At 51.2% G+C, this 138396-nt stretch overlaps 7 protein-coding genes across 18 annotated transcripts; 6 read left to right on the top strand and 1 right to left on the bottom strand.

The window, feature by feature from the left end:
• On the top strand, window positions 22758-49508 carry GRIPAP1 (GRIP1 associated protein 1). Of its 5 annotated transcripts, none has more exons than XM_021080663.1 (26): window positions 22758-22830; window positions 25612-25678; window positions 25824-25885; window positions 27373-27399; window positions 28173-28280; window positions 31082-31232; window positions 32479-32663; window positions 32862-32909; window positions 34509-34540; window positions 34649-34696; window positions 34840-34939; window positions 37373-37450; window positions 37641-37733; window positions 39025-39159; window positions 40523-40618; window positions 40862-41074; window positions 41485-41598; window positions 42266-42343; window positions 42430-42525; window positions 42649-42705; window positions 42796-42895; window positions 44995-45125; window positions 46453-46575; window positions 46723-46816; window positions 47901-48055; window positions 48932-49508. In XM_021080663.1, exons 1-26 carry the CDS (start codon window positions 22789-22791, stop codon window positions 49022-49024), a joined length of 2526 nt encoding a protein of 841 aa, XP_020936322.1. In that variant the 5' UTR covers window positions 22758-22788; the 3' UTR covers window positions 49025-49508. The 5 variants fall into 5 exon arrangements, with proteins under 5 accessions (XP_020936322.1, XP_020936323.1, XP_020936324.1 ...); XM_021080664.1 differs by having other exon boundaries at window positions 22761-22830; window positions 32593-32663; XM_021080665.1 differs by lacking the exon at window positions 41485-41598 and having other exon boundaries at window positions 22761-22830.
• KCND1 (potassium voltage-gated channel subfamily D member 1) lies at window positions 49811-60766 on the top strand. Of its 2 annotated transcripts, XM_013986118.2 has the most exons (7): window positions 49811-54117; window positions 56177-56339; window positions 56442-56525; window positions 56614-56712; window positions 56988-57238; window positions 59357-59538; window positions 60635-60766. In XM_013986118.2, exons 1-7 carry the CDS (start codon window positions 52997-52999, stop codon window positions 60664-60666), a joined length of 1932 nt encoding a protein of 643 aa, XP_013841572.1. In that variant the 5' UTR covers window positions 49811-52996; the 3' UTR covers window positions 60667-60766. The 2 variants fall into 2 exon arrangements, with proteins under 2 accessions (XP_013841572.1, XP_005673658.1); XM_005673601.3 differs by having other exon boundaries at window positions 59357-60766.
• OTUD5 (OTU deubiquitinase 5) lies at window positions 63650-91630 on the top strand. 2 transcript variants are annotated; one of them, XM_003484107.4, is made up of 9 exons: window positions 63650-65018; window positions 74057-74150; window positions 83848-83912; window positions 83998-84154; window positions 84253-84401; window positions 88186-88389; window positions 89848-90049; window positions 90138-90251; window positions 90553-91630. In XM_003484107.4, the coding sequence occupies exons 1-9, from the start codon at window positions 64425-64427 to the stop codon at window positions 90672-90674; spliced, it is 1701 nt and encodes a 566-aa protein (XP_003484155.2). In that variant the 5' UTR covers window positions 63650-64424; the 3' UTR covers window positions 90675-91630. The 2 variants fall into 2 exon arrangements, with proteins under 2 accessions (XP_003484155.2, XP_020936327.1); XM_021080668.1 differs by having other exon boundaries at window positions 63664-65018; window positions 90550-91630.
• Window positions 94546-99574, top strand: PIM2 (Pim-2 proto-oncogene, serine/threonine kinase). Its single transcript, XM_003360311.4, has 6 exons — window positions 94546-94834; window positions 94969-95078; window positions 95790-95840; window positions 97346-97718; window positions 98154-98330; window positions 98429-99574. The coding sequence occupies exons 1-6, from the start codon at window positions 94774-94776 to the stop codon at window positions 98590-98592; spliced, it is 936 nt and encodes a 311-aa protein (XP_003360359.1). The 5' UTR covers window positions 94546-94773; the 3' UTR covers window positions 98593-99574.
• On the top strand, window positions 101030-111320 carry SLC35A2 (solute carrier family 35 member A2). Of its 4 annotated transcripts, none has more exons than XM_013986120.2 (5): window positions 101030-101163; window positions 102941-103123; window positions 107208-107359; window positions 108611-109347; window positions 110993-111320. In XM_013986120.2, exons 1-5 carry the CDS (start codon window positions 101073-101075, stop codon window positions 111018-111020), a joined length of 1191 nt encoding a protein of 396 aa, XP_013841574.2. In that variant the 5' UTR covers window positions 101030-101072; the 3' UTR covers window positions 111021-111320. The 4 variants fall into 4 exon arrangements, with proteins under 4 accessions (XP_013841574.2, XP_020935338.1, XP_020935336.1 ...); XM_021079679.1 differs by having other exon boundaries at window positions 109201-109347; window positions 110993-111319; XM_021079677.1 differs by lacking the exon at window positions 102941-103123 and having other exon boundaries at window positions 101031-101163.
• PQBP1 (polyglutamine binding protein 1) lies at window positions 111389-117035 on the bottom strand. Of its 3 annotated transcripts, none has more exons than XM_005673594.3 (7): window positions 116891-117035; window positions 116390-116474; window positions 113096-113207; window positions 112735-112847; window positions 112017-112301; window positions 111775-111838; window positions 111389-111628 (listed from the first exon to the last, which is right to left on the bottom strand). In XM_005673594.3, the coding sequence occupies exons 2-7, from the start codon at window positions 116454-116456 to the stop codon at window positions 111472-111474; spliced, it is 798 nt and encodes a 265-aa protein (XP_005673651.1). In that variant the 5' UTR covers window positions 116457-116474; window positions 116891-117035; the 3' UTR covers window positions 111389-111471. The 3 variants fall into 3 exon arrangements, with proteins under 3 accessions (XP_005673651.1, XP_013841568.1, NP_001233597.1); XM_013986114.1 differs by having other exon boundaries at window positions 116612-117022; NM_001246668.1 differs by lacking the exon at window positions 116891-117035 and having other exon boundaries at window positions 111466-111628; window positions 116390-116475.
• TIMM17B (translocase of inner mitochondrial membrane 17B) lies at window positions 116834-122535 on the top strand. The gene is made up of 6 exons (XM_003360308.4): window positions 116834-117248; window positions 118106-118205; window positions 119496-119559; window positions 121734-121862; window positions 121962-122072; window positions 122163-122535. The coding sequence occupies exons 1-6, from the start codon at window positions 117076-117078 to the stop codon at window positions 122249-122251; spliced, it is 666 nt and encodes a 221-aa protein (XP_003360356.4). The 5' UTR covers window positions 116834-117075; the 3' UTR covers window positions 122252-122535.

Here is a 138396-nt window from a genome sequence, read left to right as displayed (position 1 = left end):
ATAACGGAGCGCTCTTCAGCAAGAAAAATGAAGCATTGATCCATCCCACAACATAGAAAAGCCTTTAAAACATTGTGCCAAATAAGTAAAACCAGTCACCGAAGATCACATGTTCTATGATTCCATTTGCAACACATCCAGAATAGGCAAATCTATTGAAACAGAAAGTAGATTAGTACTTAGAGTTGGAGAGGAATGAGGATTGACTGCTAATGGGTAGAGAGTTTCTGTTTGGGATTGTTGTCAGAACTTGGCCTCTGTCCACGGATGCTGAATAGAAACTCGGAGACAGAGTTTTTGGGTGAAGGAGAAAAAAAAATAGACGTACTGCTTTGCCAGGCAAAGGAGGCCACAGCAGCTAAAGCCCTAAAGACGGTGCCCTCCTTTGGGAGAAAATAGGAAGTAGTTTTATTTTGATTTATTTATTTTTATTTTTATTTTTGGCTTTTTAGGGCCACGCCCATGGCATATGGAGGGTCCCAGGCGAGGGGTCGAATCGGAGCTATAGCTGCTGGCCTACACCACAGCTCATGGCAACGCCGGATCCTGAACCCACTGAGTGAGGCCGTGGACCGAACCCACTTCCTCCTGGATACTAGTCAGGGTTTGTTACCACTGAGCCACAACAGGAACTCCCAGGAGGTGGTTTTATACTTTGGGAGTGGAAAATAGAGCCATGGATAAGGATCAGTGGTAGATGCAAGCTTTCATTCTTCTTCAAAGGTGGTGTTTACTAGCCCCAGGACTGGTTCTGGTGGTCCCGGTTTTCATTTGTTGGGGTTTTAGGATTCTTTTTTTTTTTTTTGTCTTTTTGTCCTTTTTAGGGCCACACCCGCGGCTAGGGGGTTCCCAGGCTAGGGGTCCAATCGGAGCTACAGCAGCCAGCCTACGCCAGAGCCACAGCAACGCAGGATCCGAGCTGAGTCTGTGACCTGCACCACAGCTCATGGCAACGCCAGATCCTTAACCCACTGAGCAAGGCCAGGGATCGAACCTGCAACCTCATGGTTCCTAGCTGGATTCATTTCTGCTGAGCCATGACGGGAACTCCTGTTGGGGGTTTTAGTTTTGCAGAAAAACTCAAAGATATCATTATGTAAAGTCCTTGAGGAAGATTCAGGACCTGCCCCAAGGCTCCACTGCCTTTTCTCCCTCAATTGTCTCAGCATCCCCTCCCTTCCCTGATTGGCAACTCTTTGAACCTGCCCTTTGCAACTCAGAAAAGGTCATGGAGGCTGAAGGTTATTCCCTAAAAATAAGACATGGGGAACAGAGTCTTGTGCCTAGGATGATGAAAATATCCTAAAATTGTGGTGATGTTTGCAAAACTCTGAATGTATTTTTTTAAAAATTGCGGAGTTCCCATTGTGGTGCAGCAGAAACAAATCTGACTAGTATCCGAGAGGATGCGGATTCAATATCTGGCCTCGTTCAATGGTTTGAGGATTCAGCATTGCCATGAGCTGTGGTGTAGGTTGCAGATGCAGCTTGGATCCTACATTGCTGTGGCTGTGGTGTAGGCCGGCAGCTGCAGCTCTGATTCAACCCCTAGCCTGGGAACGTCCATATGCCTTGGAGGCAGCCCTAAAGAGCAAAAAACAAACAAAATTTAAAAATTGAATCACACACTTTAAATTGGCGAATGGTATGGCATGTAAATTGTATCTCAATAAAGATGTTAAAAAAGAAAAAAAAAGTGGAATTCTCTTGTGGCACAGCAAGATAAGAATCGGGCATTTTCACTGCAGCAGCTTGGGTCACTGCTGTGATATGGGTTTGATCCCTGCTCCAGGAACTTCTACATGCCTCAGCTGCATTAAAAAAAAATAAAAATTAAAACAAAAAAAAATTTTTTTGCCTGGAGTTTCCATTGTGGTGCAGTGGAAAAGAATCCGACTAGGAACCATGAGGGTGTGGGTTCAATCCCTGGCCTCAATCAGTGGGTTAAGGATCCGGTGTTGCCTTGAGCTGTGGTGTAGGTCGAAGACACAGTTTGGATCCTGCATTGCTGTGGCTGTGGTGTAGGCCGGCAGCTCTAGCTCCAATTCGACCCCTAGCCTGGGAACCTCCATATGCCACGAGTGCAGCCCTAAAAAAAAGCAAAAAAAAAAAAAAAAAAAAAAAAATTTTGCCTTTGTTTAAGGCTGCACCTGTGGCATACAGAAGTTCCCAGGCTAGGGGTGGAATTGCAGCTGCAGCTGCTGACCTACACTACAGCTCACAGCAATGCTGGATCCTTAACCCACTGAGCGAGGCCAGGATCGAATTCCTATCCTCATGGATGCTAGTCAGGTTTCTAACCTGCGGAGCGACAATGGGAACTCCCTAAAACAAAATTTTTAAAGATGCTAGCATGTAATTCTTCTCATAAAGAATTCAAAAGAAAAGTTACATGAATATAGAAGAAAAAGAAAGGAAAAGCCGAAGGAATTTATCACTTGCAGATATGCAGAAATGATAAAGGTCATGCTTCTTATAGAACAAAAATGATACCATGCGAAAACTTAGATCTATACAAAAGAATGATGAACACCAGAATTTATAACTACATGGGTAAACAATAAGGCTTTTCCTTATTATTGAAATATTTTTTAAAAAGCAACATACTATTTGAAGCGAGAGAGGTCATCATATCATGAGTTTTAGCACATGTAGAGGAGTTCCCACTGCGGTGCAGTGGGTTAAGGATGTGGAGGTGCCACAGCTGTGGCATATGTCGCAGCGATGGCTTGGATTTGATCCTTGGCTCAGGAACTTTCAGATGCCATGGGTGTGGGAAAAAAAAACAAAACAAAAACCCGACATGTAAAAGTAAAATGTATGGCCAAAGAATGGCACAAATATTGGGAAGGGAGAAATGGAAATACAGTGTTATAAGTTTCTTATACTATACATACAATAGTACACTGTCCTTGGATGGCAGATTGTAAAAAAAGTTAAAGATGAGGAGTTCCCGTTGTGGCGCAGTGGTTAACGAATCCAACTAGGAACCATGAGGTTGCGGGTTTGATCCCTGGCCACGTTCAGTGGGTTAAGGATCTGGCAGTGCCGTGAGCTGTGGCGTAGGTTGCAGACGCGGCTCGGATCCCACATTGCTGTGGCTCTGGTGCAGGCCAGCGGCTACAGCTCCAATTCGACTCCTAGCCTGGGAACCTCCATATGCCACAGGAGTGGCCCAAGAAATGGCAAAAAGACAAAAAAAAAAAAAAAAACAGTTAAAGATGAATCATAAGTTTAAAAAGTTAAAGTTAAACCCTAAAACAAATACTAATAAGATAAAGAGTTGTAACTAATAAATCGACAAAGGAGATAAAATGCTGTCATAGAAAACACTCAATAAATCAATCCAAAAGAAGGCCAAAAAAGAAAGTAGAAACATGGGCGTTCCCGTTGTGGCTCAGCAGTAACGAACCCGACTAGTATCCCTGAGGATGTGGGTTCGATCCTGGGTCTTGCTCAGTGGCCGAAGGTGGCCAAGAGAGAGTAGCCTCTCTCTCTTTAAGGATCTGGCCTTACCATGAGCTGTGGTGTAGGTCACAGACAAGACTCGGATCCGTGTTGCCATGGCTGTGGTGTAGTTCAGTGGCTACAGCTCCGATTTGATCTCTAGCCTGGGAACCTCCATATGCTACGGATGCGGTCCTAAAAAGACAAAAAAAAAAAAAAAAAAAAAAGAAAAGAAAAGAAAGAAAGAAAAGCAAAGAAAAAGAGATTTGGAGGAAAGGAGAGGAAATAAATTAAAAAAAAAAAGAAAGCAGAAACAAAGAAAAGATAGGACAAATAGAAAATAAATAGTAAGGAGTTCCCGTTGTGGCGCAGTGGTTAACGAATCCGACTAGGAACCATGAGGTTTCGGGTTTGGTCCCTGCCCTTGCTCAGTGGGTTAAGGATCCGTCGTTGCCGTGAGCTGTGGTGTAGGTTGCAGACGCGGCTCGGATCCCGCGTTGCTGTGGCTCTGGCATAGGCCAGTGGCTACAGCTCCGATTCGACCCCTAGCCTGGGAACCTCCATATGCCGCAGGGGCGGCCCAAGAAATAGCAAAAAGACAAAAAGAAAAAAAAAAAGAAAATAAATAGTAAGATGGTAGATTTAAACCCAACTTGGTCAACAATCTAATAACAGAGATTCAAAATAAGTGACCTAAAGGAGTTCCCGTCGTGGTTCAGTGGTTAACGAATCTGACTAGGAACCATGAGGTCACGGGTTCCATCCCTGGCCTCGCTCAGTGGGTTAAGGATCTGGCGTTGATGAGCTGTGGTGTAGGTCGCAGACACGGCTCGCATACCGCATTGCTGTGGCTCTGGTGTAGGCCGGTGGCTACAACTCCAATTAGACCCCTAGCCTGGGACCTCCATATGCCACGGGAAGCACCCCTAGAAAAGGAAAAAAAAAAGACAAAATAAGTGATGTAGAAACAGACAGGATTGCACAGAGAAGTAGACACATCTTTGAATAAAGTCAGAGATTTCAGCACTCCTCTCTCAATGAATGATAGAACAATCAGACAGAAAATCCAGTAAACAGAATATCAGTAATGATGTAGGAGACTGAATCAATGAGTATCAACCAACTGGACCTGACTGACATAGAAGATTCCACTCAGCAAATACAGAATACACATTCCTTTCAGGTGCATGTAGAATATTTACCAAGATAGAACATATTCGGGGTCATAAAACAAATTTCTGGGAATCTCAGGAGTTCCCTGCATGGCTCAGTGGTTAACAAACCTGACTAGGATCCATGAGGATTCAGGTTCGATCCCTGGACTCACTCATAGGGTTAAGGATCTGGTGTTGCCATGAGGTGTGGTATAGGTTGCAGACTCGGCTTGGATCCTGCATTGCTGTGGCTGTGGTGTAGGCGGCAGCTACATCTCCTAATTAAACCCTAGCTGGGAACTTCCATATGCTGTGGGTGTGACCCTAAAAAGCAAAAAAAAAAAAAAAAAAAAAAAAAATTCTCAGAAATCTCAAAGGATTCTCATCATACTGTATTCTCTGACCACAATGGATTTAAATTAGAAACCAATGAAGAAGAAAACAGAAACAAACATACAAAAAACAAAAAAAAGAAACCAATGAAGAAAGTAGATCTGTCAAGTCTCCAAATATTTGGAAATAATACATCTCTAAATGGGTCAAAGAGGAAATCAAAAGGTAAATCGGAGTTCCCGTCGTGGCGCAGTGGTTAACGAATCCGACTAGGAACCATGAGGTTGTGGGTTCGGTCCCTGCCCTTGCTCAGTGGGTTAACGATCCGGCGTTGCCGTGAGCTGTGGTGTAGGTTGCAGACGCGGCTCGGATCCCGAGTTGCTGTGGCTCTGCCGTAGGCCGGTGGCTACAGCTCCGATTCAACCCCTAGCCTGGGAACCTCCATATGCCGCGGGAGCGGCCCAAGAAATAGCAACAACAACAAAAAGACAAAAGACAAAAAAAAAAAAAAAAAAAAAAAAGGTAAATCATAAAGCGAATTTTAAGGGGAAATTATGAAATAAACTGAATAAGTGAAAACATGTCAGAATTTATGTGATGCAGCTTAGGCAATACTTAGTGGGCAATTTATAGCACAAAAATGCCTGTATTAGGAGTTCCCTCATGGCCTAGCAGTTAAGAAACTGGTGTTTTCACTGCTGTGGCTCGGGTTTGATCCCTGGCCAGGAACTTCTGCATGCTGTGGGAATGGCCAAAATAAAATGCATATATATTATTTTGGTGGAAAAAAATGCATACATATTTTTAAAAGGTGGAAACAACTCAAGAGTCCATCAACAGATGAATAAATAAACAAAATAAGTTCTAATACATATAACGGATTTTTATCCAGCATAAAAAGTATGAAATTCTTTTCCTTTTTTTTTTTTTTTTTTTTTTTTTTTTTGTCTTTTTAGGGCCTTGCCTTCGGCATGTGGAAGTTCCCAGGCTAGGAGTCAAATCTGAGCTGTAGCAGCCAGCTTATACCACAGCCACAGCAACGCCAGATCCGAGCCACATCTGTGCCCTATACCACAGCTCACAGCAATGCCAGATCCTTAACCCACTGAGACAGACCAGGGATCAAACCCGCATCCTCATGGATACTACATGGATACTAGTTGGGTTCGTTTCCACTGTGCCACAATGGGAACTTGGACAAATATTGTATAATTTTTTTTTGTCTTTTTGTCTATTTAGGGCCACACCCGGGGCATGTGGAGGTTCCCAGGCTAGGGTCTAATCTGAGCTGTAGCCCCTGGCCGACACCACAGCCACAGCAACGCCCTATCCTTAACCCACTGAGCAAGGCCAGGGATCGAACCCACAACCTCACGGTTCCTAGTCAGATTCGTTTCTGCTGTGCCACGACGGGAACTCCCTGATTCCATTTTTATGAAGTATCTAGGCTGTGCACATTCCCAAAGACAGAAAGTAGAATAGAGATTACTAGGGTTTGAATGTTGGAGGAAAACAGGGAGGTATTGCTTAATAGGGTACAGAGTTTCTGTTTGGGATGATGAAAGTTTTGGAAATACAGTCGTGGTGGTTACATAACACCGTGGGTGTTTTTGGTGCTACTGAATTGTACACTTAAAAATGCTTTTAACCATAACATGGTAAATTTTTATGTCATGCATATTTTATCACGATTTACAAAATAGAATAATAGAACATTATGAATGTATGTATGACAATAATTCTGGCAACAAATTTCATGAAAATACCAGAGTTCCCATCGTGGCTCAGCAGTTAAGGAACCTGACTAGCATCCATGAGGACACAGGTTCGATCCCTGGCCTCGCTCAGTGGGTTAAGGATCCAGCACTACCGTGAACTAGGTGTAAGGTCAAAGGAGGGACTCGGATCCTGCGTTGCTGTGGCTGTCGTGTAGGCCAGCAGCTACAGCTCTGATTGGACCCCTAGCCTGGGAACCTCCGTATGCCGCAGGAGCGGCCCTAAAAGACAAAAAACAAACAAACAAACAAACAAAAACACAAAATACCAATGCCCATTCTGGAAGAGATAGATAACATGAATAATATTGTATCTATTAAAGAAATTGAACCTGTGATAAAATATTTTCTCACAAGGGAAATTCCAGGCCCCAGGGGCCTCCTTGGGAATTCTGCGAAATACTTGAGGAATGAATAATATCAATTATATACAAATTCTCCCAGAGGAGGGGATATTTCCCAACTCATTGTATGATACTAGCATTACTCTGATACCAAAGCAAAGAATATTACATATAAGAAAACTATATTGAACTATCCACAGACACGCAAAGTTTTTAACATTTTAATAAATCTAATCCAACCACACATACAAAAGATAATACATCAAAACAAAGTTGATACCCAGCCATTAAAAGGAACGAAATACCGACATTTTTAGCAACATGGATGGACCGAGAAACTATCATGCTAAGTGAAGTCAGGCAGACAATGAGACACCAACATCGAATGCTTTCAATGACATGTGGAATCTGAAAAAAGGTCACAGTGAACTTCTTTGCAGAACAGACTTTGAAAACCTTATGGTTTCTCAAGGAGACAATTTGGGGGGTGGGGGGATGTGCTAGGGTTGTGGGATGGAAATCCTATAAAATTGGATTGTGATGATCATTGCACAACTATAAGTGTAATAAATTCATTGAGTAATAAAGAAAAAAAGAAAGTTGAGGTCTTCCTGTCATGGCGCAGTGGAAATGAATCTGAATAGGAATCCTGAGGTTGTGGGTTTGATCTCTTGCCTTGCTCGGTAGGTTAAGGATCTGGTGTTGCCATGAGCTGTGGTGTAGGTCGAAGATACAGCTCAGATCTGGTGTTGCTGTGGCTGTGGCATAGGCAGGCAGCTATATCTCCGATTTGATCTGATTTGACCCCTAGCCTGGGAACCTCCATATGCCGTGAAAGTGGCCCTAAAAAAAAAAGAAAAAAAAAAGAAAAAAAAAAACCCCACAAGGTTGAATTTACTCCATGAAAGAAAAAAACATGTGAGGAGTTCCCTGGTGGCTCAGGGGGTTAAGGATACGGCGTTGTCACTGTTGTGGATTGGATCGCTGCTGTGGTGAAGGCTGCTGTGGCACAGGTTTGATTGCTGGCCCAGAAACTTCCACATGCCACAACTGTGGCCCTCCGAAAAAGATTTTTTAAAGTTTTTTTGTTTGTTTGTTTTTTCTTTTTAGGGCTGTACCTGTGGCATATGGAGGTTCCCAGGCCAGGGGTCTAACCAGAGCTACAGTTGCCTGCCTACACCACAGCTCATGGCAATGCTGGATCCTTAACCCACTGAATGAGGCCAGGGATCGAACCCAAAACCTCATAGTTTCTAGTTGGATTCATTTCCACTGCACCACAATGGGAACTCCAAAAGATTATTTTATTTCCTCAATGGATTATTTTTTTTCTACTGTACAGCATAGTAACTCAGTTACACATACATGTAGACATTCTTTTTTCTCACATTATCATGCTCCATCACAAATGACTAGATAGAGTTCCCAGTGCTACACAGCAGGATCTCATTGCTAATCCATTCCAAAGGCAATAGTTTGCATCTATTAACCCGAGATTCACAGTCCATCCCACTCCCTCCCCCTTCCCCTTGGCAACCACAGGTCTAATATACGGCAGAAATGAACCTTTCACAGAAAAGAAAATGATGGACTTGGACAAAAGATTTTTTTCTTGTTGTTTTTTTGCCATTTCTTGGGCCGCTCCCATGGCATATGGAGGTTCCCAGGCTAGGGATCGAATCAGAGCTGTAGCCACCGGCCTACACCACAGCCACAGCAACTCGGGATCCGAGCCACGTCTGCGACCTACACCACAGCTCACGGCAATGCCGGATCCTTAACCCGCTGAGCAAGGCCAGGGATCGAACCCGCAACCTCTTGGTTCCTAGTCGGATTCGTTAACCACTGAGCCACGACAGGAACTCCTGGACAAAAGATTTTTTAAAAAAGAAAGAAAAAATGTGATTATCTCAAAGATGCAGAGAAAACATTTGACAAAATCTACCACTCATTCCAGGTGTTTTAAAAAAAGAAACTCTCAGAAAACTAGAACTAAAAGGTAATAACTTCTCAACACGATAAAGAGCATTTATGAAAATACTGATAGTAACATCAAAATTAAGACTGAATGCCTTTCCTGGTAAAATCATGTGCAAAGCAAGGATGTGGACTCTCTCATCACTTCAGTTCAATATTATCCTGGAGGTTCTAGCCAGTGGCATCTGGCAAGAAAGAAATCAAAGCCATGAAGATTGGAAAGGGAGAGGCGAAGCTGTCTTTATTCAAAGATGACATGCTCGTCTGTGTAGAAAATCATATGGAATCTACAAACAAGCTATTAGAACCCACAAGTGACCTTAGCAAGACTGCAGGATACAAGGATCAATATGCTACATTTAATTGTATTTCTATATACTTGCAATTACCCATAGCAAATTTAAAATTCCAAATATGATTTATTTATAATAATGTCAAAAATAATGTGCAAGATCTGTGTGCTGAGTACAAAACTTTGCTGAGAGAAATTAAAGATGGAACTAAATGGAGAGAGGCACATATTCACAGATCAGAAGACTCAATTTTTTTTCTTTGTCTTTTTGCCTTTTCTAGGGCTGCTCCTGCGGCATATGGAGGTTCCCAGGTTAGGGGTCGAATCAGCTGTAGCCGCCCAGCCTACACCAGAGCCACAGCAACACAGGATCCGAGCCGTGTCTGCGATCTACACCACAGCTCACGGCAACGCCAGATCCTTAACCCACTGAGCCAGACCAGGGATTGAACCCACAACTTCGTGGTTCCTTAGTCGGATTCGTTTACACGGTGCCACGATGGGAACTCCTTTTCTTTCTTTTTCTTTCTTTCCTTTTTCCTACCTTCCTTCCTTCCTTCCTTTTTCTGTAGAATTGACTGACAAGTAGATTCTAAAATTCAGATGGAAATTCGAAGGACCAAAATCAACTTTCAAAAGTAAGAAAAAATTTGGAGGTCTTGAAATTTCTGACTTGGACTTACTGTGAAGTTATAATAATAATTAAGACATTGTGGTATTGGAGTTCCCATTGCAGCTCAGCAGGTTAAGAACCCAACTAGTATCCGTGAGGTTGAAGGTTCACTCCCTGGCCTTGCTCAGTGGGTTATGGATCCATCGTTGGGGCAAGCTGCGGTGTAGGTCACAGATGCAGCTCGGATCTGGTGTTGCTGTGTCTGTGGTGTAGGCCAGTGGTAACAACTCTCATTCGATTCCTAGCCTGGGAACCTCCATATGTCACGGGTGCAGCCCTAAATAGACAAAAAAAAAAAAAAAAAAAGACATTATGGAATTGGTATCAAGACAGCCAAATGGGGGTGTGTGAGGGGGAATTGGACGAATGTGTTCAAAGGTTACAATTTTCAGTTATAAGATAAAAAGTCTATGGATGTAATGTACAACAAGATGACCCTATTGGAGTTCCCGTCATGGCTCAGTGGTTAACGAATCCGACTAGGAACCATGAGGTTGCGGGTTCCATCCCTGCCCTTGCTCAGTGGGTTAAGGATCCGGCATTGCCGTGAGCTGTGGTGTAGGTCGCAGACGCAGCTCGGATCCTACGTTGCTGTGGCTCTGGCATAGGCTGGTGGCTACAGCTCCGATTCAACCCCTAGCCTGGGAACCTCCATATGCCACGGGAGCAGCGCAAGAAATAGCAAAAAGACAAAAAACAAAACAAAACAAAAAACGATTCTGGAATAGAAACAATTAAGAGATCCTGAAAATCCATTTTGTGTAATCTAAGCTTGAGGAAACAAGTAAATGTATTGGGAATAATGGGAGCCAGGTTACTTACTAAAGGAATTACAAATAAAAGAAGTTACAAATATGGGTGGAAGAAGCCAAGAATGTACCCTGAAATGTTGAATGAGAATTGGAGGTAGCAAGATGAACTCATGGCTTTATTTAGGTATTCATTTTTGGCTGTGCCACAGCGTGCAATAGTTCCCAGGCCAGGGATCAAACCCGCACCACAGCAGTGACTGGAGCCATAGCAGTGACAACAATGGAAGCTTAATTGCTAGGCCACTAGGGAACTCCAAGATGATCTAACAGTTTCAGATAACACAGTCAAATTGAACTGTGTGTGTGTGTGTGTGTCTGTGTGTGTGTCTGTGTATGTGTGTGTTTATTTCCCATGTCTGCTCACTGAGAGGTCCTCGAAGGAGATGTACCTTTAGCAATGAGCAATGAGCCCACTTTGGGTATATATTTGGTTTTCTTTTTCTTTTATTTCTTTATTTTTGGCTCTGCAGCAATTCCCAGGCAAGGGATCCAACCTGCAAGAGCAGAAACTGGAGCCACAGCAGTGATACACCAGTTCCTTAACACATTGAGCCACCAGAGAACCCCCAATTTCCATGTCTTACTTTTTTTTTGTCTTTTTAGGGTAACACCTGTGGCACATGGAGGTTCCCAGGCTAGGGGTCCAATCAGAGCTGTAGCTGCCAGCCTACACCACAGCCACAGCAAGGTGGAATCCAAGCCGAGTCTGCAAGCTACACCACAGCTCACAGCAACACTGGATCCTTAACCCATTGAGCAGACCAGGGATTGAACCCACATCCTCATGAATACTAGTCAGGTTCAGTAACCACTGAGCCACAACAGGAATTCCTTGCTTTTTATTTTGAAATAACTTCAGGAGTTCCTATCGTGGCACAGTGGTTAACGAACCCAACTAGGAACCATGAGGTTGCGGGTTCGGTCCCTGCCCTTGCTCAGTGGGTTACCGATCCGGCGTTGCCGTGAGCTGTGGTGTAGGTTGCAGACGCGGCTCGGATCCCGCGTTGCTGTGGCTCTGGCGTAGGCTGGTGGCTACAGCTCCGATTGGACCCCTAGCCTGGGAACCTCCATATGTCGCAGGAAGGGCCCAAAGAAATAGCAAAAAGACCAAAAAAAAAAAAAAAAAAAAAGAAATAACTTTAGACTTATAGAAAAATTGCAAAATATTCCCTATATCCCCTTCATTCAGATGTTCCTATGCTAACATTTTGCCAATTTCTTTTTTTGTTTTGTTTTGTTTTTTGTCTTTTTACCTTTTCTAGGGCTGTTCCCGCAGCACATGGAGGTTCCCAGGCTAGGAATCTAATCGGAGCTGTAGCCGCTGGCCTACACCACAGCTACAGCAACTCAGGATCCAAGCTGCATCTGCGACCTACACCACAGCTCATGGCAACACCGGATCCTTAATCCACTGAGCAAGGTGAGCAAGGATCGAACCTGCAACCTCATGGTTTCTAGTCGGATTCATTAACCACTTAGCCATGATGGGAACTCCAATTTTGACACTTTTCCTTTATCATTCTCTGTCTCTTTCTTTCCTCCTCTTTCTCTCTCTTCCTCCCTCCCTCTCAGTGTGTGTGTGTGTGTGTGTATGCTTATTTGTGTCAGGAGTTCCCAACACCATCCCCAGCTTCAGTGATTCAACAAAAGGACTCAGGAATTTCAGCATATACTTCCTGTTGTGGCTCAGCGGTAACAAATCCTATTAGTATCCATGAGGACATGGGTTCGATGCCTGGCCTTGCTCAGTGGGTGGCCTTGCTCATTGCTGTGAGCTGTGGTGTAGGTCACAGACGCAGTTCTGATCTGGCGTTGCTGTGGCTGTGGCGTCGGCTGACAGCTGCAACTTCAATTTGACCCCTGGGCTAGGAACTTCCATATGCTGCGGGTGTGGCCCTAAAAAGATTAAAAAAAAAAAAAAAGAAAGAAATCCAGCACTGGCTCCCTTGTGCTCTCTACCTCCCGTGAGCAAAGGGAAAAGGCACACAGGGCAAAGTCCAAAGCAAGCACAAGCTTCCAAGAATCTTCTCCCAGTGGAGTCACACAGGGCACATTTAATTCCTCCAGCAATGAGCTGATATGACACGGTGTGATGTGTCGTTTACCAGGGAGGCCATTGGAGACGCAGTGCCTGAGGTTTTCACTGGGTGCTGGTCACTAGTCTACCTGGCATGTACCAAAATTCCAGATTCCCCGAGGGAATGCAATGAGCAATGAGCTCAGCATAAATCACATTGTTTGGACGAACAGTTTGGCACAGGGAACCATCCTTATTATTTAGAAAAGGTTTTATATCAGTACAGGGAATTGTTTACCAACTAAGTTTCCAGAAGCCAGTCAAGGGTCAACCTTGCAATCAGATCTTTCTAAGGACAGGCAGTCTCAGCTGTACGATGTTAACTGCTTCCTGTACACAAAGGCGTATGAGAGAAAGACATTCCCAAGGGAGTAGAGCTACTGGGGAAAATAGTATGAAGGTTCCTCAGAAAACGAAGGATAAAGTTGCCATACAATCCAGCAATCCCACTCCTGGGCCTATATCCAGACAAAACTATCATTCAAAAAGACATATGTACCCCTATGTTGGTAGCAGCCCTATTCACAACAGCCAAGACATGGAAACAACCTAAAGCTCTGTTGACAAATAAATGGATAAAGAAGATACACTATAGGAATTCCCGTAGTGGCTCAGTGGTTAACGAATCTGACTAGGAACCATGAGGCTGCAGGTTCGATCCCTGGCCTTGCTCAATGGGTACAGCTCCGATTCAACCCCTAGCCTGGGAACCTCCGTATGCCATGGGAGTGGCCCAAGACATGGCAAAAAGACAAAAAGACAAAAAAAAAAAAAAAACAAAACAAAAAGAAGATACAGTATAATGTGAAGATATATATATATATATATATATATAAAACATGCACATAATGGGCTGCTACTCAGTCATAAAAAAGAATGAGACAATGCTATTCTCGGCAACATGGATGCAACTAGAGATCATCATACTAAATGAAGTTAAGTCAGAAAGAGAAAGGGAGTTCCCTTCGTGGCTCAGCGGTTAATGAACCCAGCTAGGATCCATGAGGACGCAGGATCAATCCCTGGCCTTGCTCAGTGGGTTAGGATCCGGTAGTGCCATGAGCTGTGGTACAGGTTGCAGATAAGACTCGGATTGGGTGTTGCTTGTGTCTGCAGCGCAGGTCAGAGGCTCCAGCTCTGATTCGACCCCTAGCCCAGGAACCTCCATATGCTGAGGGTGCGGCCCTAAAAAGCAAATAAAAAAAAAAAAGAAAGAGAAAGACAAATACCACATGATATCACTTATTTTTTTTATTGTTATTTCCTCAATACAGTCTTTTTTCCACTGTACAGCTTGGTGGCCCAGTTACACATACATGTATACGTTCCTTTTTCTCACATTATCATGCTCCATCACAAGTGACTAGATAGAGTTCCCAGTGCTACACAGCCGGATCTCATTGCTAATCCATTCCAAAGGCAATAGTTTGCATCTATTAACCTGAGATTCACAGTCCATCCCACTCCGTCCCCCTTCCCCTTGGCAACCACAAGTCTATTCTCCAAGTCCATGGTTTTCTTTTCTGTGGAAAGGTTCATTTGGGCAATATATTAGATTCCAGACATAAGTGATATCATATGGTATTTTTCTTTCTCTTTCTAACTTACTTCACTCAGGATGAGAGTCTCTAGTTCCATCCATGTTGCTGCAGATGGCATTATGTCATTCTTTTTTATGGCTGAGTAGTATTCCATCGTGTATATATACCACATCTTCCTCATCCAATCGTCTGTCGATGGACATTTGGGTTGTTTCCATGTCTTGGCTATTGTGAATAGTGCCACAATGAACATGCAAGGGCATGTGCCTTTTTTTTTTTGCTTTTTGCTTTTTGCTTTTTAGGGCCACTCCCACAGCATATGGAAGTTCCCAGGCTAGGGGTCTAATCGGAGCTGTAGCCGCCAGCCTACACCACAGCCACAGCAACTCAGGATCCGGAGCCATGTCTGCGACCTACACCACAGCTCACAGCAATGCCAGATCCTTAACCCACGGAACAAGGCCAGGGATCGAACCCACAACCTCATGGTTCCTAATCGGATTCATTAACTACTGAGCCACGACGGGAACTCCTGGTGTGTCTTTCTTGGTGCATCACATCAGGAGTCACAAAATACCAATTTGTCCCTATATTGGTGTTAGTATTGTCTACTTGGTTGAGGTGGTGCCTGCCAAAGTTCTCCACTGTAAAGTTATCCCTGGAGTTCCAATTAGAGGCACATGAAACAGAGATAAAGCAAGCTCTATTTTCAGATGATATGATTCTGTACCTGGCAAACCTTAGAGAATCCACGATAAAACTAGCTCTTACAGGAGTTCCCGTCGTGGCTTAGTGGTTAATGAATCCGACTCCGAACCATGAGGTTGCGGGTTCGATCCCTGGCCTCGCTCAGTGGGTTAAGGATCCGGCTTGATGAGCTGTGGTGTAGGTCGCAGACGCAGCTCGGATCTGGCGTTGCTGCGGCTGTGGCATAGGCCGGTGGCTACAGCTCCAATTTGACCCCTAGCCTGGGAACCTCCACATGCCTTGCGGGGGGGGGCTAGAAAAGACAAAACAAACAAATAACTCTTACAATAAAGTATTCAGCAAAGTGGAATGATATAAAGTTAAATGATATAAAGTCAATTCCCTTCATATACATAAATAATAACCAGTCAGAGAAACTATAAGAGAAACAAAGAAGATTATACACCTTAAGAAGGATCGTAACCTGAAAAGAAATGTGCCAAAAAAAATCTATGTGAGGAAAACTTTTTTATGTAAACATTTTTTGGACTGTACCCACAGCATGCCAAAGCTCCCGGGCCAGGGACAAGGCCAGATCCTTAACTGCTGAGCCACCAGGGAACTCTAGAAAACTTTAAAATGCATTTGCCAAAACCCATAGGCCTTTATAGTACACACAAAAAAATGCATCTTAATGTATGAGAAATTTTAAAAACCAACCAGGAGGTCAGGGAATCCCAGTATGGAATGAAACTAACATAATGTAACTGTATTACAAATGTATGACATACAGTCACTGAAGAGGGTGAGGAAAAGATATGCCAACCCAAGTGACCTTGGAAAATGGCATTTTGCTTTTTTTTTTTAATTTTTTTTTTTAGGGCCTCACTGGTGGCATATGGAGGTTCCCAGGCTAGGGGTCCAATTGGAGCCGGTCTACGCCACAGCCACAGCCATGTGGGATCCGAGCCACATCTGCAAACTACACCACAGCTCATGACAATGCCAGATCCTTAACCCACTGAGCAAGGCCAGGGATCGAACCCGAAACCTCACAGTACCTAGTCAGATTCACTTCTGCTGTGCCATGACAGGACCTCCGAAAATGGCATTTTGACTGGAAACTTGAAGGCTAAAGTCAAAGGGAACCACAGAAAAGAACTTAACTCTGGTAAAGTTGTTTCCCACAGGGGTACAGTTTAACAATTCCGGTATTGCTATATGTGTACAGAGAGATCAGACAATTAAAGAAATGGGCGGTGGATGGATGCAGCTGGGGTCATCACTGTTGGAGTGGAAGGCTACACATAAGCGAGAAATGAAGGCTAGAATGAACCTCATAATATTGCAACATCAGTATGGCTCCATCTTCAAATATATAGAGATGGATCGATACAAAAAGAAGTATACATATGTGTATATATATCGATTAGCAGGCAGACCTCAATTTTCTAGCTCCTAAGATCATAAACATGGTCAAAAGACAACTGACATACTGGGAGAAAATATATGCAACATATACTGCAATGTAATGTTAATATCCCCCAAACACAAAGAACTCTTGAAAATTAAGGGGGAAAAAGTCCAAAAATCGACTACAGAAAAATGAGCAGGAGTTTCCGTCATGGCACAGTGGAAACGAATCTGAGTAGGAACCATGAGGTTGCAGGTTCAATCCCTGGCCTCACTCAGTGGGTTAAGGATCTGGCGTTGCTGTGGCTGTGGTATGGGCCGACGGCTACATCTCTGATTCCACCCCAGCCCGGGAACCTCCATATGCGCAGGTGTGGCCCCAAAAAGACAAAAAAAAAAAAGAAAAAAGAAAAAAGGGCAAAAGATGTTAACAGACAATTCACAGTTTAAGAAATGATACTAGGAGTTCCCGTCGTGGCTCAGTGGTTAGTGAATCCAACTAGGAACCACGAGGTTGTAGGTTCGATGCCTGGCCTTGCTCAGTGGGTTAAGGATCCAGCATGGCTGTGAGCTGTGGTGGAGATTGCAGACGTGGCTCGGATCCTGAGTTGCTGTGGCTGTGGTGTAGGCCGGTGGCTACAGCTCTGATTAGACCCCTAGCCTGGGAACTTCCATATGCCGCAAGTGCGGCTCTAAAAAGACAAAAGAGAAAAAAAAATGTTACTAAGGAGTTCCCAGTGGGAACAGTGGGTTAAGCATCCAGCATTGTCATTGCAGCGGCACAGGTCACTGTTGTGTTGAGGGTTTGATCCCTGGCCAGGGAACTTCCACATGCCATGGGTGTGGCTAAGAAAATTTTTAATGGCCTTAAATTATATGAAAAGTGTAACTTCTCTTATAATTAGAGAAACATAAATTACTATTTTTTTTCCTTTTTTTGGCGGTGCCGTGAAACAGCTTTGATGTGGAATCTCAGTTTCCAAACTAGGGATTGAACCTGGGCCACAGTGGTGAAAGCACCAATTACTAACCTCTAAACCACCAGGGAACTCCCTGAGATACACAAATTAAATAAATAAATAGACAAACTGTGATATAGTACAGAATTCTACTTATCAATAAAAAGGAAAAAATACTGCTGCACACAACTTGGATGAATCTCAAATGCATTATGCTAAATGAAAGATGCCAGACACAAAAGAGTACATATTGTCTGATTCAATTTGTATAAAACCTTACAAAAGACAAATATAATCTATAGTGATGGAAAGCCAATCAGTAGTTGCCTGAGATGGATTAGAGGATTGGGAGCGGGTACCAAGCAACCTTTTGGGAATAAGGGTAATTTTCTTTCTTTCTTTCTTTCTTTTTTTTTTAATCTTTTCTAGGGCCGCCCTCGAGGCATATGGAGGTTCCCAGGCTACGGGGCTAATCGGAGCTGTGGCCACCGGCCTACACCACAGCCACAGCAACGCGCGGGATCCAAGCCATGTCTGTGACTTACACCACAGCTCATGGCAACGCCAAATCCTTAACCCACAGAGCGAGGCCAGGGATCAAACCCGCAACCTCATGGTTCCTGGTCAGATTTGTTAACCACTGCGCCACGACGGGAACTCCACTTAGGTATTCACTTTTTGATACAGCAATCCCAGTCCTATGAATTCACCCTGAAGATATATCTCAGGTAATTAGAAAAATACATGTATGTACTAGGTTATTATTTTCGGCATTGTTTATAATTGCAAAATATTGGAAACCACATACATGGGCAAACATAGCACAGTTGGTTAAATTATGATACAACTACAAAAATGGGGTGCTGTGTACCTGAGACACACACACACACACAGATTATCAAATAAAAATGCAAAGTGCAAAAGCGTAGTTACAGTATGCTACCCTCCATGTAGCATAAAGATAAATATGATAACACACATGTATGTGTCCTGGTGGAACATTTTTCCTTCTACCCTTCTAGGTTCTTTGCTGGTTTAATAATTAAAGTGACATTACACAGATTGACAGGAGAAAAAACTAATTTTGTAGGTACAGGATACCTACAAAAATATGAGACCCAGGAGTTCCGTCATGGCTCAGCAGTTAGCGACCCTGACTAGTATCCATGAGGACGCAGGTTTGATCCCCGGCCTCGCTCAGTGGGTTGAGGATCCGGCATTGCCCTGAGCTGTGGTGTAGGCCACAGATGTGGCTTGGATCCGGCATTGCTGTGGCTCTGGCATAGGCAGGCGACAACAGCTCCAATTAGACCCCTAGCCTGGGAACCTCCATGTGCCACGGGTGCAGCCCTAAAAAGACAAAAATAAATAAATAAATAAATTTTAAAAAATGAGACCCAAAGGCAGTTGGGCAATCGAGGCTTATATGGCATCCTGAGCTAAGGAATGGCACAGAGACTTCAAAGGGGCTTCAAAGGGCAGCCAAACAATTCATAGGACAATAAGAGCAGAAGTTTGGTAGTCAAATGTTTGTCCTGCCATGCAGGGAAGCCTTTCAGGAAAAAAATGTATCTATGGTAATAGCTCTCTTTTGGGGCCATACTCCCATCTAAATTCTTCTAGGCAGTTGAAAGAGAGGTAAACGTTTTTCTCCTCCCCCCCTTTTTTTAGGGCCGCACCATCAGCATATGGAAGTTCCCAGACTAGGGATCCAATCGGGGCTGCAGCTGCCAGCCACAGCCACAGCCACAGCCACAGCAATCTGGGATCCCAGCTGCATCTGAGACCTACACCACAGCAACGCCAGATCCCTAACCCTCTGAGCAAGGCCAGGGATCAAAACTGTGACCTCATGGATGCTAGTCAGATTCATTTCTGCTGAACCACAATGGGAACTCCCCCAAGTAATTTGTGTGTGTGTGTGTGTGTGTGTGTGTGTGTGTGTTTTGTCTTTTTAGGGCTGCACCCACGGCATATGGAGGTTCCCAGGCTAGGGGTCAAATCGGAGCTGTAGCTGCCAGCCTACACACATCTGAGCCGCATCTGTGACCTACATCACAGCTCACAGCAACACTGGATCCTTAACCCACTGAGCGAAGCCAGGGATCGAACCTGCAACCTCATGGTTCCAAGTCGGATTCGTTAACCACTGAGCCACGACGGGAACTCCTTGACATGTAGTGCTTGATCACGCATCCTCACGCCTGTACAGTCTCTACACCGACAAAAACGCAGGGCCAGGATCTGGTGCTCGGCGGCAGTGGTGAGGGTGGGGGGACATGATGGGGTGGGGGGACTGGTGCCTTGCCTTACACCCTGCTCTAGGTAGGGCAGGTGGGAGCATAGCGGTCTTGCTACATCCCAGGTTAACAGTAGGGTTAGTGAGAAGCAGAGACAAACAATATGAAAATATAATACTGGCAAACTATTTCCCCCGCTTCTTTGGTATTTTCAAAATTCTCTCATCAAAAAATTATAAGGGAAGCACACCATTAAAAAAGTACAGTTTTGGAGTTCCCTTGGTGGCGCAGTGGTTAACAAATCTGACTAGGAACCATGAGGTGGCTGGTTCGATCCCTGGCCTCACTCAGTGGGTTAAGGATCCTGCATTGCCATGAGCTGTGGTGTAGGTCACAGACACGGCTCGAATCCCGAGTTGCTCTGGCTCTGACATAGGCCGGTGGCTACAGCTCCTATTTGACCTAGGAACCTCCATATGTCTCGGGTGTGGCCCTAGAAAAGGCAAAAAAATATTTTTACAGTTTTAAGTATTTACAGAACCCATTATGGCATATTACATAATCCATACACAGTATATGAACAAATTCTTCAATGAAAGCACTTGTGAATTCCTGTTCCAGTATATTCAAGAGCATACAGACATACAAACACCTTCCCAAATGTGTACCACCCATCCTGTACCTCACTTATATTACAGTATAGTAAATGGGAAAAAGACCATTTTCTTTCTTTCTTTCTTTCTTTCTTTTTTTTTTTTTTTTTTTTTTTTGTCTTTTTAGGGCCACACCCTTGGCATATGGAGATTCACATGGAGATTCGTGGGCTGGGGGTCGAACTGGAGCTACAGCTGTTGGCCTACGCCACAGCCACAGCAACACAGGTTCCAAGCCATATCTGCGACGTACACCACAGCTCACGGCAATGCCGGATCCTTAACCCACTGAGCAAGGCCAGGGATCGAAAGTTTGTCCTCGTGGATGCTAGATAGATTCGTTAACTGCTGCACCAGGACGGAACTCCTCCCTGAGTAATTTTTGAACACAGTATTTTGACTACCATCCGATTAAAAATAAAAGGAATTGCATCAAATATTGAATCCATGGTTAGGTTGTTAAACACAATATGTTGACTATAGACCACCATAAGCCTACAGACAAAAGAAGCTGTAAAAAAGTACTGGCCTTGGAGTTCCTTTGTGGTGCAGTGGGTTAAGGATCGGCCTTGAAATTGCAGCAGCCCTGTTCACTGCTGTGGCACAGGTTTTAGGTTTGATCCTGGCGAATTGGGAATTGTCCACATGGCACAGCCAAAAATAAAAAATAAAAAAGGAATTGGCCCCTAGTTGGTAGATTAGTTGTGGTTTTTTTTGGCTGCACCTGCAGCATGCAGTTCTCTGGCCAGGGATGGAACCCACGCCCTAGCTATAACCAGAGCCTCGGCAGTGACAACACCAGATCCTTAACTCACTGAGCCACAGGGAACTGCTGGTAGACTTGTTTTTCCTACTCTTACGGGCGGGCAATTCTGGAATTACTTAATGTAGATTATATGATTACACAAAGAAGAAAATTTATTTTGGATAATGGGAGCTAGGTTTTTTCCCTGCCGGAGAAGGGATTTACAAATATGGAAAGTGAGAAAGCTAGAATGAATCTTGTATGGTTGGGCTGAAATGTGGTGTAGATTGCAGACTCGGCTTGGATCCCGCATTGCTGTGGCTCTGGTGTAGGCCAGTGGCTATGGCTCTGATTCGACCCCTAGCCTGGGAACCTCCATATGCTGTGGGTGGGGCCCTAAAAAGCAAAAAATAAATAAACATAAATAAATAAATAAAATGATGGTGGCATGTCAAAGGGACACAAAGCCAACTTGAAAGAGCTCCCACTGGCCAAATCTAGGACAATTTGAGCATCAAATGAAAAAATGATAGTTATTGATTATAAATCATTGAATAAAGTAAGAATTATGTCTGTACAGATAAAAATACATAAATGGGGAAGAAGAGAAAGCTTTTCCTTATGGTAGAATAATAACTAACAAATATGAAAGGAATGTTGATGTTAGAAAAATCATTGATGGATGCTGAAGCCAAGGGTTCAAAAATTTTATATATATATATAGAGAGAGAGAGAGAAAATGATAAAGAAAAGGTGGAAAAATGTAAACAATTGATGAATCTGGCATAAGGGTACAAAGAATTTCCTCGTACTGTTCTTGCTTTTCTGAATGCTTAAAATGGCATCAAAATTAAGTTATCCCTGCCAAAAGAAAGCTAAGGAAAATGGGGCGTATCCTAATACAAATACGTTGCCGCTTAACATGCTTTCTAATTTTTCTCTTTCCCAAATAAAAACTACTGCTTGCCTGACAGGGTTTGGAGAGGCTTATAAGCAAAAGAGAGACTTATAATGCATTTTAATACTTATTTGAATGTTCCTGGTGTTCTGCCATCCTATTTTTTGTTTGTTTTTTAAATGAAGATTTTTCGTTTGATTCACTGCCATTGTTTCCTCATAGGTATTTTATATTTATTAGTGGCTAAGCCCTTCACCTAACGACAGCAGCGTGTTAAGAAAATCAGTGTCAAAGCTTTAAAGAGGAAAAAAAAAAAAAAAAACGCCAGAGGCTTCAAAGGGGCGGGATTCCCTTATGGGGTCACCCGGAGGAGGGCGGGAACAAGATCAGCGCAAGGCTTCCGCTTTCATTAAGTCAACCATCCTCCTTAAAGGAGTACCGCGGAAGTGTCATTTTCGGTCGGCAAACACTTCCTTAGCGACGAGTCCACCGATGACACAGGGATGCCATAGTGTCGCATCACAATGGGTAGTCTGTGAGAGCTTAAAATCCAGATCAAATGACATAGGTTCTGGTAAAATATTACATTGCAATTCACCTAACCTGTCGGTTTCCTCCGCTTCTCTCAGTTTCCAAAACGCTGGACTTCCGGAGTAGACTTCTCCCCCTCTCTTCCTGCCCAGTGGTTTGGTCCGACCTTAATTCTAATGACAGGAGGGACAAACTGCGTCTGCGCAGAAAGCTGTAGGGGGGGTGGGGGGGAGGAACATGGCGCAAGCTCTGTCTGAAGAGGAGTTTCAGCGGATGCAGGTGCCGCTCACCGGGGAAAAGACCACCGGGCTAGGCGACAAGGGGGCGGGAAAGAGAGAAGTCGTGCCATGGGTCTGGGCAGGGGTTGGTTGGGATGGATCTTGAGTCTAAGGGGTTGGTCTGGGGAAGGGAAACTGAGGCTCCGAGTGCTGATACTACTGGATTCTGAGATCCTGTTGGGCTCTGAGGGGTTGGATTCTGTTAGCCTTGTGGGCGGAGGAGAGAGTCCTAGCGTGGGCGGTACCTTACTCAGACCTGGGGGGGACGAGACCTTTGGGCCCGTGCGGGGGACACCTGGGTGGGCGATGATAATGTTGGGCTTTGAGGGAAGGAGATCCTGAGAGGGCGAAACCATTTTGTCTGGAGAGGAAGGAAGCGGGCGTTGGGCTGTTTGCGTCATGGTGGGGGGAGCTCTGGAGAGGGCAATACCATTGCTGGTGGGAGGTGGACGTTTTTGTGGGAGATACCATTGTGTCAGGGGACAGGGGAAAGACCCCACATGTTGTCATTGTTCCTGGGAAATGGAGCTTCTGTGCGAGAGGGGTGTAGCGGATCCCAAGAGAGGGCAGTACCATTGGATGATGAGGCGTGATCCCATTAGGCCTGGGGTGAATGGGTAATACCATTAATCCTTTTTGGTGAGAGACCAGAGGAGGTGAAAGAGTGATCCCTTGCACCGCGTGGAGGGGACATCACTGCTCTGTAGGGAGGTACCCTAGCTGAGGACTCTGACCACTTGATTCTTTTGGGGGAGACTCTGAGGTGAGATGACAGGCCAAAGTGGGACCTTGTTGCGAGAGTTCCTAACTGGGGAAGACCATTGGGTTTAGTGAGTGGGGAGACTCTGAAAGGTAGAAACCTCTGGTAGGGTCCTGTGGAGGACAGGAGGGACTCCAAGTAAGGACAGGTCATCTGTTGGTCCTTGAATGAAGGAAACCAGTTGTTACTGTGTGAGGGACCCTGAGGGTGGAAGGGCGAGGTCATTGGACCATAAAAGGGGAAGGGCTCTGTAACTTGTGCAGGTATTCCGCGTAATCCAGTCGACCCACCCAAGGCCTTGTTTGGGGAAAAACCCTGAAGGATATAGGGCCATTCCATTAGAGGTCTCGAGGGGTATAGGGGACTCTTGAGTGAGGAAGATTGATTCCATTGGCCATGAGTGATGGGAAAACCATTGGGCTCTGATGGATAGGAACTTTTTTTTTCAGGGCCAAACCCATGGCATATGGAAGTTCCCAGGCTAGGGGTCGAATCAGAGCTACAGCTGCCAGCCTACACCTCAGCCACAGCAACGCCACATCCGAGTTGAGTCTGCGATCTACACCACAGCTCACAGCAACGCTGGATCCCGACCCACTGAGTGAGGCCAGGGATTGAATTCACATCTTCATGGATATCAGTTGGATTCGTTTTTGCTGCGCCACAATGGGAACTGCTGGATAGGGCCTCTGAAGTGGGTGCCAGCGGTGTTCCAGTTGGATCAGGACAAGGGAGACAGATCACAGAATCCGAGAGAGGACAGGGGCAAGAAGCTTCTATAGAGGTTCTGTGCTGTCTCCTTTAGTAGACCACCCCGGGATGGAGGCTGGCGCCATGGAAGAGAGGGAAAAGTCCTGGTGGAGTAAGGGATAGCGGTTCTGGAAAGAACTGACCTCAGTGCCCCGGAAGGGTAGTAAGGAGGGGTATGCTGTTTGGAATGGCCCATACATTACTTTTCCTCAATTTTTTTTTTTTTTAAGGCTGCACTTGTGGCATATGGAGGTTCCCAGGCTAGGGGTCGAATTGGAGCCACAGTTGCTGGCCTACGCCACAGCCACAGCCATGGGGGATCCAAGCCGCATCTGTGACCTACACCGAAGCTCATGGCAACGCCGGATCCTTAACCCACTGATCGAGGCCAGGGATCAAACCCGCAACCTCATGGTTCCTAGTCGGATTCATTTCCGCTGCTCCGCAACGGGAACTCCAACTTTTCCTCAATTCTTGAAAGGGGTCTGGACATATTTGGAGAGCCTTGTAGGTAGGGACCCTGGGCAGCCCCCTTTTACTCAGTGAGATTGGTCATAATCCGAGGCCCTCTTCCCTTGGGAAAGAGGGCAGAAGGCAATCCCTGGCCCCCTAGTCTGGCCAAGAGGATGGACAATGCCTCTGACAGAAGATAGAACAGTATTGGGTGTGTGATGAGGCAGCTGAGGCGAGGGGGCAGAACTTTATCCTGTGGGCCTGGAGAGCCATGGAACCCACGTGAGCATAGTGGATTGGAAGGGGAGAGATGGAGGCAGCAGGGAGATAGAGAGGTGAGGCTGGCTGTGGTTATAAACAGAACTGGAGGAGTTCCTGTTGTGGCGCAGCAGCAGTGAATCGGACTAGTATCCATGAGGATGCGGGTTCAATCCCTGGCCTCGCTCAGTGGGTTAAGGATCCGGCGTTGCTGTAAGCTGTGGTGTAGATTGCAGATGCACCTCGGATGTGGCGTTGCTGTGGCTGTGGCCTAGTCCGGCAGCTGTAGCTCCTGTTTTCAACCCCTAGCCTGGGAACTTCCCTATGCCTCAGGTGCGGCCCTAGAAAAAAATAACAATAAATCAGCAAAAGTGGAGAAGGTGGGATGGGCCGAGCAGCTGGAAGCTCATTTGGGAGGCAACAGGCACAGGTCTTAGGAGTGAATAAAAAGGCACACGGAGGGCAGCAGGGTCCATGAGGCTCAGAGGTTGGTTCCCTCCCTGTGAGGGTAGGTGACACATTCCTGCCAAGTCATTTCCCTCCCTGCTTCCCCCCGCTAAGGCTCAGCTCCTAGAACTCCGGACAAACAACTACCAGCTTTCGGATGAACTACGCAAGAATGGTGTTGGTGAGCCAAAAGGGTCTCATGAGATGGGGGCGGCTTTGGGGGACGGAGGCCAAGGGGAGGAAAAAAAACCTCAGAGGCCTGGCAGGAGGACCTTTCGGCTCCTGCCGCTGACGGAGGCTGAGACGCTCTGCTTTCCCCACACCAGAACTCATCAGTCTTCGACAGAAGGTCGCCTACCTGGATAAGGAGTTCAGCAAAGCTCAGAAGGTACCTCCCTCTGCTCATTCACCCATCCATGTTTCCTTGCAGCCATCTGTTCCATGAGCACCTCCAGCGTGCCAGACCAAACGTCGCATGCTGCCATGGGTCATTCAAAAATGTCTCTGGGAAGTCTCCTTTGCTAATAGCATCTAGGTCTGCTTAATTTATTGATTCACATTTACTCTTCTTTTGAAGATTTTCATGTTTTCCATTCTAGTTGATTTAACACTGTTCTGTCAATTTCTACCGTACAGCAAAGTGATCCAGTCATTCACACATACACATAGACATTCTTTATCTCACATTAGCCTCCATCGTGTTCCATCGCAAGCCTCTAGATATATAGTTCCCTGTGCTCTACAGCAGGATCTCCTTGCTTATCTGCTCCACATGCAATAGTTTACACCTATTAACCCCACATTTACTCTTTTTTTTTTGCTCTTTTTTGAGGGGGGGCTGCACCCGTGGCATATGGAAATTCCTAGGCTAGGGGTCCAATTGGAGCTGTAGCTGCTGGCCTACACCACAGCCACAGCAACGCGGGATCCGAGCCGTGTCTGCAACCTACACCACAGCTCACGGCAACGCCGGATCCTTAACCCACTGAGCAAGGCCAGGGATCGAACCCGGGACCTCATGGTTCCTCGTCGGATTCGCTTCCGCTGCGCCACGGCGGGAACTCCGTATGAACCCCACATTTACTCTTCATTCACTTTTCACTTTAATTACTCATTCTCATTCACGAATTGCTCACTAAACCAGCAAGTCTGTCAGTAAATCTGCCTTGAATCTGCCTCCGTTTCTCCACTCACACCCCTGTCTTGTGCTCCTGCTCCCTATCCCTGTAATGGTCCTGTTGGTAAAGTGAGACTCAACCTACCTCTCAAATCCTTTGAAGGTGAGATAGCATAGAACCTCCGATGGCCCCTCTAGGCCTTCAAGGCCCTCTTTGGTCTCTTTCTTCACTGCTCTGTCCCCATGCAGAGCGCATTGTCATACACAGGATGTGCTCCTTCCATACTTGTTAGATGAAGGAATACAGAATGCCGAAAGTCTGGCAGCCGTCGAGCTGGGCTTCTCGTTGGTAGGGTGCTGATTCCCCAACCTGGCAATGTCCTCAGCTGCCCAGCAGGGGAACAGCACTTCCCATGGGGCATTGGAAGGGATCCACCTAGGTGTGTTTGGACAGATGTAGCAACGAAGCCACAGCTTCTGAGCCTGGAGTCCCAGACTCAGGAAGAGCCTCAGGCGCTCAGAGGGAAGGATGTAAGCAGGGCGCTTCTCATTTACCCACTCACTCACTCACTCCATCCTTCCTGTGGGCTCCAACTCGCTGTGTGAGTTCTGAGGCTAAAGATGTCCCCATCCCGCAACCGCTGTTATCATTGTCGCCCCCCCCCCCCCCGACACTTGCCACAGTATCTCCCTACCCTGCATGGTAATGAGGGCGTCCATCTCTGTTTACCTTCTCTCTCTCCCCACCTCACCTTTAGGCACTGAGCAAGAGTAAGAAAGCTCAGGTAAGGGGACCCCTGGTGGGTGACTGTGTCTTAGAAGGGATATTTCTATTGGCCAGGATCTCCTTGTACTGGCCTTTCTTTCTTTCTTTGTGTGTGTGCTCCCATGTGTCTTCGTGTCTTTGTCTTCCTGTTTTGTCTCTCACTCTGCATTTCTCTCTGTGTGTTTTTCCTTCTCTCTTTCTTTCTCTTTATCCTCCTCTCTGAATCTCTGTTTCTGCCTTTCCTCTTCCTCTCGAAATCTTGTTTCCCTCTCAACTTTCTCTTTGTCTTTCTCGCATCTGTTCCTATCTCCGCCATCATTTCTCCCTTTCCTTCTTTCCCTTTATTTCTGACTCCTTGTTTCTCTCTCCCTTCTTCCTCTCTCTCTACCGGAGTCATTTCTTTCCCTCACCCCCTCTCTCTGTTCTGTTCTTTCTCTGTTGCTCTCTTTGTCATCCTACCTTTTCTTTTTTTCTTCTCTTCCCCTCCTCATCCCTCCTTCTCTGTCTAAACCCCTCTCCCCTTCTCTTTCTTCTTCCTTTCTCCTCTGTTTCTATATACTCCTCTCCTCATCCTCCTCTCCTTCCCCATCTTCCCTTCTCTCTATGCCCATGTCTCTCTCTCCCTCCTTGTATCTCTCTTTCCCCCCATATCTCCTGATTTCACCCATCTCATTCTTTGTACCCTATGTTCCCCCCACCCAATGTCATTTTCTCTCTCCCTCTGTTTCTTTGCCCTGCTTCCCCATACTTTCCACCCCCCGTTGGAGACCTAGCCCGCATCTGCCACTGCAGGAATTCGAGGGGCTGCTGAGTGAAAATGAGATGCTACAGGCAAAGCTGCACAGCCAGGAGGAGGACTTCCGTTTGCAGAACAGCACGCTTATGGCCGAGTTCAGCAAGGTGCTGATGCGCTGGATAGTTGAAGGAGGTCCATGGGATAGGGGACACCTGGGCTGAAGCGGGAAGGCAGCTGAGGGTGGTTGGACAGAGGCTGGCCCTGTGTCACTGTCCATGGTGCTGAAACAAGGCCTGGCTCTCTGTTGGGGGGTAGCAATTTGACAGATGGGGCCGCCCACTGTACTAGAATTAGAAGGCTGCAAACTATGAGGGCAGCTGGTTCCTGATCAAGTCACTCCTTTTCTTTGAGCTTTAAGTCTCCTTGTGTATTTGGGGGTGGGGGGGTGTGGTGCTGTGGAGTCCCCGGCTGTTGGGAGGGTCTTAGGTAAAATTCTTATGCTTAATATGGGATGAAAAGATGTTCAAGCTGCTTGCCTTTTCCTTCCTTTCATCTGCCATGAGCCTGGGGTTCTAGTTGTAAGTAATTTGTCCTGGATTGGATAATTCTGTCTTCTCACTGATTTTAGTGTCTTGGCTCTTTCTAAATCTACTGGGCAGTGAGAGACATTATTTTTTGTTCCCTTACCTATCTTTTGTATCTGTGGTCAATGATTTTCTAAGTTCTTAGTGTATTTTAAGGGAGAACATCTCATAAAACAAAAAAGATATCTCCAAGGCTCAACCTGAGAATGTAAGGCTCAAGACTTTACAAAGGAAAAACAAACCAAAAACACAACCTTTGTGCAGGTACAATACTAGGAGAGGCAATTTAGTAAATAGTAGTTAAGAGCCAGAAGGCCTAGATTAAACCCTTGGCTCTACCTCTTATTAACTGTAACCCTGAGCAGGTCACTCAAGCTTCCTGTTTCTTGAGTCCTAAATGTTTAACATGGAAATGGTGGTGGAGTTCTCTCACGGCACAGTGGGTTAAGAATCCAGTGTTGTCACTGCAGTGGTTTGGGTTGCTACTGTGGCATGAGTTCAATCCCTGGCTGGGGAATTTCCACATGCTGCAGGCACAGCAAAAAAAAAAGGAGGGAAAGAAATGATGGTAATGATAGGACCTGCCTGGCAGGGCTTTTGTGAGGATTGAATGGGTTAATGTGTGTAAACCACTTAGAACTGAGCTTTGCACATAGTATCAGTTCTGTAGGTATTAGCTACTGATAGTATCCTTTTACTAATTCATTTTCCCTCTAAAATATTTCTTGACTGTTAAAAAAAAGTTTTATATCCATCCTGTGGCCTAGCCCTGCCTCAGCCCTTTCCGCCTCTCACCTGCCCTATTCCCACAGCCTCCTCACTGGTCTCCTTGCTTCTAGCTTCTTCTCCCAGCCCAAGCCATAAAGGTTGTCCCAACCTGCAGGTCTTAACACATGGCTCCTTTAGACAACATGTCCCGGTGTGTCCTTACCCCCCAAAAATTCAGAACCTCTGGTGCTCATAGCAGCTGACCTCATCACCTCACTTCTTCCTGCCTCCATCTTCAATGGTATCATGGTTCTTGCCAGGTGAGACAGGGGCAGGTATTCCTCCATAAATCGAGCTTATGGTTTCTCAGCACCTGTCCTTGGCTAGGGACTGAGCCAGGTATAGAACCTCCTTCTCACTCTCCCTCCTCCTCCTGGAAGCTAGACATGCTCACAGAGAGACCTGAGTTCAAGACCTGTCTCCACCACTTACTTGCCAAGATATTTCAGCTCAATTGTTCCTTCAACAAATAGTTACTGAGCCCCCACTATGTGCTCTAGCACTGATAGGTGACCGTTCCATAGTGTCTACTTTGTGCCAGCTCCTATTTGATGTGCTTTACATTATTCACTCATTTAATTCTCACAACAAGCCAATCATTTCTATCCCTAGTCACCAGATAAGGAAAACTGAGCCCCAGAGAGATGAAGTAATTTGTGCCAAGGTCATATGACCAGTAAATGGCAGACTAGAAATTCTCATCCAGGCAGTCTGGCTTCAGAATGTGTACTTGTGGAGTTCCTGTCGTGGCACAACAGAAACGAATCTGACTAGGAGCCATGAGGTCACGGGTTCGATCCCTGGCCTTGCTCAGGGGGTTGAGGACCCGGCATTGCCGTGAGCTGTGGTGTAGGTCGCAGGCACAGGTCGGATCCTGCATTGCTGTGGCTGTGGTGTAGGCCGGCAGCTGTAGCTCTGATTAGACCCCTAGCCTAAGAACCTCCATATGCCATGGGTGCCACCCTAAAAAGACAAAAAAAAAGAGTCTATGCTTGTGAGCCTGTTACAAAATAAAATTTAATTGCGAATCGTAATTTATGATCCAAGAGTTTTTAGGGATTTAAGAAGTTAACATATTAGGTAAATTTAATTGTGATTTGTGCTAGGTAAGAAAGAAATGAACAGAGTGCTGTGCTAGAGAGTTTTGGAATTTCTGTGTTGGGGGCTGTTACTTGAAAGATGACATTTGAGCAGAGCGTGAAAGGATTCAGAAGAACTGAATGAAAGGAATAGTGTTCTGGAATTCCCATTGTGGCTCAGTGGGTTAAGACCCCAACATAGTGTCTGTGAGTATGTGAGTTCAATCCTGGCCTTGCTTAGTGGGTTAAGGATCCAGCATTGCAGCCGTGTAGGCCCCAGATATGGCTCAGATCTGGTGTTGCCAGGCTAGGGATCTGAAGTTCCCAGGCTAGGGTTGAATGGGAGCTGCAGCTGCCAGCTTACACCACAGTCACAGCAACTCGGGATCCTTAACCCACTGAGCCGGGCCAGCGGTTGATCCCGCATCCTCATGGATACTAGTCCGGTTCATTACTGCTGAGCCACAACGGGCGCTCCAACAAATATTGTTCTGATTCTTTGCTTTTCTGCTTCCTCGTTTGTCCACTCCTTAGCTCTGCAGCCAGATGGAACAGCTGGAGCGGGAGAACCAGCAACTGAAGGATGGAGCTGCTGGGTCAGGGGCTGCCCAAGCTGGGAGCCTTGTGGACGGAGAGCTGCTGAGACTGCAGGCGGAGAACACAGCCTTGCAGAAAAACGTGGCAGGTGCGTGGAGGCCCTCCTGGGGATGTGGGGACCTTGGGGGCTCCAGCAGGGTGTGGTCCTCCCAGGGGAAGGGAAAAGGCTTCAGAATCAGGCTTGGCCCTGCCATGAACCTGTCTATGACTTTGGACAAGCCATTTCACCTCTCCAAGCCAAAGCTTCGCCATCTACATATCGTGATGTCCACCACCTTGACAATTGTCGCAGAGATGAGAGGTGATATCTTTCTGAGTTTGGTTCAGTGCCTGGTAGCTAGTAAGTGTTAGAGGTTAGCAGATCAAACATCAGAAAGGAGATGTCTGTTTGGGAGTTCCCTGGTGGTCCAGTGGTCAGGACTGGGTGCTTTCATCATTGCTGGGTTCGATCCCTGGTCTGGGAACTGAGATCCCACATCAAGCCCCTGCATGCTGCGGCCAAAAAAAAAAAAAGTATCCAGAAAGGAGATGTCTGCTAAATGAAGATGGTGAGCAAAGGAGAGTTAGGAAGATTCTGAGCCTAGGTGTCAGGGGGCTCTGGAACGAAAACTGAAAGAAAGCTTGGTCAAGTGTGGGAGTGTAGTGATATGTGGCCTTTCAGAGAGCAGCCGGGGCTTGTGGGGTGGTGAGTGGTAGTTTGGTGATCCGGAGGGAGACTTTATAAAATGTGGCTGTGATTAGAGGTCCCAGGGGCATTCAGTTGTAGATGGAAGATGATGGGCATCACGTTGGAGGTCTGTGGGAAGGGCTTGGAGATGGATGGTGGTGCTTGCGGAAACTAGCTTGGGCCGATTTGATAGCAGACAGGATTTCCATGGTTGGCGAGACTGAAAAACTATCTGTGTGCCTGGGAGTTCCATTGTGGCGCAGTGGCAATGAATCCGACTAGTATCCATGAGGATTCGAGTTCGATCCCTGGCCTCGCTTGGTGGGTCGGGGATCCGGCTTTGCTGCGAGCCGTGGTGTAGGTCAGACGTGGCTCAGGTCCTGAGTTGCTGTGGCTGTGGTGTAGGCCTGCAGCTGTAGCTCCAATTCGACCCCTTGCCTGGGAACGTCCATATGCCTCAGGTGTGACCCTAAAAAAGCAAAAAAAAAAAAAAAATGTGAGAGGTTGCAGGGGGGCGGGCTGAACATTTGTTTTGCAGGCTCGTGGTCATTGGGGGCAGGGTTTCTGCTACCTAAGGAGTCGAAGGCCAGTTCTCCCTCTCTTGGAGGAATGTCAAGGGCCTTTGTAGGCGACCTCACCCATCATATGTCTCTGTTCTACCCACCAGCCCTGCAGGAGCGCTATGGGAAAGAGGCTGGGAGGTCCCCAGCTGCAAGTGAGGGGGAGGGGGACCCCCCAGGGGGCCCAGCTTCCCCTGTTCTGCCCCCCATGCCGTTGGCAGAAGTGGAGCTGAAATGGGCGATGGAGAAGGAGGAAAAGAGACTGCTCTGGGAGCAACTGCAAGGCTTGGAGGTGAATCTGGGTCTGTCGGGGCCCAGGGTGCCAGGACACAGGCAGATGCCCTGGCTGTGCCTGAGGTCCCACGGAGATGTCTGAGACATTACCCGTCTCATGGGCTGATGGGTTAGGGAGGCAGGAGGGCAGGGAAAGGCACAGACCTTAACCTCCTCCCTTGCTGACAACGACGCCCTCCGGCATCCTTCCCAGCAGACCTTGAAGCAGGCCGAAACATCCAGGCTGCAGGAAGAACTTGCTAAGGTGGGGCTGCTGCGCTTTCCCTGGACTTTGCCCCGCCCCCAGTCCCCACCTGCCATGCTTCCCCTGGCAGGGCACAAGGGGCAGAGTCCCTCCTGAAAGCCTCAGTTTTGTCATCTGTGAAATGGAGAGGCAGTTATGTCTCAGATCTGCTTTCCCTCCGAGATGGGCTAATGTGGTCCCTTCTATGTCTGGTACATAGCCGACCACATCCCATCCTTTTGTGTCCTCCCAGCTCAGCCTGTTCATGCATCTGTCCATCCATCCAAGCATGTATAGATGGCTGGCTCTTATGTTAAGAATTTAAAGGGAGTTCCCGTTATGTTAAAAATTTGAAGGGAGTTCCCGTCGTGGCTCAGTGGTTAGCGAATCCAACTAGGAACCATGAGGTTGTGGGTTCGATCCCTGCCTTTGCTCAGTGGGTTGAGGATCCGGCATTGCCGTGCGCTGTGGTGTAGGTTGCAGATGCGGCTCGGATCCTGCGTTGCTGTGGCTCTGGTGTAGGACGGTGGCTACACCTCCGACTCGACCCCTGGCCTGGGAACTCGACCCCGCGGGAGCAGCCCTAGAAAAGGCAGAAAAAAAAAAGAATTTGAAGGGGGCACAGTCTTTATGGCATTAGCTTGCTGTGGCCCCCTTTGCCTGGCAAGGCAATAAAGCTATCTTTTTCTCTTTCACTCCCCCCCACAAAAAAAGAATTTGAGGAGTTCCCATTGTGGTTAAGGATCCGAAATAGTCTCTGTGAGGATGCAGGTTCAATCCCTGGCCTTGCTCAGTGGGTTAAGGATCTGGCTTTGCCACAAGCTGAGGTGTAGGTCGAAGATGCGGCGGATCCATTATTGCCGTGGCTGTGGCCTAGGCCAGCAGCTATAGCTCCGATTGGCTCCCCAGCCTGGCAACTTCCATATGCTGCAGGTGTGGCCAAAAAAAAAGAATCTGAGACCCAGTGGTGAGGCAGCCAATCCCGATCCTGCTTTGCAGCCCTCCCAGCTTAGCCATTCTATGATGTGGCCATCCATCGATAGGGTTGGGGGCATAAATGCTTGGGCTTTGGAGCCTGAGGGAGCTGGGTAAAGGTCACATTTTTGCTGCCAACCAGCTATGCAACCAAAGTACCTAACCCTTCTGAGACTCAGTTTCCCCATTTATCAAACTGATAGTGCTCATTTCTCAGGACTATTTTGAGGATTCTACAAGATAAGTCCAGTTTCCTTTTTTTTTTTTTTTTTTTTTTTTGTCCTTTTGCCTTTTCTAGGGCCACCCCGACGGCATATGGAGGTTCCCAGGCTAGGGGTCAAATCAGAGCTGTAGCCGCCAGCCTACGCCAGAGCCACAGCAACGCAGGATCCAAGCTGAGTCTGTGACCTACACCACAGCTCAGAGCAACGATGGATCCTTAACCCACTGAGCAAAGCCAGGGATGGAACCCGCAACCTCATGGTTCCTAGTCGGATTCGTTAACCACTGCGCCACGACGGGAACTTTCAAGTCCAGTTTCCTAAAAGGACTTAGTAGGAAGTGACTGTACACGTGCAGTTTATGTTTTGTCCTTATTAATATTAATCTCACTGTTATCACGTGTTCTCCCCTCCCCCACCCTAGCTCTCCGAGAAACTCAAAAAGAAACAAGAAAGGTAAATTTTTTTTTTTCCCCCAGAGGTTGGGAAAGGGGCTTGTGGGGGGACTCTGGAGGGAGCTGACTTGTGGAACTGACCTGTGAATGCCTGTCTTTCTATGCCCAGTTTTTGCCGCCTGCAGACCGAAAAGGAGACACTATTCAATGATAGCCGGTAACTACCAGGGTTGGAGATATTGGTGGAGAACTGGGCAGTGCCCAGTGGCATTAACCAAAGTTCACAGGGGCAGAGCTGGGAGACTGGGCCTCAGGCCATGATCATTGTGCCCCCCCCCCAACCCTGCCAATCACCCCCAGGAACAAGATTGAGGAGTTACAACAGCGGAAAGAAGCTGATCTCAAAGCCCAGTTGGCCCGAACTCAAAAGCTGCAGCAGGAACTTGAGGCTGCCAATCAGGTGAGAGGCTGGGTTTTGAGATCACTGGGATGGGGACAGGTCTGGGAGTCTGGGGAGCTCTGAGGTCTGGAGAGGCTAGTTGGCAAGTCTGATATTTCCTGTGTTAGAAATATAGGCACTGGATGGGTCCTGGGCCTGCTAGGAGCTAGGGAAATGGGACCTAGAGAACCCCCAGAGCCTGAGGGGTTGGGCTAGGAATCTGCATGAATCAAAAACCTCAGGGGGTGGGGGGAGTTCCTGTTGTGGCTCAGCAGGTTATGAGCCCGACTAGTATCCAGGAGGATGCGGGTTCAATCCCCGGCCTCGCTCAGTGGGCTAAGGATCATCCGATGTTGCTGTGAGCTGTGGTGTAGGTCACAGATGTGACTTGGATCCTATGTTGCTGTGACTGTGGGGCAGGCTGGCAGCTGCAGCCCCAATTTGACCCCTAGCCTGGGAACTTCCATGTGCTGTGGGTGCGGCCCTGAAAGGAAGGAAAAAAATCTCAGGGGGGCTGAGGACTTGGAGGATCTGTGCCACAAGTTTGGCTGAATCTAAAATTCTGGGGGATTAGATGGAGTTCCCGTCGTGGCGCAATGGTTAACGAATCCGACTAGAAACCATGAGGTTGTGGGTTTGGTCCCTGGCCTTGCTCAGTGGGTTAAGGATCCGGCATTGCCGTGAGCGGTGGTGTAGGTTGCAGACGCGGCTCTGATCCAGCGTTGCTGTGGCTCTGGCGTAGGCCGGGGACTACGGATCCGATTAGACCCCTAGCCTGGGGATCTCCATATGCTGCGGGAGCGGCCCTAGAAAAGACAAAAAGACAAAAAAATAATAATTTTAAAATAAAAATAAAATTCTGGGGGATTAGAGACAGGAGTATGGAGAAATCTATGGTCATTGGACTGGGACCAAGAGTTGGAATGAGTCTGAATTCCCCGGATGTTGGGTTACTTTGAGACCTGTGGCAGCCGGGCAGATGTAAGACTTTCAAGGGTAAGACAGGCCTGGAGAGTGGGTCCATTTGAGACCCTCAGAGCTTGGGGGCTGGCTTGGGGCCTGAGATACCTAGGAAGTTGAATCATGCGGCCTGGGTGGTCCTAAGACCCCTGGAGCCTGTGAATAAAAAAGTGGCAAGTCAGAGACATCCAGAGACTGCAGCAAATGTCTAGGTGGGTCTGAGGCTCCCAAGGCTTGGGGGCTGCCTCCTGGCTTCCCCCTAGAGTGAGTGAGTTTGAGGTCCCTTGGATCGGGGGATATGGTGGCTCGTGGGTCTAAGGCCCCCTAGGAGCAGGGGACAGAAGTCTGGGTAAAGCTGAGTTTTCAGTTAGCTGGGTCCGAAGATCTCCAGAGACTGAGGACAGGTGTGGCAGGTGAAATATTGGTCTGAGGCCTCACCAAGGCAGTTGTATTAATATGCAACCTATGGGGTCTGGGGCTGTGCGTGCATGGATCTGAAATTCTTTTTTTTTTTTTTTTTTTTTTTTTTTGTCTTTTGTCTTTTCTGTTTTTTGGGCCGCGCGCATGGCATGTGGAGGTTCCCAGGCTGGGGGTCATCGAATGAAAGCTGTAGCCACCAGCCTACACCACAGCCACAGCAACGCCAGATCGGAGCCGAGTGTGCGACCTACACCACAGTTCACGCCAACGCCGGATCCTTAACCCACTGAGTGAGGCCAGGGGTTGAACCCATGTCCTCATGGATGCTAGTCGGGTTTGTTAACTGCTGAGCCATGATGGCAACTCTGGATCTAAGACTCTTGGGAACTAGGGGTATGGGGGGTTGTGTGTGTCTAAAAATCCTTGGGGGAGTTCCCATTGTGGCTCAGCGGACATGAATCTGACTAGGATCCATGAGGATGCAGATTCAATCCCTGGCCTTGTTCAGTGAGTTAAGGATCTGGTGTTGCCATGAGCTGTGGTATAGGTCGCAGACTCGACTCGGATCTGGCATTGCTGTGACTGTGGTGTAGGCCAGTAGCTACAGCTCCGATTCAACCCCTGGCCTGGGAACCTCCAAATGCTCTGGGTGCGGCCCTAAAAAGACAAAAAATTTTAAAATAAAATTTTAAAAAATCCTTGGAAATTGGGGTCAAAAGTCTGATTGAAGCTGTAGTCCCTGGAGGCTGAGTGTGTCTGAGAATCCTGGGGCCTCTGACCTGGAATCTGGATGAGTGTGAGACCTCTTATGGATGAGGGCTGAGTGAATTTGAAATCCCCAGGAGTCTAGGTGTTTTCTGAGATGCTTAGAACTGGGATATAGGGGTGTCTGAGGCCCCTGGGCGTCATGACCTAGAGCTTGGGTGAGCCTGAGATCTCCGATGGCTGGGTAGTCCAAGACCCTCAAGTGCCGGCAACATGCTGCCGGGTGGTCAAAGAGGGAGTCTGTATGGTTATATGTACCCCAGGGGAGGCTGCAGTCTGGAATGGGCTCCCCCAACCTGGTCCCCACAGAGCTTGGCGGAGCTGAGAGACCAGCGGCAGGGGGAGCGCCTGGAGCATGCGGCAGCACTGCGAGCCCTACAGGATCAGGTACATTGTACCGAACGGGCTCTCGGCGGGGGCAGCCTCAGTGGGCAATGTACACCAGGCAAGGCCCCAGGGGTCCTGCTTCCCCTGGCTGTGGTTTGTGTGTGTGTGTGTGTCCTTTCTTTCTTGGCTGTTGGTAGATCCTGCCTTCCTGTTCTGGACCTGCTCTCACTTGTTGTGGGGACGGGGCCAGGTGTCCATCCAGAGTGCAGATGCGCAGGAACAAGTGGAAGGACTTTTAGCTGAGAACAATGCCTTGAGGACGAGCCTGGCTGCGCTGGAGCAGGTATAGGACACGTGGGAGCCCACGCTGAGCCCTCCCCAATTCCCTGTCTCCCTCTGCTTCTGACCCCAGTGGGGCAGGGTCGCCTGGACCTCATGCTGTTCTCCTGCCTCTTGTTTCTGTTTCACTCTCTGCTTCTCCTTTCTGTTTTTGTTTTTTTTTTTAAGGCCGTACCCACGGCATATGGAGGTTCTCAGGCTAGGGGTCCAGTCGGAGCTGTAGCTGCCAGCCTATGCCAGAGCCACAGCAACGCAGGATCCGAGCAGTGTCTGCGACCTACACCACAGCTCACGGCAACGCCGGATGCTTCACCCACTGAACGAGGCCAGGGATCAAACCTGTGTCCTCATGGATCCTAGTCAGATTTGTTTCCGCTGTGCCAGGACGGGAGCTCCTCAGCTTCTTTCTGTTGGCTTCCACCCCTCTTCTCTCTGGCCATCCATCCCTGACTCTCTTGCATTCTAGTTTCTCTCCAGTAAAGTGCCGGAAGTGTACTGATCTCAAGTGTATACTCAGTGATTCATCTTTGTCTATCTATCTCCATGTGGCCACCCCCCAGATGAATATCTCGAGCATTTTCAGCACCCCAGAAGATCCCTTTTACCCCTTCTCAATCACTACTTCCCCAGCAGTAACCACTCCTCTGACCTTTTTTTCAACGTAGATGAATTCTGTGTGTTCCTCGACTTCATGTAAATGGAATCAGACACCCAGTCTTATGTCTGGCTTCTTTCCTGCAGCCTTATTTTTTATTTATTTATTTATTTTTTGGTCTTTTTGCCTTTTCTTGGGCTACTCCTGCAGCATATGGAGGTTCCCAGGCTAGGGATCTAATCGGAGCTGTAGCTGCCGGCCTACACCACAGCCATAGCAACTCAGGATCCGAGCCGCATCTGCGACCTACACCACAGCTCACGGCAATGCTGGATCCTTAACCCACTGAGCAAGGCCAGGGATCGAACCTGCAACCTCATGGGTCCTAGACCGATTCGTTAACCACTGCGCCACGATGGGAACTCCCCTGCAGCCTGATATCTCAGGTTTATCCATATGTGGCACTGATCGGTCCTGCTATCTCTGTGTACTGTTTCCTTCTATGAATATGCCGCATTTATCCAGTCCCCTGTTGATCTCTTTTTCTCACTGCTTTTCTCTTTGAAATCCGCCGCCCCCCTCCTCTCCCTGGCTCTTTTCACCTCTCTCCCTGGTGTCCCTGGAACTGGGAGGCTCACACCCTGTGACTGGCCCCTGGAGCCCCTTTACCTCCACTTCCCATCATCACCGCTCTCTCCAGATACAAACATCAAAGACCCAAGAACTGAATGCGCTCCGGGAACAGACTACTGGGCTGACAGCTGAGTTGCAGCAGCGACAGGCTGAGTACGAGGACCTCATGGGACAGAAAGATGACCTCAACTCCCAGCTGCAGGTGACACCTCTGGCTCCACCCCATCTTCTTTTAGTCCCCTAGTGCTGGCTCAGTGGAGTTTCCCATGAGCTGCAGTGGGAAGACCATGGAGTTAGGCGGACTTGGGTTCCAGTCTGACTCCTAAACCTCCTAGCACCTGTGTGTCCTAGACCAAGTCATTTCACTTCTCTGAGACTGAGCCTCTGCAGTTAGTTAGGGTAGCCATTCTGATTCCATAACAGAAACCAGAACAAGAGTGGCTTCTATTAAATAAGACTGTCATTCTCCCTCATGTAAGAGTCCAGGTAGGTTGTCCAGGGATGGAATGATGGCTTTCTCATTACCAGTGGCCCAGGTTCCTTCTCCATTGCTGTTCTGCCACCTTCAACTCAATGCTTTTTTTTTTTTTGCTTTTTGGGGCCGAACCTTTGGCATATGGAAGTTTCCCAGGCTAGGGATCAAATTGGAGCGACAGCTACCATCCACAGCCACAGCCACAGCCACAGCCACAGCCACGCCAGATCCGAACCGCGTCTGGGACCTACACCGCAGCTCACGGCAACGCTGGATCTTTAAACCACTGAGCGAGGCTGGGGATCGAACCTGCATCCTCATGGATCCTAGTTGGGTTTGTTATCACTGAGCCACAACAGGAACTCCCAGCACAAGATTTCTATCTTGGCATCCAAGATGCTTGCTCAAGCTCCCTGCCACCGTGTTTGTATTCTGTCTGGAAGGAAGGGGGAGGAGGGGAAGGGCCCAGCGTGCCCCTTTCCTTTACGACCATCACCTAAATTACACTCACCACGTCTGCTTACAGAAATGAATCCCGCAGCCACACCTAACGGCAAAAGAGGCGGGGAAATGTCAGCTAGCAGACCATGTGCCCACTCATGAAGTCTCTTGCTGGAGAAAGAGGGGGGAATGAATACCAGGGCGCAGCTAGTTGTCTCTGCCATATTTCTCATCTAGAAATGGAGAGAACATCACCCACGTTGCCAGGGTCCAGGGAGATGCCCGACCAGAATGTCCTGGGTTACCAGCTGCCTCCTGGGGGATCTTTTTTTTTTTTTTTTTTTTGTCTTTTTGGTATTTCTTGGGCCGCTCCCGCGGCATATGGAGGTTCCCAGGCTAGGGGTCGAATCGGAGCTGCAGCCACCGGCCTACGCCAGAGCCACAGCAACGCGGGATCCGAGCCGCGTCTGCAACCTACACCACAGCTCACGGCAACGCCGGATCGTTAACCCACTGAGCAAGGGCAGGGACCGAACCTGCAACCTCATGGTTCCTAGTCGGATTCGTTAACCACTGCGCCACGACGGGAACTCTGCGCCACGACGGGAACTTCTGGGGGCTCTTTATCAAACCTTTGTCCCCACGCTAGGAGTCATTGCGGGCCAACAGTCGGCTGCTGGAACAACTTCAAGAAATCGGTCAGGAGAAGGAGCAGTTGACCCAGGAACTGCAGGAGGCTCGGAAGGTGGGCAGCACCGGGCGGGGAGGCCCAGTGCGTGCAGGGGGCGGGGCAGGTGATGTGGGCAAACCCACGGGAATGGGAGGAGACAGGAGGTGACCAGTTCCACAAGGATGAGGGAGGGAGGGAGCCTTTGCAGCGGGGATGGGGACGAGGTGGACCTTGGCTTGTTGGCCTGGGCCTTGTTTGGCACTGGCTGGAGGTGGGGAGGTTGCCTGACATCCTGCTGCCCCCTGGTCCTGACGCCAGAGTGCTGAGAAGCGGAAGGCCATGCTGGATGAGCTGGCCATGGAGACGCTGCAGGAGAAGTCCCAGCACAAGGAGGAACTGGGAGCAGTCCGGCTCCGGCATGAGAAGGAGGTGCTGGGGGTGCGTGCCCGCTACGAGCGTGAGCTCCGAGAGCTGCACGAAGATAAGAAGCGGCAGGAGGAGGAGCTTCGTGGGCAGATCCGCGAGGAGAAGGTGGGTGGGTAGATGATACCCTTCTGCCTCTAAAACCTAGGGAGCTGGAGTTCCCGTCGTGGTGCAGTGGTTAACGAATCTGACTAGGAACCATGAGGTTGCAGGTTCGATCCCTGGCCTTGCTCAGTGGGTTAACGATCCGGCATTGCCATGAGCTGTGGGGTAGGTCACAGACGTGGTTCGGATCCCGCGTTGCTGTGGCTCTGGCGTAGGCCGGTGGCTACAGCTCTGATTCGACCCCTCGCTTGGGAACCTCCATATGCCGTGGGAGCGGCCCCAGAAAAGGCGAAAAGACAAAAAAATAAAATAAAATAAAGCCTGGGGAGCACTGCTCTGCTGACGGACCTGGGGATGGCGAGGATCCGGGGTCTGCTCTGCCGCCTGGCCCACCACGGGCTGCCCTCTCACAGGCCCGAACGCGGGAGCTGGAGAATCTCCAGCAGACAGTGGAAGAACTTCAAGCTCAGGTTCACTCTATGGATGGAGCCAAGGGCTGGTTTGAACGGCGCTTGAAGGAGGCCGAGGTGCGTTGGTAGCTGGTGAGGCACAGAGGCGGATTGAGGGTGGGGTGTACCAGGTTGTGCTCAGGCCTGGGGAACCTTCTGAGATGCTCTGGTCTTGGGCATCCCCCCATGGCCCCTGGCTCAACAGCAGCCCCTTGGAGGGGATCAGGGCATGGCCATCAGTAGGGCACAATATCTGCTGGGCAGATTTGAAAAGACACTTGGAGTTCCCGTTGTGACTCAGCGGAAATGAATCTGACTAGCATCCATGTGGATTCAGGTTCAATCCCTGGCCTTGCTCAGTGAGTGGGTGAAGGATCCGGCGTTGCCTTGAACCATGGTGTAGGTCACAGACGCGGCTCGGATCCCACGTGGCTGTGGCATGGGCTGGCAGCTACAGCTCTGATTCGACCCCTAGCCTGGGAACTTCCATATGCTGCGGGTGTGGCCCTAAAAAAGGAAAGATAAATACCTAAAATGAAATGTAAACGTTGGTCTTCCATGTGAATGGCACAGCCCTAGGCGTGACGCTTCCACGTACACAGTGTTCCCCGCAGGAGTGTCTTCTCTGCATACCCAGGGGCCCCCTTGCCCTCCCTCAACACCCCTCACTGGGCATGACGTCCCCTGGCGGGGGGGTGTGATGTCCTCTGCGGGCCCGTGGCCAGACCTGGGACTTGTCTTGTAGGAATCTCTGCAGCAGCAGCAGCAGGAACAAGAGGAAGCCCTCAAGCAGTGTCGGGAGCAGCATGCCAGCGAGCTGAAGGTGCCTATTGCATGATGGCTTTCCTCTCGGGTGGGAGGACTGAGGTTTCCCGAGCCGCAGGGCCTGAGCTGCCCTCCGCTTTGCAGAGCAAGGAGGAGGAGCTGCAGGGTGTGCGGGATCAGCTCCAGCAGGCTCAGGAGGAGCGGGACTGCCACCTGAAGACCATCAACAGCCTGAAGCAGGTCACTGGTCCCACCTGGTCCCTCGCCACACCCCAGGCCTCCGCATGCAGTAACGGGACAGGGTGGGAGCACCCTGCAGGCAGCTGTGCTGGCACCCACCAGCCCTGCTTTTCCATCTCACAGGAGGTGAAGGACACGGTAGATGGGCAGCGAATCCTGGAGAAGAAGGGCAGTGCTGCGGTACGATGGAGAGTTGTCCAAGCACGGCCTCCTCCTGCCCTGTGGCTCCCCCCTGGGCCTCAGCCCCCATCTCTTCGCTGTTCCCCACAGCTCAAGGACCTCAAACGGCAGCTGCACCTGGAGCGGAAGCGGGCAGATAAGCTGCAGGAGCGGCTACAGGACATCCTCACCAATAGCAAGAGCCGCTCAGGTGAGGGGCCTGGATGTCAGGCAGGAAGATACTGGGCCTGCGGGCTGGGGCTGCTTCTTGTACTCTGCAGGGTGCTCCTGTGTCTTCTGTCCCGCTTGAGCTCGGTCGGTCTTTCACCCTCTCTCTGCATGATCTCGCCGTGTGTGTCTCTCTTTTTCTCCTTTTTTGCTAGGTCCCTTCTCTGTTTCTGTCTCTTTCTGCCTCATGTTATCTCTGTATCTACCTTTCTTTCCTGGCTCTCTCACTCCAGTTCTCCCCTTTTCTCCTCCTGCCTTTTTTTCCTCTCTGTTCCTTTTATTTCTGTCTCTCTTCTCTCTCTCTCTCTTTTGTCTGTCTGGGCCCCCCACTGCCTCTCATGCACTCCCACGCCTCACCCACCATCTCTGAATCTCTCTTCTCCCTCCTCTCATTCTGTAAATACAACTGAGCCTTCACACTCACATCCAGGGTCTCCGATAGGAAGCCCCCCTGAGTCTCGGTCCTCCAGGAGCTCCCAGTTGATCTCAGGAGACAGACTTAGGCAGCAGCAATGCCATGTGATCATTATGGTAGCTAAAAATCCATTTTATTTCTACCACTTAAGGTAGAACAAGCAACAGAAAAATTCAACTTGCCTCCAACTTTTTTTTTTTTTACTTTTAGGGCCATACCCATAGCATATGAATGTTCCCAGGCTAGGGGTCGAATCAGAGCTGCAACTGTCAGCTTACACCACAGCCATACCAGATCCGAGCTGCGTCTGCGACCTATACCACAGCGCACAGCAACACCAGATCCTTTAACCCACCGAGCGAGGCCAGGGATTGAACCCATGTCCTCATGGATGCTAGTTGGATTTGTTACTGCTGAGCCATAACGGGAACTCCACTGACTTTTAAAGAAAGTAACAACAGGAGGCACAGTATGTTAAGAACCCAACTACAGGAGTTCCCTGGTGGCCTAGCAGTTAAGGATTCAGCAATGTCACTGCTGTGGCATGGGTTTGATCCCTGGCCCGGGAACTTCCGCATGCCATAGGCACAGTCAAAAACAAAAACAACCCTTGGTGTTCCCGCTGTGGTGCATTGGGTTAAGAAACTGCAGCGGCTCGGGTCGCTGCAGAGGCACGGGTTCAATCCCTGGCCCAGCGCAGTGGGTTAAAGGATCTGGCATTGCCACAGCTGAGGTGTAGGTTGCAGCTGTGGCCCAGATTCAGTCCCTGGCCTGAGAACTTCCATATGCTGTGAAAAAAAAAAAAAAGACAGAAAGAAAAAAATAGCTTATAAATAGATAAGATTCGGTGATGGCTCTGGAGCATCTCCTGTATTGCAAGCTCAGAGAAAACATGCTCCCTGTCCCTCCACAGCCATCCTGCTCTTGCCAGAGATCCTTGGCTTGCAGTGTCAGCTCCCGTCCCTGACACCCAGAAGCAGCTGCAAGAGCAGCGACCCAAGCTTAGTGGCTGTGTTTTAAGTGACATGGCAAAAACGGGTGTGTCTCCCCAAATCACTGTCTCTCCAAGGTACTCAGCCTCCTGAGGTTCTCTCTCTTTATAAAGGAGGACTTTTATTTCTGTTCTATTACAGAGTAGTGTACAAATCAGCACACAGGTTCAAATTGTGGGCCATACAGTCTGTTTGTCCATTAGATGAAATTCAGAGTTCCGTGCATGGCTCCGAGTCGGTTATTGTTTTTTCTCTCTCTGTCTCTGCTCTGACTCGTGCCCTTAGTCAGGGTCTCTGTTTGCTTCTATCATCCGCTCTGGCTTGCTGTCTCTCTGGGGTCTTCTCTCGCACGTGGGGGTGCCCCGTGCCCTTTCTACCTGTCTGTACCCTGAGTCTGAGCGCATACACCACTTAATGCCCGTGGGTCTCCACATCACCATCTCTCTCCCCATCTCCACCTTTGTTTCACTTCTGGTGTGTTTGCCTGGAGAGGCGGCTCCTTTTTTCTGTCTCGGCCTTTCCCACCCCTACACTCTGCTTCCGCCGTTCCCCAGTGCCCGAGTATCTCTTTGCCTCTCTCCATCTCTGTCAAATCTATTTCTGCCTCTTCCTGCCAGTGGCTGCCCTGGGACCCTGGGGGATTGGGGCTCAGGTTTCTCTTCCCTCTCTGCCCAGGGCTCGAGGAGCTGGTGCTCTCAGAGATGAACTCACCAAGCCGGACCCAGACCGGGGACAGCAGTAGCGTCTCTTCCTTCAGCTACCGCGAGATCTTGCGGGAAAAGGAGAGCTCAACTGTTCCAGCCAGAGTAAGGGGCAGGGAAGAGCCTACGGCCCCAGCTTCTCCCCCAATCCTGGGCCCTCCTTTTTGCCTCCCCTGCAGCCATCTCGTCCTCTGGGCCCCGCACACGCATTTTCTTTTTTTTTTTTTTTTAATAATTTTTTTTATTTTCCCACTGTACAGCAAGGGGGTCAGGTTATCCTTACATGTATACATTACAATTACATTTTTCCCCCACCCTTTGTTCTGTTGCAACATGAGTATCTAGACAAAGTTCTCAATGCTATTCGGCAGGATCTCCTTGTAAATCTATTCTAGGTTGTGTCTGATAAGCCCAAGCTCCCGATCCCTCCCACTCCCTCCCCCTCCCATCAGGCAGCCACAAGTCTTCTCTCCAAGTCCATGATTTTCTTTTCTGAGGAGATGTTCATTTGTGCTGGATATTAGATTCCAGTTATAAGTGATATCATATGGTATTTGTCTTTGTCTTTCTGGCTCATTTCACTCATTATGAGATTCTCTCGTTCCATCCATGTTGCTGCAAATGGCATTATGTCATTCTTTTTTATGGCTGAGTAGTATTCCATTGTGTATATATACCACCTCTTCCGAATCCAATCATCTGTCGATGGACATTTGGGTTGTTTCCATGTCCTGGCTATTGTGAATAGTGCTGCAATGAACATGCGGGTGCATGTGTCTCTTTTAAGTAGAGCTTTGTCTGGATAGATGCCCAAGAGTGGGATTGGCACACGCATTTTCTTGTCCGCTTCTCCTCAAGCTGCCCAACTTAGCTTCAGATTGCTAAGTACAGGATGGACAAATTATTCTCTCTGGCCCTTATTGCTTAATGTCCTTTCTTGCCAGTTTTATGAAAACTAGCATTCAATTTCTGAGCACATTCGTTTGCCTCTGGTTGCTTTATGTCCCTTACATGTCTCTCGAATCTAGTGTGTGGTCCCTTTTTTTCCATGACATCAACCTGTAGAAGAGACCAGCCCAGCTGACCTGCAGGCAGTCTCCCACCTTTGGGGTTTTCCTGCTGGCTTCCTAGTGGTATCATTTAGCCTGTTCCCCTCTCCCCCTAGTTTTCCTGTCAGCTGGAGGTTAGAGCTCATTTGCCCTCAGCTCTCCCTTCCTGGTCTCAGTAAGGCTAGGATGTGGTGGTTCTTGTCTCCCGCTTTGGGCACAGGGGCACCCAGAGTCTCTGGGGGTGCCGAGACTTGTCTGCAGCCCCAGTTGTGCAGCCCACCCCCAGCTTGGTTCTTCTCAGCCCCTGATCCTGTCTGGGGCATCGGCGCTGAACCTGGCCTGGCCTCTCCCCCCCCACCCCCGCCCCCACTGCTTCCCTGCAGTCCTTATCCAGCAGCCCTCAGGCCCAGCCCCCGCGGCCCGCAGAGCTGTCAGATGAGGAAGTGGCTGAGCTCTTTCAGCGCCTGGCAGAGACGCAGCAGGAGAAATGGATGCTGGAGGAGAAGGTGCGGTCTGCCTGCTTGTCCCCCCCACCCTGCTCGGGCGGCCCTCAGCTTCCTGGCTGGGTGGCAGGAGTCGGTGGGGACGGGGGGCCCTCCTCAGGTGTGAACATGCGCAGTTGAGGGTCTGAGGTGGGCCCGGCCACCCTGCAGGTCAAGCACCTGGAGGTGAGCAGCGCATCCATGGCCGAGGACCTGTGCCGGAAGAGCGCCATCATCGAGACCTATGTCATGGACAGCCGGATCGGTCAGTGCCCCGTCCCCAGCCCTCAGCCCGGGTCCAGCCCCTCCCCTGCCCCTTCCTTCCCCGCCATCCAGAGCTGCGGCTTCTCCCCTCTCCTCGAGGAGCTCGACAGAGTTCCCGATGAGACCGCGGGCCGTGGAGGGAGAACCGGGTAGGCCCGGACCTGGGTGTCCTCCTCCTGTTCCGCCTCTTATCTCAGCTCCTCCCCGCCCCGTCTGGGTCTCTGGCTCCTCTCCCCTTTCCTTTCCTTTCTTGAGTGGGTCTCTCTGTCCTTCTCGTTCTCCTTTCTCCTCCCCGTGTCCCTTCTGCTGCTCTCTCTCTCTCCCTTCTCTTCTTTCTGCCCCATCCCCCCTTCATCTTGTCTCCCCATTCCTACTGCCCGTCCAGATGATGCCATCTCCAGAAATTTCCTGTGTGTCCCTTTTAGGGGCCTTCTCTCCTCCTCTCTCCTCCTGCCGCCGCCCCATCCCCTGTCTTGCTTTTTTGTTCCTTTCTTTTTTCTTTTTTTCTTTTTTTTTTTTGTCTTTTTGCCTTTTCTAGGGCTGCTTCCTGCAGCATATGGAGATTCCCAGGCGAGGGGTTGAATCGGAGCTGTAGCCACCAGTCTACGCCACAGCCACAGCAACGCGGGATCCAAGCCGCGTCTGCGACCTACACCACAGCTCACGGTGACACTGGCTCCTTAACCCACTGAGCAAGGCTAGGGATCAAACCCGCCACCTCATGGTTCCTAGTCGGATTCGTTAACCAGTGCGCCACGACGGGAACTCCTTTTGTTCCTTTCTTTCAAAGCTTCTCTCCCTCTTTTTTCCGTATTTAATCAGAATGATCCCCTTCGACACGTGCTGAGAATTGACTGCGTGTTCTGTGCAGGTTTGCATGCAGTCATGGCCGCTCTTCCAGCCCCATTTCTAGCTCTTAGAGGTCTGCCATGGCAAAGCCTTTGCTCCCCTCCATTAAATGGTTTCTCCCCCTACCTCCCCCTACTTTTCTCCCCCACTCTCTGTTTCCCTCTTTTCTGCCCTGTCTCGGTCCACCTCTCCTCTGGCTCGGCCGAGGGGGTGGTTCTCAGCCTGGGCCCTTGCAGATGTGTCTGTGGCAGCAGGCCACACCGACCGCAGCGGGCTGGGCAGTGTCCTGAGAGACCTCGTGAAGCCCGGCGACGAGAACCTTCGGGAGATGAACAAGAAGCTACAGAACATGCTGGAGGAGCAGCTCACCAAGAATATGCATTTGCACAAGGCAAGTGTGGCGTGCCAGCCTACCCCTCTGTCTGTCCAGCCACACGGCCCCCCGGGTCATCTGCCAGTTCCCCCTCTAGCCAGCCCCTTCCCTGAGCACTCCTGCCGCTCATCTTCCCCTCCTCCATCTGCTTCCTAGCAGTTTAGTCTTGCACGCTTCCCTCCATCCTCGCGTCCACCCACTCACGCATTCATTCACACACTCACCCACTCTCCCGTCAGCCCCTCCTACTATCACCCATCTGCCCCGCTACTCATCTCATCATCTGCCCGTGTCTCTGCGCCCCATTTCCTGATGTATCGCGTTCTCTCTCTCACCTACTCCTCAGTCACTCCTTGTCTTTGCTTTCACCCACCCGGCCAGCGACCTGCCTGCCTACCTGTTGTCCTCCATGTGTCCTCTGAGCCGTTCCTTGGTCCACCTATTTGCCTACCATGGACCCCCCTCCCCCACCCCGTCCCCCATGCAGCCACACACATGTCCACTCACCCATCCTGCCACCCAAGCGTTTCCCTATCTCCAGGGGAGTCAGAAAGGATGCAGATCCAGCCCCTGCCTCTGAGAAGCAAGCTCACCCTTTAGTAAATGATAAGATGGCGAGGGGAGGGGGTCATACCCGCCAGCCTCGCTGCGCACAGCAGACGAGCTACTCCCGTGTCCAATGGTTCCAGACATTCCTCACCCTGACAGCCACACCACACACCTTTTGCGAGCCCAGCCCATGGCCGGGAGCTCTGGGAGCTTCTCCAAAAACCTTCCTGTCCCAGGCTAGACATAGCTGGGCCCTGCGGGAGTGAGAAGGATGGCCCCCCAGGCTTGGCGAGGGATCGTCACTTGCCGTCTTCTCTGATCCCTGATGGCTCGTTTGTTCCTTAGGACATGGAAGTGCTGTCCCAGGAAATTGTGCGGCTCAGCAAGGAGTGCGTCGGGTCCCCCGACCCAGACCTAGAACCAGGAGAAGCCAGCTAAAGACCTGCAGGCTGCACCCACTCTCCCCCCTCCCCACCCCTCAGGACACTATTCCCTTGGGCTGTGGTGGGGACATGGGGGCCGGCACCAAAATCGAATAGGTTGGGAGACTGGACATTAAAGGGGGTGAAGGCCTGATGGCTGGTGTTAGTGACCCGTCTTCGGGCTGAGGCCCCTGGGGAGTGGGGAATCCTGAGGGGCGGGGTGGGGGCTTCTCCTCCTTCTTGGCCCTGGCTCCCAGGGGCCTTTGCCTTCCTCTCTGCATGAGCTCTCCCTCCCAGAGACCAAGTCTTTTTTATTTTATTTTATTTTATTTTTTAATTTATGTCTGGAAGCCTGGCTGCTTTGCATCGGGGATCGGGGATGTCGGGTGGGGCACGGTCCATGTTCAGCGTTCTAACAACACGTGTGTGTGTGTGCGTGCGTGTGTGTGTAAAGGCTGTGCAGCCAAAATACCATCTGGCCAGACAGGCCCACCCACTGACTGTCTGCTCTGATTCTTTCCAACCGTGAGGAGCGTTCCGGGGGTGGGGAGGTTACGCCATGGGAACCAGGAGGGCGGTCTCTGGCGGCATCTGTCCTCTCCTTGCCCCACCCTCACTCAGCCTGTCTCCAGTTACTGTTGACCAGCCTCTCAAACTGAGAGGAGAAGAAATATCTGCAGATACATACATATATATATGTGGGTGGATATGCATTGGGTGTGGATGCGGATGAGTGGACAGATGGGAAGACGGATTAAGTGGTGGGATGGACTGATGGAGAAATCAGTAGAGGTTGCGTGGACCGATGATGGATAGTTGGGAAAGAAATGGATGGATGGATGGAGAGGTGATGGGATGAAGAAACGGACAAATGGTTTGCAGGGACATAAATGCACAGGCGGATGGCTAGGGTAGTGTGGATGGATGAGCCAATGGGAAGAGTAAAGGGTAGGTGAACTGGAGGTCCCTGGTGGCCTAGCGGTTCAGGATCTGGTCTTGTCACTGCGGTGGCGCACGTTCAATCCCTGGCCTGGGAACTTCCGCGTGCCGTGGGTGCAGCCAAATAAATAAAGACACAGAAGACAGGACAATAATGTGTGAAGAGAAATATATATATATTTATAGGTTAATAAAAGATGGGGCTGTGGATAGATGGACAGATGGGTGGGGGGGATCCATAAGGGATAGGTTACTAAATAGGTGGATGGGGTGAATATACAAATGAATGAGTGAATGGGTAGGTGGATTAATGACTACATGGGCAGGCGGGTGGGTAGAGTGATTGGTCGCGTGAGTGGGAGAATGGCTAGATGGGTGGGTGGGAGGAGGGAGGGAGACACGGACACCTCAGGAGTGAGCAAATGGCGAATTACATGGGTGGGCAAGTCCATCGAAAGGCTAAAATTGGCCCTGCCTTACTGCTCCCTTCTAGCCACATACATTAAATTACTAAAGATGAGGCGTCCTCTGTGTGCCATGCCCCGTGCCACCCCCTTTGACATCACCGCATTTAATGCTCCCAACGACCCTATCAGGTTGGGGTGACTTTCCATCCAAGGCCGGAGAAAACGATGCGAGTCACTTGCTCAAGGACACAAGTCAGTGGCAAAGCCGGGGTCTGAACCCACCCCTGCCAGAGGCACTCGGTATCCAGGTGCTCATGCTACCAGGGAGCCCAGCCCTCTAGGAGAGGAGGCATGATCTGAGGCTCCTGGATGCGGACCGATGAGGGAGACCACCCCTCCGAGTAGGGCCTGCCTGGGGGAGAACCTGCTGTGGGGGTGGGGCCTGACTTGTCCCCACCTGTACGCCCCTCGCACACACCCCCTGCCCATTTCACATCCGAAAGCATCTAGTCCCAGAGCAGCGGTCTTGGTTAACGCTGGGCTCTCACCCCTCCACCATCACCGGGGAGCAGCTTTGGGGGCCTGGCATCTAGAGGAACACCCCCCACCACCACCACCACTTTTCCCCTACCCCCTTTTTCCAGCCTAGGGGGTGGGGAGGGGACACAGCGCTGCATCATTCCCCGTGGCACTCCGCGATCTGGGGCCATTAACAGACGCCTCCCCATCGATCGGATCTGCTAAGTGCTGCTGATTCAGACGGGTGGGGGTGGGGGCCTCTGGGGGCAGAGGGGGTAGGATCTGGGCAGGAAGAGGGGGGAGTCCAGGAAGGAGGTGGGGAGAATTGGCAAAGCTCCCTGCCACCCCCATTTTCCAGATGACGCGACTGAGGCCCAACCAGCTTTGTAGGAGGCGGAGTCTCCCCAGGGTCCCTCTCAGGCTGTCCTAGGGGAGGGGGCTCTGGGAGCCACGAGGCCCCTCCCTGCCTCTCTCCCCATCTCCCGGCAAGCTCAGAGGGGCGGGGAGAGAGAGCCAGAGGAGGTGGAGAACTCCGGCAGCTCTGCAGAGGGGGGCAGGAGCTCCGGGGTTTGGTACCCCCAGCCCCACCGCTGTTGCCGCCGCTGCAGCGGGGACACAGGTGAGGACGGCCCTACGGGGAGGGGGAGGGCGCCACCAACAGTGCTGTCCTTGTCCTTCCCTGGTCCAGCCCCCATGCCCTAGCCCACCCTGGGACAGTTCCCAGGGTTCCTGCCGGACCTTGTCCTTCCAGAGCCTCCTTCCAGGGACCCAGCCCCCTCCTCCTGCCTGCGCTGCCTTCTCCTCTCCCAGGCCTGGCTGTGGCTGTTTCTCCTCTTCCTCCTCCTCCTGCTGCCGCTGCTGCTTCTGCCGTTGTCCAGCATACACCGCCAGCCCCTCGGGGTGTGGTTTCCCCAGACCAGCCCCCAACGGTGGGACGCTGCCTGATCGCTGCCTTCCCCTTGGGCCCCCTGCAAGGCCCAGCAGCCCCCCGCCCTGGAGACACACCCAACTGCCTTTCGACACCCCAACCCGCTCTTCGGCCCATTTTGAGAGGGACCCCCTCTTCCTCTTAGTCTTTTTCCATCCTCTGGGTGCTCTGGGGCTGTGCTCAACTTCCTTCCAACTGAGCCCCAGCCCCAAGGGATTCCCCAGGTCCCTTCTCTGTAGCACGGGAACTCTTGAGAGGGCGGGCCGGGCTTTCTCAGCCCACCCCACCCCCCAGACACCCTTCTCTCCTAGACATTTCAGCCTCTGAAAAATAACCCAGCCCCATATCTGTCCCTTTAGATACCCCATCTGGTTCTCCGGTCCTACTAGGGGGGCCCCCCCCTCCTTCCTTCCCCAGAACTCCTGTAGCCTGTGGCCACCCCACCCCCAGGCTACTCCTGGCAGCTCTAGGCACTCCCAAGACACCTCTCAGCCTCTTTACAACCTCCTGGCTCTCCAGCCACCCCTCAGATGCACCAGCTCCTTTCCTAGATCCACGAGGGGCCTCCAAACCCCCTTCTTCCCCCCTCCCCCGCGGAAGTCCTGAGAGTTTGGACAACCCTCCTTCCCTTCTCTCAGCCCCTCTAGAACCCCCTCCAGACACTCACAGCCTCTTGGAAACACCTCTGGTCCCATTTCTACTCCTCTGGATGCCCCAGTCCCCTCTCTGACCCCGCTAAGGGGCTCTAGTCCCTTCTTCCTGCCCTCAGAATTGAGAGTGTGGCCGACTCCTCGGTGCTTCTTGCTTCTAGACGCCTCCAGACACCCCTCAGGGACATGCTGACCCCTCCCAGCATCACCTCAGTCTCTCTAAACACTCCCTCTTCGTGGCACCTCTAGATCCTTCGTGGCACCTCTAGCCGCCCCTTTCCTGCTCCTCTCCATGTCCCCTTGCCCCTTCTCCCTCAAGACATCCCCCAGGTCCCCCTGAGACCCTCTACATGCCCACCAAGCCCTTGCCCACCTCTCTAGTCCCGCCTCCTGGTTCCTCTCGGCCTCTCTAGACGCCCCCCCCCCTCCGTTTCCTTGTGCGAGTGGCCCAGGGCCTCTCCAAGCCCCCACCATCCTGGAGACAGCCCCATTCTCCTAAAGGCCACCCCCACCGCCAAGTGTCCGCAAGCCTGGGGCGCGGCAGGATGGCGGCAGGCGTGGCCACGTGGCTGCCTTTTGCGCGGGCGGCCGCGGTGGGCTGGCTGCCCCTGGCCCAGCAGCCCCTGCCCCCGGCGCCGGGGGTGAAGGCATCGCGAGGGGATGAGGTTCTGGTGGTGAACGTGAGCGGCCGGCGCTTTGAGACCTGGAAGAACACGCTGGATCGCTACCCAGACACCCTGCTGGGCAGTTCAGAGAAAGAATTCTTCTATGACGCAGACTCGGGCGAGTATTTCTTTGATCGGGACCCGGACATGTTCCGGCACGTGCTGAACTTCTACCGCACGGGCCGACTGCACTGCCCGCGGCAGGAGTGCATCCAGGCCTTCGACGAAGAGCTGGCTTTCTATGGCCTGGTGCCCGAGCTCGTGGGCGACTGCTGCCTCGAAGAGTACCGGGACCGCAAGAAGGAGAACGCCGAGCGCCTGGCGGAGGACGAGGAGGCCGAGCAGGCCGGGGACGGCCCGGCCCTGCCGGCCGGCAGCTCCCTGCGGCAGCGGCTCTGGCGGGCCTTCGAGAACCCCCACACGAGCACCGCGGCCCTGGTTTTCTACTATGTCACCGGCTTTTTCATCGCCGTGTCGGTCATCGCCAACGTGGTGGAGACCATTCCGTGTCGCGGCCCTGCGCGGCGGCCCCCGAGGGAGCAGCCCTGCGGCGAGCGCTTTCCGCTAGCCTTTTTCTGCACGGACACGGCCTGCGTGCTCATATTCACGGGGGAATACCTCCTGCGGCTGTTCGCCGCCCCCAGCCGCTGCCGCTTCCTGCGGAGCGTGATGAGCCTCATCGACGTGGTGGCCATTCTGCCCTACTACATCGGACTCTTCGTGCCCAAGAACGAGGATGTCTCGGGCGCCTTTGTCACCCTGCGCGTGTTCCGGGTGTTCCGAATCTTCAAGTTCTCCAGGCACTCACAGGGCTTGAGGATTCTGGGCTACACGCTCAAGAGCTGTGCCTCGGAGCTGGGCTTCCTCCTCTTTTCCCTTACCATGGCCATCATCATCTTCGCTACTGTCATGTTTTATGCCGAGAAGGGCACAAACAAGACCAACTTTACCAGCATCCCCGCAGCCTTCTGGTATACCATTGTCACCATGACCACACTTGGGTGAGTGCAGACCCTGTGTGGGGAGCTGCCTGAGCAGTCAGTTACACTCACCTTTTCTGTAAAATTAAGAAAGTTAGATACATGATCTCTTTCTCTCTATTCGAAATTCACTTGGCTCATCTGTAACGTGAGGGCGTTGGACCAATCTCCAAATCCCTCCCAGCTCTGACAGTGCCTTGAGTTTCCAGGCCAGACCTGGGTTCGAGGATGGTCTTAGCTGCACGCTTTCTGTTGACCTTGTTTTCTCGGGACCAGTTTTCCCCTCTGCAAAATGAGAAAGGATGATCCCTTCAACGTCCAGAGGGGATTTAGTGACATCATGGTTAAGAAAGTTCTCCGAATGTTCCTGGTGCAGGATAAATAGGTATCGGTTTTGCTTGGCTTTTTTTTTTTTTTTTTAGGGCCGCACCTGTGGCATATGGAGGTTCCCAGGCTAGGGGTCGAATCAGAGCTACAGCTGCCGACCTGCACCACAGCCACAGCAACATAAGATCCAAGCCATGACTGCGACCTACACCACAGCTCACGGCAACGCCAGATCCTTAACCCCCTGAGTGAGGCCAGGGATCGAACCCGAAACCTCACGATTACTAGTTGGATTCTTTTCCGCTGCGCCACGACGGGAACTCTGCTGTTGGCTTTCTATCACCCCTTTTACATCTTGAAGACCCATGTCTCCCAACCTTCTAGATTCATCTAACGTGTGGGCACTACCTCTGTGGCTTGATGATTCCATGAAGTCTCCCCAGAACAAGATATTTTCAGCATTATTATTTTTTTTTTTTACTGCCAGTCTTAGAGAGGAAATGAGATAAAAGTATCAAATGAAATCGCCAAACTCACTCTTGTTCTTAAAGACATTGTCTAGGGCAGATCCTGCAATTCTTTCCTAAATTCCTATCACTGGCATTAGGTACACAATTGCTGCTTAGTATCTGTTGAATGAGTGCTTTGGACTCATAGTAGAAGAACAGAAAAAAAATTTTTGTGATTTCGTTGTTTTCAGTCTTATTGCAGTACAGTTAGTCTACAGTGTTGGGGAGGTACAGAAACATTGATTGGAGGCTTCTAAGGAGTAGAAATGAATTCTGGTTGGAGGTTCAGGAGTGTATCGACAAACACGGAGCCCTGAGAACAGATTGGAACTGGGTTTTTCGATGCCTTCGTACCCCACTCAGCCCTCCCAGCAACCCTGGGAAGGTATCTCATAGTTGAGGACACACAATCTGAGATGAGCCATCACAGAGCCAGAAATGGCCAAGTCAGAGAGACTTTTAAATGAGTCAAAGTAAAGAAACAAGGAAGAGGCATCCTGGGGTGGGGTTGGGGCGGGGGAGGTGGGCCTAGAGGCTGAAGACTGCAGAGGCTGCATTTCTGTGGAGGGGATCGGATTGGTCCTGTGGTTAGAACAAAAGGTACACTGTGTGATCATGAGCAACTCAGTTATGGGACCTTCCTGAGCTTTGTTCCCCCATCCCTGACCAAACAAGTTGGTGAGATGGGCTCTGCTCCATCTCCATTGGTGGGTGGATGGGCGATGGAGAAAGGGAGAGAGGCGTCTCAAGGTTCCCCCCTACTTTTTCATATGAAGAAATTTTCAAGGCTTCCTCTGAGAGAGTAAGAAGGGGTCCTACCTAGAGCAGGTAAGACAGACACAGGTAAAAGCAACAGAGCCCTGCTCCCAGGACTTGGAGCCCCTTAACTGGCTTGTGGTGGTGGGTCTCTCTCTCTCTCTCTGAGGCTGGATTTACTGCCTGTGACTTCCTCCTTCTCCCCTCTGCTGGGTATTAATAGATTTCCAGTGGACTCAGATGCCCAGCGTGGAGGGGGGCAGCCGATAGTAGAGACTGAGGGCCCATTTTTCATTGGACCCCCGCCCCCCATGGATGGCCAGAGAGGTCATTCCCCACATTTTGCAGAGCAAGAAACTGAGACTCAGAGAGTCTGAGTGCCCGGCCAGGGTCACAGAATGAGTCAGGTTGGATGGCACGCGGTGGAGGACTGAGGGGGTGGGTGGGCCTTTTTGTTCTTGACCGTGGCTTACCTTCCCTGGCTCCAGCTATGGAGACATGGTGCCCAGCACCATCGCTGGCAAGATTTTCGGATCCATCTGCTCACTCAGTGGCGTCTTGGTCATTGCCCTGCCTGTGCCAGTCATCGTGTCCAACTTTAGCCGCATCTACCACCAGAACCAGCGTGCTGACAAGCGCCGAGCGCAGCAGGTAGCGGCACTTCCCATCTGAGTCCCTCCTATTCCCCACGCCCCAGGCCGGTCTACTCGTAGTTTTGCCCACCTGACCTCCTGTCTCCTCCTCTCTCTGCAGAAGGTGCGCTTGGCCAGGATCCGGTTGGCAAAGAGTGGTACCACCAACGCCTTCCTGCAGTACAAGCAGAACGGGGGCCTTGAGGTGGGGAGGGGCCCGGATCGGGGTTGGAGGGGAGCCGTGCTGGGAGGAGGAAGGTGCTGACCTCCCCGCTCTGCTCTCGCCACTCCAGGACAGTGGCAGTGGGGAGGAACAGGCGCTGTGTCTCAGGAACCGTTCTGCTTTCGAGCAGCAACATCACCACTTGCTGCACTGTCTAGAGAAGACCACGGTGAGGCCTGATGAGAGGTGGCATGGCAGAACGAAAGGGGTCCCTCTGCCACCAAGCCGGCTCCCTCCTGGGATGGGAGGCTCACGGCTAATGGTGGAAATCATGCAGGGCTTCCTGGAAGAGGCCCCAGGGGAGCTGAGCCTGGAAGGGTGGGCAAGGGAAGGGACAAGCGAGCAACTTCCAGAAAGGAAGGAAGGAATGGCCTAAGCAAAAGCCTGGGGGTGAGGTCAGCCTCCGTGTGGTGCCCCGTGACCGTGTCTCCCTTCTGCCCACAGTGCCATGAGTTCACGGACGAGCTAACTTTCAGCGAGGCCCTGGGCGCCGTCTCGCTGGGTGGCCGCACCAGCCGCAGCACCTCCGTGTCCTCCCAGGCCCTGGGGCCTGGCGGCCTGCTGTCCTCTTGCTGCCCCCGCAGGTCCAAGCGCCGTGCCATCCGCCTGGCCAACTCCACAGCCTCGGTCAGCCGGGGCAGCATGCAGGAGCTGGACACGCTGGCGGGGCTGCGGAGGAGCCCTGCCCCTCAGAGGTAAGCACCCCCACCTGCTGCGGTCCCCCCACCCCCAGGGAAGCTTGGATGCTTGGACGGGGGTCGGGGGTGGGGGGGTCCTGAGATTTCAGGACCCCAGGCCTAGCAAGTCAAGCTTAAACCCAGACTCCTCCATGCTGGAAGCTTGGGCTTATCTTGTCCGGAACCCCTCATTTTTTGTTTGTTCTTTCAACAAAAACATTTATAGAGCACCTACTGTACGCTAGGCCCAGCTCTAGGCATTTTGGAGTTCAATTTATTTATTTATTTATGTCCACACCCAAGGCACGTGGAAGTTCCTGGGCCAGAGATCGAACCCGCACTGTGGTTGCAACCTGTGCCCCAGCTGCAGCAATGCTGGATCCTTCACCCGCTGTGCCACAAGGGAACTTCCTGGAATTCACTTTAGTTTAGCAGCTTAGTTCACTTCAGCCAATAACTAGGACAGAAATCCCTGACCTTATGAAACCTGTATTCTAGTGGGATGAGACAGTTAAAAAACAAATACACAGGAGTTCCCTCGTGGCTCCAGCAGGTTAAGGATCCAGCATTGTCACTGCTGTGGTGCAGGTCCAATCCCTGGCCCAGGAACTTACGTGTGCTGCAGGCACAGCCAATAAAAACCCAAGTAGGAGTTCCCACTGTGGTGCAGTGGGTTAAGGATCCAGTGTTGCCTCTGCAGTGGTCTGGGTTCCAATCCCTGGCCCGGTGCAGGGAGTTAAGGAGTTGGCGTTGCTGTAGCTGTGGCTCGGATTTGCTCTCTGGCCCAGGAACTTCCATATGCTGCAGGTGCAGCAAAAAAAAGGGGGGGGGCAAGTTATGGAGTTCCTATTGTGGCTCAGTGGGTCAAGAACCTGACATAGTGTCTGTGAGGATGCGGGTTCAATCCCTGGCCTCAGTGAGTTAAGGATCCAGTGTTGCTGAAAGCTGCAGTGTGGGTCACAGATGCAGCTCAGATCTGGCGTGGCTGTGGCCGTGGCTGTGGCCGGCAGTTGCAGTTCTGATTTGACCCCTAGCCTGGGAACCTCCATATGCCTCGGGCACGGCCCTAAAAAGGACAAACAAACAAAAACCCAAATACACAGATGATGCAGTGTGTTAAGTGCCAAGGAGAAAAATAAATCAGGGATGGGGGATAGAGAGTGTAGAACGGGATGTGATAATAGTGTGGTCAGGGAAGGTTTTGCTGAGGTGACATGTAAGCGGAGACCTGAAGGAGACAAGGGAATCAGCTATGTGGATCTCTCTTTTTTTTTTTTTCCTGTCTTTTTAGGGCTGCATCCCCAGCATATGGAGGTTCCCAGGCTAGGGGTCCAAACGGAGCTGTAGCCGCCGGCCTACGCCAGAGCCACAGCAACGCGGGATCTGAGCCGCATCTGCAACCAACACCACAGCTCATGGATCCTTAACCCACTGAGCGAGGCCAGGGATCAAACCCACAACCTCATGGTTCCTAGTCGGATTCGTTAACCACTGAGCCACTACAGGAGCTCCTAGACAACATTTTTATGTGTGTGCTCATTATGCTCCAGGCAGTATTCTGAGCCCTTTGGGTCATTTATTACCTCATTTAATCTCCATGACAGCCCAGTGAGGTAGGAAGTATTTTGACTGCCATGCTACAGTTGAAGGATGAGAAGTTTAGAGAGGTTTGGCGTGGTTCAAGTGGGATCAGGACTATTTGACCCCAGAGTCCTCGCTCTGCACCACCATAACTGAAAGAGTGGAGGGGAGTTCCCACGGTGGCTCAGCAGAAATGAATCTGACTAGAAACCATGAGGTTGCGGGTTTGATCCCTGGCCTTGCTCATTGGGTTAAAGATCCAGCGTTGCCATGGGCTGTGGTGTAGGTCGCAGACACAGCTCGGATCCCACATTGCTATGGCTGTGGCCGGCAGCTATGGCTCCTGTCAGACCCCTAGCCTGGGAATCTCCATATGCTGCGAGTGTAGCCCTCAAAAAACAAAAGACCAAAAAAGAAAGAAAGAAAGAGAAAGAGCAGAGGAAGCCTTGAGTACAGGGCCAGGAATCCAGTAGACACTCAATAAATGTCATGATTGCTGTGGCAGGTATTTAGATGACTTTTTAAGAACCTCCATCTTCCCACCCTTATCCACAGCCGCTCAAGCCTCAATGCCAAGCCCCATGACAGCCTTGACCTGAACTGCGACAGCCGGGACTTCGTGGCTGCCATCATCAGTATCCCCACCCCTCCTGCCAACACCCCAGATGAGAGCCAACCTTCCTCCCCTGGTGGTAGTGGCAGTGGGGCCAGCAGCACCCTCAGGAACTCCAGCCTGGGTACCCCTTGCCTTCTGCCCGAGACTGTCAAGATCTCTTCCCTGTGAGGGGCGGGCCTGCCCATCCCGAGGGCCCTCTCAATTCTTGGGGACTCCTTTCCAAAGCCATATTTGGGGGGCGGCAGAGAAGGGCAGGCCTGGGGACCCCTTCTGCACCTCCCCACACACACTGAGAACTATGCAATGGAGTTTCATGGGTGGCCCCTGGTGGGAATATAGCTAGGGAATGGGAAACTTCCCCCACCCCAGACAGGTTTCCTGGTGGGAGCTGAAGCGCAGGGCTTCCTCGGGCCCCCAGCCTCCTTGCCCCAACACACTGGGACTGGCCCCTCTACCCCAGCTGGCCCCCTGCATGCTCCTCCCCTCTGGAGCTCTGGCCTGAGAAGGAGAGGTGAGCCTTCCTCTTCTCTCCAGCTGGGCTGTGGAGGTTTGGGGGTTCAGAGAAGAGAACCCTCACGTCTGATCTGGGCCTCTAGAAGCAATCCCACCCTCCACCAGGCCCAACAACTCCCAGATTCCGAAGCTTGGAATGCGATCACAGGCTTCATGGGCTGTGACCTCAGCAATGACCTGCCACTCCTAGGCTTTGGCTCAGGGGTCAGGCTGCCTCTCCCAACATACACAGATAGCACAAACACCACCACCCCTTTCCCTAGCTGCTGGAAATGGGTCCCCGCAACCCCGTCCTCCACTGGGCCCCCAGCAAACTCTTAGCAATAGCAGCTGCTGCCATGACATGATGCAAAGCCTCTGCCCAGTTTGCTGCAGCATTTCTATCTGCCCTAGTCGTAAGGGCCGCCTCTGGACGACTCCTCCTTCTCTCTTCTCTGGTTTGCTGCCTTCCTGGGTTGGGCTGGAGTCTGGACGAGCTGAGATAAAAGCCTGGCAGCTAGCAAGAGCTGGGCTGTGTTTGGAGATCATGGGCTGATTCCATGTTCTTGGGCAGGAGTCCAAAAGTAGAAGAGTCTGAGGACCTGGGTTGTTCCTGAACTCTGGGAGCTGTAGGAGGCAGGAGGACCTTTCTTACTCTCCTCCTCCTCCCCAACAATGCCTTTTCACATACTCCTCTTTTTTCTTCCTCTCGGGTCACCTTCCAGAACTCCGTGTCTGCTCTCAGGCTGAAATGTGACATCATCTCAGGTTCCCTGTCCCCAGCACTGTCCCTGTGGAGCTGGAGGCTGACAAAGATGTAGTTTCCATCCGTCAATAAAACCTGAAAGGAGAGAGAAGGATGAACCCCTCCTGGCTCTGTGGGTTTGGTGGCTGGGTTGGGCTGGAGCAGAGGTTGAAGGTGGTCCAATGACAATTCTTTTAACTAGTAGGAGGGCTGTTGTGGGGAAAGGTGTGGGAGGTGGTTGGCCGGTGGCATGTTTAGAAAATGGGGATCTAGGAGAAATGAAAGGGGGGGGTGCTTAGAAGAGGTGAATCTATAGCCAGTGAGGTAGGCAAGGAGATCCTGAGACATGCCCCATGGACATAATCTGCTCCAGCCCCTTCACTCACAGATGGAAAAACTGAGACCCAAAGCAGCACACGCTTGGTGAGAGCAGACTTAAATCCACGCTTCCTGAGGAGTTCCTGTTGTGGCGCAGTGATTAAGGAATCCGACGAGGAACCATGAAGTTGCAGGTTCGATCCCTGGCCTTGCTCAGTGGGTTAAGGATCCGGCGTTGCCGTGAGCTGTGGTGTAGGTCACAAACGTGGCTTGGACCCTGCGTTGCTGTGGCTCTGGTGTAGGCCAGAGGCTACAGCTCCGATTTGACCCCTAGCCTGGGAACCCCCATATGCTGTGGGAAGTGGCCCTAGGAAAGGCCAAAAGAGAAAAAAAACAACAACAACAACAAAAAAAAAACCCACCCACGCTTCCTGAAAACAGCTCTGAATTGAACCCTGACGAAAAGCAATCTCTCAGTTTGGCGAATTCCTCTTCCTTGTGGATGTCCCCTACCTATATTCTCTCTTCTGGGCTACTGGATACAGTAGGCTAGTGTAACAGCTCTGTGGAGCACCAAGAAGACAGACCTTGGATTCAGGTTGACCTGGGTTCTGGTCCCCGGGTGAGAGAATCACTTACCTTGCCTCAGGTTGCTAATCTGTGAAATAATCTTCATTTATTCATCAAATATGTATTAACTGCATATCATGTGCCAGCTGTAGGGGTACAAAAATGGGCAAAGTAGACATCATCTCCGATCTACAGAGGTGAGCATGGAAGGCAATTAAGCCATTATAACATAACGTAGTAGAACCAAAGTTGATGGATTATAGGAGCAGGCAGATGGCAAGAGAACCAAACCTGGCCAAACAATAAGTTGGAGTTAGCCAGGCAAAAGACAAGAGTGAAAACATTTTAGGCAGAGGGAACAGTATGTGCAATGGCCTGGAGGTTAGAGTTCAAGCTCAGGGCCTTTGGAGAACTGAAGTGGCTTAGCACACCTGGTGAGGAGAGTGTGAGGTCGTGATGAGGGTGAGGATATAGAGATAGGGCAGATCACAAGAGGCCTTTGAAGCTGTGATACAGATTCGGACTTCATCTTAACCATAATGGGGCTCTGAAGGCTTAGAAACAGGAAAGTCATCATGAGGTTTGTGATTCAGAAGGATGATTCTGGCTGTGGGGAGTGGGGTATAGAGAACCAGTCCTGGAGGGAGGAAGAACAGTGAGGAGATTTTTGCAGTAGTGCAATTGGCAGGTGATGGTGGCTTAGACCGGGAAGTGGCAGTAAGAGTTGGAAAGTCAAAAGATTTCAGAGATAGAAGTGGCAAGACTTGGGATCAACAGGTATGTGGAAGTTGAGGAAGAAGGAGCAGTTGACTTCCAAGTTCCCTGGCTTGGGCAAAGGCTGGGTGTCATTCATTCACTGTCAGTGGGAACATCAAAGCTGTTGCACACATAATGACAGGCACATAGCAACTACTTGGTAAAGGCTACCTACAATTATTATTGTAAGTTCAGATCCAGATGTGTAATGCTGGACAAATATCCAGCAGGGAGTGGGATATAGGGTTGAGTGAGACGGTCACGAGAAGAATCAGTATGATAATGTGCGCAGGCATTTTGCACAGTTCCCTAAACACCATAAGCCCATTAAGTCTCATGAGCTGAAAACACCACCAAAAAAAAAAAAAAGAAAGAAAGAAAAAGAAAACACAGCTCTATTCTGTTTATTACTGCCACCCTTCAGTAAGAACTTCAACTAGGGTTGGCATCTGAAGGGAGAAAATTAGGTGGCACTCAGAAGAGCTTGTATTGCTTGGTTCCTAAGATTGGCAGGGAACCCTCACCTCTCCCGACACCTTCGTGGTTCGTGAGCTCATCTGAATTCTCCAACTGCACCCTGAGGTAGTTTGGGCAGGCATTATCATTCTTGTTTCACACAGAGGTAACAAGAGGTAAAATTTACACAATGACTTGCTCAAGGTCAGACAGTTGGTAATGGTTCGCCCATGCCTGGAACAGAGGTCGTCCTGACTCCAAAGCCTGAGATCCTTTCCTTTGCACTGACATGCAGAATAATTAATTGAGCACTTACTGTGTCCTAGGCACAGCGGGAGGCCCTTTGTAAGCATTAATCTCTGAGGCGTAAATTGGAATGATCATGGCCATTTTATAGAGAAGTGGAAATTGAGGATTGGGTGGGTTTTAAATGGCTTGCCAGAGATCACTCAGGAGTGGCAGAGCCAGGATTAGCTTTTAGTTCTCCATCCGTGCAGTAGCAGGAATTTTACCAACCTCATTGTGAAACGCTGGTTGGTGACGGAGCTGGTTTATAAACTTCGCTCGATTCAGGTACACTCAGTTTGGGGGTGCGGGGGGAGGAGAAGAAAAAAAGAGGTGTGGGGGGGTGGAGAGGAAAAGGCTTTGCCGCGCCTGCGCACTAGCCACAGGGGCGGGGAGGTCAACGCGAGGGCGAGAGTGCGGCTGTGCCAGAGAGGGCGTGTCTGCTTTCCAAACACCCCCTGTCCCCACGGTTCAGTCTGTCCCAAGGTTGGCCCGTCCGACGTGAGTGACGATATCTCTTAACCAATCACCGCAGAACTAGGCTTGTTGCCAGGGTGAAGCGGCGCCCGCCTCCTCACCGGATGTGGATTTGCAGGTGGGTGGAACCGGAACTGACGCTTCAGGGTCTAGCTAAGCTCTGGGAGTGTTGATATTTTCCTGTCAGTCCGGCTGACTGCAGCCAAGTTGGAAGCCTGGAAGGGAGGCGATTTTAAAACTGTCGTGTGCGGGGCAGGCCACGCTGTCCAGTTGCAGTACCCCCGCTTGCGAGTCAGAGCCTCGGGGAGAGAAGAGCAGGACGGGGACGACGAGAGGAAAGGCAAGGAACGAGGGTGCCGACTTTGACTGAAATCTGAGACGGAGGGCAGGGGAGGGCGATTATTCGCTTCTGATTGGCCCGTGGGCATCACCGAGGACCCACGCAGCCGCTTCGATTGGTTGGTACCCGCAATTGTTGTGGCGGCGGTGAAGATTTTGCCCACGTACTTCCGAGAGAGAGGCGGGGCTGTGCCCCGGCGCGCGTGCGCAACGCCCCGGGCCCCACCCGGTAGTTCAAGAACCTGCGAGGGGGCGGGGCGAAGAGGTGCTTGTTTTGGTTCTGTTTCCTTTGAAGCCGAAGGCCGGAACGAGCGTAGCAATAATCTTGCTGGACTTGGGGAGAAGGCTACGACAGGCTCGCACCGGTGCCTTCATCTTGGACTTCACATCCGGGTTCTCCAGCCGCGTGACCTGCGCGCCGCCGACGGTTCGAGAACCGGTGCCGCGATCTCTTTATCCGGGTCCCGGCGATCCCGTCGTGCTTCGCGCACCACTGTAGCCCCCTCATCCGGGTCCTCTCCCAGCGTGCCCCGCGCCGGGTTTGCTGGGGGGTACTCGGCAGTGCCGCCATGACTATTCTCCCCAAAAAGAAGCCGCCGCCTCCCGACGCCGACCCAGCCAACGAGCCGCCGCCGCCCGGGCCGCTGCCCCCGGCGCCGCGGCGCGGCGGGGGTGTAGGCGTGGGCGGCGGTGGCACGGGCGTGGGTGGTGGCGACCGCGACCGTGACTCGGGCGTCGTGGGGCCCCGTCCCCGAGCTTCGCCACCGCCTCAGGGCCCGCTCCCGGGGCCACCAGGTGCACTCCACCGCTGGGCGCTGGCCGTGCCGCCCGGCGCCGTGGCGGGACCCCGGCCACAGCAGGCCTCTCCTCCTCCTTGCGGGGGTCCCGGCGGTCCCGGCGGCGGTCCTGGTGACGCGTTGGGTGCAGCGGCAGCGGGGGTGGGCGCGGCGGGCGTGGTGGTGGGTGTGGGCGGCACCGTGGGCGTGGGCGGCTGCTGCTCCGGGCCGGGCCACAGCAAGAGGCGGCGTCAAGCCCCCGGGGTTGGCGCGGTCGGCGGGGGCAGCCCTGAGCGCGAGGAGGTCGGCGCAGGTTACAACAGTGAGGACGAGTATGAAGCGGCTGCAGCGCGCATCGAGGCCATGGACCCCGCCACCGTTGAGCAGGTATGGGCAGGAAGGGGGGTGACAGGTGAGTGGGTGTGGTGGATGGAATCCCCAGACAGGGTAAAGACCCAAGGAAGGCTGTTTTGAGATGGAGCCTGTGTCTTCTCTCTGAACCTGGCAGTCTTTTCTCTGGTGGTGGCGGGGGCGTGAGACGCTCTTCTCCCACCCTCACGCCCACCCCACCAAGGATTTGGGGTTAGAGGCCCCAGATAAGATGGAGGCTTTGAAGATGGGCTCTGTGGTCTTTTCTAGAACGCGTAGTTGTCATTCCAGGCCCTGGAATCTCATCGTTTAGGGCCAATAGGTAGGAACTCCCCAGGAGAGACAGGCAGGATGGAATGCCTCTGGAGAATGGAATCTCATGACTCTCCAAAGGATCTTGGTCTGTGTTCGGTGGCTTGAGGTTTCTTTTCCTCCGGGGTAAGAGTCTAAGATTCTCTCTCCGCAGAATATAAATAAGGGTTATTTGTGAAGTAAGTCTTGTGAGAAGGACCTTCCACTTCCACTTGTGAAGTAAGTCCTGTGAGTAGCTCGTTCTCCTTGGGAACACGGGTATGGTGGGATTCTGAGGGAGAATCTGACCTTCCTCCCAGGGGCCTGAGCTTCCCCGCAGGGAGGGGCTAGAGCTCCCCGCTTGGGCGTGAGGCTCCCCCTGCCCCCAACCAGGTAATCCTTTCTCACCAGGGAGAGGGAGGTGAGATCTTCCCCAGTGGGGCCTGAGGTCTTCCCCCCCTTGAATAGAAGGGTCTGGGTGCTTTTTACAATCATAAGAAGCCCCGAGGCTAGGAAGTTTTCCTTACTTTCTGTGAGAAGTTTGTCAGGTGCTGGGGATGTGAGTCCCGAGGCCTCCCCTCGAGCACTGGATGTTCTGAGTCTCTCCTTGAGCCAGCTGTCCTGCTTATTTCCAGGATCAGGGAAATATTCTGAGCTTCCTGAATTGCTTTTAGCAAGCTTTTTCCTTCCCAGAGACAGGGAAGGGGTTTGGGACATCCCCACTGCAAGCAAATTCTGCAGCCACATTCCTCTCCCCCTTGGCTCAGGTAAATCTCTCTGTGCTTCACAGGGGCCAGGGCCTTGTCTTGAGCCCCTGTCCTTGTTCCCTTTCCACCCATTACTACTACTCTAGGCAGGGTAAATTATCTGCCAGGGTCAGGGCTAGGAGTTGTTTCTTCTCTCCCTGGTTGCAGTAAAGTGTGCCTTTTCTTCTCCACAGAAATAGGGAGTCCTGGGCACGGAGAAGTCATGTGCTGCCATGGTGACTAGTAGAAAGACACCTCCTTACCTCCCCTTTGCATCTCCTAGGCTAGAATTCCCTCCCTTGTGATTGTCCCTATAAGAACATGGAACTAAAGCTCTGTGATGGCATGATATCTTTCCAATGACAGAGGAGAGGCTTCCTGTCCTCCCACATCTTGGGACAAAAGGAGGAAGAAGATGCTTTTTCTTGCCTTACCTGGTTCAGCATGGGGATGAAAAGAGAGGAGATTCTTCCTGCTGCCTCAGGCTTGATTCTGAACTGTCACTGGGGGCAGTTTGTAACCTGGAGATCAATCAGATCCTTTGGGAAAGAGGGGCGTTGTTGAGAGGGAGCCCAGATGGTGAATCTGGTCCTTGTTGTGACTGCTCAGACTTCCCGTCTGTCCTGATGCTGTGACTGTATTTCTGTTGCCTTTAGGAGCCCTTTTGGCACCCTGGGGTCTCCGTACTAGGAAGGTGTTGTCAGGGGTTTCATTTCCCAGGTATGGCTGCCTTGCCAAGAGTCTCCCATATGAAGAAAAGGACTTGAAAGTATCCTGAGCTTAAGGGCCCCACGGAACATTTTGAGAAGGGGGCCTGCATGCTGAGGTGGTGGGAGAAGTTGGACCTGGCACTGTAGCCAGAGTGCTTGGATTCCCACTCTGGCTCTGCTGGGGCTTTGCTGGTTGAATCACAATCATTCTGCCTTTGGTCCCTGGGCCTCAGTTTCCTCATTGGTCAGTTAAGGAGTTGGCGAGGTATTCTTTAACTTTGGGATTTTTAGGGAACTCATGCCACAGCCCTTTGGGCCTGAAGGTGAGAGAAAACGGTAGGTGTCTTTCGAGGAAAAACCGGGTTCCTTCCTTCTCTCCCCTGCTCTTCTGTTCCCTCCCAGCCACGCAAGCATGGTGGTCAGAACAAGCGGTCTGGTCAGTGTGAGGCTTAAGGTTGGTGGACAGTGGTTTTTGTGGCCAGTTGTGCTGTGGTGAATAAACTTGGGGGTTGCCGTGGGTGGGTGGGTGGGTGGGGTTGTTGGATGGTGTAGAGGTAGCATTGTGTGTAGAAAAAGTTTAGGCTCCGGAGCTGCACAGGTCTGAATTCAAACCCCAGGATCTGCTTAGCTGCCGAAAGTCCACCTATGCCCAGGGTTGTCGAATGTCTGAATACCTGACCTGGCCCACCTTGGACCTTGGCTGATTCTTCTCTTGGAGTGTCCCCAGGATTATCTGGGTTCTTCCTAGGAGCCTTTGCAACAACTGATCTTTGTTGGCAAAAATCTTTCATTTGGCATCTGGGAACCCACTCTGGTGAGGAGGCAGAGTCTTATAGCAGGAAGTGATCTCTGCCCAGGTGGCCTGGGTTTGTGTCCTGTACTTCTGGCTGTTCCCTTTTCTGGCCTTCAGCCCCTCCATCCATAAACTGGGTAGTGGCGAGGAGAGAGGTTGGACTTTACTGCTCTGAAGCTAGTTGTAAGCTTTGTAATTCCCTGCTCCCTACTCCCCTACCCACCTGTGTTGAAAGGTTTGAGTGGGGCCCCTTGGCTTGTAGGGGTATGCTCTGAGGTTTCAAGCAGTTAATAGCTTCCCTCTCCCCAGCCGGTGCTGTTGGCCATCATGTGTATTTTTTTTAACAGTTTTATTAAGATATAACCCACATGTCACGTGATTCACCAGTTTAAAGTATGCAATTCAGTGACTTTTAGTGTCTTTCCAGAGTCGTGCCTCCATCACCAGTCAGTCAACTTTAGGACATTTTCTTCACCTCAAAAAGAAACCCTGCATCATCATCATTCCCCATCCCCTCATCCCTTCTCAGTCCCTGGCAACTACTAATCTACTTTCGTTTTGATTGGTTTGTCTTTTCTGGACATTTCATAGAAGTGGAATCATACAACATGCACTCTTTTGCAACTGGCTTCTTTCATTTAGCATAAAGTTTTGAAGGCTCATCCATGTCGTAGTATGCCTCATTACTCCATTTGTTTTTGTTGCAGAATAATAGAATCTTCGTTTTTTAGCCTCCCTCTGGCCCAGTGGCCTGGCAGTAGGTTTGCAGCCTTGCTCTTTTCCAACTCCTCTGCCCTGGAGAGCTTGTGTTAGTCCTTAGAGAGCAGTGTATCTGTCTGGGTTTCTCACTGGATGGGTTGCCTATGTTTAGCCCATGGAGCATAGCCAGTGCTCCTGGGTGTTTGTGGGGACAGAGGGGTGGTCTTGGCACCAGGGTTGCTGGGACAGAGCTGTGAAGCCCAGAATACTAAACACCTCTTGGCCATGGGCTCTGGGAAGACATCTATCCATGAGCTGCCACTGCTTCTGCCATCTTCCCCTGCTGCCTCCCTCCTACAGTGGCAGCTCATTCATCGATAGACAGGGTCATCAGCTTCCCAGGCTGGGAGGCTGGATTCCTGGCCCCTGCAGCCCTAATTCGAACCCTTTCCCTGGGGGATGCAAGCGGGGTGGATCCTGCAGGATGAGCGCCATGCCACTTTGCCTCACAGCTCACAACAAGGAGTGCTGGAAGGGAGTTATATTTGTTTTCTGTGGCTGGTGTGACAAAATACCATGAACTGGGTAAATAAAACAACAGAAGTTTATTTTCTCACAGTTTTGGAGGCCAGAAGTCCAAAATCAGTTTCACTGGGCCCTGATTGAGGGGTCAGCAGGGTCGCACTCTCTCCAGAGGCTCTAGGGGAAAATCCAGTCCTCTTCCAGCTTCTGGTGGCTTCTGGCATTCTTGTTTTTGTTGTTGTTGTTTGCCTTTTTTTTTTTTTTTAAGGGCCATACCTGTGACATTCGGATGGATGTTCCCAGGCCTAGGGGTCCAGTCAGAGCTACAGCTGCCAGCCTACACCACGGCCACAGCAACACTGGATCCTTAATCCACTGAGCGAGGCCAGGGATCAAACCAGCAACCTGATGATTCTTAGTGGGATTCATTTCTGCTGTGCCATCACGGGGAACTCCTGGGCATTCTTTGGTTTTTGACCGCATCACTCTGACCTCTGTCTCCTCTGTGAATGGGTGGTTTCCTCTTCAGTCAGTATCAGATCTGCTGCTGCTGCTGTAAGGACACATGTGATTGCATTTAGGTCCTACTCTGATACTCCAAGATAATCTCCACATCTCACAATCCTTAACCACATTTGTAAAGACCCATTTTCCTTATAAAGTAACATTTACAGGTTCCAGCAATTCGGGCCTGATGTCTTTGGGTTGTCGTTATTCAGCCTACTACAGGGGTGTTCATGTGTCCCTACCAGGGCGCGGAAGGGAACTCATTAGGTACTCGCCTCCTGGGCATAGTCCTGTAATATTTGAGTCTGTGCAGTATCCCTGTTGTTGGGAGGCTTGTTATCCCATTTCACAGACTGGAAAACCGTGCCTTGGCAGTTTATCACATGGCTCATGATTGGTGGAGTTGGATTGGAACCCAAGTCAGGTGGGTCCCACAGCCTGCTTCAACTGCTCGTGTGCCTTCGGAACAGTAGGTCGCAGTCTTGCACCTGGGATCTCCTGGTGTCAGAGAGCTTTGCCTGCCCTTTGTGGAGGCTCAGAGATGTGGAGGGAATTGCCCACAGGCTTAGGAGTGAGCTTGTAAGATCAGGGTCTGGACTTGACTTTCTTAGGCTAGAGCATTTACGTAGTTTAAACTCATCTATAGCTGGGCCGGCTCCCACCTCTCACTCCTGCCAGCCCTTCCTTCCTGGGCCATTTTCCTAAACAACTCCCAAGTTGGCACCTTCCTTGGAGGCTCCTATCCAGCCGGGGAACGGAAAAGACTGTGCTATGAGCTCTTGGGACTCTGTAAGCTCTTTTTGGAGCCCGGGACCATGACCTCCCTGTTTTCTCTCCACAAAGAGAGGGAGAGAAGGGGTTTCAGCCAGAACTCAAGCTCTAACGGCTGCCGATGCCAAAGCCAGTGGGTGGCTAGTGGTCTGTCCTCCAGATCCAGGCCCGGATGCCAGTCTGGCTGCCACAGGATCAAAGCCTTGCTTGTGCAAGGGGTATGCTCAGGCCTTCTTCATTTTAAAGAACAAACCAGGATTTTCCCAAGATGGACTGCCAGAGACATCCCCATGCTGTGACTCATGAGGCTTCTCTTGTTGCCTCTACACGAGGCTTTGCTGGTGCCCATATCCCAGTTCCTTTCTGCCTTTATAAGATGAAGATAATGCTCCCTGCCACCTGAGCTGTGGTAAGGACAGTAAAATGAGGTCACCTTTTGCATCTGGCACCTGGCATGGGCTGGCATTCGGCTAATATGAACTCATCTTTTCTCATGGTCTTGCCCTGCTTACTTGCCTACTCCTTTCCAGGACTTTAGCTCTGCTGAACTCATTGCTGGGCCTCTGGCATGCCTGGAGTGGCAGAAGTGATTTCTTATCCCATTAATAAGCATTTCTGGAGATCTTTCTGTTTCATCCTTTTCTTAGGCGGCACCTCCTCTCAGGTGCCAGCCTTAATGATGGGCCAGGTCCCTTCCTCCATTTCACAGCACCCCTATGTTCACCTCTTTCAAAGCCCTGCTTATACTCGTGTGTGGTCTTTGGCTGATCCCTCTAGCAGGTCATGAATTTTTTTCGGGGTTGAGACCAAACCTGATTCCTTTTCCTGTCCTCTTGGCCAGCTTAGGGTCTGCTTAGTAGCTGCCTGGTAAACCTTCATTGCATGAGTAAGTAAGAGCCCCTCTCATCCTCTTTGATCCCCTTTCCCCTATCGCTTTGCCCCCTGTACTTGAGGGCAGGAGATGGTTGTGTGCCTTGCTGTTTTAGAACTTCTCTCCAGTCTGGGGCTGTAGTCATAATTGCAGCTTCTCTGCCAGAAACCCCTAGCTAAGGCAGGTGCCGTCGCCCTGGGAGATGGTTGACCCTGCGGGCAGAGATGGGGAACTGGGTGCATTGTGCCAGTCCAGTGTGATACCCTGTGGGGCAGGAAGGGCACCTGGACTCCTGGAATTTTGTACACAAGAGTTTGTGCTGCCCATGGAAGCCCATTAAGGGCCTCTGGGTGCCTTTGTCATCTCTGAAAAGCCAGCCACACCTTCCTAGGGGGTAGGCCCTGATGGTGGGGCTACTGGGTATTCCCTTGTCACTCCTTCTTCATCCCCTCCTATACAGCCACTCACCAGGGACTTCTTTCTTTCTTCTTCTTCTTTTTTTTTTTTTTTTTTTTTTTTGTCTTTTTGCCATTTCTTGGGCCGGTCCCATGGCATATGGAGGTTCCCAGGCTAGGGGTCAAATCGGAGCTGTAGCTGCCAGCCTACGCCAGAGCCACAGCAACGCGGGATCCGAGCCGCGTCTGCGACCTACACCACAGCTCACAGCAACGCCGGATCCTTAACCCACTGAGCAAGGGCAGGGATCGAACCCGCAACCTCATGGTTCCTAGTCGGATTTGTTAACCACTGCGCCACAACGGGAACTACATCTTCTTCTTCTTTTTTTTTTTTGCTGCTTTTTTAGGGCTGCACCTGCAGCGTGTGGATGTTCCCAGGCTAGGGGTTGAATTGGAGCCGTAGCCACAGGCCTACGCCACAGCCACAGCCACATGGGATCCAAGCAGTGTCTACGGCCTACATCACAGGTCACGGCAATGCCGGATTCTCAACCCACTGAGCGAGGTCAGGGATCGAGCCTGTGTCCTCATGGATACTAGTCAGATTTGTTTCTACTGCACCACAACAGGAACTTCTCTTTTTTGGGGTGGGGCTGCACATGCAGTATATGGAAGCTCCCAGGCTAGAGGTGGAATCGGAGCTATAGCTCCTGGCCTATGCCACAGCAACCTGGGATCCGAGCTGAGTCTGCAGCCTACATCACAGCTCATGGCAACGCCAGATCTTTAACCCATTGAACGAGGCCAGGGGTTGAGCCCACATCCTCATGGGTACTAGTCGGGTTCCTTACCACTAAGCCACAGTGGGTACTCCTTCACCTGGGACTTTCTGAGGACCTCTCCATTGTACATCATCATCTCTTTCCGTGCTGGTCTGGCCCCTTTGGCTGTTACTGGTGACCATCTCATCAGTGCATGGTATGTTGTTAGAAAGCCTTTTCAAGTCCTGAAGCTCCTCAGAGCCTCCTGACAGCTCTGTCAGGCAGATCCCTTGTTTGATAGGAAACTGGGGCTTAGAGAGTTCAGGTAGCTTACATGAACTCATGCAGCAAGCGAGTGACAAAGCTGGAATTAGATCTCAGAGCTTTTAGCCTCTAAACCTTGTGCTTCCTGCTTTGCCAGGAATTTCTGTCACCAGAGCTGGATGAAAATGGCCTGCAGAGAGGTGATCAGCATTAGGCCAGATCCTATAAATCCCTGGGCTGGGTGATGTCCCCAAGGAGCAGCCTTGGCATCTCTGGTTCTTAGGCCTGACGCAGGCTCAGGCTGGCTTCTTCGGGTGGCCAGCAGATGGCGCAATGAGGCTGCTCAAGGTCTGCTGCTGCTGCTGCTGCTGGTTTGTTTTGAGGGGGAAAATATATGTTAAGTGACACGTGGACTTTTTTTAATAGACTCTATTTTTTCAGAGCAGTTTTAGATGCACAGCAAAATTGTTGACCAGAAGGTACAGGGAATTCCCATATACCCCTTGCCCCTACACATGCAGAGCCTCCGCCATTATCAGTGTCTCCTAGCAGAGAGGTACATTTTTTACAATCGGTGGACCTACATGGACACATCGTAATTACCCAAAGTCCATAATTTACATTAGGCTTCACTCTTAGTGTTGTACATGGTGTGGGTTTGGGTACATGTATAAGGACCTGTAATCACCATTATAGTATGCAGCATGGTTTCACTGCTCTAAACATCCTTTATGTCCCACCTCTTCATCTCTGCATTATTTAAAACAAAAAAAAATCTGAAAATACACATTTGTACAGGTTCACTTAACCCAAACCTCTAGGGCCAGAGGTACTTTGGAATTTAGAAAACGTCCAGAACTTAGGCGAGTCACCTGGTGTGTATACTGCGTATCACGCAACACCTCCCGTGGGCTCTGTACTAGCACTTCATGGTCAAACACCTGATTGTTTCTACGTAGAAATGTTTGGATATTCACCTCCAAGTGGAATAAATAGGTTCTTGTCAGCGCAGGTCAGGCTGTAAGGCGAAATGAGTTCGAGAAAGCCTTGGTTTTAAAAGCTTTGGGAATTTTGGATAACGTATCGTCTGTCTCTTATAAAGGGGGTGGTGAGGTACAGTTACCTGTAACAACAACACCGAGGGATAACGCTTTGTTGTATGGTCTTCTCAGCGTTACTCGCATGTGTGTTTGTATACATATGCATATACTTAGAAGTGTTAAATGTGTTCTGTCACAAGCGAGGTCTGGCAGTAGGTGGAGCTCAGGATCTAGGCTCTTGTCAGTCATTCCCTCGGGAACATCTGCTCTAGCCTAAGTGACTGGAGGGTCCCCAGGTGAAACGCCTTGGGGTAGAGGCAGGTGTTTTCCTCCGGCACTTGCTGGGTCTGGGCCTCTGGCTGCCTGGGAGAAGGCCCAACCCTAGATTCCCAGCTTGGTCAGCAGGGGGGCCGGAATGCAGGTGGGGCTTCTGCTCTCAGGGCAGGTGAGACCCCTCTGGGAGCAAGCCTTCTGCTTACGCAGCAGCTGATTCCCCAAAAGAAAGGACCTCCTCCTGCTCCACATGCACAGAGGGGTGAAGCAGGGTTGAGCACTGGACCCTGCCCATTGTCCCTTCAGCCGATTAGCTGGGCCCCTTGGGAGCTCAAGGGCAGAGCCCTTGGATGAGGGTTCAGGCCTTGCCTGTTGTTGACCCCACCCCCACCCCCACTTCTTCCCTCCAGCAGGAGCACTGGTTCGAAAAGGCCCTGCGAGACAAGAAGGGCTTCATCATCAAGCAGATGAAGGAGGACGGCGCCTGTCTCTTCCGGGCTGTAGGTGAGTCTCTGCCTCAGCTTTCAAAGGCCTAGGGCTGTCCCTGAGCTGTTTTCCCGGTTGTCAGGAGTAACCCCTGTGACAGGATTTGGGTAGAGTTCGCTGGTCTTTTAGGGACTCCAAGCCCCAGCCTCAAGTTTTAGTATCTGGCCTTAAGCCCTCGGTCATGAGGCATATGGTGGTGTGAAAGTGATAACAATAGCAATAATAGTGATAAAGAAAATAACATTTCTTAGGGACACAGATTGCTCTGTCAGACATTGTCGGGAACTCTTTTGTGTGTGTGTGTTTGCCTTTTCTAGGGCCGCTCCCGTGGCATATGGAGGTTCCCAGGCTAGGGGTCCACAATCGGAGCTGCAGCCATCACCCTACACCACAGCCACAGCAACACCAGATCCGAGCCGAGTCTGTGACCTACACCACAGCTCACAGCAACGCTGGATCTTTAACCTACTGAGCAAGGCCAGGGATCGAACCCACAACCTCATGGTTCCTAGTCGATTCGTTAACCACTGAGCCACAACGGGATGCCAGGGATTACTAAGATTACTACTTCCAGTTGTCAGATAAGAAAAGCGACTCAGATAAGGAGTGTCTTAGCTAGGGTCAGAGAGTATATTGTCCAGTTGGGAGTCAAAGTCTGGGTTAGGTTAGGCCTGTGCTCTTAACCACAGCATACTGCTGTCACCCTGGGATAGCAGAAATTTTCTTTTTTTTTTTTTTTTTTTTTTTTTGCTTTTTGGGGCCGCTCCCGCGGCATATGGAGGTTCCCAAGCTAGGGGGTCTAATAGGAGCTGTAGCCGCCGACCACGCCACGGACAAAGCAACGCAGGATCTGAGCCGAGTCTGCAACCTACACCACAGCTCATGGCAACGCTGGATCGTTAACCCACTGAGCGAGGCCAGGGATCGAACCCACAACCTCGTGGTTCCTAGTAGGATTCGTTTCTACTGCGCCACGACAGGAACTCCAGACATTTTCTTAAACTTACATAAAAGTAGAGAATAGTGAACCCTTGTGTACCTATCATTCATTTTCAAAATAATTGTTAATGTATTGCCAGCCTTATTTCATCACTAAGCCACCCACTCTTTTTCACTCTCCTGAAACAAGAGTACTTTTAAAGCAAAACCTCAGCATTGGACCATCTCATTAGCAAGTATTTCTCTGTGTTTCTCTGACAGATGAAGAACTTTCTTTCCAAAGTGCTATTACCATACCTAACAAAATGAGTAACTCCTTAATACCATCTACTGTCCAGTCTGAGCTAGATAATCTGAAGCTCCTCTGGCTCTGACTCTATGACTCAGGAGTTCCCTTGTGGCATAGCAAGTTAAGGATCCAGTGTGGTCACTGCAGCAGCTTGGGGTCACCGCTGTGGCAAGGGTTTGATCCCTGGCCTGGGAATTTTCACATGCAGTGGGCATAGCCCAAAGAGAAATTGAATCTGTGACTCAGCAGGCAATTGTGAGGACCTGTGCTGGTGTACAAGGGAAGCTGGGAGTGTGATCTGATCCTCCCTTTGGAGCTCTGATCTCTCCCAAGGAAAAGTGCTCTCCAGTAGGAACTTTGAGCTGGGAGTCAGAAACCCCTTCTAGTTCTGACCCTAACTTGGAACTTCCACTTTCCCATCCCTGAAATGGTGTTGATTCTGAAGCGCTCATCAAATCCCTTCTGGGTCTGCCATTCTCTCAGTCTGTAGGTACCCTTCACGTCTGTTGGTGGGCCGGACTGACTCAGGCTCCACTTCTGGCTGTACCACTGATTCTTGGTGTGCCCTTAGGCAGGCACCTCTTTTCTTCCTAAACCCGTTTTTTTGTCTGTACCATGAAGCTAAAAGACCCATTGTGTTACAATGGTTAAATGAGATGACTTTAGTAAATCCCTTGAGTGCCTGATTTGTTGTAGGCCCTCATGGAACAATAGCATTGGTAAAGCCTGAATGTTATTCTTTTTTTTTTTTTTTTTTTTTTTTTTTTTTTGCTTTAGTAGGACCACACCCAGCACATGGAGGTTCCCAGGCTAGGGGTCTAATGGGAGCTACAGCTGCCCGCCTACACCACAACTCATGGCAACGCCGGATCCTTAACCCGCTGAGCAAGATCAGGGATGGAACCCGCAACCTTGTGGTTCCTAGTCGGATTTGTTTCCACTGCACCATGACAGGAACTCCATGAATGTTATTCTTAGTGATGCTTCAGAGCCACAGATGTTTGAGTGGGTGAAAAAAAGTAAGTGGGGTGGGTCGTTGCCAAGCAGATGTTCAGGCAATGAATGGACTCTGCTGGGCTGGGGAAATCCCAACCTTCCTGTCCCTGTGGCTCAAGTCCACGTTCCCCCTGGGATGTTTCCTAGAGAAAGCTAAGTTTGGGGGCATCTTGGACCAGAGGAAGGCCAAGAAAGAATAGGTGGGGGCCTGTTAGGTGTTAGGCCCTATGCTGGAACCTTAGGCTGGATGTGGGGTAAGCAGGGCTGCTGGTGGAGTGAAGGTCAGAAAATAGAGCTGAACATCTGGGTCTTGATTGGTCTTGAAGGAAGACCTTGGGGCTGGTGAGACCCTGGCTTGGCAGTAGCCCAAGAAAGACCAAAATTTATATGTGCGTTCATCTAGCTGTTCTCCCCGAACGCTTCTGACCCTCCCCCTCTTCGTGGCCTTCCAGTAAGGGGACTCAGCTTACAGGAAGAACTGACCATGACAGGTTGAAGGCCTTTCCCTATCAGCACTAGGGCTACACATTTCCCCTGACTGGGCTGCCCTTGGCTTTTCTTCGTAAAACCTCAGAAGCCCCATGGCCTCTCCCCCAGAAGTACATGGCCCCTGGGTCTCTAGGCCTCAACTGGAGGTTTCCCTGGGGCAGATTACGCAGGACGTGTGCCTGGGAAAGGGACTTTATCCTCAAGCTCCCTGCTGCCCCTCTGCTTCCAGCCTTTTCTTGGATAGGGACAGGTAGTAGTTGCCCTAGGCTCTGGTGAGAAGGCCTCCAGGTTCTAATTTCCTGCCGCACATTGAATGGTAGAAGGACCACGTAACGAAGAGTTGGAATTGGCGGGGGGTGGGGGGTGCAAGCATAGAGACCCCTCGCTCTGTTGTTCTTTGACTCTGCTGATTGCTAGGCATTCCACAAGGTGCTTCAGGTTCACCTGCAAAATTGGGATCATTATCCCATAAGACAGATGAAAAGATTGAGGCTCAGGCAAGGGAAATGACATGCTCAAGGTCGTTAGTGGCAGAAACGGCATGGGAACCCAGAGATTTCCAGAGAACACCTTGCTATTGCCCTAGGAAAGCCCTAGCTTCTTAGCGTAGCTGTCAACTGGCTGGGTGACCTCGGCTGTGTTTCTTGATTTCTCTGGGCCTTGCTTCTTCCAAGTAGAAGCCTGTGGCTCTCTACTCTTAAGAATACTGAGGCAGGTGGGTTTCTACCCTCTGTTTTGCTTCTGAGGTCTGGGTGTCCCCAGTGCAAACCCATATCTACTCCTTGCGCCCAGTTCTCTCTTCCACCACCTCTGTTGGGGACTTGTGAGCATCAGTACAGGCTCGGGTGGAGTGGAAGTGGGAGCCTGGGTCCCAGAGGTATCCTGTGGTCCACCCTGCCCCTGCTATGCTCAGATAACCTCCTCCTGGAAACGTGAGTCTGCATCTCTCCTCCCTCCCTCTCCTCATATGGCTTTGACTCAGCAAAAACCTCTGGCCCTGGCTCTGGCCTTGGCTTTGGCCTCTGTGGGCAAAGTGGAGGCCACATGTATCTATCTGCATGGGCCATGGGGATGCAGCTGGAGCTGTGCATGTTACATGATGGGGCCCAGAAACATTAGCCAGACCCACTGCTCTGGGGCTTTTGATCTTGAAACATGGACTGTCAATATTGGAGAAATGTATCTTAGATCAATTTTGATTATTTTGTTGTCTTTTTAGGGCTACACCGGCAGCATATGGAAGTTCCCAGGCTAGGGGTTAAAGTGGAGCTGTAGCTTCCGGTTTATGCCACAGCCATAGCAATGTGGGATCTGAGCTGCATCTGCAACCCACACCACAGCTCATGGCAATGCTGGATCCTCAACCCACTGAGAGAGACCAGCGATCGAACCCACAACCTCATGGTTCCTAGTCGGATCAGATTCATTTCTGCTGCACACCATGGGAATTACAGTGGGAATTCTTGGGTAGAGGAGCAGGCATCTCAGAGACCAGGCTATTGAGAGGACTGAGTTCTGCTGTCTCCCTGGTGGAGGGTGTGTCAGTTGGGATAGTTGGAGCCACAGGCCCGTTATGCACCACAGCTGCTTGATAGGCAGGTGAGGCCTTTTTCTTGGTTCATTTCCTTAGTGGGGCCAAGTTCCCACTGGGCCAGGAGAGATGTGGGGAACAGATCAGGTCCTGTCTCCCTCTATTGCTTTGTGTACACGTTTGTGTGGTTTGTTTTTAGATGCTCGGCAAACACCAGGCTTCCTTTTTTGTCCTTAGCGGAACTCGCTGTGGCTCTTTTAGCAGGCGGGCAGGCAGCAGCCTGGCAGGGAGGCAAGTCCCAGGTGCCTCTAAAACAAATGGTAGGGCCTGTACTTAAACTCTAGACAGTCTAGGCTCTTCTGTCTTGCTCATCCAGGTAATTCCTCAGCAAATAGTGACTACATTTTAGAGAACCCGAGGAGGGAGGATTACAGAGGTTTGAGGGACCATCCCCCAAGCAGCAGGGAAGGGAGGTTGAGGCAAGTTTGTTAGAGCTGTTGGCTCTCCCCCCCCCCACCATCCCATGGCAAAGGCTTGGAAGGAGGTGTTGGGGGCCGGGGGGCAGTCCTCAGCTCGTACAGCCTTGCATCTTACCCAGTCTTCAGTCTTTCCTGGTTGGTGTCAAGGGCATCTGCTTGGATTTATTTTTATTTTTGTTTTTTTGGTTTTGGCTATGCCTGCGACATGAAGAAGTTCCCAAGCCAGGGATTGAATCTGCACCACAGCAGTGACCCGAGCTGGATCCTTAACCCATTGAGCACAAGGGAACTCTGGCATCTACTTATTGAATACAGTGGTTCCCTGTAGTTGTGAGGGTTGTTGTTGTGTGGGTATTTGGCCCCGGAAACATCTTTGGCAGGATCTACCAGTTGTATGTGTGCACAGAGTGCATTTATTTTATTTATTTTATTTTATTTTATTTATTTATTTATTTATTTTTGTCTTTGCCTTTTCTAGGGCCGCTCCCTCGGCATATGGAGGTTCCCAGGCTAGGGGTGGAATCGGAGTCACAGCCACTGGCCTACGCCAGAGCCACAGCAATGTGGAATTCAAGCCACATCTGTGACCTACACCACAGCTCACGGCAATGCCGGATCCTCAGCCCACTGAGCAGGGCCAGGGATCGAACCCACAACCTCATGGTTCCTATCCAATTTGTTAACCACTGCGCAACGATGGGAACTCCTCTTTTTTTTTTTTTTTTTTTTAAATGGCTTCACTTGTAGCACATGGAAGTTCCTGGGCCAAGGATTGAATCTGAGCACTGCAGCAACCTATGCCAGAATTGTGGCAACACCGGAGCTTTTAACCCACTGCTCTGGGCCTAGGATCGAACCTGCGCCTCTGCAGCGACCTGAGCTGCTGCAGCCAGAATCTTAGCCCACTGCTGCTGTTTCTGTATGCTCAGAGAAAGGGTAGAAGTAGAGTGTGGCAAGGGAAAGCTCATGCTGACTTCTGTGGCCCTAGCAAGGGGTACAGCCCCTGATATCTGTAATCTCTCCCCACTATAGGCCTTTCCAGGTTTCCAACTGATTCCTGCTTGTGCTGGTGGAGAAACTGAGGCAGGCAGGGTCAGGCCTGGCCCAGGAAGTCAGGTGGCTAAGGTGATAGCTGGATTGGGGTATTGTCAATGTCACGTTAGGGCATCAGGGCTTAAAGTTACCAGTTATCCTTGAAAGCCTGGCTTCTCCTTATCCTTCCAAATGTTGATCTTGGGCCAGCTCTGGCACATTTCTGTAACTCAGTATCCCTCTTGTGTAAAGTGGGGTTTTGGGGGTGAGGATGGAATGGATTGGAAAAGGTCTTGGTGGGACCAGTGGTAGTATTGTATGGAGGATTTCTGAGCCCTACTTGGGTTAGGGACAGAGGTGAGGTGGTAGGGGACCCCCTTCCAGCTGGACTCTAGGAGGGGAGAGCAGGTGCAGATTGCCCACAAGTGCAGTGTCAGCAAGAGGAGGAGTTTCGGTTTCTATCAAAACAAGTGCTCTGAATTCCCCTGCCTCCGCAGGACCATTGGGCCCTTTCCCCCCACCTTGGCCTCCGCAGGGAAGTCCAGCTCAGCCCCTAGTCCCATGTGCCAGCCTCTCAGGAGGAAGAGAGCTTGCTGGAGGACAGAGGTGGGGCTGGCAAAGTAAGACAAGCCTCTCCTCAGGTGAGGACTTCCTGTGTGCTTAGCCCTGTCCTGGGGGTTTTTCTGGCCTTATGTCATTGTGAAGATCCTACTACTCTCCCTAGTTGTCAAGGTATTGTTGCCTTGTTTTCTTGGTTCAGAAATGCACCTTTTCTTCCACATTGATGATTCCAAAACTAGGGTACCACTTTTTTTTTTTAAGTCTTTTTAGGGCTGCACCCAAGGCATACGGAGGTTCTCAGGCTAGGGGTCTAATCAGAGCTGTAGCCGCCGGCCTACACCACAGCCGCAGCAACGCGGGATCTGAGCTTTGTCTGCGACCTACACCATAGCTGCCGGCAACACCGGGTCCTTAACCCACTGAGTGAGGCCAGGGGTCGAACCTGCAACCTCATGGATGCCAGTCAGATTGTTTCCTCTGAGCCAGGACGGGAACTCCTAGGGTACCTCTTATAACCAGTGAGGTTGGTGCCCCCTCCCAGAAGCTGTGAGTAAGTATATGTACTGTACCACCTGTCAGTGCGTCTTAGAACTGAGGAGAGAAGGTGGTATATTTTATAGGTAAGTAGAGAAGGTCACATGTACCTTGTCCACACTTGAACCTGTTTTGGGAGACCTATGTTATTGATTTGATGTTAATTTGGTGGCTCTTGGGTGTGTGTGTGTTGACATATGGAAGTTCCCCTGCTAGGGATTGAATCCAAGCTGCAGCTGTGACCTATGCCACCGCTGCGACGATGCCAGATCCTTAACCCACTGTGCTACAGCAGAACTCTGGAGCCCCACCTCCTGAACACAGTAGGCCTCAGGTGTTTAGCAGGCCCTCCCCTTTTGTCTTTAACAGCCAGTGATAGGAAGAGGAGTTACTCTCTTCCTTTATGGATGAGGACATTGTGGCCCTGAGAGGTTAAAGGCTTTGTCCAGTGCCACATAGCTAGGAAGCAGCAGAGTCTGCCCGTCAGGTGAAGGGGTCAATGACAGGGAAATGGGGGGATCCTCATGGGAAGATTCTCCTGCAAGTCCCTTCCTTGTCTCGTAGTCTCCCTGAATCTGGCATCTAGCTCGGGTAGATCTACTTGCCAGGCCGGGAAATGCCTGTTGACCCTTCCCTAGGAGCATCTCAGCCACCTCCCTGAGCCTGGTAGACCAACCCCTGTTTAACCCCTTCACGCTCATCTCAGTTCCTGTTTACTGCAGCTGCCAACAGCACTGCCTCTTCGGCACCCCCAAGTTTATTCTACAGAAATAGCTCCTCAAGCAGCTCTGCAGCCACAGCGGGTTCTGTGGTCCTGGCTTCTAAGAAAGGCAGCAGTAGGGGGCCCCCCGGCCTGTGCACAGGGCACGTGACTTGCTGGAAGTGCCACGGTTGGGGGGTGGGGGGGAGAGTGTAGCCACAGAACCCACATCCTTGTTTACATCGGTGAAGGGGCTACCCCTTCCCGCCTTTACAACCCCCACTCCCCGTCACCCTCAGGTCTCTGCACCTCCAGGAGGACGTGAGACAAGCACGGGCCCCATTTTCTATCTCAGAGTGGCCTTTTTCACCTTATCTCACCGAGCCCTCCAGGGAGGGCAGGGAAGGGCATCGAAGGCGTGCTTCTGGTGATTCTTAACGGAGGTAGACTGGCTGTCACAGAAGAGCTCTCTGTGCTGGGCGATCCCATCAGAGCCATAGGTCTCCGGGGAGACAAAGGGCAATTCCTTCTTTGTCTTAGCCGGTGGACATGAGGTGTGCCTCATCTTCAAGCCCACGTTAATTTCTCAGGGAGAAGGCTCCCCAGCTCCCCGCTAACCTACCCATGTACTCAGCAGACTGTTCTCAATTTCTTGCCCTGCATCAGGCTCTGAGCTGGGGGTGGTCCTGGATGTGACCCACCTTCTATCCTCAGTGGGAGCCTAGTGTGATCAGGCAGAAGAAGTCCGGACACACCTTTGATAAATCTGGTGATAGAGATGCCCTTGAGGACAGGGAACTGTTTTAAGAGTATGTTGGTGTTTGACAGGTAGGCAGCCAAAGAGGATGGAAAGAACCTCTTGAAAAGAGGGAACGATATATATGCGGACATCATCATCAAGCAAGGCAGAGGGGATCCTAGTTCCTTCTTCCCTTTTTTTTTTTTTCCTTTTTGTGGCTGTGCCCACAGCATACCAAGTTCCCTGGCCAAGGATTGAACCCAGGCCATGGCCAAGCCGCTGCAGTGACAACACCAGATCCTTAACCTGCTGAGTCACAGGAGAACCCCTGCCCTTCCTGAATTAAGCTTAAGTGAGGTGTATATGTTGTGTCTTAGTGTTCTTGTAAACTACATGCTGCTTGTGGATAGGGGTGGGATTTTGCTCGCCTCTGTCACCTTCACAGTACCCCACTTCAGGAAAGGGAGCTCCGAGTGACTGCTCTGTTCCAAACCCAGTGTTAGTCACGTCACACCTGTTATCTCATTAATCCCACAAGAGGCCTTCTGGGAAGTTCCCCAGCTTGATCCCATTTTACACGTGAGGCCTATGAAGCTCAGAACACTTGGGTCACTTGCCTTGGGTCCTTTTGCTCACCTGTACCTAGCAGAACTGGGCTTAGAGCCCAGTTTTTCTTCCTTTTTTTTTCTTTTCCCTTTCCTTTGCATTTTTTTTTTCTCTTTTTGCTATTTCTTGGGCCGCTCCCTCGGCATATGGAGGTTCCCAGGCTAGGGGTGGAATCGGAGTCACAGCCACTGGCCTACGCCAGAGCCACAGCAACGCGGGATCCGAGCCGTGTCTGCAACCTACACCACAGCTCACAGCAACGCCAGATCGTTAACCCACTGAGCAAGGGCAGGGACCGAACCCGCAACCTCATGGTTCCTAGTCGGATTCGTTAACCACTGCGCCACGACGGGAACTCCTGCATTTTTTTTTTAAACTTCATAAAGGCCATGCTGACTCCTGAGAGTCAGGAAAACTGAATTCTAGAGGTGAATTTGTCCCAAACTGCCTTCTCTGTGACCTTCAAGCTGCAAACTCCCTGAGCCTCAGTTTCCTCATGGGAAGAGTGAGGAGGGACGTGTACGTGTGGAATTGATGGTGCTTAAGGCCACTTACAGGATTTAAAATATTTGCTGACAAAATCATCTGCCCAAAAGGCCTGTGGTTGTGTCCCTCTCACCCGTAAGCTTACTCTTAAAGACTGTACCTGCCTGCCTGCCTCTTTTTTCATGACCCTATTCTAGCCCATGAGGCCAAGAATTCTCCATGCCTTAGGGTAGGAAAGGGAGCTTCCCTGGCCCCCAGCCCTCCTTTGAGGTCTGCCACTCAAACTGTTCTTGGGTGGCCACGCTGACCCCAGCCTCTCCTTTTGTCCCCACAGCTGACCAAGTGTATGGAGACCAGGACATGCATGAGGTTGTGCGAAAGCACTGCATGGACTATCTGGTGAGACCTTGCAGGCCTTGGGGCGGGTACAAAGCGGCTGGATCCCTTCTGCACATAGACCTTGACCCTCTGATTTATCCTGCAGATGAAGAATGCCGACTATTTCTCCAACTATGTCACAGAAGACTTCACCACCTACATCAACCGGAAGCGGAAAAACAACTGCCATGGCAACCACATTGAGATGCAGGCCATGGCAGAGATGTACAACCGGCCCGTGGAGGTGTATCAGTACAGCACAGGTACTTCTGTGGTGGGTAGGCGAGCGACTGGTCACGCCTGGTCTGAGCCTGCCCCACCCAGCCCACTGTGGATGCTCCCTCCTTCTCTTTCTTTGCAGAACCCATCAACACATTCCATGGGATCCATCAAAATGAGGATGAACCCATCCGTGTCAGCTACCATCGGAATATCCACTACAATTCAGTGGTGAATCCTAACAAGGCCACCATTGGTGTGGGGCTGGGCCTGCCATCATTCAAACCGGGGGTAAGCAGGTGTCTGTGCCCAGAATGGATGCTGGATATGGAGGCCAGAAACCTCTGTCAGGGTCACTGTTTTGCTCCTAGCCCACAATTTTAAATGTCCTATTCCCTCTCTGAGTCGTTCCAAAGGTTTTGCCTCTATAAAATTAGAGTGTTACCCAAGGTGATCTCTCAGGGCTCCATTCTCTGGTCTCAGTTTGCCTGTCTGAGCGGACTCACTCATCTTTTACCTGTTGAGGATTGGTATTGTGGAATGGGGGGGGTCATACTTGGGAAGTGTGAGCCAAGGCTTGATTGGGTGTCTTGGCACCCACATGGATCCTCCTCTGAACCTCAGCAGGTACAGACAGCTGTGGTCCCAGAGACTTGGAGTGTAGGACGGGCCCCACCACTTACTGGCTGTGGGACCTAGGGCAGAATGTATGAGTAATCTGGCTGGCAGCTTGGCCAATGCAGAAAGTGTCTAATGCTGGGTCTGGTGCCTAGTAGGTGCTCAGAAGGTGGCAGTGCATTTTCCTAGCACACACTGACAGATTCTCATTCTCTGTCTCATAAACAGTTGTTTGCTGGGGATTTTGATACCTTCTGTGCACGTTTCACTTCCTACAAACGGAAAGTGCTCCTGCCTCATAAAATGAGGCACCATTTAGGGAAACAACACCCTAAACACCACCAACATAGAGGTTTTATGATTTTTTTTTTTTGGGTAAACTTTTAATCTCAACACTTTGAGATTTATGTAATTACTGCGATTGGAGCATTCCCACATACCCCACTGTGATTAATGTATGTTTGTCACAGCTAATGAACCAATATTGCTGTATTAACTAAAGACCATACTTTATTCACAGTACCTCAGTTTTCCCCCTAATGATCTTACCTGTTCCAGGATCCTATCCAGGATACCATGTTACATTTAGTGATCACGTCGTCTTTGGCTCCTCTTGGCTGGGACCGTTTCTGTAAATTTCCTTGGTTTTGATCTGTTTACAGACTCTAGAGTTTTACCTTTTCTAGAAGGTCATACAATTGGTATCGCACAGTATGTATTTTTTTCAGTGGTTTCTTTGAAGTAACGCTGTATGTTTTAAGATTCATCCATGCCTTTTTGTGGTTTGGTCACTTGTGAAAAATGTGAATGCCCTACGTCTTTTTTAATAGACTTAATTGTTTAGAATAGTTTTAGATTTACAGAAAAATTGAGAAGATAGTGCAGAGGTCCCATGTACCCTCCTCCTCCTTGCACACAGTTTTGCTATTATTTAATTTATCAGATGACTGGTGCATTTGTTACAGTTAGGTGGACCAGTAGTGATACATTATTATTAACTGAAGTCATCATGTCTCCTTGGGCTCCCCTGTCTGTGATGGTTTCTCACTCTTTCTTTATTTTTGGTGGCCCCGACAGTTTGGAGGAGTACTGGTCTAGGTATATTGTAGGATGTTTCTCTTTGGGAATTTGATGTTTTTCTCAGGAGGAGACTGGGTTTATGGCTTTGGGGCGGACGGTCACGGTGGTGAATGAAGCGCTATGCTCATTCCCATCGCATCAACAGTATGTACTGTGACTGTGATTTATAACTGTTGATGTTGACCTTGATCACCTGACAGAAAGTAGTGTCTGTCAAGTTTTCGCCACTGTACAATTACTCTCCCCCCCCACCCCCCTTTTCCATGTGGTAGGAAGGAAGTCATTATGTCCAGCCCACACTTAATACTTGGGGGTTATGCTCCATCTCCTTGAGGACGGAATATCTACGTAAATTATTTGGACCTTGTCTGCAAGGGAGATTTGCCTCTTAGCCTCCATTTATTAATTTATTCAGTCATTTATATTAACATGGGCTGATGGGTGTTTGTTTTATACCTTTTACACTTTGGGTTACAATCCAATTCTCTTTTCATTTGGTGCTCAACATTATTCCAGTTTTGGCTATTGGGAACTCTTTTGGTTGGTTCCTGCATCTCTGACATACTCCATCATTGTGGCGGTGTTTTGGGGGAGTGTTTCTTGGGTTTTTTTGTTTGGTTTTTGTCATGAATACTTAATTTTTGGTACTGGAAGGTGTTCCAGGTACATCTTGTATATTTCCTGCCCCAGTCCTAGAACTAGCCATTTCTCCAAGGAGCCCTATTCCTTTGTTGGAGAATGCTATTAGAAATCAAGATCTGGGTGCTGAGTGTGCTCCTTGCTACTGGGGTATCCTTGCTTCTAGGCCCTTTCAGCTGACAGCAAGGAGGTATATGTGTGTATACTAACTTGTGTGTTAATATACATACCTAGAAATATTTCTGTATGTGACCATCTGTATCTACATGAAGCTTCCGTTCTTACCGTCTTCAACTAATAGGTAGCTCATCTTTTTTTTTTAGGGCTGCTCCCATGGCGTAAGGAGGTTCCCAGGCTAGGGGTCGAATCAGAGCTATAGCCACTGGCCTACACCACGGCCACAGCAACGCCAGATCCGAGCCACGTCTGCAACCCACACCACAGCTCATGGCAATGCCAGATTGTTAACCCGCTGAGCGAGGCCAGGTATCGAACCCACAACCTCATGATTCCTAGTTGGATTCAGTTCCGCTGTGCCACGACGGGAACTCCACCTCACCATTTTAGTTTGCAATTCCTAATGACAAGTGGTGTTGAGCATCTTTCCACGTGCTTATTTGCCAGCTGTGTATCTTTTTAAAAATTTTTCTTGGTCTTTTTAGGGCTGCACGTGCGGCGCAAAGAAGTTCTCAGGCTGGGGGTCGAATCAGAGCGGTAGCTGCTGGCCTACACCACAGCCACAGCAACAGTAGAACCAAGCCACATCTGAGACCTATGCCACAGCTCATGGCAATGCCAGATCCTTAACCCACTGAGCGAGGCCAGGGATCGAACCTGCATCCTCATGGATACTAATCAGATTCGTTTCCTCTGAGCCATGATGGGAACTTCCTGTATATCTTTTTTGATGAAGTTGTGTGTTTTGCCCATTTTTTAATTGGCTTATTCTAACAGTTTTACGTACTTTTTTGGACTGTTATCCACGGGTAAAAAAATTACATCTTACATCTTTAATTAGTGCACACACACATTGGTGTGTATATATGCATTCAAATATGTTTCACTGAACACTGTGAACCAGCTATGATGGAAAAAAATAAAAATCATTATATAAAAAAATTTAAAAAGTTTCACTGAATGATACTTACATTTATTCCCTGTGATACACACTGATACTGTTCATTATTTCATTTTTAAAAAAACCCTATTTTGTCTCACAGCCTGACAAAGGGCATTCTCGTACAGTGTCGCACAACTCATAGCACCCCCACACCATGCTGACACGGTCCTCTTGTCCACTTAAGTGCCCCAATACTCCCTCCACCCTGTGCATGTGCTGCTAACTTCTCAGGTGATCTTTTCTCCTTGGTCCCATCCGGGTATAGGTGAGGAAGGCCTCAGCAAGTGAGTCGTCGCTGGGTGAGACTTCTTTTAATTTTGTCCTTGGCTGGAGGGCACCTGACTGCCCCAGACTTAGTCCTTCAGTTGAGGTGTCTTCTCGGGGTTAGGACCAGGGCTTCTAAGTGTAGGCGTGTGGAATGACAAGTCCCACATCCCAAGCCTGCCTTCCCCCAGTCCTTGATCAATAGGCAGCCTTCCCAGGGGGGTGCTTAGTAAGAATACCTACTTTCTTGTCGCCAATCTTCCGGGCCTGTGGGCCCACCTCCCTTAGCCAGGCCTGGCTCTTGGCTGGCGTTCTGAGTGTCATTGCACATCCCTGTTCCTCCCCTCCTTGCAGTTTGCAGAGCAGTCCCTGATGAAGAATGCCATAAAGACGTCGGAGGAGTCCTGGATTGAACAGCAGATGCTGGAAGACAAGAAGCGGGCCACAGACTGGGAGGCCACAAACGAGGCCATTGAGGAGCAGGTGGCTCGGGAGTCCTACCTGCAGTGGCTACGGGATCAAGAGAAACAGGCCCGCCAAGTCCGTGGCCCCAGCCAGGTCGGTCCTGGGCTGTGTGACTGACTGGTCCAGCCAAGGAACGTGTTCACTTCCTATGTTTTTCCCCCAACCAGGCAGAAAAAAATTAGGTAGTTTTGACATCTAGGAAAGAAGGAAGCTCCCAGCCCTATCCGTACCTCACCTTGGTCTTGGTCTTGGTGTTGCGCCTTAGAGCTCTCAGCACTTGTGCAGAGCAAGCTCTTTAAAGGAGGGAGGGGAGGGCAGCCACTGGTCACAACATGCAGGCCTCGTAGGTAGTTTTAGAGGGTCAAGCTTTCGCTAAATGTTACTGTGTCCAGGCTCTGTGCCAAGGATGTAAAATCAGTCCTGCCCACTCCACCCTCAGCAATCTCCTCTGCAGAAGGAGACAGCGTGCATCAGTGGGGCCCCTGACCCTGGCTGGGAGGCCAGTGAAGGTGGCGGGCTCTGGTTGTCGTCCCACAGAAAGGTTGAATTTTTGAGGCAGGAAGTGAAGCCGGGCATATGGACAGTTGAGGCATCACAAGTTGAGAGTGACTAGATGTTGGCAAGAGCTGAGTAATTCGTTGAACAAATACTTATTGCAGGGTCGTGCCAGGCATTGTTCTCTGTGTACAGGGGTACATCGGTGAGGCAGGCCGTCGCAGCTCCCTGTCCTTGGGGGTGCTTACATTTATGAAGGGTGGAACAAAATGATAAACATAATGAATACATGAGTTGCAAGGTATTATGGATGAAAGACATAGAGCCTGGTTGGGAAGGGGGAGGAGTAGGGCTGAGTGGAGCAGGGAGTTCACAGTATTCAATAGCATGTCACGGCCTCGGAGCAAGTGAGATTTGAGCAAAAGTTGCCGAGGTGAGGGGATTAGGTCCTATGTCAGGGAAGGCAGAGGGCCAGCGGAAGCAAAGGCCCTGAGGTAAGTGCACACGTGGTGTGAGTCAGAAGCAGCCCGGAGACCATTGTGGCTGGACAGGATGTAGTAGTAGGTGGAGCCGGGAAGGTGGCGGGCCAGATCGGAAGGGGCTTGTGGGCTCTGGTGAGGACTCTGGCTTTTATTCGGAATGTGGCAGAAGCCATGAGAGGGTTGTGAGCAGAGGAAGAATGGGATCTGACTTAGGATCCCTCTTACCACTGAGTGCAGGGTGGAGTCTAGGGCCAAGGTTGGAAGCCCGGGACCAGCAAGGAGAAGACTCTTTACAGTAGTGCTGGGGGCTGCTGAAGGGGCTGGATTCTGGATCTGTTTCGAAGGTGGCAGTAACAGGTTTCCTGTCAGATTGGCTGTTAAGGGTGTGAGGTTGGGGGGCGCTGAAAGAGTTTTACCTTCATCCCATGGTCCATTTTTGTGACCAGGTTTAGTGAGGGTGGCCTATGTGGAAGCTGTGTCATAGCCAGGATTCTGGGAGGGAGCAAGCCTTTTGGGGATGGAGCAGAGGAGGGTCGTGACTGTGTCCTTACTTCTTCTTCCATCCCCACCGTAGCCCCGGAAAGCCAGCGCCACATGCAGTTCTGCCACAGCAGCAGCCTCCAGTGGTCTGGAGGAGTGGACCAGCCGGTCCCCGCGGCAGCGGAGTTCAGCCTCGTCACCCGAGCACCCTGAGCTACATGCTGAGCTGGGCATCAAGCCCCCTTCCCCAGGCACTGTCTTAGCTCTTGCCAAACCTCCTTCGCCCTGTGCACCAGGTTAGTGGCTTGCTCACAGGTAGCATGCAGGGGTTAGGAGGGCCTGCCTAGGTCATGGGCCCTGCCTCTGATTGTCTGTCTGCCCCAGGTACAAGCAGCCAGTTCTCGACAGGGGCCGACCGGGCTACTTCCCCCCTCGTGTCCCTCTACCCTGCTCTGGAATGCCGGGCCCTCATTCAGCAGATGTCCCCCTCTGCCTTTGGTAAGCCTCCTCTGCCTAGGGCCCAGGGGCCAGCCGGGGAGAGAGGGAAGCAGCAGCAAGTCCTGAAAGGGGGCTCCTGGAGCCTCTGGCCATCTTCCAGGAAAGGAGAATTTTTCAGGCCCAAGGGGCTGTCCCACAGGGGACGTGAGGGGGGATTTGTAGGCCCAGAGGAGCCCTCTGCTTAGACAAAAGAGTGATGGGGGCCTGAAGGGGAGCTCTCCAGAGTCAGGAATTGGCAGAGCAAGGAGAAGGCAGGCTTCAAGCGCTCTGTCATCCTTTTTCCCTTCCTTTTGCCCAGCAGGTCTGAACGACTGGGATGATGATGAGATCCTAGCATCGGTGCTGGCAGTGTCCCAACAGGAATACCTAGACAGTATGAAGAAAAACAAAGTGCACAGAGACCCACCCCCAGACAAGAGTTGATGGAGACCCAGAGACTGGAGACCATCTCCCAACCCCCACCACTCTTGCCCTCCAGTGCCACCCCACCTTCTTTGGCTTTCTTCCCTCTTGCCTATTCCTTCTTCCCTCTCTCCCCTCCTCTCGCTCCTCCCCACTTCCCTCTGGCTGGCCCACCCCCACGCGCCCTCTCATCGCTGCCACCACCATCATCACCCGTCTCCTCGCCAGCTGATGTGCCCTGTTGCCCCCTGCACAGCACCATCCCTGCATTCCACAGGGGACTCGGGCAAGGGTGCTGAAGGTAGGCGAGAGGCACAGAGACAAACCAACTGGCAGCCAGGCAGCCCCTGAAGAGAGACATTCAGACAGAGGAAAGTCTCCCTGTCCCCCATTCCTTCCAAGATCAGAAACTTATCACCCCACCTCCACAATGATGCCAGGGAGGTGGGAGGAAGAAGTGGGAAATACCCTTCCCAGTACCCCCAAGAATGTCTGAGCCTTCAATGTTGAATTTTTTTCTTTATTAAAATGTACTTTTATCTTATAAAATCAACCAATCAAAAAGTGATGTAGACAACAGCATTGGCTCTGTGAAGGTGGCATCTCTCTGGTTTGGGGGCAGGCAGGCCACGGGGCACAAAGATGTGGTTGCTGCCCCTGGCCTCCAGCTCTGTGGAGGTGGGCAGGGTCTAGAGTGTGAGTCAGACTGAGGTAGGAGGGCAGGGGGAGCAGGTGTCAAGTGGGCTTTGGACAATGAGACTCTGACCTCGCTGCATTCCTTACGCTTCCACCTCCACCACCCGTCTTTGGAATCTCGGGGTGGGGTACCTTTGAGGATCATGGCCGCCACCCAGGATTTGAGTGTGGGGAGTGGGAGCAGCATCGGCAGATGGGGCACCCATGCCCTGCAGGTGTCAACAAGATCCGCCATCTGTAATGTCCTTGGCACAATAAAACCAAATGTCAGTTTCCCCCGAGCGCCTCTGTTCTGTGTGGGGCAGGGGGTGGGTGGGCCTCTGGTCAGAGGCAGCGATGGCACAGGCCTTGGCTTGACCTCTGAAGGGCCACATGCTCTCCAGTGGGGTCTCTCTGGGGGCCCAGAGTTCATATTTGATTCACAGTTTACTAAACCACCTTTTGGACCTGTTATCACCTGTCTTGGCCAACTGCCCAAGCCTCAGTATCGGCCCAGGCTATAGCCTGCCCAGCCCATTTCCTGGGGTGTGATGGGAGCCTCGAACTGAGAGCTCGATGGCAGGAGCCGAACTTCCAGTGTCTCTGCCTGCCTCTCACCCCAGCATGTTTGCTCTTGTGATTGTTTGATGAGGAAGTGCTTTGGACAGGCACGACGGTCACTGCATATCAACGTGAGTTTAGTGGAAGTGACCAGAGGGGACTCCCGACCCCCCACCAGGTTTTAGAAACTGGGGGACAGCTAAACCTTTTTTTCGTGTTCCCCAGTTCTCTTGACACTTTCCTTCCCTGCCCTTCCTAGAGGTAAAGCCAAGGTGAGAAGGATGGCTGGCCCTCGGGTTTTGTCAGTTGTCTTTTTGATGTCCTTCCAGAATGCCCCTGTGGAAGAATGTGTGTCCAGCTCTGCGGGTGAGGGTGTGGCTGTCCGCAGGGTGTCCCTGTGGAAGCCACTGGTCAAGCACATGTGTTGGAGAGTTGGTTTGAAACCTTATCAGCTTTTTCTGTGTGGCCTTGGTCAAATCACAGGCTCTCTGAGTTTCCAGTGTCGTGTGTGTAGGATGGGGGTGATTAATGTCTACTACCTCACACTCTGGGTGTGAGCATCGAGAGTGCATATGGTCAACATAATGTTTGGTGGCACGGTGCCTGGCACATTCTGAGAGTTCAAATGTTAGCAGGTGTTCTTATTTATTATCCTAATGTTGACGTTTCTGTACCATTTGGCCCCTGCCTACTTCATCTTGCTTCTCTGTCCAGTTTCCTTGGCCTCTGCCTGGAATTTGCCCTTCCCCTGTCCCAAGCCTCCAACCTTGTCTCTCAAGATGGGTAGAGGGGTCTCCTTCTGAGAAGCCCTGTGTGACCCCATCTACATTCTCATTTCTATCTACAAATATGTCTACTCCTTCCCCAGTAAACTGTACTATCAACTTCCTGGGCAAGGGCTGTGATGCCTGGCTTATCTGTGTATCTCTTAATTATCTGCACCCCTTCTAGGGCCTCGCAGGCTTACAGTAGACCCCTAATAAATGTTGGATGAATAAGGGAGAGTACATGTGTGTATTTGCTTTTTGGGTGTGTGTGTGTGTGTGTGTGTGTGACTGTGTGACTGTGGTGAGTCCAAGTCTATGTGCCTCTCACAGAGTGTTTCTCTGGTCGTGTGTGTGTTTGTGTGTGTGACGAGGGCTTGTTTCCAGGTGTGTCAGATGGTGACTGGGTGTGAGATTCTGTCTCTGACAGTTTGTTTCTGAGATGAGTGCATGTCTGTGTGGGTCTGTCCGTGACAGTGCACGTGTGGTTTCTGTCTGATAGGGTGCACGTCCGTTTGTATTCCTGTGACAGACTCTGGGTAGCTATTTCTGAACAGTGTCAGTGACGGCGCTGCACGTCTGCTGTATGTGTGTGTCTGTGACTGTGACTGGATCTGTCCATGTCTGTTTTTGTGACACTGCCTATCTGTTGCTCTAGCACCTAAGTATATGTCTGGCTTTGGAGCAGTGCATGTGTGTCTCTGGAGTGTTTGTGTGTGTTCCTGTGTCAGACTCTGGGTCTCTCGTTTCTGGAACAGTACAAGTCTTTTCTGTGACACTGCATGTCTGATGGTGCCAGTGTCTTCGTCACAAGTTCTGGCTGTGTGTCTGGCAGGACATATCTGTGTCCTCGTTACATGTAGGTCTATGTGAATCTCTCTGGAGTGCCTTTCTGTAACAGTGCATCTCTCGAGTGTCATTCTGGAACTTGACTCTGGCAGCATGCCTGCCTGACAGTGGATGTCTGTCTATGTGTGACAGTAGGTATCTGCATGTGTGTCTAGGACAAGCTCACATGAATGGCGGCACATGTTTGTGTATTTCTCTCGCGGCAGTTCTGTGTGTGTCTTTGGAGTGCCTGTCTCTCTTCCTGCGGCACGAGAGCTATTTTCCCCAAATCTGTGACTTGACCACCTCCCGGAGCTCTCTCAGTCCGTCTCTCTCATCCGGAAGCATGCCCAAGAAGCCACCCCCACTCTGGCTTGCTCCCATCCCCAAGAACCCCCCCCCCCGCGCGCGCGCCCCATTCGCCATTCCAGATTCTAGATCTGCTGACTGGGCTCACAGCCAGGTCTAGGCAGGTCTGTCTAGGTTAAGGGCTGCACAAACAGCCCGCAGGCCGTGGCCTCCGGGTGTGGGAACACTGCCCTTGACCAGTGCTCCTCCCACGGTGGTGAGGGAGGTTAGCCCTCCCTGACGGCTGAACAGGTTCTTCCAGGATCCTCAGCTTCAGTTTCCGGGCGGAGGCTGCCAGTCGCCTAAAGGGCTCTGGTTCTGGTGTGAGGAGCACCCTTTGGAGACCGGCCGGGATTCTTAGAAGCCTTAGAAGGCCTGGCGTTATCTCCGGCGGCGGCAAAGCAACTTCCTAGAAAAGGAGGCGGTGCATTGAATTTTTTTTAAGTTTATATATCCACGTACACACACTTACATAAAAACAACCCTGCGCAACAACCAAAACAAACGCGGTTGCTGCAAAAGGGATTCCCATAACCAGTTTCCTCTTCGCGCGCGCCCCCCTTATTTGCATGCAGGCCCCGCCCCCGAGGAAGATCCGGGCATGTATTTGCATAAGGGTGCTTGGAACGTTGAGGGTGGTATGCAAATAAGGACTGGCTCCGATTGGCTGGGGTGCAGCAGGTGCCGCGTCCGGATTGATCAAAGCCAAGTGGGCGGGGCCGTCGCCCGGGGCGACTCTCTCGGGAGGCGCGTGCCCTGTCTCAGTAGCGTCGGGGCTGGCGCGCGCGGCGAATCTTAACATCGCGCTGTTTGCCGGCGCCTCTGGGCCACCAGTTTCCTTACCTTCCACCCTGGCGCCCCCCAGTCCTGGCTCCCCAGCCTCGCTGCCCCGGGCGTCCACGCCCTGCGGGCTCAGCGGGCTCAATCTGCGCAGCTCCTCCTCCATGTTGACTAAGCCTCTGCAGGGGCTGCCCGTGGCCCCCATGACCCCCACGCCGCCGCCAGGTGAGAGAGGCTCCCCTACGGCGACCAGGCCGGGCGGGCTGGGGTGATTGAGGGCGGCGCGGGGGGGAGGGGGAGAGGGTCGTGGCCGGCCTCTGCACGCCGCCACCCTGACTTCCCCGCCTCCGCCTGCGTAGGAGGCAAGGATCGAGAAGCGTTCGAGGCCGAGTACCGACTCGGCCCCCTCCTGGGTAAGGGGGGCTTTGGCACCGTCTTCGCAGGACATCGCGTCACAGACCGACTCCAGGTATCCACCACGAGGGTCTTGGGAGGGCCAGGTGTGTGTGTGGCGGCGGCGGGAGCCCGGGGGCTGGGATGCTAATTGACCAGAGAATAAGCGTACAATGTGCGTGTGCTAGGGTCATGAAGGCCGGGATCCGGGTTACTGGGGGTATCCTGGTGCGCGCGCGGGTGCGCGCGCAGACGCGCGGGCGTGGGGGGGGGCGGTCCAGGTGGGTATGTGGGGGGAACGGAGCGGTGGGTTCAAGGCAAGGATTGTGGAGGTCCCGAGAGTGAGACTGGGGAGTGGGGGAGGGGGGAAATCATGAGGATTCTAGACCTTGGAATCCAGGAGAGGTGTATATGTGTGGGAAGGTGGGGACCCAGAGCTGAGATTTGGGGGATTTTGGAGGCAGGTGTCCAGGATGGAGACGTGAGGATCAGAACCCACCCCCGTACAGTCCTGGGGCTGGGGAAATCGAGGGCTTGGGGTGTTAGGACATTCAGAACTCCGCACCCGGAGCGAGGGGTCCTGAAGCCTGGGGGAGAGCCCAGGGCCAAAGATGGTGGGAGAGGTGTACTCGCTTCTGGGGACCTGGAGGGCAGGGGAGAAGCTCCAGCTCATTTGAGGTTGCGGCGTGGAGTGGTTGGGACCAGAAAGACTAGGGCGAAGAGGGTCCAGACTGGGAGGGGTCTGGGGGTTCTCTGCTGGCCCCTTCAGCTCAGCTCACTTCTTCAGGTGGCCATCAAAGTGATCCCCCGGAATCGCGTGCTGGGCTGGTCCCCCTTGGTGAGTATCTTTGGAGTCCTTTTTGACCTGGCGACGCCATCTCTGACGATGGATTTCGCCTTTCTATGGTTTGTATGACTCTCTGGGCCCTGTAACGGTGAGAAGAACACTCCTACCAGCCCATGTTTACTCCCCTGTGGTGACATCCACACCTCCATACAGTTCTGACTCACTCCAGTTCCCCTAGAGCCCTGGATTCTCCCCTCCCACCCTCCTTTCTCATCCTCCTTCCAAACACTGCCTCGGGGGCTGCCCGCGGGGCATGCTGGTGAGGAAAGAGGGGCAGAGGTCACTGGTTGCCATGGTGACGGTGGCTGCTTCTCTTCTGCCGTTAGAGCGCTAACGGACGGACAACAGGGCGGGTCTGGGCAAGTTGTAGGGGCGGGAGCGCCCCCTGGCGGGTTCTGGGGAGACTGCGCCTGCGCAGGCTGTGGGCCCAGAGGGAGGAGGTGCGCCTGCGCGGCAGCAGAATTTCCATCACCGTGAGAAAACCGGTCTGCGGCTGTGCAAGTCAGTGGACCGGCCGGGAGAGGGCCCCACCTCAGGCCGGAGAGCTGCTTCGGGTGGACCACGTGCCCGCGCAAGGCTTCTAGAATGGGGCGGGGTTTGTGGCCGGCAACGCGAATGCCTTTTATCGAGCACCAACTGTATACCTCAGACGTGGCTTCACCTCAAGATCTTACTGTGTGCCAAGTCCCACTAAGTACTTCAACACGGTTGTGTGTGCCTGGCGACCGACAAAATGTCGATGACATTATTGAGTTCTTACTTGGTGCCAGTTCCTTTGCAATGGACCACTTTTAGCTCTCTAACAAATTCTAGGCACTTGGCAAAATTACTACATTTGTTCAGAGCGCTTTTCGTTCTAGTCCCTTTCTACTAATTGCTTTCACCTATTTAACATATATGTATTGAACCCTACCCCGTTACTAGGCACCTTTCTACAGTTGGAACTATGTCAGTGAACAAAACAGACAAACCATTACACCATAATCGTATTTACTGAGTGCTGGCTCTGTGTCAGACCCAAAGCTGTAAAGCACTTTTGGAGTTCCCGACGTGGTGCAGCGGAAACGAATCCGCCTAGGAGCCATGAGGTGGCGGGTTCCATCCCTGGCCTCGCTCAGTGGGTTAAGGATCTGGTGTTGCCGTGAGCTGTGGTGTGGGTCGCAGATGCAGCTTGGATCTGACGTGGCGGTGGCGTAGGCCGGCAGCTGTAGCTCCGATTGGACCCCTAGCCCGGGAACCCCCATTTGCCGCTGGTGCGGCCCTAAAAAATCCCAAAAAAACAAAAAGTAAAAGTGCTTTTATCTATTTAACAAACATTGCCCGAGCACCTACTGTGTGTAAGGTAGTATTCTAATCTCTTCGGAGATGTCAGTGGGCAAAACAGATAAATTACTACATAATAGTGTTCATCATTGGCCTCAGTTCAGGTGAGAAGTCGGCCTTGAAGCTGCTAACCTGACATCTGTGTTCTTTTCTCTCCCTGCTTCCCCCCGCAGTCAGATTCAGTCACGTGCCCACTGGAAGTGGCACTGTTATGGAAGGTGGGTGCAGGCGGTGGACACCCTGGTGTGATCCGCCTGCTTGACTGGTTTGAGACACCAGAGGGCTTCATGCTGGTCCTCGAGCGGCCTCTTCCTGCCCAGGATCTCTTTGACTACATCACAGAGCAGGGCCCTTTGGGCGAAGGCCGAAGCCGCTGCCTCTTTGCCCAGGTAGTGGCAGCCGTTCGTCACTGCCACGCCCGTGGAGTTGTCCATCGTGACATCAAGGATGAGAACATCCTGATGGACCTCCGCCGGGGCTGCGCCAAACTTATCGATTTTGGTTCCGGCGCCCTTCTTCATGATGAACCCTACACTGACTTTGATGGTAAGGCTTCCCTAAATCTTTGTGGGGGGATTTTTCACCTTTTTTTTTTTTTGCCTCTTGACCTCCAGTGTTGGGGTGTTCTGTAACCCTTGATCTAGAGTGCACCTTTGTAAGGTTCTTGATTTTTAACACTGGGGACTTTCAAGCCTTGCCCTCTAGTAAAGTTCATCTTCTGACAGTGCCCTGATCTTGTGTCGTGCTCTTATTTTGATGAGGGGGTCCTATTATTGCCCTGAGTCTTCTTTTTCTGGTCACGAGGGCCTCCTGTACCTTTTAAATGCTTCTGTTCTGTTGAGCTTCTGTTCTGGTGAGGGGACCCTACTCCTGTAATAGCGAGTTCTCTTAATTCTAGTGAAGGGACCATACTTTCCCGGGGAGGGTTGGGGAAGAGAAGGGCATTATCAAAGAAGGGTCTAACCTCTGGCTTGTGTGCAGGGACAAGGGTGTACAGCCCCCCAGAGTGGATCTCTCGTCACCAGTACCATGCACTCCCAGCCACTGTCTGGTCCCTGGGTATCCTCCTCTACGACATGGTATGTGGGGACATTCCCTTTGAGAGGGACCAGGAGATTCTGGAGGCTGAGCTCCACTTCCCTGCCCACGTCTCCCCAGGTGAGGCTGTCACCCACCCTAGCCCAGCAGACTTCATCCTGCTCAGGGACTGGTGCCCCCAACTGCTTGCTAATCTCTTGTGTGCTTCTGATCTGCAGACTGTTGTGCCCTAATTCGCCGATGCCTGGCCCCCAAACCATCTGCTCGACCCTCACTGGAGGAGATTCTGCTGGATCCCTGGATGCAGACACCAGCTGAGGATGCATCCCTCAACACTCCCAAAGGGGGTTCCACCCCTTTGGCCTGGTCCCTACTGCCCTAATCCTGGCCAGGGCCCCCGCTAGTTGGAATAGCCATCCCATGGCCATGCCACAAGGGATAGATGGACATCTGTTGATCTGGTTCTACAGGTCATTAAAAATCCAGTGTTAACTAGGATCAGAGATTGGGGATCAGAGATCAGAAGACATAAGCCAAGTTTGCCCAGTCCCCATCCCAATCCTGCTAAGGAGCCTTCCTCCCAGAACGTATGGTCTCTTATTTTGGAGGGGGTCCTTCTTTGCTTCTCATTTTGCTAAGGGTGTTTATTTGGTTTAAGTTACTTCTGTTCTGAGCCCCCAGGATTCTTGTTCTGATGAGTAGTAACCCCTACACTGGCACCTCCCGCTACCACCACCCAAACTTAGTTCAAATGCTCTGACTTGGGCAAGGGTGCTTTCCTTCCAGTACCCCAGCAGCTCTTATTTTAGCAAAGGGACCCTTTCCCTTAGCCTAGGGTCCCCTATTCAGTAAAGCTGCTTGCCTACCTCATCCCAGGGTTGTTAATATTCTGGGGGAGGTAAGCCCTATTGTTGTTGCTGGGGTTTTTTTTGGGGGGGGTTGGGTTTTTTTTGGTTTTGTTGTTGTTGTTGTTTTGTTGTTTTTTTTTCTTTGTGAGGGGACCCTTACTCTGTTATCCCAAGTGCTCTTATTCTGGTGAGGAGAACCCTAATTTCATGATTTGGGAAGGAATGGGTGACGGACACTACTACAGTCCACTAGGATGGGGTGGATGGTTTTTGGGGGGATGGGGCGGGGGAAATACTTTCTGTTGTTTGTTCTCCTGGGGCCCCACCCTCCACCTTGTTTTCAGCTTCTCGCTGCCTCCCTCTGAGCCAGGATTGTCCAGTTGCTGAAATGTAAATACTTATGTATTGGGGGAGGGGAGCTCCAACTGTATCTTTCTCTCCCTTCTCCCCCTGCCTGGATTATTTAAAAAGCCATGTGTGGAAACCCACTATTTAATAAACGTAATAGAATCAGAAGTGACTGGCCATTTGTAGATGCAGTGAGGCATTTGCGGAGCGTCTACTGAATGCTGAGCCAAGAGGGAGATGGATTGGACCTATCCTGTGCCCGAGGGAAGCCTGTCTTGTGGTGTGGTCCTGAAGCCCTTTCACGGGTCATTTAAGTAGGACCACAAAGAAAACTTGATTTTTCCCGTCAGCTCCTATGTAGCACCCAGTGCATGCAGAAGGGCTTCTCTGGAGATACTACAGGCATTGAAGATGTCTGGGACACACCTCCAAAGATAGACTGCTCAGAGGCAGAAAGATCTGCTCCTTTTCCCCAATCCCACGGGAGAAGATAAATCCCTTCCCTATTTGAGAAGAAAGGCCCTTTCAGGCACTGGCGAGGGCGGTGTCGGGGGTTGGGCCCCGACAAGGAAACTTCCTAACTCTTCCGTTTTTCAGTGACGTCTAAAGTGTAGTCACCTGTTTTGCCCCTACCTTTCCGCCCCTCTCTTGTCCTCTTACCTGCTCAACCCTCTCATCTCTATTTCTTCAATTCTTAACTTACCCTCCCTGCCCTTTTCTGTCGTGATTTCATTTGTCCTGATCTCAGCTGTACTCTCTTCCTGGTTTCAAAAGCTAACCTGTAAGCCTCTCACCTGCTGGCTCACCTACCCTTCTCATCTGTCCTTGCTTTTAATTTTTTTTTTTTGGCCTTTTATTTTAATACCACACCCATGTCACAGGGAGGTTCCTAGGCTAGGGGTCGAATCGGAACTGTAGCCGCTGGCCTATGCCACAGTCATAGCAACGCCAGATCCTAGCCGCGACTGTGACCTATACCACAGCTCAGGGCACCACCGGATCCTTAACCCACTGAGTGAGGCCAGGGATCGAAACTATCCTCAAGGAAACTAGTCAGATTCGTTGCCGCTGAGCCACGACGGCATCTCCATGTCCTCCCTTTTCAGTCTCACCTCTAATGTGCCTTTTCACTAGTATATCCTCAACCGCTCTATTTTATCTGCTTGTTTACCTACCTGACACTCACCTGCCCCTCTCGCTCAAAGTCTCACTTCCCTCTCAGACACCTGTGGGCTCTACAGGGCGCGAGGGGCCTCTCCTGGAGAAGGGAAAGGAACTTCAGGTCCCCCGGGAAAGACCCAGGCGTTTTGATGCAGAAAGGGCGGTGCCATCAAGTGATGGCAATAAAGAGCCGAGCCAGGAGATGGAGAGCAGAATCAATGAGATAGGAGGACATGGAAAGCGGGATCGAAGACGACGAAGGCGGGTTTAGTAAAGGGAATGGGCCAAGGAGGCTCTGTAAGACGGCAAGGCGCCAAGCCGGCCGTGTGCCCGGCCTCCGGGTCCCGACGGGATTTGGGGACTAAAGCTCAGGAGCGGACGAAGAACGCCAACGCTCTGGTCAACTCACTAGCCCCGCCCCACCCCCCCGGAGGCCCGGAAGCGGAAGTGACGAACACGGAAGTAGCCTGCTGTTGCCGAGGGGACGGGCCAGGCAGATGCCAACATGGCAGCGGTTGGGTCTGGCGGTTCCCCCGCGGCGGCCGGGCCAGGGGCGGTCTCCGCGGGGGCGTTGGAGCCTGGGACCGCGAGTGCGGGTGAGACAAGCTGTGGCTGAGCAGTTAGTGGCGGGCCGGGGGTCAGGATCGCTGGTGGTTCAGAAAGGTTCCTCACTGAGGCGAGAGAGAACATCCCGTGTGGACCGACCTATGTGTGTTTGTGGCGGAGGGTGGGGGGGAGGACGTGTATGTTGGGGGCGGGGAAAAGACCATTCTGAGGGTGATGAGGAGGTCCCTTCTGCACCTGGAGAGTAGACACCATTCTGAGACGTAGGGGGCCATTTCCTTTTGAGGAGGCTAAGACCCCTAAGACCATTCTGAGTGTGTGTGTGTTGGGGAGGGGGGGTCCGTCCTTATAGAAGGGAGATACCATTCTGAGAGCGGAGACTACTTCCTTATAGAGGAGAGAGGCTAGTCCGAGGGTGGTGGTTTCTTCCTTGTAAAGGGACAGGGGCTATTGTGTGTTAGGCTGGGGCGGGTTCTTCCTTATATGAATTAGTGCATTTTGAGAACATGGAGAGAAGACGGTTCTGGCCGTACATTCCTAATGGAAGTAGAGTTCATTGTATGTTGCAGTGGGAGGGTCTTTCCTTATATGGCTGAGAAAGGACCTTCTGAGGGTTCCAGGCCCTCCCTTAGAGTGCGGAGAGTTCATTGTGAGTGTGAGCAGGACAAGGAATAATTCCTTGGCTGGAGGTAGGGATATGTGGTGGTAGGAGGATGATTGGTGTATAGGGAAACATTTCCTTGTGTGGTTAAGGGACCCGGACCATTCTTAGTGGAGTAATCAGTTACTATGGGGTTCGATCCTTTGGACAGTGTGAAAATCATTTTTTACATTTGTTAGACCATTCTGGGTCAGGGAAGAAGCAGTCTTCATAGGAGGGAGAGGGAGGAGAGACCATTCTGAGTGTAAGGGAATGGAATAATTTAGATGGGAGAAAGACAGTTCCTTAGGAGATGGACATGCTTTATATACAGTGGTCGCATTCCTTGTATTAGGGGATCATTCTTCACATGGGACAGTCCTTCATTAAATAGAGCCATCATTTCATATAAACCTTTGGTTTGTTCATCCATAAAATGAGAATACCTATGGTTCCTTTGGCGATCAGAGCCATGTAGGGATCTGCTGAAGTCATTCATCTAAATCCCTTATCCCAGTGATAGGCACACAGTAAGCACTTGATAAAAGTTGAGGATGCAGTTGCTGTTTTGTCCAGGGCAGGGTTGCTTCTCACTCAGTGGAAGGAGAGAGAGGGCTGAGGTGAGCGTCCAGGGCCTGCCCTGCCCAATTCCTGACACCTCAGCAAGGATTCCAGGTATAGCTGAACAGGGCGAGGCCCACTTTTCCCTTTCTGGCTCTTCCTGCCTGTGGCTGAGGTAGTGGAAGCTGGCAGGGCTCAGACCCACACTGGGTCAGGATAGGCAGGCTGAAGGAGGAAGTAGCAGTGGCTAGGAAGATCCTGGTTGAAAAAGGACAGGGTGGAGTTCCCGTTGTGGTGCAGTGGAAACGAATCCAACTAGGAGCCATGAGGTTGTGGGTTCGTTCCCTGGCCTCGCTTTGTGGGTTAGGGATCTGTCACGGCCGTGAGCTGTGGTGTAGGTCACAGATGCAGCTCGGATCTGGTGTTGCTGTGGCTGTGCTGTAGGCCGGCAGCTATAGCTCTGATTCGACCCCTAGCCTGGGAACCTCCATATGCCACAGGTGTGGCCCTAGAAAAGACAGAAAGAAAGAGGACAGGGGAGGGTGGTGGTGTGGCCAAGCAGCAGCTTCTGACTCCTTCTTCCCCCTTGCTCCTTCCTTTCCCCACAGCTCACCGGCGCCTCAAATACATATCCCTAGCCGTGCTGGTGGTCCAGAATGCCTCCCTCATCCTCAGCATCCGCTACGCCCGCACGCTGCCTGGGGACCGCTTCTTTGCCACCACTGCTGTGGTCATGGCTGAAGTGCTCAAAGGTCTCACCTGCCTGCTGCTGCTCTTTGCACAGAAGAGGGGTACGAGCCAGCAAGGGGGGCTGCATTGGAGTCTGGGTGGGACTGTGTGTGTGTGTGTGTGTGTGTGTGTGTGTGTGTACCCCCACCCACATGGAGGGTTTGTTGGGGTATGTCTGTGTCTATGAAGCCACCTAGGGACTGTGCAGATGCAACTTACAAGCTGTGAAGCGCCTTGTACCTTCAGCTACGAGAGCTGCATCCACGTTTTTATACGCCTAACTCCTCGGTAGCAGGCCAGTGAACACTGTAGGAGGGAGATACTTTGTGCCCATAAGGTAGCAGGTGACACTTAACGTGGTGATTTATTGATTTCTCTAACTTTTCATTATGGAGAATTTCAGGAGTTCCTGACTTGGCACAGCGGAAACGAATCTGTTTAGTATCCATGAGGTTGTGGGTTCTGTCTCTGGCCTCGCTCAGTGGGTTAAGGATCAAGCGTTGCTGTGAGCTGTGGTGTAGGTCGAAGACATGGCTTGGATCCCGCGTTGCTGTGGCTCTGGTGCAGGCCAGCGGCTACAGCTCCAATTGGACCCCTAGCCTGGGAACCTCCATATGCCATGGATACGGCCCTAAAAAGACAAAAAAATAAAAAAGAATTTCAAACACAAAATCAGAGAAAATAATAAAATAGTAAAATATCCATGTCCCATCACCCAGATTCAACAATTGTCAACTCATTACCACTCTGCCATACAGCACCAATAATTTCTACTCACCACCAATCTGCATGTCTGTTTACCTTCTCCCCCCGCCTTATTATACCCAGGTATGTCCCACATGAAGTATTATTTTGAAGTAAATCCCCCCCTTATTATCTTGAATAAATATTTTGGTACATTTGAAAAAATAACTGCAATATCTAGAAATCATACATCAAAAAATTCATAAGGAGTTCCCGTCGTGGTGCAGTGGTTAACGAATCTGACTAAGAACCATGAGGTTGCCGGTTCAATCCCTGGCCTTGCTCAGTGGGTGAAGGATCCAGCATTGCCCAGAGCTGTGGTGTAGGTTGCAAACGCAGCTCAGGTCCCAAGTTGCTGTGGCTCTGGTGTAGGCCGGCAGCTACAGCTCTGATTCGACCCCTAGCCTGGGGACCTCCATATGCCACGAGAGCAGCCCAAGAAATGGCAAAAAGACAAAAAAAAATTCATAATAGGGGTTCTCTTGTGGCCCAGCAGGTTAAGGATCTGGCATTGGCAGTGCACCACCTTGGTTCACTGCTGTGGTGTGGGTTCAGTCCCTGGCCTGGGAACTTCCATATGCCTCAGACACAGCCAAAAAAAACCCAAAAAAACTAAAAATAATTTTAAAGGTTAATAAAATAAATACCCAGTCAGTGTTCAAGTTTATAATGATTTCCTAAACGTCATACAAATTAAAAAAAATCTTCGTCTGAATCAGGTTTATTTAAAGTCTGTTTTTCATTGCTTGCTGGCTTCTAGGTCTGCTAACCTCTAGGTTCCCCTCCGGCTCTTTTTTTTTTTTTTTCTCTCTCTCTGCAGTTAATTTGTCGAAGAAATTAGGTTGTCTGTCCTATAGACTTTCGGTAGCCTGGATTTTGTTGAGTGCCTCCCAGGGGTCTCATACAACATGTTCTTCTGTCCTCTACGTTTCCAACTTATAAGTTGGATTTGTATACTTATTTATTTATTTATTTGCTTTTCAGGGCCGCATTCGCGGCATATGGGGGTCCCCAGGCTACGGGTCGAATCAGAGCTGTCGCCACCGGCCCACACCACAGCCCCAGCCACGCGGGATCTGAGCCGCGTCTGTGACTTACACCGCAGCTCACCGCAGTGCCAGATCTTTAACCCACTGCGCAAGGCCAGGGATCCAACCCGCATCCTCCTGGACACTGGGCAGATTCGTTTCCGCTGCACCCCGACGGGAACTCCCGGATTGATATATTAATTTGAACACCTCCCGTAAAGGCCTTCTTCTTTAAAATGTTGCTCGTTGTCGTCCACTCAATAACTCTGGGGCCCTGGGAGGCAGCAGTTTAGGAACCCAGCTGTGCTGTTCTTGATCGATTGTGAGACGGTTCCCACGAACACGGTGTGGAAGGCCCTGTTCTGGCCGTGGAGGTGGACGTGTTCGGGGCGCAGACAGGCATCTTGCCCTTGGAAGGCTGATATTTTAGATGGGGAGAAAGAACAGAGCTACAAATTGATCACAGGCTTTCATCTCTTATCTACAATTTCAACTCCCCACCCCACCCCACCCCTTTTTTTTTTTTTTTTTGCTTTTTTTTTTGCTTTTTAGGGCCACACCCGCAGCATATGGAGGTTCCCAGACTAGGGGTCCAATCAGAGTTACAGCTGCCGGCCTACACCGCAGCTCACAGCAACAAAGGGTCCAAGCCGCGTCTTAGCCGCGTCTTCGACCTATACCGAAGCTCATGGCAACTCGGGATCCTTCACCCACTGAGTGAGGTCAGGGATCGAACCCGAAACCTCATGGTTCCTCGGCAGATTCGTTTCTGCTGCACCACGACAGGAACTCCATGTTTTTTGTTTTCTCGTTTGATGTGGTTGTGTACACGCATCAATACAGAAATATGAATGTGTTTGGGGATGCTGTGCAGCTCCCTATATATGTGGGGTGTGAAAAGATACAGCATGTATTCCATGTTATCTTTCTAACATGCACTTTTTTGAAGCCCCCGCCAAACCCCTGGGCCCAGGGAATTTGGGAAAGGGGCTGGAGGTCAGTAATTTCTCCTGGGGTTAATGCCGTGAAGGGCAAGGATAGGGTTTTGTGAATGAGCGTCAGCAGGAGTTCTGCGATAACCTTGTGCGGGGGCTGTGGGGTTTTCCCTGAGGTGGGACACTCGGCTGAGCCATAAAAGATGAACAGCAGAAAAGTGAGGTATAAGGGAGTTCGAGTTGTGGCTCAGTGGGTTAAGAACCCAACGTAGTGTCCATGAGGATGTGGGTTTGATCCCTGGCCTCGCTCAGTGGGTTAAGGACCTGCTGTTGCCGCAAGCCGTGGTGTAGGTTGCCCGTGTGGTTTGGATCCGGCGTTGCTGTGGCTGTGGCGTAGGCTGGCAGCTGCAGCTCCGATTCAACCCCTAGTCTGGGAACCTCCATCTGCCACAGGTGCGGCCCTGAAATGACCAGGAAAAAAAAAAAGTGGAGTAAGGAGTCCCTCATGGCTCAGTAGGTTAGGGATCTGGCGTTGTCACCACTCTGGCTCTGGTTATCGCTGTGGTAGGATTTCAACTCCTGGCGCAGGAACTTCCACATGCTATAGGTTAGCCGATAGATAGATAGATAGTGGGTTGAGATTTGCAAAGGTCTTATTATATAGGAATGTATTCTCTTTTTTTTGTATTTTTACGGCTGCACCTGTGGCATATGGAGGTTCCCAGGCTAGGGGTCGAATCAAGCTGTAGCCACCGGCCTACGCCAGAGCCACAGCCACGCGGGATTGGAGCCGCATCTGCGACCCACACCACAGCTCACGGCAACACCAGATCCTTCACCCACTGAGAGAGGCCAGGGATCGAACCTGTGTCATTATGAATGCTAGTCAGATTCGTTTCCCCTGAGCCACGACGGGAACTCCATATTTTCATTTATTGACTAGAACAGGTCCCATCTAGATGTTCTGCTTCATAGTCAAGCCTGCATGCATTCTTCCCTGTGACAGGGGCTCATGCTTGGGGCGGGGGGAGCTGACCGAAAGATAGGGCCAGGTGGCAGATGGCCCTTGCCCTCAGGCAGCTCTCAGGCCAGGAAGGAACTAGGAGACATGGAAACGTGCGTGAACCTTCCCCCACACTCTACTTCGCAAGGTTCCCAGGCTCCTAATCAGTGCTGATGATTCCGTGGTCCAGACTGTGCTAAGGGCTCGCCCTGGAGCTCTGTGCCGGGTAGGTGGGCTCTCCAACAAGCGAGAGATGGTCTCTGGTTCAGACTGAGTACCCAAAAGGCTTGTTGGAGACATGGTCGTGCTGAGAGCACAGAGCTCATTCTAGCGCGTGGTGGGGAGACGCAGGCCCGGGCCCAGTCCCGGCCCTCGGAGGACCCCCCCCGTCTCTGGTAGTCAGTGCAAAAAAATGGGCTCTCCTCCCTCCACCTAGGTAACGTGAAGCACCTGGTTCTTTTCCTCCACGAGGCCGTCCTGGTGCAGTACGTGGACACACTCAAGCTCGCAGTGCCCTCTCTCATCTACACCTTGCAGAATAACCTCCAGTATGTTGCCATCTCCAACCTGCCAGCGGCCACTTTCCAGGTGAGCCCCAAGCCCAGCCTGGCCCCAGCGGAACTGGCCGGGGTTGGGGAGAGAGGATGTTGGGGCAGGAGGGCTGCAGAGAGTGGGGGCTGTGTCTCCTGCAGAATGTCCTGGGACCTTCCGTTCCCGCTCAGTTTCCTCATCTGTGAGAACTGGGGATGGAAGTGGTACTGGTAGCTACTCACTGGGATGCTGGGATGATTAAAAGAACTAATACCTGGGAAGAGCCCTTGGGAGATAAGCTCTAGGCTGTTTACGGGCAGCCTTGTGAGTTGGTTAAAGAGCCTGGACTCTGGGGCTGAGCTGTTTGGGTTCACATCCCAGCTCTGCTCCTTTCCAGCTGTGTGATACTGGGCAAGTGACTTAACCTCCCTGTGCCTTGTCTCATCTTTCACTTAGATGTGACCAACACTGCCCATGTCTACACGTGAGCATTAAATAAAAGAATGCATGTGAGGGCGTTCCCGTCATAGCTCCGTGGTTAACGAATCCAACTGGGAACCATGAGGTTGTGGGTTCGATCCCTGGCCTTGCTCAGTGGGTTGAGGATCTGGCGTTGCTGTGCGCTGTGGTGTGGGTCACAGATGCGGCTCCGATCCCGCGTGGCTGTGGCTGTGGTGTAGGCTGGCGGCTATAGCTCCAATTCAACCCCTAGCCTGGGAACCTCCATATGCCGCAGGTGTGGCCCTAAAAAGCAAAAAAAAAAGAAAAAAAGAATGCATGTGAAGTGCTTAGATCCACACCCGGCCCATAGCGAGCTTGATGGAAACGTTTCCTGACATCATGTTGTGGTGGATTCGTTTGTATCAACATGTATTTACCAAGACCAATACGGCTCACATCAAGGTCTTTACCATTCATGCATTCCCTGTAGTGGGAGGTGTTTCATGTACGGCAGTCATAGTTACAGATGCCGACGATGGCCGGGCTCAGACAGGGCAAGTGCTTGTCCCTCATCCTGCAGCTAGGACATGGGTTGGGCCACGTGGACTCGAGCCTGGCCCGGGACATCCTTGCACAGCCATCCTCCTGTGTCCTTTCTCAGAAGCCGTCAGAGCTATTTAGTAGCCGCATCCCAGTCTGTGGGCAGCGACTGGATATTTTTGCGGGTTTTATTGGCATCTCCCCATGCCCTCCCCCGCCCTCTATCGTGCCCGGGGGCCCACAGTGGGCACCATCCCCCGCATGCACATGTCAGGGGGTGGGGGGAGCCGGGAGCAGCCCTCAGTGCCTTCCACATGCCTCTCGCAGGTGACGTACCAGCTGAAGATCCTGACCACGGCACTGTTCTCCGTGCTGATGCTGAACCGCAGCCTGTCCCGGCTGCAGTGGGCCTCCCTGCTGCTCCTCTTCACCGGCGTCGCCATCGTGCAGGCACAGCAAGCCGGCGGTGGGGGCCCTCGGCCGCTGGATCAGAACCCTGGGGCGGGCCTAGCCGCTGTCGTGGCCTCCTGTCTCTCCTCGGGCTTCGCAGGTGTCTACTTTGAGAAGATCCTCAAAGGCAGCTCAGGCTCCGTGTGGCTGCGCAACCTGCAGCTGGGCCTCTTCGGCACGGCGCTGGGCCTGGTGGGGCTCTGGTGGGCCGAGGGCACTGCTGTGGCCCGCCGTGGCTTCTTTTTCGGGTACACGCCTGCCGTCTGGGGCGTGGTGCTCAACCAGGCCTTCGGCGGCCTCCTAGTGGCTGTCGTCGTCAAGTACGCCGACAACATCCTCAAGGGCTTTGCCACCTCCTTGTCCATTGTGCTGTCCACCGTTGCCTCCATCCGCCTCTTCGGCTTCCACGTGGACCCGCTGTTTGCCCTTGGCGCTGGGCTGGTCATCGGTGCCGTCTACCTCTACAGCCTTCCCCGCGGTGCAGCCAAAGCCATAGCTTCCACCTCCGCCTCTGCCTCCGGGCCCTGCACCCACCAGCAGCCTCCAGGGCAGCCGCCGCCACCGCAGCTGTCTTCCCACCGCGGAGACCTCAGCACGGAGCCCTTTCTGCCAAAGTCAGTGCTGGTGAAGTGAGGGCTGGCGGCGGTGGGGGGGTCGACAGGGAGGGGTGCTGGGTGGAGGGGGCTGGGCATCTGCAGGACCCAGGTTGCCACGGGGGTGGGGCCTGGCTCCTCTGGGGTTGGAAGGGTCTTTTCTTCCAGGTCATTGAGACTTCCGGAAGGGTGTGGGACGAGGGCAGGGCAAAAACCAGGGGTTTTTAGAGCTGCCTCCTCGGTCCCAGTCTAACCCCTTTGGGAACTGGGTTGGGGGGATTGTCCTTCAAGGCCTTTTTTGTCTGTCCCCCTCAGCCAGAGGTGTCCTGTCTCTCTTGCCTGGGAGAGTCCCTGCCAGCGACCCCTCTACCTTTGTAGGGTCACATTTGGACAAAAATGCTACAGCTCTGTAGTCATGACTGATGCCTGCCTGAGGGGTCGTTTCCCATAGCCTGAGGCCTCCCTCCTCCCGGATGACCACACTGGATCGTGTTAGCAGCTCAGTTTTTCGTGGCCTTGGGGCAGCTTCCCTGATGTGGGGACTTGAAAATGGGCCTCTTATGAGCACCCAGGGAGAGAGGAAGCAGGGGGAGAGCTGAGGTTTTTGCATCAGCCCATTCATTCAAGGGGAGGGTGCCGTAGGGGTCCTTTTTTTCGTGGTTTGGGGACTCGTGGTGTAATCAGATGAATTGATTCAGGGTGTGGGGGAAAGTGGGGAAGGGCGGTCCTTGAAGTGACCTAATCTCATGGAATCTCTGACACTGTCAGCTGCTGGATGCAGGGTTGTGTCCTGAGACATCTCGAGAGGAGAGATACAGCTGCCAACCACACTTGTGATCCCCCAGTGGCTGTAAGAGGCCCCCTTCCTTCATGGGGAGGGGTGTCTTTAAATTGCTGAAATGTGGAAGCAGCCCCTGCACTCCCCAAAGCTTATTAACCCCTTAACCGTCTCCCAGGGTACATGTGGTATGTGTGCGTGTGTGCGTGCGTGTGTGTGTGTGTGTGCGCGCGCGCGCACGCACGCGCGTGCACCTAGTGCACACTTGCGCTTGGGAGATGCCTGGGCTGTCTCTGCTATATGTACATAGGGCCGTTGGATCTTTATTTTTGATTAATTTGTTCTGATTTTTTTTTTTTTTGGTTTGTTTTCTAAGGAACTGTAATGAACAAATGTCAGGATACCCAATGCCAAATAAAGATGTTGTATTTATTTAGTCCACGTGTAGCTTTCTGACCCAGAGAACCCGCTGTCTCCGCGTGGGCTCTGTTACTAACCCCGGGACTACCAGCCTCACCAGTCCCCCTCGCTTGCTCAGGACGCCTGCCTGCCAGCCCACCCCAGCTTCCGTCTTTCTTTTTTTCTTTCTTTCTTTTTTGCCATTTCTAGAGCCACACCCATGGCATATGGTCGTTCCCAGGCTAGGGGTCCAATCGGAGCTGTAGCCGCCAGTCTACACTACAGCCACAGCCACGCGGGATCCGAGCCGCGTCTGCGACCCACACCACAGCTCACGGCAACGCCGGATCCTTCACCCACTGAGCGAGCCAGGGATCGAACCCCCATCCTCATGGATGCTAGTCGGGTTCTTTAACCGCTGAGCCACGATGGGAACTTCCCCCACCCCAGCTTTCTTGTGTTTTTCTTTCCTCCCCACTCCCACCACAGGTTGCTCACCAAGGTGAAGGGTTCCTAGCCGCTGGGAATGAAGACGCTGGCCTGGCCTCGATCCCCCTTCTTGCCCTGGCCCAGTCAGGGCCAGACTCTCTAATCAGTATTAGTGGGGGGTGGGGTGGGGGACACACCAAACCCCTTGTCCCCACCGCCCCGTCTCCTACGCAGGGCTGACGTGACTAAACTCTTCTCGGGTAACGAGGGCCCAGACAGAACCCACCCACCTCAGCCTCCAGCCCCTGTCACCCCCATGTCCCTGCCACCTACCCACCCCCATTCTTTCTTAGGTGAGTTTTTGTAAATAAAATGTTTTGCATCTTGCTGGCTTGGGTTGGGAAGTCTCAAAAGTGCAAGAGAGAGAAAGAAGCAGAAGCACTCAGGCTCCACGGACACGATCCACTGAAAAGCTTTTATTACCCCCCCACACTCCGCCTCTGGGGGGGGGGGCAGGTGCAGGGAGGGGCAGGGAAGGTTCAGTCCTGCTGCTTGGTTCGGGAGGCCTCGGCATTGGCCCGGAGCACGGCCCCGGGTGACGGGTAGGGGCGCTGCTGGAAGAGGGGCCCCGCTGCTGTGGTGTCAGCACCCGTCTTGGCCTCGTTCCGCTTGGGGAGTCCTGTTGACCACGTGCCCCTGGAGGGGACAGAGGACCAGGGTCGGCAATGTGTAACGTGTGTAGTGTGGCAGGCCCCTCCCCACCCCCCAACACACACACCGGACAAAGCAGGGGGAAGGAGATAGGAAGAAATGGACGGTCACCGGTGCAATGAATCACTTACCGGGGTGCGTCTGAGTACGAGCTGGGGTCCATGGGGTCCAATTCTTCATCTTTCCGGCTTGCCGCTGTGGGAGCAGGTGGCAGTGTGGGGTCTTCAAGGGAGGCACAAGGAGTCCATCCCCCCCCCCGCATCACGGAGCTCCCCCAACCCAGGAAGAAGCCCCAAGCTCAGGCACTCGAGTGAAGCCCAGCGAGGGTCTCCTTACCCTGCGCCCCCCCACCCCTTGCCTCGGCCCCGCTTACCCTTCTTGCTCTTGGGGTAGGGAGCCAGCTCCTCCCGGCGATGGTGGCGCCGTTCTTTGCCCTCTTCTCGGTCCGCCTTGTCGTACCCTCGGTCCCGGTCCCGGTCCCGGTCCCGCTCTCTCTCTCTGTCTACTTTGTCATAACCACGCTCCCGGTCCCTGTCAGACTTCTCGTGGCCGCGCTCCGACTTCTCGTGGCCGCGTTCTGACTTCTCGTGGCTGCGTTCTGATTTCTCATGGCCCCTTTCCGATTTCTCGTGGCTCCGATCCAGTTTCTCCTCAGCATCTGGAGACGGTGAGAGCCTCGTGCCGTTCCTCCGCCCACCTCCAGCCCCAGCAGCCTCGGCTCAACAGCCTCCTGCTCCTGCAGCTGGACCTGGCGGTCGGGCGCACCTGCCCCTCCCGGGATCCCGATCTCTCTCAGAAAACCACCAGGAGTTCCCATCGTGGCGCAGTGGTTAACGAATCCGACTACGAACCATGAGGTTCGATCCCTGGCCTTGCTCAGTGGGTGAAGGACCCAGCGTTGCCATGAGCTGTGTTATAGGTTGCAGACGCAGCTCGGAACCCCCGCGGTTGCTGCTACAGCTTCGATTCGATCTCTAGCCTGGGAACCTCTATATGCCGCGGGAGCGGCCCTAGAAAAGGCAAGACCAAAAAAAAAAAAAGAAAGAAAACCACCAGAAAAACTCGAGGCCCCCTTGGATCTGCCCACGCACCTGCGTTATTGCTCCTGAGCTTCTTGGCAGATTTGGTAACGACGGAGTTGGGGTCATGGGGGGAGAGCCAGGACACAAGGTCTGTGTCCACGTTCCAGTAGTAAGGGAGCCCGCTGCAGGACAGTGGGACGGAGGGAGGGACAGAAGGAGGAAAGGCGTGTCGGCACAGATGTTCTCTCTCTGTGGCCTCAACTCCTGTCCGCCCCAGTCTCTGCCTAGACCTGCCCCATGTCAGGACCCTACAGAGCGGATCCCCAGATCGCTTCCCCTGCAGCCCCCATTTACCCCAAACCAAGGCTAGCACGGGAAGGGTGAGGTCAGAAGTCAGCTCTCCACTCCTCCGCCAGGTCCCCAGGCTCACCAGGAAGGGTCAAACACCTTGTACCAGCTTGGTGGCAGGCCCTCCAACCGGGTGGCCTCATAGTCCACTGGATCATCATCATAGTCCTCGGCAATGATCTCTTCCTCTGGTTCTGGCAGGACAAGGTGGCAGGGGTTGGGGGGGGCGGGGAAAGAGAGCCGTAAGGATGGGGGCTGCATGTTCCTACCCTGCAATCAGGGCCTGGAGAGACACTCACATTCACATGGACCGAGTGTGTGAGTGTGTGTGGGGGGGGAGGTCTCACGGGCCCCTGGCAAATACTGCTCACACTGTAAATGCGAGTATCTGACTATTGGGATTTACAAAAATAAATCTGCCTAACTTTGTTCGGTTTCTGGGTTCAGGTAAGATTATGACATACTGTTACTCAGACTTATCTGGTTTCAGAGTTTAGATAGGGATGCATTTAAAAATATATCCAGGGGTTCCTATCATGGCACAGCAGAAACGAAATCTGGCTAGGACCCTGAGGTTGCAGGTTCGATCCCAGGCCTCGCGCAGTGGGTGAAGGATCCAGTGTTGCCGTGAGCTGTGGTGTAGGTCACAGACATGCCTCGGATCTGGCGTTGCTGTGGCTGTGGCGTAGGCCGGCAGCTGTAGCTCTGATTCGACCCCTAGCCTGGGAACCTCCACACGCCGCGGGTACGGCCCTAAAAAGCAAAAAAAACAAAAAAGTGTATCCGGAGTTCCTGTTGTGGCGCAAGGAAATGAATCCAACTAGGAACCATGAGGTTGCAGGTTCGATCCCTGGCCTCGCTCAGTGGTTAAGGAGCTGGCATTGCCCTGAGCTGTGTGTGGTGTAGGTCCCAGATGCCACTTGGATCTGGCGTTGCTGTGGCTGTGGTGTAGGCTGGCAGCTGTAGCTCTGATTAGACCCCTAGCCTGGGAACCCCCATATGCTTCAGGTGTGGCCCTAAAAAAAATAAAAATTAAATAAAAAACGTGTATCCATGTTTGTTTAGTTCCTGTGTTCAGACAGTATGTGACACCCTGCTATCCAAATCTTTTTTTTTTTTTTTTTTTTTTTTGGTCTTTTTGCTATTTCTTGGGCCGCTCCCGCGGCATATGGAGGTTCCCAGGCTAGGGGTCCAATCAGAGCCATAGCTAGCCACCGGCCTACGCCAGAGCCACAGCAACGCGGGATCCGAGCCGCGTCTGCAACCTACACCACAGCTCACGGCAACGCCGGATCGTTAACCCACTGAGCAAGGGCAGGGACGGAACCCGCAACCTCATGGTTCCTAGTCGGATTCGTTAACCACTGCGCCATGACGGGAACTCCCCAAATCTATTTTTATGTATCGTTTTGTCTTTTTAAGGCCACACCTGTGGCATGTGGAGGTTCCCAGGCTAGGGGTCAAATTGGAGCTGTAGTTGCCACTCCAGGCCACAGCCACAGCGACACAGGATCCAAGCCCCACCTGAGACCTACACTGAAGCTCATGGCAATGCCAGATCCTTAACCCACTGAGTGAGGCCAGGGGTTGAACCCGCGTCCTCATAGATACTAACTAGGTTTGTTAACTACTGAGCCATGACGGAAACTCCCCGCTATCCAAACCTATTTGGACAAAATTAGTTTGAACAGCAAAGGTTTTATCTAAAAACGTCCAAATTCATTCAGTTCTCCAGCTTGGCAAATAGGGAGTTTCTGATTCTAGTATATTGAGTAGCAAGTTTGGAGAGCAAGGCATTTATCCAAACACTGCTCTGAATATATTCAGCTCCTGAGACCTGCAACTGTTTTCAGTTACTATCAACAGAATAAAAAAGGTGTATGAGTGGGGGTTCCCATTGTGGCTCAGCAATAACGAACCCGACTAGCATCCACGAGGACGAAGGTTTGATCCCTGGCCCTGCTCAGTGGGTTAAGAATCTGGCACTGCTGTGAGCTGTGGTGTAAGTCACAGATGCAGCTCGGATCTGGCATTGCTGTGGCTGTGGCATAGGCCAGCGGCTACAGATCTGATTCGACCCCTAGCCCGGGAACTTTCATATGCCGTGGGTGTGGCCATAAAAAGACCAAACATTTTAAAAAAGGTACATGAGTACCTGGACCTCAGTTGGCCGATCACAGGTTTCAACTGTGTATACAGCTAACAATGAAATGTCTATTTCAGCAATAACATAGTGCCTGTCACACAATAGGTCCAAAATAGATCATCAGCTATAATCATTAGTGTTGTTAGTAAGAAACGTACCACGGGCACAAGGCCCGGTATTCAGTAAGCTTAAAATAAATATCAATGACCATTATCCGTATTATTAACCAAAGATCTATGCTTGGCACACAACAAACCTGTAATAGATGTCACCTGTCAATAAAGTGAAAATGAGTTTTCCAGTACACGGCCACACCTTAGCCCAAAATAGATGCCAACTTTTACTGTAATGACAGTAAGGTATAAATACTGGCAACGGCAGCACAGCAGGCCAAAATGACAGATCCTATCATTATCCTTGTTTTGTTTTTTGTTTTTTTGCCTTTTCTTGGGCCGCTCCCGCGGCATATGGAAGTTCCCAGGCTAAGGGTCCAATCGGAGCTGAGCTGCCAGCCTACGCCAGAGCCACAGCAACGCCAGATCCGAGCCGCGTCTGCGACCTACACCACAGCTCACGGCAACGCTGGATCCTTAATCCACTGAGCAAGGCCAGGGATCGAACCCGCAACCTCATGGTTCCTAGTCGGACTCGTTAACCACTGCGCCACGACAGGAACTCCCCTACCATTATTTTACATACTGTAAACCATAATGCATATGCCAGCCACTTAAGCAGACCCGAAATACATGTCAGTTATTGAACTGGTGAACAAGTCGGTATATATCGCCTGAACAGTACCTGGCTCTACAGTAGATCTGAAAAAAATGTTACCTACTAGTATGGTAAAGAACAAAATATCAGCCTCCTCCCACTGTATTTGGTCCAAAAGAGGCTGTAATAGATGTCAGTTTACTATTAATATCCTTAGATACTCTTCCAGGGATCGATTGGATTAAATCTGGCGTATGAAGATCCAAGATAAGCATCAGCTGTCAGTATTAGGTACGACTAAAGCTGAAATGTCTATTCCCTGCCCCACCCCCACCGTAGGCGTCCGCGCGCACGCGGTAGGAATCGGCGTCAGGAATACGTATTGTTTACAACAAAATGTCTGCCAGCCCACTGCTTGGTATATAGTAGGCCCATACTAGGGATCGAGTGGCAATATCAACAACAAAGTGCCTGTCAAGCCTGGCACATGGTAGGCCCATCTGCTCTTAGCTCTCTCACCGGGCTCGAGATGTTTGAGGATGCCTCTCTTGGCCAAGCGGGTCTGCAACGCAACGGGCAGCGGCATAGCGGGTAGCAGACAGACCTAGGGAAGGACAGACGAGAAAGCAGTTCAGATAAGGATTTGAATCTGGAGCTCGTAAGCAAGCGCCTCTCCCCAACATGCACTCATCTAGACTCCCACCTACCCACCTGCACCAGGAGCTGGGCAACAGAACCTACCCGCTAAAAGGTGGAAGGGATAAACGGCAGTATCACCGAAATTCTCGCCAACTCTCCTCTCCAGGCGGGGTGCTCCGGGACAGGACTCCTCTCCCAGGCCTCCTCTCCCAGGCCTAGGCTCCACCCATCGCCGAAGGGGCCAAGCGCCGCTCCCCCGCGCCCCAGAAATGGGCTCACCCAACGTCCCCCAAAGACTGCCGGGTGGAAGGAACCAAGGAGCAGGGGTGGGGGGAGCAGGGTTTCCTCTAGCTCCAAAAAATGCGCCCACCCCGACATTACCAATACAGTCACGCGGGTTGCGGAAGGCTGTCAGACTGTCGGCCTCTCTCTCGACGCCTTTATGATCGCCAGGACCACGACTCTTTTTCTCCTGAGGGAAAGAATGAGGCCCTCTCTCCCTGAGCCAGAGGTAACTGGGCGACGCTCGGGCTGCAGAGAACAGATGACGGAAACCTAACTGGCCAATGAGAGTGCGCCTTGGCCTGACGTCTGGCGAAAGGACCCAATCATTACCTTGGAATAGGTGGAAAGCTCGGGCGCCTGTGTGCGTTTACAGTGGGGGTGTGGCCCGGCCGGGATTTAGCCAGACTGCGCGGCCGGACGCCGGCGCCATGGAGGAGTACGCTCGGGAGCCTTGGTACGGCGAGGGGCACAGGCCTCGGGACTCTTGCTGCGGCGCCACGGCCAGCGGTGGGAGGCGGGCGGGGGAGGCGCTGGCTACACAGCGCCACGTCCCAGACTCGGGAGACTTTTAAACGTTTGTTGTCTCCTTCCGCTCCCGTCCACTTGTTTCCTTACTTGGGCTCCGTTAAGAGGGGCCACAACTGTGTGCTTGAAGGAGCTGGTGCGGTGCAGGACGAACCACTCCACGTTTCCCTTGACTCTTGTCCCCGGTCCCTCTTGTTAACGGAAAGAGACACGTTGGTCGAATCCATTCCAGCCGGGGGGTGGTGTGTTGCTAGGCGGAAATCCCCAGGGTTACCGCGCGTGGTTTTTCCCAGGTCCCTTTGGTGAATGGAGGCGGGGCTTGGGTGAGCCCACTGTGGGCAAGGAGGGGGTGTCGGATCGTCCCCACGGTCTGCAGCTAGGTTTTTCCTCCCTCGTGCAAGGTGAAGAAAGGGAAGAGCGTGGCTGGACGAGCTCATTGTCGGAGGAGGGGGTGCGACCCCCGTTGTACTTTACAGTGCCAGCTTGTTAACACTTCCGTAGCGCTTATTTAAACGTGCCCACTCTTTGCTTGCAATCAAGTCATTTAATCTTTGCTAGCAGTAAACCAGTTGGCTGTGAAGGAGAGGGGCGGACAAGGGCAACGACTAATGTTTTTCCCCCTTCCGCACTGTTTCTTTGCGAGAATATGGAGGAAAATACCCTCTTTATTATTTGAAGTGCTGCTCCCCATTTGAGTGACGTAGTTTCTCCCAGCTGGAAAGTGTCCTTGTGACATAAAATGGGGGAGGGCTCACATTAACCCTATCCTCCCCTTCCCGCTTGCAGCCCATGGCGAATTGTGGATGATTGCGGTGGAGCCTTCACTATGGGTGTTATCGGCGGTGGAGTCTTCCAGGCCATTAAGGGCTTCCGCAATGCCCCTGTCGTGAGTCCTGACCTTCCTTGGGTGGTGCGGGGGTCTTGCCCCGCCCACATGGGAAAACCGCTTGGAGTGCCAGTCACGGGCACTTAATCATTCTGGTGCCTGCCCACCTACTGTGTGCCAGGCCTGGTTCCACGATCTGGGAGTTTGGGGGAACTGCATACATGACCTCTGCCCCTCACCCCCCACCCAACTGGAGCTCCTCTTTGGAAATGCTGTGCTGTCAAAAGGTTTTGTCATCACAAAACTTAAAGGTGTGTGTGCAAAGCCAGACAGATGTTACCTAAAGACAGACTCTGGGTTGGAAGCCTGGCTAGAGGGAAGTGATAGGAGTTTAATTGGCAGGAGGAGGACAGCCTTAAAATTGACAATATGCTTTTAATTGAACATACTCAATTCTGTCTCTCTGAACAACTCCCCCCTCCCCCTTCCTGAGAGATCTCATCAAATGTATGACTTTTTGGGTTTTTTGGTCTTTTAGGGCCGTACCTGCAGCATGTGGAAGTTCCCAAGCTAGGGGTCGAATTGGAGCTACAGCTGCCGGCCACAGCCACAGCCACAGCCACGCGGGATCTGAGCCACGGTTGCGACCTACACCACAGCTCAGGGCCACGCTGGATCCTTAACCCACTGAGCAAGGCCAGGGATCACGCCCGAGTCCTCATGGATACTGGTTGGGTTCATTATCGCTGAGCCACAACAGGAACTCCTCAAATGTCATGACTTGAAATGCCATTTAATGTCAGAGTCTCTGCAATTTCTCTCTCTAGCCCTGTCCCTCTCCCACCTTCTGGAACTCTCTTTTCTGGATCTTTGCCCGACTCTCTCCCTCTCTTCCTCAGGGTCTCAGCCCCCAACCCCAAAGAGGCCTTTACTGACTGCTCAGCCACTCTCAGATCTCTTCATCCTATTATCTCTATTACCTGCGGCTGTCTGAAGCTATCTGGTTCACCTGTGCCCTTGTTCAGGATCTGTTCCTCCTATACTGTGAACTCTGAGAGGGTAGGAGCCAGGTCTACCGTGTTCACTGCTGGAACCCTGCTTATGGCATGGGGGCCTGGCACACTGGTGCTCAGTAACTACTGAATAAGTGAATGAATGAATGAGTAACATCTCAGGCCACTTATGTGGGGGTGCTCCCTAGCCCTCCTAGTTCTTGGCCACTGCTCCACATCTCTACCCCTGACACCCCTACTACCTTTCCAGCCCCAGTGCCTCTCCTAAAAGCTAGAAACCTTGTCTGCCGTGGACCTCAACCCTGCTCTGACTCCCGTCCTCCTCACTTTCCTCCAGGGAATCCGGCACCGATTGAGAGGCAGCGTCAACGCTGTGAGGATCCGAGCCCCTCAGATTGGAGGTGCGAGGTTTGGGGAGACAAAAGAGGTGTGATAACAAAGTTGGGGGTGGCTGCTCCTTTGAGTCTAGAATGCACATCGGGGGTCCAGATTCTAGCCACAACTCTGCCTGGCTGAGAATTCCTGGGGGAATTTTTTTTTTTTTTTGGTTTTTTACGGCCACACCAGCCTATGTAAGATCTCAAGCAAGGCCAGAGATCTAACCCATATCCTCATGGATACTAGGCTGGTTCTTAACCCACTGAGCCCTGCATTTCTTTTTTATTTTATTTTATTTTTTTTTTTGTCTTTTTGCTATTTCTTTGGGCCGCTCCCGCGGCATATGGAGGTTCCCAGGCTAGGGGTCGAATTGGAGCTGTAGCCACTGGCCTACACCAGAGCCACAGCAACGCGGGATCTGAGCCACGTCTGCAACCTACACCACAGCTCACAGCAACGCCGGATTGTTAACCCACTGAGCAAGGGCAGGGACCGAACCCGCAACCTCATGGTTCCTAGTTGGATTCGTTAACCACTGCGCCACAACGGGAACTCCCCGGAATAATTTATTTATTTATTTATTTATTTTTGTCTTTTTAGGACCACATCCAGGGCATGTGGAGGTTCCCAGGCTAGGGGTCAAATTGGAGCTGTGGCCACTGGCCTATGCCACAGCCACAGCAACATGGGACCCAAGCTGTGTTTGCTGCGTGTCACAGCAATGCCGGATCCTTGACCCACTGAGCGGGGCCAGGGATCGAAACTGTGTCCTCATGGATGCTAGTCAGATTCATTTCCACCAAGCCATGACTGAGTCTCCTGGGGGGGGGGTAATATTTCCCAAAATTTTCATATGGGTGAGTTCTGGAGTTTAAATCCAGGCCCTGGCTCTTCTGTGATGTGTGAGCTTGGGCTGGTGGCTTAACCTCTCTGAACCCAGTGACAGTAACAGTCACCACCTCAATCAGTTTTGTGATTCATGGAAAACTTAGTACTTACTAGTGCTGGTTGCACTGTTAAGCACTTTGATTATATTAACTGATTTAGATTTTCAGAAATCAAGTAATATGCAGTATGTAGATCAGGTCCTGGCACACAGTAAGACCTCAGTAAACATTTTTTTTTTTTTGGTGCTTTTTAGGGCTGCACCTGCGGCATATGGAGATTCCCAGGCTAGGGGTCCAATCGGAGCTACAGCTGCTGGCCTACAACACAGCCACAGCAACATGGGATCTGAACTGCGTCTGCAACCTACACCACAGCTCATGGCAGTGCCAGATCCCTGACCCACTGAGCAAGGCCAGGGATCAAACCTGCATCCTCATAGATACTAGTCAGATTCATTTCTGCCAAGCCACAACAGGAACTCCCACGGTCAGAATTCGAATTCTGTGCAGTAGTTATAAAGATCAGAGTTGCTCTGTTAGGGATTGCCTTGTGGAGCAGCAGGTTAAGGATCTGTCATTGTCATTGCATCGGCTCGGGTGACTGCTGTGGCACACGTTCGATCCCTGTCCCAGGAACTGCCACATCCCACAGGCATAGCCACACACAAGTGGCTCTGTTAAAAGCTACATAGAGAGTTCCCATCGTGGCGCAGCGGAAATGAGTCTCATTAGGAACCATGAGGTTGTGGGTTCCATCCCTGGCCTCGCTCAATGGGTTAAGGATCCAGCATTGCGTGAACCATGGTGTAGGTTGCAGACGTGGCTCGGATCTGGTGTGGCTGTGGCTGTGGCGTAGGCCGGCGGCTACAGCTCCGATTGGGCCCCTAGCCTGGGAACCTCCATATGCCACGGGTGTGGCCCTAAAAGCAAAATCAATCAGTCAATAAAAATATAAATTAAAAAAAAATTTTTAATTGCCTCAAAATAAATGCAACCCTTTAAAAAAAGAAAAGCTACATAGAAGCAGATAAACCTGCTTGTAAACAATTGTCACCTCCTTTTGAAGGTGAAGGGGGGATGCCAGTGGCGATTAGAAGACAGCTTGAAGGAGAGACAGGGACCGGCTGGGGGGGTGGGGGGACTTTCCCCTGTTTGCCATCTGCTTTTTGCCTCTGGGTTTTTCCTCCCCATTCTTGGCCAGAGCATTCAGGCCTAGGGAGTCCCCAGACCCTATGCCCCGGATTCTTGGGATTCCCTGTGAACACTGATTAGGCCTTGGTGCCCTTCCTCCACCCCCACCCCACCCCCAGGTAGCTTCGCGGTGTGGGGAGGCCTGTTCTCCACCATCGACTGCGGTCTGGTGCGCCTGCGGGGCAAGGAGGATCCCTGGAACTCCATCACCAGTGGAGCATTGACCGGTGCTGTGCTGGCCGCCCGCAGTGAGTGCCCCTGGCCCCCCGGCCCCCAGCCCCGGCCTCTTGTGCCCTGTTCTGCCTGCCCTCACCTCTTTCCTCCCCCCGGCCTCTTCATTCCTCCAGGTGGCCCACTGGCCATGGTGGGCTCGGCAATGATGGGGGGCATCCTTTTGGCCCTTATTGAGGGTGTTGGCATCCTCCTCACTCGTTACACCGCCCAGCAGTTCCGCAATGGTGAGTACCTGGCGAAGCCGCTCAGGGAGAGGTAGGGGATGCCCTGCCTGACCTCCTCTGCTCACCTTTACCTGATTCTCCCCTCTCCAGCACCCCCATTCCTGGAGGACCCCAGCCAGCTGCCCCCTAAGGAGGGTACCCCGGCCCCAGGCTACCCCAGCTATCAGCAGTACCACTGAGGAAGTGACCGCCTATCACCGCCACCGTGGGAGCTCCTCCTCGGTTCCCTCCCCGATGATCTACCTCCAAGGGAGGGCTGGCTCCCAGTTGGCCTGGGACCCTCGAGAGAGGGCCTCTACTCTGTTCCCTTATCCCAGGTTGGGGTTGGGGCACCCCAGCTGCCCTGATGGATGGGTTTCTTCTCTCTCAGGGCACCCCAGCCCACACTCACATGTAACAAGCTCTCACCCTAGTCCTTTCGCGTGGCGCCCCGATGAGTATTTAAAGCCAGTTTTGAAATGCCTATGAATGTACTCCTTGCGCCACTCACAGGAGCCGCTCTGTAGGACAAGGAGCAGAGGAGCCCTCTTCTGGGACTTGGGAGCCCTTGAATTTGGGGTCCCACAGAGACCGGGCTCTAGTAAAGGTCTGTGGGATGAATGTGCAGGAGGAGGAATGAAGCAAAATGTGAATAGGTACATGCGTAAGGGTGTGTGGGGGCCAAGGGGTGAATCACAAACAGAGGAATAGGCTTGGGAAAGAAGTGATTGGGAGCTCCCGTTGTGGCCTAGCAGGTAAAGAACCTGATATAGTGTCTGTGAGGACATGGGTTCAACCCCTGGCTTCACTCAGCGGGTTAAACATCCAGTATTGCTACAAGCTGTGGTGGAGGTCACAGATATGGCTCAGATCCCATGTGGCTGTGGCACGGACCTTAACTGCAGCTCTGATTCAACCCCTAGCCCAGGAACTTCCATGTGTCGGAACTGTGGCCATAAAACAAAAGAAAAAAAAAAAGTGAGTGAACACGAGATTGCCTGAGTGGGGGGGCTGGTTCAGCACATGGCACTTCTCACCCATCTCTCTCATATCCCCATTGCCAAGGCTGGTAAATCTGACCTCACAATGAACTGTCTTTCTGAATACCAGTCACCCCATTTATGAAGATAATTTCCCTCCATGTGGCCTCACCACAGATGTGAGATGGAAGTAGGGATCAGGGAGACCTAGCTTGCTTGAAGAAGGTACCCTTTGTCATTCTTCTGTTTGGCACCACAGAGATATTTCTGCCCTGTGATGCTCAGTGTTGTCAGTATTTAAGGGTACCGCAAAATAACCAGAAATAAATTTTCATTTGTGGGGTGGGGAACCTAATGGGAAAGAGATGATCCTGGATGGACCTTGGCCCCAAACACTTGTCTCTTGCATGCAGACCCCGACACGTGGGGCAGACGTCTCCACTGGCATGCAAATGGCCTTATGGGAGAGACAAAAACTGTCCCTTTTATGCAAGCAATTGCAACAGGTGAAAATGCCCTCTCTCATACATGGTAACTTCTCAGGTCTCCGGAGGCCCCAGCGGGGGCCTGGTGGTCCTCAGTGGTTGCAGAACTGCAACACTGCTTGATGGACTCCGTGCCAGGCCCCAGGCACACAGCTCTCAGTGCCCCAGCAGGGCCTTGGCTTTGAACTTGGGGCTCCACAGCCACACCCGCAGCGTCGTGACGACGCTATGTAGGACCTGGCGGTCCATCAAGCCCAAAGTATCCCCAGTGGCAACCCTTGTATTTCCGGGCCACTTCCTTTAGCCCCGCCCACTCGGTTCACCTAGGCCGCGCCCTGATTCCTCACCTCCAGGCCCTAAACCTAACCTAAGCCTATCAAACACTGCCCCGCTAGCTTTTCCCAGACTTTTACTTCCGTGAATGTGCAGGTTCCACGTGCCTCAATTTGCTCTAATACCCGCAGACCCTGGTGTCTCCAGACTCCGCCCCCTCAGGCCACACCTTTAAGTCCTGCTCTCTAATCCTGCAGGCCCTCCGACTCCACGACTCCACCTCTTCCGAGGCCCGGTCCCTACTTCGTCTCCCTAGCCCCCTCCAAGGGCCCCGCCCCTGCAAGCCCCTTAGGTCCGCAGGTTTCCAGCCCTCAGCCGCTTCCAGACCCTACCGTTTCCCACATTCAGGCCCCGCCCTCGCCCCTCCTTAAGGCCACGCCCCTTCGGGTACAGCGGACGCCCGGGCGCCCCGCCCTCCTCTCCCTTGGGACCTCGTTCTCGCTAGGTCTCTGGTTCTGGAAGGCGTTTGGGCCCGTGGGGCCATGGAGCGATTCATGGTGAAGTTCAGGGCCTTGTGCTTTGGCTCCCAGGGCCGCTGGCGGGGCTGAGCTGGGGCGGGACCAGTACTGGCTTTACTAGCGGAGGACTGAGCTTAGAACCCAGGCTCGGAGCTTCGGTGAGCATTGTAGAGCGGCCTCGGGTGGCGGTGGGGCTTCGAAGGAGCCTGGCGTACACGGCGTATCCCGGTTCCTTCCTAGTTGGGGGCCGGGGCGTCCCGGGTCCGGGTCTCCGGGTCTCAGGTCCCACCCCCTACCTGACCACGGGCCCAAGAAGAGCAGGCGGGGTCAGGCCCTGGGTGGGCTCCAAGGGGAGGAGGGACTGCAGAGGACGAGAGAAGGCGGGAAACGGAGAAGCCAAGAGTGAGGCAGAAACAAGTGAAGAGAAAAATAGAGATTGAGGGACATCCACACAGGGAGATAGAGACACTAATGGAGATGTAGACAGAGATAGTGGCAGAAAGAGACAAACCAGAAATAAGAGGAGTTCCCATTGTGGCTCAGGGGAGACGAATCTGACTAGGATCCATGAGGACACGGGTTCGATCCCTAGCCTCGCTCAGTGGGTTAAGGATCCGGTGTTGCCCTGAGCTGTGGTGTAGGTCGCCGACGCATCTCGGATCTGGCGTGGCTGTGGCTGTGGTGTAGGCCAGCAGCTGTAGCTCCGATTGGACCCCTAGCCTGGGAACCTCCATGTGCCGCCTCTGCGGCCCTAAAAAAACAAAACAAACAAAAAAACCAGACAGGAGGAAGGACAGGGACAAGAAGAGAACAAGAGGAAGCTGTGAGGGTCAGAAATGCAGATGGGGGAGTTCCTGTCATGGTGCAGTGGTTAGCGAATCCGACTAGGAACCATGAGGTTGCGGGTTCGATCCCTGGCCTTGCTCAGTGGGTTAAGGATCCAGCGTTGCCGTGAGCTGTGGTGTAGGTCGCAGAAGCGGCTCGGATCCCGAGTTGCTGTGGCTCTGGTGTAGGCTGGACCCCTAGCCTGGGAACCTCCGTATGCCTTGAGGGCGGCCTAAGAAATGGCAAAAAGACCCAAAAAAAAAAAAAAAGAAAAGAAATGCAGATGGGAAGACTGAGCATCATATGGAGGCCAAGGGAGGGAGGAGGCCAGGGGGCCGTGTAGAGGTAGAGTTGTAGTTGGCTCGAGGGCTGAACTGACTGTCAGGCCCGGCCTCCTCAGGCTACCTGCCCCCTTACCTTCGAGCTGAGGGGCACTCAGGGAGGTGCCCGAAACTGCATCCTTTCTCTTCCTCTCTCTCTGTCTCTCTCTCAGCTCTAATGTAACCCCATCTGTTTCCAATTAGAATTTCAGCAGCACTCCCTTGGGTTTTTCCTTCCTGTCTTCTTCCCTGCCTCAGCCCTCACTCTGCCTGTCTTGCTCTGTCTCCAGCCCTCCTTATTTCTCTGCTTTGATTTCTCTGGCTGGTGGCTCTCACACTCCCTGAGCCCCTGAGTTTGCCATCCACCTGTCCACATGAAGTGGTAAAGGGGAGATATTTGATGGACTAGGAGGGTTAGGCAGGTGGCCAGCATAAGGGAAGAGCAAGGCGGTCCAGCCCTAACGGTGGAGTTGGGGATGCACTGTCCACTTCCTCAGGCAGAGACCCTGAGAGGCTGGGGAGAGAGATATGGAGACGTCAAATACAGACAGACAGACAGACAGACAGGAGAGAAAAGATACCAAGAGAAAGAGAAGCCAAAGTTTAGAGACAGCAAAGGAAGGATAGAGATGCAGAGAAAGAGTTACCAAGAAAGAGAAGTACATGTAAAACAAACAAACAAACAAACAAACAGGGCCGGAGTTCCCGTTGTGGCTGAGTAGTTAACTAGCACCCATGAGGACACAGGTTCGATCCCTGGCCTTGCTCAGTGGGTTAAGGATCCGGCGTTGCCGTGAGCTGTGGTGTGGGTCACAGACACAGCTCGGATCCCGCTTGGCTGTGACTGCAGTGTAGGCCGGCAGCTGTAGCTCTGATTGGACCCCTAGCCTGGGAACCTCCAGATGCCGTGGGTGCAGCCCTACAAAGACCAAAAAAAAAGGACAGGGAAAAGAGGGAATAAAAGTGATAGAAACAGAAATTGGGAGAAAGAGAGATGGCAGAAAGAGAGAAAACAAAACAGAGGAGCAGAGAACGTCAGAATTAGACAGAAGTCAGAGAGTCAGAACCAAGAGGGAAAGAGAAGGAAAGACCGAGTTGGCCACACACCTTACCCTGAGTCTGAGAATTGCTGGTCTGAGTGTTCTCATTTCCTCTGTTCTCTGAGTGGCGGTTGGAGAATAGGGCCTGACTGGGTCACGGGAGGGATGCTCCCCTGGGGATACACATTTAGAGCTCTAGGCTCTGAGGTTGGGACCTGGGAACCACCTCAAGGAGCCCATTTCGGGCCGACCTCTGGAGTGGACCAATGGGGGCCATCTCTGGGGGATCAGCTGTGTGATCAGATTACCTGCAAACCCTTGGAAGAGGAAGGAGGTGCCAGTGATCAGTTGTGAGCTGACAGTGGACTGGTCCTTTCCTCACCCTCATTATACCCATGAGGCAGCTGCACGGAAAGGTAAAGCCACTTGCCCATGGTTACACGGCCTGAACTCGGCCAAACTGGGAGTTATAGTCTTACTTATAGGGCGGAGAGTTTCATTGAGGTCATTTGCAACATGATTTCCAAGACCACACGTTCACCATCATAATTAGGGGTGTCGGAGTTCCCGTCGTGGCTCAGTGGTTAACAAATCTGACTAAGAACCATGAGGTTGCAGGTTCGCGATACCTGGCCTTGCTCAGTGGGTTAAGGATCTGGCGTTGCCGTGAGCTGTGGTGTAGGTCACAAATGCGACTCAGATCTGGTGTGGCTATGGCTGTGGTGTAGGCCGGCCGCTGTAGCTCTGATTGGCTCCCTAGCCTGGGAACCTCCATGTACTGCAGGTGTGGCCATAAAAAGCAAAAAAAGAAGTTTCTCCATTGAACAGCTCACCCTGTCAGATAGTGTGAACTAGCTTTATGATGCCGATGGAACCTCTGCCTCCACAGCCAAACGAGAGGGGAGCATCTCCATTCCTTCTTAGATTCCTTTCATGAATTATAAAGGCAATTATAAGGCTGGACTCTGGAATTTCATTCCCTGAGCACTAGGAAGAAAAAAAACAGGTTCATGGAGCCAAATTTTTATCGCAAAACACAAAGGATAGGGCCAAAGGGAATTTTTCTTTAATTTCGGTGGAATAATGAACACACGTTTTCCTTCTACAGAAGGAAATCTCAATTCTAATCTACCCCACCAAACCCCATTAGTAATTTCAGTCCACACAGGCTCTGCACGCCCCTCATTCGTCGCCCTCCCCCCACTGGAGTCTTAACAGGCATCTTCTCTCTTTTTTTTTTTAGGGCCACACCCCCGGCATATGGAGGTTCCCAGGCTAGGGGTTGACTCACAGCTACAGCTGCCCTCCTACACCACTGCCACAGCAACGCCAGATCCAAGCCTCATCTTCAACCTACACCACATCTTACGGTGATGCCGGATCCTCAACCCACTCAGTGAGGCAAGGGATCGAATCTACATCCTCATGATTACTAGTTGAGTTCATTTCCGATGCATCACAACGGGAACTCCCACACAGGCATCTTGTGAGATGTGCCAGGTCCCATGTAGCCTTTAGATGTTTGACCCGTGCCTAATGCTTTTGCTTTAGCCCTCAGACTGGCTCTTAGGTTCCTCTGAATAGATCTCTCTCTCTTGGTCAAATCTGTGTCCCCCAGGGCAATGGGCAACTTGTTCTTCCCAGACATGATGGGAACTTGATGGTTTTGTGAGCTCCATCTGCTAGAACAACATACAGATGTGTCTACCCCAAAAGATAGTCAGCTTCAAAATACATATAGTTGGGAGTTCCCTGGTCGCCTAGTGGTTAGGGATCTGGCATTGTCACTGCTGTGGCGCTAGGTCGATCCTTGGTACTGGGAACTTCTGCATGCCAAGGGCTGGCAAAAACAGCAACAACACAACCCAGCCATATAATTGACAAAAGATTAGTAGTCACAGTATATAAATGATATCACCCCCCCCACCCCACCCCACAACAATAAGAAAAAAGCAACCCAATAGAAAAGCAAGGAAGCAAAGGATGTGTAAAACATTTTACAAAAGAGGAAACACAAATGGCCAATAATAAATATGTGAACATGTGCTCGCGGTACATCAGCCGTGTCTTAAAACAGCAAAATACCATTTCATCAAGCAAATGGGCAAAAAATATAAAATCCAAGAATACCAAGTGTTGCTAAGGATTTCTATCAACAATGTGTCTCATTCAGCGGATGGGAATGTAATGGGTATCACGGTCATTTTGAAAAGCTGTTTGGCAGGATCTACTAGAGCTGCATATTTGCACACCCATCACTGTGGTGGCACCTCTAGGTATATACCTAACAGAAATGTGCACAAACATTAACCAAAGACATGTACATGAATGTTCAGGCGACCCTGCTGTGGCACAACGGGATCAGCGACATCTCTGCAGCGCCAGGATGGAGGTTCGATCCTGAGCCTGGCATAGTGAGTTAAGGATCCAGCGTTGCTACGGCTGACACATAGGTCAAAACTGCAGCTCAGATCTGATCCCTGGCCTGGGAACTCCATCTGCCATGGGGTGGCCAAAAAAGGGAAAGAAAAGGAATGTTCATAGCAGCTTTATTCATAATAACCCCAACCTGAAAACTCTCCAAATGCACATGAACCAAAGAAAGGATCAGGAGGTCCTGTCGTGGCTCAGCAGAAATGAATCCAACTAGCATCCATGAGGACGCAGATTCGATCCCTGGCCTCACTCCGTGGGTTAGAGATCCAGCGTTGCCGTGAGCTGTGGTGTAGGACACAGACGTGACTCAGATCCGTCCTTGCTGTGGCTGTGGCGTAGGCCAGCGGCTGCAGCTCCAATTCAACCGCTAGCCTGGGAACCTCCATATGCCGCGGTGTGGCCCTAAAAAAAGACAAAAAAAGAAAAGAAAAGATCGATAATTCATGGCGTATCCACACAATGGAATCCTATCGAGCGCTGTTTTGGTGACAAGTCTCCGCAGATTCCTCGGGTTTCTGCGTGGTTCGTGGCTTCAGAGGGAAGGGCATGTTTGAACATCAGTTTTGGAAATTAGAGACAGTGCATCCCTCTGGAGAGATTTAGAAATAATTCAGGGTAACACACCTGGAAATGCCCCAACCCTCCCCCCAACCAGGAGAGTATTTGCATTCTGGGGTAGTGAATAACTTTTTTTTTTTTTTTTTGTCTTTTTGCTATTTCTTTGGGCCACTTCTGCGGCATATGGAGGTTCCCAGGCTAGGGGGTCTAATCGGAGCTGTGATCCGAGCTGCGTCTGCAACCTACACCACAGCTCACGGCAACGCCGGATCCTTAACCCACTGAGCAAGGGCAGGGACCGAACCCGAAACCTCATGGTTCCTAGTCGGATTCGTTAACCACTGTGCCACGACGGGAACTCCGTGAATAACTTTTGAATACTGAGGGGAGGACAGCCAGATGTGTCAGCAGCTTCATAACAACTCAGAGCCTCCTAGCTTCAGGTCCCTCTCCTGTATGGCAACCCTCTGCACGCAAGGGAAACATCTGCACGCAAGGGAAACACGGGGCGTGAGGGACCAAGGCACATTGTCGCTTTGGTTGTTGCTTTTTGCTGGAATAAATGGTCTGTTTTCCTGACATGCGGGTCTTGGTTTTGTGTGTGTGTGTGTGTGTGTGTGCGCAAAACTGGAGTAAGCCAACTTGTTAGCTTGCAAATAGGGTAAAACCTCAGAGCCCACTGGTCCATGAGGTTCATTCATGTACAACATGAATGAACCTCACAATCTTGGGGAAAAGAAGCTGCTAGACGTTAAAAGATGCAGAGCATATGATTCTCTCTATACAAAGTTCAAAAATCAGGCTAAATTAAACCACGCTGTTATAGGTCAGGATGACGGTTACCTTGGGAAGGGGGTTAGTCACTGGAAGTGGGTACTTGAGATGAGGTGCTGGTCCTGTTCTGTTTTTTTGTTTTTTGTTTTTTGTTTTTTGCGTTTTAGGGCCACACCCGCGGCGTATAGAGGTACCCAGGCTAGGGGTTGGATCAGAGCGGTAGCCACCAGCCTACACCACAGCCACAGCAACGCAGGATCCCTAACCCACTGAGCAACGCCAGGGATCGAACCCTCAACCTCATCCTTCCTAGCCAGATTCGTTTCCTCTGCACCACACGGGAACTTCTGTTTCTTGATCTGGTTGCTGATTACATGTGTATTCAGTTGGCAAACATCAGATTATACCCTTATAACATGGGTACTGTCCTGTATGTATATTATAGCTCTCTAAAGAGTTAAATGTAGGAGCTCCCTGGTGGCTCAGTGAGTTAAGGCTCCAGTGTTGTCACTGCTGTGGCTAGAGTTGCTCCCGTGGTAAGGGTTCCTGGCCTGGGAACTTCTGCATGCCATGGGCGCAGCCAAAAAAAAAAAAAAGAGTTAAATATGAATTAGAGCCACATGTGTCAGTATGGATTGTTCTCAAACCTACAGAGTCAGAAGAGGAAAGTTGAAGCCTGATATGTAGAGTATGATATTTGTTTTCAATAAATTTAAAAAACATGCAAACAATATATGCAGTTTATGGACACCTGATGACATGATAAAGGGAATGCAAGGGAATGATCCATAATAAATTCAGAATTGCAGTTACCTCTGATGAGAGAGGGAGAAGGATGAAATTGGGTAGGAGAACCTAGTAGGGTTCTTAGGGAGCTGAAATACTGTGTTTCTTTCTTTTTGTCTTTTTTTTTTTTTTTTTGTCTTTTTGCCATTTCTAGGGCCGCACCCTCTGCATATGGAGGTTCCCAGGCTAGGGGTCCAATTACAGCTGTAGCCGCCGGCCTACTCCTGAGCCACAGTAACTCGGGATCCGAGCTGCATCTGCAACCTACACCACAGCTCATGGCAACGCCAGATACTTAACCCCCTGAGCAAGGCCAGGGATAGAACCTGGAACCTCATGGTTCCTAGTCGGATTTGTTTCCTCTGCGCCACGACGGGAACTCCTTTCTTTTTGTCTTTTTAGGATCACACCCAAGGCATGTGGAAAGTCCCAGGTTAGGGGTTGAATCAGAGCTGCAGCCGCCTGCCCACATGACAGCCACAGCAACGTGGGATCTGAGCCACACCTGCAATCTATGCAGAAATGCTAACTGGATCCTTAGCTCACTGAGGGAGGCCAGGGATGGAACCTGCATCCTCATGGATACTAGTCAGGTTCTTAACCCACTGAGCCACAACGGGCACTTCCTGTGTTTCTTTAAGGAAAAAAAAAAAAGGCAAATGGCAAAATGTTGCGAGTTCGCAGGTGTTTATTATTTTCTTCTACAGATTATTGAGTACTTGAAATATTAAATAATTTAGGAGATTAAAAAGAATCCTACTGGCGTTAAATTAAATTCAGAGATTACTGTGGGGATACATTTCTCCAATGTTGATTCTTCATGCCTGAAACATGATATCTCTCCCCGTTTATCCAAGTCACTTTTTTTTTTTTTTTTTGTCTTATTGCCTTTTCTAGGGCTGCTTCCCGCAGCATATGGAGGTTCCCAGGCTAGGGGCTGAATCAGAGCTGTAGCCACCGGCCTACACCACAGCTCATGGCAATGCCGCATCCTTAACCCACTGAGCAAGGTCAGGGATCGAACCCGCATCCTCATGGTTCCTAGTCGGATTCGTTCACCACTGAGCCACAACCAGAACTCCTATTCAAGTCACTTTTTCTTCTGTAAAAATGTGTAGCGCTCCTCCTTTTCTTGCTCACTGTCTTCATAGGAAGTTGATGGATTTTGCTACCATGATGAACAATATCCTGTTCTAGTAGTTTTCTAATTGTATTTATTTATTTAATTTTCTAATTTTCAATGTCGGCAAAGAAAGGTTATTTTATTTTGTATTAGGTCTTGTTTTCTGGTCACCTTCCTCACCTCTCTTATGAGGACTAAAAGTTCTTTTAGATGATTTTCTGGAGTTTCCATCCTGGCTCAGCGGTAATGAACCCGACTAGGATCCATGAAGGTGCAGGTTGGCTCCCTGGCCTTGCTCAGTGGGTTAAGGATCCGGCGTTGCCGTGAGCTGTGGTGTAGGTCACAGATGCGACTCAGGTCTGGCGTTACTGTGGCTGTGGCCTAGTCCAATAGTTCCAGCTCCGATTTGACCCCTAGCCTGGGAACTTCCTATAGCCATGGGAGCGGCCCTGAAAGGCGAAATTAATAAAAATATCCTAGTGGAGGAGTTCCCATCATGGCTCAGCGGTTAATGAAACCGACTAGCATCCATGAGAACTCAGGTTCAATCCCTGGCCTCGCTCAGTGGGTTAAGGATCCGGCGTTTCTGTGGCTGTGGTGTAGACTGGCAGCTACAGCTCCGATTCAACCCCTAGCCTGGGAACCTCCATATACCTCAAGTGTGGCACTAAAAAGACTATATATATATATATATATATATCCTAATGGAGCACAGACTGGATTGAGAATATGTATGTCATTTATTAGAGCAGGAAAAAGGCAATTTGTATCGCTCAAAAGGGATAGATTTTTTTTTTGTCTTTTTGCCATTTCTTGGGCTGCTCCCATGGCATATGGAGGTTCCCAGGCTAGGGGTCGAATCGGAGCTGTAGCCGCCGGCCTACACCACAGCCACAGCAACACGGGATCTGAGCCGCGTCTGTGACCTACACCACAGCTCACAGCAACACTGGATCCTTAACCCACTGAGAGAGTCCTGGGATCGAACCCGCAACCTCATGGTTCCTAGTCGGATTCGTTAACCACTGAGCCATGACGGGGACTCTAAAAGGGATGGATTTCTTGAGTGGAGTTCAACAGTATCAGCAGAATAGGCTGGAGTGTCTCTGAAGAGAACGAACTGCCCCAAGTGTTAGCTTCCATTCCTGAGGGGCCAGGTCCTGCTGGGAGGGTTGTAATGGCCCCAGGGCAGAAGAAGCATTCTAAGGCCAATGGCCAATTTTTATAAGACCAAGGTTTGGGATTTTTTTTTTAAGGAAATGTGAATAGAAGAGAGGACCTATAGAAAGAAAGCTACCTTTTGAGGTTTTAGGGCCACACCCACAGCGTATGGAGATTCCCAGGGTAGGGGAGTTCCTTTTTAGATATTTAAAAGAAGAGTGGGGGAGTTCCCGTCGTGGCACAGTGGTTAACGAATCCGACTAGGAACCATGAGGTTGCGGGTTCGGTCCTTGCCCTTGCTCAGTGGGTTAACTATCCGACGTTGCTGTGAGCTGTGGTGTAGGTTGCAGATGCGGCCCAGATCCCACGTTGCTGTGCCTCTGGCGTAGGCTGGTGGCTACAGCTCCGATTCAACCCCTAGCCTGGGAACCTCCATATGCCGTGGGAGCGGCCCAAGAAATAGCAAAAAGACAAAAAAAAAAAAAAAAAATTTGCATGCTTAAATTAAAAAAAAAAAAAAGAAAAAGAAGAGTGGGAGTTCCCGTCTTGGCTCGGTGGTTAACGAATCCGACTAGGAACCATGAGGTTGTGGGTTTGATCCCTGGCCTTGCTCAGTGGGTGAAGGATCCGGCGTTGCCGTGAGCTGTGGTATAGGTCACAGAAGGCGCTCGGATCCCGAGTTGCTGTGGCTGTGGCATAGGCCAGTAGCTGTAGCTCCGATTGGAGCCCTAGCCTGAGAACCTCCATATGTCGCGGGTGCGGCCCTAAAGACAAAAAAAAAAAAAAGTAATAGGGTAAGAATAGAGATCAGGAGTTCCCACTGTTTTGTTGTGGCATAGTGAAAAATCCGACTAGTTTCCATGAGGAAGCGGGTTCCATCCCTAGCCTCTCTCAGTGGGTAGGGGATCCAGCGTTGCCATGAGCGTTGCCATGAGCTGTGGTAAAGGTTGCAGGTGAGGCTTGGATCTGGTGTTGCTGTGGCTGTGGCGTAGGCCTGCAGCTGTAGATCCGATTTGATTCGACCCCTAGCCTGGGAACTTCCATAGGCTGCAGGGGTGGCCCTAAGGGGAAAAAAAAAGGGGGCAAAAAAATATATATATATATAACTTAAAAAAGAAACAATAGGGGAGATCAGGCTGATAGATATTTTAGTTGGTGACTAGAGGAGTTCCCGTCGTGGCACAGTGGTTAACGAATCCGACTAGGAACCATGAGGTTCGATTCCTGCCCTTGCTCAGTGAGTTAACAATCCCGCGTTGCCTTGAGTTGTGGTGTAGGTTGCAGACGCGGCTCGGATCCCGCGTTGCTGTGGCTGTGGTGTAGGCCGGCGGCTACAGCTCCAATTCGACCCCCAGCCTGGGAACCTCCATATGCCGCAGTAGCGGCCCAAAGAAACAGCAAAAAGACCAAAAAAAAAAAAAGAAAATTAATCTCGTTCTGTCATCTTGAGGAGAAGTCATCCACCTCGGCAGTCTTCAGCTTCTGGAGAATTCCTCGCTGAATCCTCAGTTTGAAGTCTATTAATAAGGTCTTTTCCACTGATCTCCAAGAGCGGTGTTCTCTTTGATCTTGCACGCTTTATTTAGGTGGATGTTTTGAAAATGCAGCTTGAACCTATTGCACAGCCACCTGGAGGCACCATGTTAAGTCTGCACGGGAGTGCAAATATTTCTTCGTAAGTTCCCGTCATGGTGCAGTGGAAACGAATCCGACTAGGAACCATGAGGTTGCAGGTTCGATCCCTGGCCTTGCTCAGTCCGTGAGCTGTGGTGTAGGTTTCAGACGAGGCTCAGATCTGGCGTTGCTGTGGCTGTGGTGTAGGCCGGCAGCTGTAGCTCCAATTAGACCCCCTAGCCTTGGGGACCTTCACATGCCGCGGGTTCGGCCCTGAAAAGACCAAAAAAAAAAAAAAAAAAAAAAAAAAAAGTCTTAAAGATCCTGCTTCCGTGCATGAGGTTTTTCTTTTTTCTTTTTCTTCTTCTTCTTCTTCTTCTTTTTTTTTTTTTTTTGGTCATTTTTTTTGTCTTTCTGTCTTTTCCAGGTTCCCAGGCTAGGGGTCCAATCAGAACTACAGCTGCCAGCCTACACCACAGCCCCAGCAGCTCGGGGTCTGAGCTGTATCTGGGACCTACACCACAGGTCAGGGCAATGCTGGATCCTTAACCCACTGAACAAGGCCAAGGATCGAACCTGCAACCTCATGTTTCCTAGTCGGATTCGTTTCCACTGCGCCAGGACGGGAACTCCCCACATGAAGATTTCTAATGGTGATCCAAGGCCTGTTTGTCCAGAGGTTGGTGGTCTGAAAAGACCTTTTGACCTCTTCAGCCCCCAGGGCCAGCTCGAGAATGAGCATATCTAGGATATGCTCATTCTCTCCCCATAGACCTCTCCTTTTGTTGCAAAATAACACTGACCTCAGTAACCAAATATAACACTCAGACTATACGCGTGGACAGGCCGAAGGAGCAGATGGTAGAAAGATAGAAAACAATTTACCAAGTAACCATATCCATCTGATCAGATAACCCAAGTCTGGGGTGGGGGTGGGGGAACCTTATTCCTAGGAAAACAAACCAAACAAGGAAATTCAATGCAGAAGGAACCCTTTGAAAGGTCTGTGTTCAATTCGCTGTGAACTACTCCCAGGCACCGGCAAAGAGGTGTGACTCAATTCGCTGAAGGCACTAGGAGTTTCAGATAGAGGCACTGCTACTGAGTTGAAGGTCACAGTCCAGGCACAGAGGGCTTCAGCAGAATGGCAGAGGAAGCCTCTATTTGCATAAATGCCTATCTGTTAAAAACCATAAAGGAACACAGCAGCAGTCAAGCCAAGTTGGGTTTATTGCCTTGCTGCAAATGAAGGCGACCACACACCCCGGGGAACCATGGATTATCTGAAAAAGACCTGTTAGAAATAAGTTATCGCAGTTCCTCCCGTTGTGGCGCAGCGGAAAGGAATCCGACTAGAAACCATGAGGTTGTAGGTTCGAGCCCTGGCCTCGCTCAGTGGGTTAAGGATCCGGCATTGCCATGAGCTGTGATGTAGGTCGCAGATGCAGCTCGGATCCGTGCGGCTGTGGCTGTGGTGTAGGCGGGCGGCTACAGCTCCGATTTGACCCCTAGCTTGGGAACCTCCATATGCTGCAGGTGTGGCCCTAAAAAAAAAAAAAAAAAAAAAAAAAAAAAAAAAAAAAAAAAAAAAAGGCAAAAGAAATAAGTTATTATTGGATTCAAGTTCATGTTACACAGTTTTGCAGTTTTCTTGCACTTATTTTGTTAAATTTCTTACTAAGCGTTTTTACTCTTTTTTAAAATTATAGTTGATTTACAAAGTTGCTTTGACGAAGTGTTTTTATTCTTTTTGATGCTGTTGCAAATGAAATTGTTTTCTTAATTTCATTTCTGGGCTGTGCATTGCCGGTCTGTGGAAATACAATTGAATTTTGTACTATTGATCGTGCAGTCTGAAACCTTGCTGGTCTCATTTATTAGCTCTAATGGTTTTGTTGTGCATTTCTAAACATTATCCGTGTATGAGATCATGTCGTTTGCAAATAGAAGTGCTTTCACTTCTGCCTTTCTCATACAAATGCCTTTTATTTCCCTTTCTTGCCGACCTGCCCTGGCTAGTACCTTCTGCACAATGTGAAATAGGAGTTGTAGAGGGAACATCCTTGCCTCGTTCTGGATCTTTGGGGGAAAAGCTTTGAGTCACCGTTAAGTATGATTTTTAGGTTCATTGGAGCTGGGTCTTGGGGTGTGTGCTTCGATTAGTTGTCTGATGGGTTTTAGCAACCCCTTTTCCACCCAGGATGGGGGGCTCCAAACACTTTCGGGGAAGGGGAGCCTGGTTCTAGTTATCTTTTTTTTTTCTTTTATCCTTTTAGGGCTGCACCTGTGGCATATGGAGGTTCCCAGGCTAGGGATCGAAGTGGAGCTATAGCCACCGGCCTGCACCACAGCCACAGCAACGCCAGATCCGAGCCGGGTCTGTGACCTACACCACAGCTCAGGGCAATGCCAGATCCTTAACCCACTGAGCAAGGCCAGGGATCAAACCCGCAAACCCGCAACCTCATGGTTCCTAGTCGGATTTGTTTCCGCTGCCCCATGATGGGGAACTCCTCTCGTTATCTTTTCTTTTCTTCTTCTTCCTTTCTTTTTTTTTTTTTGGCCATGCCTTTAGTAAGTGGCAGTTCCCAGAGCAGGAGTCGAACACAGGCCACAGCAGCGACCCACGCCACTGCAGCAGCAAAACCGGATCCATAACCTGCTGTGCCACAAGAGAACTCCCCGAAACTGTTTAATTAAAAAAAAATTTTTAGTTGATTTTTGCACAACAAAGTTTCAACTTCTTAACCTTTTCCACTGCCTGGACTACAGACACTGACTGACCTTGAACTAGAGTCCCTGTCATTCCCACGTCTCTCCATCCCCCTAACCTCTTCCTCCTGTGGGCTCCAGGGTCTGTCCATTTGTCACTGTGCTGTCTGGGGATTGGTACCAAGGTGGCGTGAGAGTCCACTTGTGTAGAACTTTGTTGATACTAAGTTTCTTGTGGAAAAAAAAAAAGTCTGATGGTAGCTGTGGGGTTTTGTCCTTTATCAGGCTGAAGAAGTTCTCGCTTGTTGATGATATACTGATTCAGGTTAAAAACAGGTGACAGGGGGAGTTCCTGTCGTGGCTTAGTGGTTAACGAACCCGACTAGGAACCATGAGGTTGCGGGTTCGATCCCTGGCCTCACTCAGTGGGTTAAGGATCCGGCACTGCCGTGAGCTGTGGTGTAGGTCACAGAAGCGGCTCAGATCCCAAGTTGCTGTGGCTCTGGTGTAGGCTGGCGGCTACAGCTCTGATTAGACCCCTAGCCTGGGAACCTCCATATGCCGTGGGAGTGGCCCTAGAAAAGGCAAAAAGACCAAAACAAAAAACAAACAAGCAAACAAAAACAGGTGATGGGGTGCTGAATTTTGTTAAATGATTTTCCTGCTTATATTGAGATGATCCTTTGGTTCTGGTGCTTTCTTCCACTGCTCTGGGCTTTTATATTAATTGATTTCAGATG

The sequence above is a fragment of the Sus scrofa genome, chromosome X (assembly GCF_000003025.6).
Source record: "Sus scrofa isolate TJ Tabasco breed Duroc chromosome X, Sscrofa11.1, whole genome shotgun sequence".
Lineage (NCBI taxonomy): Eukaryota > Metazoa > Chordata > Mammalia > Artiodactyla > Suidae > Sus > Sus scrofa.
This window is presented reverse-complemented; position numbering and strand designations above follow the sequence as displayed.

Bases quoted from the DNA above. Each gene is read 5' to 3' on its own strand.
- GRIPAP1 (XM_021080663.1), top strand. From the start codon at position 22,789: ATGGCGCAAGCTCTGTCTGAAGAGGAGTTTCAGCGGATGCAG. The intron at 22,831-25,611 runs GTGCCGCTCACC...CCCCCCGCTAAG, and splicing joins AGGAGTTTCAGCGGATGCAG to GCTCAGCTCCTAGAACTCCG. The intron at 32,910-34,508 runs GTGGGGCTGCTG...CCCCCACCCTAG, and splicing joins TGCAGGAAGAACTTGCTAAG to CTCTCCGAGAAACTCAAAAA.
- KCND1 (XM_005673601.3), top strand. From the start codon at position 52,997: ATGGCGGCAGGCGTGGCCACGTGGCTGCCTTTTGCGCGGGCGGCCGCG. The intron at 54,118-56,176 runs GTGAGTGCAGAC...CCCTGGCTCCAG, and splicing joins GTCACCATGACCACACTTGG to CTATGGAGACATGGTGCCCA. The intron at 56,713-56,987 runs GTGAGGCCTGAT...TTCTGCCCACAG, and splicing joins ACTGTCTAGAGAAGACCACG to TGCCATGAGTTCACGGACGA.
- OTUD5 (XM_021080668.1), top strand. From the start codon at position 64,425: ATGACTATTCTCCCCAAAAAGAAGCCGCCGCCTCCCGACGCCGACCCA. The intron at 84,155-84,252 runs GTACTTCTGTGG...CTTTCTTTGCAG, and splicing joins GGTGTATCAGTACAGCACAG to AACCCATCAACACATTCCAT. The intron at 90,252-90,549 runs GTAAGCCTCCTC...CCTTTTGCCCAG, and splicing joins GATGTCCCCCTCTGCCTTTG to CAGGTCTGAACGACTGGGAT.
- PIM2 (XM_003360311.4), top strand. From the start codon at position 94,774: ATGTTGACTAAGCCTCTGCAGGGGCTGCCCGTGGCCCCCATGACCCCC. The intron at 95,079-95,789 runs GTATCCACCACG...TCACTTCTTCAG, and splicing joins GCGTCACAGACCGACTCCAG to GTGGCCATCAAAGTGATCCC. The intron at 95,841-97,345 runs GTGAGTATCTTT...TTCCCCCCGCAG, and splicing joins TGCTGGGCTGGTCCCCCTTG to TCAGATTCAGTCACGTGCCC.
- SLC35A2 (XM_013986120.2), top strand. From the start codon at position 101,073: ATGGCAGCGGTTGGGTCTGGCGGTTCCCCCGCGGCGGCCGGGCCAGGG. The intron at 101,164-102,940 runs GTGAGACAAGCT...CTTTCCCCACAG, and splicing joins GCCTGGGACCGCGAGTGCGG to CTCACCGGCGCCTCAAATAC. The intron at 109,348-110,992 runs GTCAGTGCTGGT...CTCCCACCACAG, and splicing joins ACGGAGCCCTTTCTGCCAAA to GTTGCTCACCAAGGTGAAGG.
- PQBP1 (XM_005673594.3), bottom strand. From the start codon at position 116,456: ATGCCGCTGCCCGTTGCGTTGCAGACCCGCTTGGCCAAGAGAGGCATC. The intron at 113,208-116,389 runs GTGAGAGAGCTA...TTGTCCTGCCAG, and splicing joins CCTCAAACATCTCGAGCCCG to AACCAGAGGAAGAGATCATT. The intron at 111,629-111,774 runs GTAAGTGATTCA...TGTCCCCTCCAG, and splicing joins TCGTACTCAGACGCACCCCG to GGGCACGTGGTCAACAGGAC.
- TIMM17B (XM_003360308.4), top strand. From the start codon at position 117,076: ATGAGAGTGCGCCTTGGCCTGACGTCTGGCGAAAGGACCCAATCATTA. The intron at 117,249-118,105 runs GTACGGCGAGGG...TCCCGCTTGCAG, and splicing joins GAGTACGCTCGGGAGCCTTG to CCCATGGCGAATTGTGGATG. The intron at 121,863-121,961 runs GTGAGTGCCCCT...TCATTCCTCCAG, and splicing joins TGCTGTGCTGGCCGCCCGCA to GTGGCCCACTGGCCATGGTG.